Source organism: Oncorhynchus nerka, linkage group LG8 (genome assembly GCF_034236695.1).
Source record: "Oncorhynchus nerka isolate Pitt River linkage group LG8, Oner_Uvic_2.0, whole genome shotgun sequence".
Lineage (NCBI taxonomy): Eukaryota > Metazoa > Chordata > Actinopteri > Salmoniformes > Salmonidae > Oncorhynchus > Oncorhynchus nerka.
Window position 1 is genome coordinate 15,507,171 of NC_088403.1, and position 143,395 is coordinate 15,650,565.

A 143,395-nucleotide genomic window follows, 5' to 3' on the forward strand; every position below is an offset into this window, starting at 1 on the left:
AAGGGACGTGTCATCATCCCCCTGGTCATGGGCCACAGGTTGGGCGAGAGCGGGAGAAAGGGACGTGTCATCATCCCCCTGGTCATGGGCCACAGGTTGGGCGAGAGCGGGAGAAAGGGACGTGTCATCATCCCCTGGTCATGGGCCACAGGTTGGGCGAGAGCGGGAGAAAGGGACGTGTCATCATCCCCTGGTCATGGGCCACAGGTTGGGCGAGAGCGGGAGAAAGGGACGTGTCATCATCCCCCTGGTCATGGGCCACAGGTTGGGCGAGAGCGGGAGAAAGGGACGTGTCATCATCCCCCTGGTCATGGGCCACAGGTTGGGCGAGAGCGGGAGAAAGGGACGTGTCATCATCCCCTGGTCATGGGCCACAGGTTGGGCGAGAGCGGGAGAAAGGGACGTGTCATCATCCCCCTGGTCATGGGCCACAGGTTGGGCGAGAGCGGGAGAAAGGGACGTGTCATCATCCCCTGGTCATGGGCCACAGGTTGGGCGAGAGCGGGAGAAAGGGACGTGTCATCATCCCCCTGGTCATGGGCCACAGGTTGGGCGGAGCGGGAGAAAGGGACGTGTCATCATCCCCTGGTCATGGGCCACAGGTTGGGCGAGAGCGGGAGAAAGGGACGTGTCATCATCCCCCTGGTCATGGGCCACAGGTTGGGCGAGAGCGGGAGAAAGGGACGTGTCATCATCCCCCTGGTCATGGGCCACAGGTTGGGCGGAGCGGGAGAAAGGGACGTGTCATCATCCCCTGGTCATGGGCCACAGGTTGGGCGAGAGCGGGAGAAAGGGACGTGTCATCATCCCCTGGTCATGGGCCACAGGTTGGGCGAGAGCGGGAGAAAGGGACGTGTCATCATCCCCCTGGTCATGGGCCACAGGTTGGGCGAGAGCGGGAGAAAGGGACGTGTCATCATCCCCCTGGTCATGGGCCACAGGTTGGGCGAGAGCGGGAGAAAGGGACGTGTCATCATCCCCTGGTCATGGGCCACAGGTTGGGCGAGAGCGGGAGAAAGGGACGTGTCATCATCCCCCTGGTCATGGGCCACAGGTTGGGCGAGAGCGGGAGAAAGGGACGTGTCATCATCCCCTGGTCATGGGCCACAGGTTGGGCGAGAGCGGGAGAAAGGGACGTGTCATCATCCCCCTGGTCATGGGCCACAGGTTGGGCGAGAGCGGGAGAAAGGGACGTGTCATCATCCCCCTGGTCATGGGCCACAGGTTGGGCGAGAGCGGGAGAAAGGGACGTGTCATCATCCCCCTGGTCATGGGCCACAGGTTGGGCGAGAGCGGGAGAAAGGGACGTGTCATCATCCCCCTGGTCATGGGCCACAGGTTGGGCGAGAGCGGGAGAAAGGGACGTGTCATCATCCCCCTGGTCATGGGCCACAGGTTGGGCGAGAGCGGGAGAAAGGGACGTGTCATCATCCCCCTGGTCATGGGCCACAGGTTGGGCGAGAGCGGGAGAAAGGGACGTGTCATCATCCCCCTGGTCATGGGCCACAGGTTGGGCGAGAGCGGGAGAAAGGGACGTGTCATCATCCCCCTGGTCATGGGCCACAGGTTGGGCGAGAGCGGGAGAAAGGGACGTGTCATCATCCCCCTGGTCATGGGCCACAGGTTGGGCGAGAGCGGGAGAAAGGGACGTGTCATCATCCCCCTGGTCATGGGCCACAGGTTGGGCGAGAGCGGGAGAAAGGGACGTGTCATCATCCCCCTGGTCATGGGCCACAGGTTGGGCGAGAGCGGGAGAAAGGGACGTGTCATCATCCCCCTGGTCATGGGCCACAGGTTGGGCGAGAGCGGGAGAAAGGGACGTGTCATCATCCCCTGGTCATGGGCCACAGGTTGGGCGAGAGCGGGAGAAAGGGACGTGTCATCATCCCCTGGTCATGGGCCACAGGTTGGGCGAGAGCGGGAGAAAGGGACGTGTCATCATCCCCTGGTCATGGGCCACAGGTTGGGCGAGAGCGGGAGAAAGGGACGTGTCATCATCCCCCTGGTCATGGGCCACAGGTTGGGCGAGAGCGGGAGAAAGGGACGTGTCATCATCCCCCTGGTCATGGGCCACAGGTTGGGCGAGAGCGGGAGAAAGGGACGTGTCATCATCCCCCTGGTCATGGGCCACAGGTTGGGCGAGAGCGGGAGAAAGGGACGTGTCATCATCCCCCTGGTCATGGGCCACAGGTTGGGCGAGAGCGGGAGAAAGGGACGTGTCATCATCCCCCTGGTCATGGGCCACAGGTTGGGCGAGAGCGGGAGAAAGGGACGTGTCATCATCCCCCTGGTCATGGGCCACAGGTTGGGCGAGAGCGGGAGAAAGGGACGTGTCATCATCCCCCTGGTCATGGGCCACAGGTTGAGCGGGAGAAAGGGACGTGTCATCATCCCCCTGGTCATGGGCCACAGGTTGGGCGAGAGCGGGAGAAAGGGACGTGTCATCATCCCCCTGGTCATGGGCCACAGGTTGGGCGAGAGCGGGAGAAAGGGACGTGTCATCATCCCCCTGGTCATGGGCCACAGGTTGGGCGAGAGCGGGAGAAAGGGACGTGTCATCATCCCCCTGGTCATGGGCCACAGGTTGGGCGAGAGCGGGAGAAAGGGACGTGTCATCATCCCCCTGGTCATGGGCCACAGGTTGGGCGAGAGCGGGAGAAAGGGACGTGTCATCATCCCCCTGGTCATGGGCCACAGGTTGGGCGAGAGCGGGAGAAAGGGACGTGTCATCATCCCCCTGGTCATGGGCCACAGGTTGGGCGAGAGCGGGAGAAAGGGACGTGTCATCCCCCTGGTCATGGGCCACAGGTTGGGCGAGAGCGGGAGAAAGGGACGTGTCATCATCCCCCTGGTCATGGGCCACAGGTTGGGCGAGAGCGGGAGAAAGGGACGTGTCATCATCCCCCTGGTCATGGGCCACAGGTTGGGCGAGAGCGGGAGAAAGGGACGTGTCATCATCCCCCTGGTCATGGGCCACAGGTTGGGCGAGAGCGGGAGAAAGGGACGTGTCATCATCCCCCTGGTCATGGGCCACAGGTTGGGCGAGAGCGGGAGAAAGGGACGTGTCATCATCCCCCTGGTCATGGGCCACAGGTTGGGCGAGAGCGGGAGAAAGGGACGTGTCATCATCCCCTGGTCATGGGCCACAGGTTGGGCGAGAGCGGGAGAAAGGGACGTGTCATCATCCCCCTGGTCATGGGCCACAGGTTGGGCGAGAGCGGGAGAAAGGGACGTGTCATCATCCCCCTGGTCATGGGCCACAGGTTGGGCGAGAGCGGGAGAAAGGGACGTGTCATCATCCCCCTGGTCATGGGCCACAGGTTGGGCGAGAGCGGGAGAAAGGGACGTGTCATCATCCCCCTGGTCATGGGCCACAGGTTGGGCGAGAGCGGGAGAAAGGGACGTGTCATCATCCCCTGGTCATGGGCCACAGGTTGGGCGAGAGCGGGAGAAAGGGACGTGTCATCATCCCCCTGGTCATGGGCCACAGGTTGGGCGAGAGCGGGAGAAAGGGACGTGTCATCATCCCCTGGTCATGGGCCACAGGTTGGGCGAGAGCGGGAGAAAGGGACGTGTCATCATCCCCTGGTCATGGGCCACAGGTTGGGCGAGAGCGGGAGAAAGGGACGTGTCATCATCCCCCTGGTCATGGGCCACAGGTTGGGCGAGAGCGGGAGAAAGGGACGTGTCATCATCCCCTGGTCATGGGCCACAGGTTGGGCGAGAGCGGGAGAAAGGGACGTGTCATCATCCCCCTGGTCATGGGCCACAGGTTGAGCGGGAGAAAGGGACGTGTCATCATCCCCCTGGTCATGGGCCACAGGTTGGGCGAGAGCGGGAGAAAGGGACGTGTCATCATCCCCCTGGTCATGGGCCACAGGTTGGGCGAGAGCGGGAGAAAGGGACGTGTCATCATCCCCCTGGTCATGGGCCACAGGTTGGGCGAGAGCGGGAGAAAGGGACGTGTCATCATCCCCCTGGTCATGGGCCACAGGTTGGGCGAGAGCGGGAGAAAGGGACGTGTCATCATCCCCCTGGTCATGGGCCACAGGTTGGGCGAGAGCGGGAGAAAGGGACGTGTCATCATCCCCCTGGTCATGGGCCACAGGTTGGGCGAGAGCGGGAGAAAGGGACGTGTCATCATCCCCCTGGTCATGGGCCACAGGTTGGGCGAGAGCGGGAGAAAGGGACGTGTCATCATCCCCCTGGTCATGGGCCACAGGTTGGGCGAGAGCGGGAGAAAGGGACGTGTCATCATCCCCCTGGTCATGGGCCACAGGTTGGGCGAGAGCGGGAGAAAGGGACGTGTCATCATCCCCCTGGTCATGGGCCACAGGTTGGGCGAGAGCGGGAGAAAGGGACGTGTCATCATCCCCCTGGTCATGGGCCACAGGTTGGGCGGGAGCGGGAGAAAGGGACGTGTCATCATCCCCTGGTCATGGGCCACAGGTTGGGCGAGAGCGGGAGAAAGGGACGTGTCATCATCCCCCTGGTCATGGGCCACAGGTTGGGCGAGAGCGGGAGAAAGGGACGTGTCATCATCCCCTGGTCATGGGCCACAGGTTGGGCGAGAGCGGGAGAAAGGGACGTGTCATCATCCCCTGGTCATGGGCCACAGGTTGGGCGAGAGCGGGAGAAAGGGACGTGTCATCATCCCCCTGGTCATGGGCCACAGGTTGGGCGAGAGCGGGAGAAAGGGACGTGTCATCATCCCCCTGGTCATGGGCCACAGGTTGGGCGAGAGCGGGAGAAAGGGACGTGTCATCATCCCCTGGTCATGGGCCACAGGTTGGGCGGAGCGGGAGAAAGGGACGTGTCATCATCCCCCTGGTCATGGGCCACAGGTTGGGCGAGAGCGGGAGAAAGGGACGTGTCATCATCCCCCTGGTCATGGGCCACAGGTTGGGCGAGAGCGGGAGAAAGGGACGTGTCATCATCCCCTGGTCATGGGCCACAGGTTGGGCGAGAGCGGGAGAAAGGGACGTGTCATCATCCCCTGGTCATGGGCCACAGGTTGGGCGAGAGCGGGAGAAAGGGACGTGTCATCATCCCCCTGGTCATGGGCCACAGGTTGGGCGAGAGCGGGAGAAAGGGACGTGTCATCATCCCCCTGGTCATGGGCCACAGGTTGGGCGAGAGCGGGAGAAAGGGACGTGTCATCATCCCCTGGTCATGGGCCACAGGTTGGGCGAGAGCGGGAGAAAGGGACGTGTCATCATCCCCCTGGTCATGGGCCACAGGTTGGGCGAGAGCGGGAGAAAGGGACGTGTCATCATCCCCTGGTCATGGGCCACAGGTTGGGCGAGAGCGGGAGAAAGGGACGTGTCATCATCCCCCTGGTCATGGGCCACAGGTTGGGCGAGAGCGGGAGAAAGGGACGTGTCATCATCCCCCTGGTCATGGGCCACAGGTTGGGCGAGAGCGGGAGAAAGGGACGTGTCATCATCCCCTGGTCATGGGCCACAGGTTGGGCGAGAGCGGGAGAAAGGGACGTGTCATCATCCCCCTGGTCATGGGCCACAGGTTGGGCGAGAGCGGGAGAAAGGGACGTGTCATCATCCCCCTGGTCATGGGCCACAGGTTGGGCGAGAGCGGGAGAAAGGGACGTGTCATCATCCCCTGGTCATGGGCCACAGGTTGGGCGAGAGCGGGAGAAAGGGACGTGTCATCATCCCCCTGGTCATGGGCCACAGGTTGGGCGAGAGCGGGAGAAAGGGACGTGTCATCATCCCCTGGTCATGGGCCACAGGTTGGGCGAGAGCGGGAGAAAGGGACGTGTCATCATCCCCCTGGTCATGGGCCACAGGTTGGGCGAGAGCGGGAGAAAGGGACGTGTCATCATCCCCTGGTCATGGGCCACAGGTTGGGCGGAGCGGGAGAAAGGGACGTGTCATCATCCCCCTGGTCATGGGCCACAGGTTGGGCGAGAGCGGGAGAAAGGGACGTGTCATCATCCCCCTGGTCATGGGCCACAGGTTGGGCGAGAGCGGGAGAAAGGGACGTGTCATCATCCCCCTGGTCATGGGCCACAGGTTGGGCGAGAGCGGGAGAAAGGGACGTGTCATCATCCCCCTGGTCATGGGCCACAGGTTGGGCGAGAGCGGGAGAAAGGGACGTGTCATCATCCCCCTGGTCATGGGCCACAGGTTGGGCGAGAGCGGGAGAAAGGGACGTGTCATCATCCCCTGGTCATGGGCCACAGGTTGGGCGAGAGCGGGAGAAAGGGACGTGTCATCATCCCCTGGTCATGGGCCACAGGTTGGGCGAGAGCGGGAGAAAGGGACGTGTCATCATCCCCTGGTCATGGGCCACAGGTTGGGCGAGAGCGGGAGAAAGGGACGTGTCATCATCCCCCTGGTCATGGGCCACAGGTTGGGCGGGCGAGAGCGGGAGAAAGGGACGTGTCATCATCCCCCTGGTCATGGGCCACAGGTTGGGCGAGAGCGGGAGAAAGGGACGTGTCATCATCCCCTGGTCATGGGCCACAGGTTGGGCGAGAGCGGGAGAAAGGGACGTGTCATCATCCCCCTGGTCATGGGCCACAGGTTGGGCGAGAGCGGGAGAAAGGGACGTGTCATCATCCCCCTGGTCATGGGCCACAGGTTGGGCGGAGCGGGAGAAAGGGACGTGTCATCATCCCCTGGTCATGGGCCACAGGTTGGGCGAGAGCGGGAGAAAGGGACGTGTCATCATCCCCTGGTCATGGGCCACAGGTTGGGCGAGAGCGGGAGAAAGGGACGTGTCATCATCCCCTGGTCATGGGCCACAGGTTGGGCGAGAGCGGGAGAAAGGGACGTGTCATCATCCCCCTGGTCATGGGCCACAGGTTGGGCGAGAGCGGGAGAAAGGGACGTGTCATCATCCCCTGGTCATGGGCCACAGGTTGGGCGAGAGCGGGAGAAAGGGACGTGTCATCATCCCCTGGTCATGGGCCACAGGTTGGGCGAGAGCGGGAGAAAGGGACGTGTCATCATCCCCCTGGTCATGGGCCACAGGTTGGGCGAGAGCGGGAGAAAGGGACGTGTCATCATCCCCCTGGTCATGGGCCACAGGTTGGGCGAGAGCGGGAGAAAGGGACGTGTCATCATCCCCCTGGTCATGGGCCACAGGTTGGGCGAGAGCGGGAGAAAGGGACGTGTCATCATCCCCCTGGTCATGGGCCACAGGTTGGGCGAGAGCGGGAGAAAGGGACGTGTCATCATCCCCCTGGTCATGGGCCACAGGTTGGGCGAGAGCGGGAGAAAGGGACGTGTCATCATCCCCCTGGTCATGGGCCACAGGTTGGGCGAGAGCGGGAGAAAGGGACGTGTCATCATCCCCTGGTCATGGGCCACAGGTTGGGCGGAGCGGGAGAAAGGGACGTGTCATCATCCCCCTGGTCATGGGCCACAGGTTGGGCGAGAGCGGGAGAAAGGGACGTGTCATCATCCCCCTGGTCATGGGCCACAGGTTGGGCGAGAGCGGGAGAAAGGGACGTGTCATCATCCCCCTGGTCATGGGCCACAGGTTGGGCGAGAGCGGAGAAAGGGACGTGTCATCATCCCCCTGGTCATGGGCCACAGGTTGGGCGAGAGCGGGAGAAAGGGACGTGTCATCATCCCCCTGGTCATGGGCCACAGGTTGGGCGAGAGCGGGAGAAAGGGACGTGTCATCATCCCCTGGTCATGGGCCACAGGTTGGGCGAGAGCGGGAGAAAGGGACGTGTCATCATCCCCCTGGTCATGGGCCACAGGTTGGGCGAGAGCGGGAGAAAGGGACGTGTCATCATCCCCCTGGTCATGGGCCACAGGTTGGGCGAGAGCGGGAGAAAGGGACGTGTCATCATCCCCCTGGTCATGGGCCACAGGTTGGGCGAGAGCGGGAGAAAGGGACGTGTCATCATCCCCCTGGTCATGGGCCACAGGTTGGGCGAGAGCGGGAGAAAGGGACGTGTCATCATCCCCCTGGTCATGGGCCACAGGTTGGGCGAGAGCGGGAGAAAGGGACGTGTCATCATCCCCCTGGTCATGGGCCACAGGTTGGGCGAGAGCGGGAGAAAGGGACGTGTCATCATCCCCTGGTCATGGGCCACAGGTTGGGCGAGAGCGGGAGAAAGGGACGTGTCATCATCCCCCTGGTCATGGGCCACAGGTTGGGCGAGAGCGGGAGAAAGGGACGTGTCATCATCCCCCTGGTCATGGGCCACAGGTTGAGCGGGAGAAAGGGACGTGTCATCATCCCCCTGGTCATGGGCCACAGGTTGGGCGAGAGCGGGAGAAAGGGACGTGTCATCATCCCCCTGGTCATGGGCCACAGGTTGGGCGAGAGCGGGAGAAAGGGACGTGTCATCATCCCCCTGGTCATGGGCCACAGGTTGGGCGAGAGCGGGAGAAAGGGACGTGTCATCATCCCCCTGGTCATGGGCCACAGGTTGGGCGAGAGCGGGAGAAAGGGACGTGTCATCATCCCCCTGGTCATGGGCCACAGGTTGGGCGAGAGCGGGAGAAAGGGACGTGTCATCATCCCCTGGTCATGGGCCACAGGTTGGGCGAGAGCGGGAGAAAGGGACGTGTCATCATCCCCCTGGTCATGGGCCACAGGTTGGGCGAGAGCGGGAGAAAGGGACGTGTCATCATCCCCCTGGTCATGGGCCACAGGTTGGGCGAGAGCGGGAGAAAGGGACGTGTCATCATCCCCCTGGTCATGGGCCACAGGTTGGGCGAGAGCGGGAGAAAGGGACGTGTCATCATCCCCTGGTCATGGGCCACAGGTTGGGCGAGAGCGGGAGAAAGGGACGTGTCATCATCCCCCTGGTCATGGGCCACAGGTTGGGCGAGAGCGGGAGAAAGGGACGTGTCATCATCCCCTGGTCATGGGCCACAGGTTGGGCGAGAGCGGGAGAAAGGGACGTGTCATCATCCCCTGGTCATGGGCCACAGGTTGGGCGAGAGCGGGAGAAAGGGACGTGTCATCATCCCCCTGGTCATGGGCCACAGGTTGGGCGAGAGCGGGAGAAAGGGACGTGTCATCATCCCCCTGGTCATGGGCCACAGGTTGGGCGAGAGCGGGAGAAAGGGACGTGTCATCATCCCCCTGGTCATGGGCCACAGGTTGGGCGAGAGCGGGAGAAAGGGACGTGTCATCATCCCCCTGGTCATGGGCCACAGGTTGGGCGAGAGCGGGAGAAAGGGACGTGTCATCATCCCCCTGGTCATGGGCCACAGGTTGGGCGAGAGCGGGAGAAAGGGACGTGTCATCATCCCCTGGTCATGGGCCACAGGTTGGGCGGAGCGGGAGAAAGGGACGTGTCATCATCCCCCTGGTCATGGGCCACAGGTTGAGCGGGAGAAAGGGACGTGTCATCATCCCCCTGGTCATGGGCCACAGGTTGGGCGAGAGCGGGAGAAAGGGACGTGTCATCATCCCCCTGGTCATGGGCCACAGGTTGGGCGAGAGCGGGAGAAAGGGACGTGTCATCATCCCCCTGGTCATGGGCCACAGGTTGGGCGAGAGCGGGAGAAAGGGACGTGTCATCATCCCCCTGGTCATGGGCCACAGGTTGGGCGAGAGCGGGAGAAAGGGACGTGTCATCATCCCCCTGGTCATGGGCCACAGGTTGGGCGGAGAGCGGGAGAAAGGGACGTGTCATCATCCCCTGGTCATGGGCCACAGGTTGGGCGAGAGCGGGAGAAAGGGACGTGTCATCATCCCCCTGGTCATGGGCCACAGGTTGGGCGGGGGGACGGGGTCAGAAAGGGGAGAAAGGGACGTGTCATCATCCCCTGGTCATGGGCCACAGGTTGGGCGAGAGCGGGAGAAAGGGACGTGTCATCATCCCCTGGTCATGGGCCACAGGTTGGGCGAGAGCGGGAGAAAGGGACGTGTCATCATCCCCCTGGTCATGGGCCACAGGTTGGGCGAGAGCGGGAGAAAGGGACGTGTCATCATCCCCCTGGTCATGGGCCACAGGTTGGGCGAGAGCGGGAGAAAGGGACGTGTCATCATCCCCCTGGTCATGGGCCACAGGTTGGGCGGAGCGGGAGAAAGGGACGTGTCATCATCCCCCTGGTCATGGGCCACAGGTTGGGCGAGAGCGGGAGAAAGGGACGTGTCATCATCCCCCTGGTCATGGGCCACAGGTTGGGCGGAGCGGGAGAAAGGGACGTGTCATCATCCCCCTGGTCATGGGCCACAGGTTGGGCGAGAGCGGGAGAAAGGGACGTGTCATCATCCCCCTGGTCATGGGCCACAGGTTGGGCGAGAGCGGGAGAAAGGGACGTGTCATCATCCCCTGGTCATGGGCCACAGGTTGGGCGAGAGCGGGAGAAAGGGACGTGTCATCATCCCCCCTGGTCATGGGCCACAGGTTGGGCGAGAGCGGGAGAAAGGGACGTGTCATCATCCCCCTGGTCATGGGCCACAGGTTGGGCGAGAGCGGGAGAAAGGGACGTGTCATCATCCCCCTGGTCATGGGCCACAGGTTGGGCGAGAGCGGGAGAAAGGGACGTGTCATCATCCCCCTGGTCATGGGCCACAGGTTGGGCGGGAGCGGGAGAAAGGGACGTGTCATCATCCCCCTGGTCATGGGCCACAGGTTGGGCGAGAGCGGGAGAAAGGGACGTGTCATCATCCCCCTGGTCATGGGCCACAGGTTGGGCGAGAGCGGGAGAAAGGGACGTGTCATCATCCCCCTGGTCATGGGCCACAGGTTGGGCGAGAGCGGGAGAAAGGGACGTGTCATCATCCCCCTGGTCATGGGCCACAGGTTGGGCGAGAGCGGGAGAAAGGGACGTGTCATCATCCCCCTGGTCATGGGCCACAGGTTGGGCGAGAGCGGGAGAAAGGGACGTGTCATCATCCCCTGGTCATGGGCCACAGGTTGGGCGAGAGCGGGAGAAAGGGACGTGTCATCATCCCCTGGTCATGGGCCACAGGTTGGGCGAGAGCGGGAGAAAGGGACGTGTCATCATCCCCCTGGTCATGGGCCACAGGTTGGGCGAGAGCGGGAGAAAGGGACGTGTCATCATCCCCTGGTCATGGGCCACAGGTTGGGCGAGAGCGGGAGAAAGGGACGTGTCATCATCCCCCTGGTCATGGGCCACAGGTTGGGCGAGAGCGGGAGAAAGGGACGTGTCATCATCCCCCTGGTCATGGGCCACAGGTTGAGCGGGAGAAAGGGACGTGTCATCATCCCCCTGGTCATGGGCCACAGGTTGGGCGAGAGCGGGAGAAAGGGACGTGTCATCATCCCCCTGGTCATGGGCCACAGGTTGAGCGGGAGAAAGGGACGTGTCATCATCCCCCTGGTCATGGGCCACAGGTTGGGCGAGAGCGGGAGAAAGGGACGTGTCATCATCCCCCTGGTCATGGGCCACAGGTTGGGCGAGAGCGGGAGAAAGGGACGTGTCATCATCCCCCTGGTCATGGGCCACAGGTTGGGCGAGAGCGGGAGAAAGGGACGTGTCATCATCCCCTGGTCATGGGCCACAGGTTGGGCGAGAGCGGGAGAAAGGGACGTGTCATCATCCCCCTGGTCATGGGCCACAGGTTGGGCGAGAGCGGGAGAAAGGGACGTGTCATCATCCCCCTGGTCATGGGCCACAGGTTGGGCGAGAGCGGGAGAAAGGGACGTGTCATCATCCCCCTGGTCATGGGCCACAGGTTGGGCGAGAGCGGGAGAAAGGGACGTGTCATCATCCCCCTGGTCATGGGCCACAGGTTGGGCGAGAGCGGGAGAAAGGGACGTGTCATCATCCCCCTGGTCATGGGCCACAGGTTGGGCGAGAGCGGGAGAAAGGGACGTGTCATCATCCCCTGGTCATGGGCCACAGGTTGGGCGAGAGCGGGAGAAAGGGACGTGTCATCATCCCCCTGGTCATGGGCCACAGGTTGGGCGAGAGCGGGAGAAAGGGACGTGTCATCATCCCCCTGGTCATGGGCCACAGGTTGGGCGAGAGCGGGAGAAAGGGACGTGTCATCATCCCCTGGTCATGGGCCACAGGTTGGGCGAGAGCGGGAGAAAGGGACGTGTCATCATCCCCTGGTCATGGGCCACAGGTTGGGCGAGAGCGGGAGAAAGGGACGTGTCATCATCCCCCTGGTCATGGGCCACAGGTTGGGCGAGAGCGGGAGAAAGGGACGTGTCATCATCCCCCTGGTCATGGGCCACAGGTTGGGCGAGAGCGGGAGAAAGGGACGTGTCATCATCCCCTGGTCATGGGCCACAGGTTGGGCGAGAGCGGGAGAAAGGGACGTGTCATCATCCCCTGGTCATGGGCCACAGGTTGGGCGAGAGCGGGAGAAAGGGACGTGTCATCATCCCCCCTGGTCATGGGCCACAGGTTGGGCGAGAGCGGGAGAAAGGGACGTGTCATCATCCCCCTGGTCATGGGCCACAGGTTGGGCGAGAGCGGGAGAAAGGGACGTGTCATCATCCCCTGGTCATGGGCCACAGGTTGGGCGAGAGCGGGAGAAAGGGACGTGTCATCATCCCCTGGTCATGGGCCACAGGTTGGGTGAGAGCGGGAGAAAGGGACGTGTCATCATCCCCCTGGTCATGGGCCACAGGTTGGGTGAGAGCGGGAGAAAGGGACGTGTCATCATCCCCCTGGTCATGGGCCACAGGTTGGGTGAGAGCGGGAGAAAGGGACGTGTCATCATCCCCCTGGTCATGGGCCACAGGTTGGGTGAGAGCGGGAGAAAGGGACGTGTCATCATCCCCTGGTCATGGGCCACAGGTTGGGCGAGAGCGGGAGAAAGGGACGTGTCATCATCCCCTGGTCATGGGCCACAGGTTGGGCGAGAGCGGGAGAAAGGGACGTGTCATCATCCCCCTGGTCATGGGCCACAGGTTGGGCGAGAGCGGGAGAAAGGGACGTGTCATCATCCCCCTGGTCATGGGCCACAGGTTGGGCGAGAGCGGGAGAAAGGGACGTGTCATCATCCCCCTGGTCATGGGCCACAGGTTGGGTGAGAGCGGGAGAAAGAGACGTGTCATCATCCCCCTGGTCATGGGCCACAGGTTGGGCGAGAGCGGGAGAAAGAGACGTGTCATCATCCCCCTGGTCATGGGCCACAGGTTGGGCGAGAGTGGGAGAAAGAGAAGTGTGGGAGCTCCCACGAAGTGTTAAACAGAGACAGAGACTGGCAAGAGTCATGACAATTACATCTTCTGGCTGCGATCTTAATTTGATCGCTCTGTTGCAAGATAGATTTCCTGCAATGCAAGACATTTTTAACTTGTAGTGTATTTGAAGTTTAAAAAGGCTTTTGAAGTTTGATTTTCCCTTATGAAAAATGAATCAACCCCTACAAAAATGTCCATTAATTTACTTCTACATAATTCACATTTCCAGTTGCTGCAGGATTATTTTCCTGCTGTAACAAACTGGCTCAAATTAAGACCCTGCATCAGTATATGTTATCTCCTCTAACAGCGGAGAGAGGAAGCATTCTAGTCAGGGTTTTGAAGTCTATGTGATATGCTAGATTATAGCCTGGTTGTCTGTAGTGTGGAGGCTTAAGAAAGGATTCTCTCTCCTTTAGTGTTACAAAAAATAGCCTGTCAACCAAAAATAAAATATTCATTCAAGTGCTCTGGTGTGGCCCCTTGCCAGCCCTCAATGAGATGATGTGCTCTGGTGTGGCCCCTTGCCAGCCCTCAATGAGATGATGTGCTCTGGTGTGGCCCCTTGCCAGCCCTCAATGAGATGATGTGCTCTGGTGTGGCCCCTTGCCAGCCCTCAATGAGATGATATGCTCTGGTGTGGCCCCTTGCCAGCCCTCAATGAGATGATGTGCTCTGGTGTGGCCCCTTGCCAGCCCTCAATGAGATGATGTGCTCTAAAGTCACAGTCATGTTCCCTCACCAATGACAATAGCTACATTGTCTTTCTGTTAGAGTCGATTAAACGGTTGATGTTGGGTAAATATTGATTATGCCAACTCTGCAGTCTGGACCAGTGTTCCTAGGGTTCAAGTGGTTCTCTCTCGCTCTCTCTTTCTCCGTTGTATAATAAAGCAAGGTGATGAAGGCCTTTATCTGTTCGATATTGCCTTGAACAGCTGGCTCCCAAACAGTGAATGAGGCATTTTTTCTCAATCATGCCAGCTAACAGACCATATCTGTCCCAATGCACTCTCCCCGGGTCCCAAGAAAGTGGATGTTTACAGTTTTCAGGGATACAGTATTTTCAACTTAACTTTCTTTTTCCCTGAAAAAAATGGAAGTGGGGACTCCGCTCAGGGGTCTTTTTACGCCTGCTACGTTTGGTTATTAACCTCGGTTGTTATTAAAGACAGGCGTAAAAAGACATCTGAGCGGAGTTCCCACATCCGGCTTTCAGTGGGAAAAGAAGCTTGGTTGAATTAGCTGTATCCCTGAAAACCGGATGCATCCGGTTGTTTCCAACTCCGCTAAGGGTGGTCCTGATGCTGGAAGAGGTATTTTGCCATTGTCTGCTTTCTGTCGAGACATTCTTTTAAATGTACACCTTGTTGCCAGGAAGTCGGCATCTGTCTGAACTATTAATGCAGGTCATTAAACTTTAGAAACAACTTTTGGCCATGACTCTGATCAGAAGTAGTGCACTATGTAGGGTAAATACTGCCGTTTAGGACACAGCCTGTGACTGAATCAGATGCCTTCAATTGGTCTGAAACACCACGGTCCCATTTGTATATGGTTGTGTGGTTAAATTATCAATTGACGGTGCGGTGGTGTGAGAGGTTGAGCCTGGGTATTGACGGTGGTGTGAGAGGTAGAGCCTGGGTATTGACGGTGGTGTGAGAGGTAGAGCCTGGGTATTGACGGTGCGGTGGTGTGAGAGATAGAGCCTGGGTATTGACGGTGCGGTGGTGTGAGAGGTAGAGCCTGGGTATTGACGGTGCGGTGGTGTGAGAGGTAGAGCCTGGGTATTGACGGTGGTGTGAGAGGTAGAACCTGGTTATTGACGGTGCGGTGGTGTGAGAGATAGAGCCTGGGTATTGACGGTGCGGTGGTGTGAGAGATAGAGCCTGGTTATTGACGGTGCGGTGGTGTGAGAGATAGAGCCTGGGTATTGACGGTGCGGTGGTGTGAGAGATAGAGCCTGGTTATTGACGGTGCGGTGGTGTGAGAGGTAGAGCCTGGGTATAGCAATTTGCCATCTGATGAGCACTCATGTATTCTTTTGCCTCTCTGCCCGACTGGCATTTCTCCTAATGGTGCTTCAACATGCTCTTCATAATGGTTAATTAGTTGTGAGTCACAATCACTGCAGCTCCCAGTTTATCTGCTCCCTTTATCCCTCCTGATCAGGAGAAAGAGGAAGCCTATGGGAGGACAGAAAAGGTTGGAGAACAGCTTTATAGTTGATGAGATGGATGGGTAGGTTTTTGCATCTGTTCTTTAAAATACAAAATGTAACCTAGTTTATTTTGTAGCTGTGCAGACAGTTCATGTGAAATAGTCTGATACTACTCTGAGCATACGGTGATAATATGGCAGTGGATGGCTAAGTGCATCACTGCTGCCTTCCTAAGACCAAGTCATTTAGCCATGGATCCAGAAATGCCTAGGCTTTTTTTGTGCCAGTGGTATTAACAGTGCTTCTTGAGTATGTTGTGTTACAGCTGTTAGTTCCATTCAAACCTTCAATTCCAACCTTCCAACATTCAAACCTTCCAGTCAGTTCCATTCCAACCTTCCAGTCAGTTTCATTCCAACCTTCAGTTCCTCTCAAACCTTCCATTTCAACCTTCTAACATCCCAACATTCTAACCTTCCAACATCCCAACCTTCCCGTCAGATCCATTCCAACCCTCCATTCCAATCTTCCAACACTCCGACCTTCTAACATCCCCCCTGTAGTTGTGACAGAGAGGAAATTCCAACCTGACAACCCTTTGCACTGGAAGGTGCTGTATATTGGTACCATTAGACTTCCAGGTGAGGGGATTTTAGGAAACATACTGTACAAGGGAAATCGTCTCCCCTCTCGAAAATGAAGAGAGCTCTCAACCTTTAAATGTGGTGGATCTTGTCAGATCCCCCAGACTCCAAGGCACCATCACTAATCATGCGTTCACTTCTATGTTTCCAGGTATGTGCTTTTCCACAGCATTTGTGTGTGCAACCAACAATGACCAGAATCGTACATGGGGGTACGAGCTCATTGGCGGGTCAGAGGTTATGTCATGGGTCCTCCCATTTAGGTGAATACTCTTTTTCTATAAAATGTTGCAGATGGGAATTTTCCATCTTGTGATTGGTTGAGTTTAGGCAATAAATGTTATAAGTTTAGACAAGTAATTACAATTGGGTAAGGTTATATGGGTTGGATCAAGTTTGGGTAAGAAAAAAATGAGAAACCAGGTTAAGGGTTGGAGTAAGATTAGAAAACAAATTAAACAACACAGGGATTCGAACTAGCAATATTGTGTTTGTGAATCCCATTGTAAGCTCCACCCACTGACGCTTGAACTTTCATCCACTCAAGCTAAAATGTGGAAGTCAAAATACTTGGAATAAAACCTCCATTTTATCATAGTTCCGTAAGTACGACTGAAAATCACGTCACCACTGAAGCAGTCGTATTTGAGTGTCTTGGCGTTATCCTTTTGCGATACATAATTGTCTTCAAAACTTACCTCGCTTATCTCTTCCCTTTTTCAAGTCTCTTTGTTAATAATGCATAGTCACGGTGAAACGTAAATGTTCGACTTGAATACATTTGCACTAACTACCCTGTGTGTATTTCCCTCTCCCTCTCATCCAGGTCAGTGTCACTGTGTTGGGAACAAAGCGGGCCTATGAATACACTTCTAACTTGATAGGTAGTGTGAGTTACCTCTACCAGGTATCAGTAGTGTGAGCAGTTGCCAGAAATACTATGCTTTGATAGAACCGAGACATTTGGAATAGCATTTACAAGACCTCCTTCATTTATATGGGTATTGATGCATTATCAAACTCGTTTTTTCATTCACCCAACATATACCACATTTGTTCTCCAAATTACACAAAACCAATTAGTTTTTTATACACATTACTTCCTTTTTGTCAAACTTTTTTTTTCATGTTGCTTAAAATCCCAATTAATATTACAGGACTAGCCTACTCTGAAATGACAAAATTCACATTTTTTTAAGCAAAATGGACACTCACCCATGGCCATCCCACTGTGCACATACATCAGTTCAACGTCTTGTTTTCATTTGGTTGAGTTGTGAACTAACGTTAATTCAATAACAACTAAAATTGCCATGTCTTTGGATTAAGGTAAAAAATTGGGTGAAAAAAGTTCTATCAGTTTTCCACATTGATTCAACGTTGTCACATTGGAATTTTGTTGTTGAAATGATGTGGAAACAACATTGATTCCACCTGTTTTTGCCCAGAGGGAGTGAATGTCATGCATTGACTACAACACAATGGATTGGATACTCGTTATGTCTAAGTCGGAACTAGGAAACTCTGACATTTCCGACTTGCTAACTAACTGGTTGATAGCGGCACGTGTATAACTATAACCAGTTAGCAAGTCAGAGTTTCCTAGTTCCGATTAGCACTTGAATGCGGCAATATTTAATATCCCTTTCTATATAGGTTGTGTTTTGAAACTATTGTCATCTGTTCGAACGCTGTACCTGATTTACAATAGAAAAGCTAAAACTTTGTCATTGTGAAAAATGATATGTTCTTAAGTGCAGGTATCAGTAGTGTGAGCAGTTGCCAGAAAGTATTTATTTGCCTGTATAAATGAAAAAATAAATTAACAACATCAAGATGAGCAATAGGGGGACTTGAACAGCGTGTTTATTACCCTATTTACTTATGAGAGGTTGTCTATGAAGACTATCTGCTGAGACAATGTTTTTATTTTTTATTTGACCTTTATTTAACTAGGCAAGTCAGTTAAGAACAAATTCTTATTTTCAATGACGGCCTAGGAACAGTGGGTTAACTGCCTGTTCAGGGGCAGAACGACAGATTTGTACCTTGTCAGCTCGGGGGTTTGAACTTGCAACCTTCCGGTTACTAGTCCAACACTCTAACCACTAGGCTACCCTGCCGCCAGAAGTGCATACCAGAAGTGTCGCATGATTTCTGTTTTTTTAACGTGTCAAAACATTTTGAAACGTTTTTCGTGGCATGCACTAAAGAACACTACCCATGAGTTTTAAAGATAAAATGTTCTCAACTTAATGGACTGAAACAGGGAGGGACAACCTGGACTTGTTGAATAGGAAACTCTGATTTCCGTTTTCCGTGTCAAAACATTTTGAAACGTTTTCTGTTGTATGCCGTAATGAACACTACCCAGGAATTGTAAAGATCAAATGTACTTAACTCAATAACATGATTTACAATACACTTGAATAAAGCTCTACTTTGTCACTTTGAAATAATAAATAGACTTATTAAATACTGAAGGAGTCCTGGTATTTATTTACTTTTATTTAACCTTTATTTAACTAGGCAAGTCTCCAACACTTCTCTGATTCTCTACAATTGATTAATGGGCACCAGTAATGATTTGTATCATACAAATAAATGATTTGGTCGGTGCTTATTTTTGTCCTGTTTCAGGAAATGTGTTTTATTTTCAAATTCAAACGCCCCCTGAGACACCCTCGGATAATGGTGTCACAGCCAGCCATCAGGGATAAATGTCTTGCACAAGGGCACCGATTGATTCCCCCCCCCCCTTGTTTGCTCCACTAGTGACCTTTCAGTCACTGTCCCAACGCTCTAACCGCTAGGCTACCTGCCGTGGGTATTGGCATCAATGGCATTCACTGAAAGTGAATATCCACATCAGGAGCCCCTTGTCTTGGGGCCATGGCAGTTTTTATCATGATCATGAGTCATGATGCTACCAACTGTGCACAACATAAAACATAAATGTCAGAGTAAAGTGTATGCTCCAAGGGATCATTCTATTAATACTAAAGAGCTATGATCCTCTTCTTAAACATAAGGAAGCTGGATCACTTGACAACAACTACAGTCAGGTACAACCATAGAGATGATATAATTCATGAATTATAGGATCTCTATGGGTGCAATAGTCAGAAATATTCATATACAATATCTGTTCGTGGAGCTAAAACACTCAAAACAATTATTGAGTAATAACTAATGAATGCACAACCATCTGTTATGCTGTATTGCGCAACAGGCGTTGTAAAGTGTCAGTATGAATGGGAAGTGTTTTTGACAGGAACCCACATGTGGGAAAGACTTCCGCCAATTGGAAGATTTGGATCACACTTATGACTTTTATCTAAAACTGCTCTCAGTGTAGAATCTTTGTTGGGCCTAGTGAGTAATAGTCAGTCTATAGGCCTCTTGTTGATGTATGATTCACACTGTAATCCTCACATGTTGCCTAAATCTGAGTCTGGAGTCAAACGAGCAAACGATGCAATATTAGTTTTCTACATGAGTTAACAACTCTTATGGTGTTGCTAGGGTTAGGATGATGAAATCATCACCACGGACTATCCTTCCTCACAGGCTGTGGGCAGTCAGTATTCACTCTATCGTGAAGTGTCCACCTCGCGTACAGAGCAGCTTCTCCGATGTGTAAGAGAACGACAAATTCCACTGCTGACACCAGTATAGCAGGCAGCGTGGAAGCTGCATTGGGGACTCGAACCGTGGAGCATGTGCTGCAGAAATAAGCTTCTAATTGACAGTATCACAAAAGCCTGGGCCTCTGGGCAGGAGAACGCTCACATCGGTTAAACAGGTAGCCTTTGGGCCTGGCTTAACCGGTGATCAAAATGAAGCCTTTTGAGGATCAATTCTATGACCAAAGGCTCTTTCTGATTCATATCAACTCATGGTACCAGCATTCAAGACAAGTCTAGGTGAATACATGTCATGGTTTGCTTTAATCCCCCAAGACAATCACTGTTCTAATTGGACCATACTGTCTGGGACCCAGGGAAATTGCACGTTGCTATGGTCTGGTTGGCATGGTGACATAAGATATGATGCAAATATGCATCTTGCAGAAGAAATTGTTTTAGAGTGGAATGACTAGACATATCTGATGACGATGGTGACAGAACACTTCATCAAATATTCTTGACCGGCCCCTCCCATAGGCTTAACGTTACCCTGGTTTACGTGATGACGCAAGATGTATATGAGCGCAAGCGGCGGGATGGTTCTCTCTTTTACCGCCATAAGAGCGGAGTCTTTTGCTTTGGGACCGCTTCACTGCGTAGATTCACCTAGTCAAGCCGCCAGCTAAAGGTAAGAGAATGACTTGAAATCACATTAGCTTGGTCTTTAGCAATACAACAAAATGGCGCATATATATATATATATTGTGCTCCTAGATGGGTAGGAATGTGGGGTTGTTCTTATCGTCTTGAACTAAATATTTGCGTGGATGTAGTCGGGAAGAATAGGACGGTAGCTTGCTAGCTAACTAAGTCGGATGGCTAGTAGCAGCCATTGAGAGACGAGAGGCTCCACCATGATGCGTTAGCTAGCTAACGTTACATGCACGATGACGAAAATGGCTAATGTCCGCCCTTTCGAGACGTTGTATTGTAAATACAAACGCCATAACGTTCGTGACAAATCATCAGAATTTGCATCATTCAGTTATTGGTTTTATCGGATGTCGTGTCTTTTTAATTTAGACTTGACCTTATTTATTGACTAGTCTTATGGAGGGTAGTTAAGTGATGGGAGGGAGATGTGGTGGGTACAAGTTTTTGTGTCTGATCACTGTTCGAGCTATACCGCTATTCAGGCTACACACTAAAATGGGACGCGTATGTCTCCGTCTTTTCACCTGACTTTTGACATGTTTGTAGTTGGCTGGCTAATTTCGATAGCCACATAGCTAGCTAACGATTCTCTTATTTTGGTTTGTAATATTTGAGGGTTCCAATATTTGCCCAGCAGGTCACGTTGCCAATCAAATATGGACTGTCACTTGAGTACTTGCCCACTAAAAGTGCGTATGCCAAACTAACGTTAGCTAGGTAGCTGTAACTAGCTAACGTTAGTTGACTTGCTGGCGAAGTAGTTAGCTAGCTGGGAACATGCACAACCAGTTAGCTAACGTTACCGCAAATGTATCCATTATAGTGCATGTGGGAGCTAACTAGCTAGATTCCACGGAATTGTGTAATTTGTACGTTTCAGTGGTAGGTTAGTTAAATGCATATGCTACTTCACAGCTAGCTAGCTGGCCGGCTTTCTTTGTGGGTGAGAGCCATTGCTCATAGCTTGCCTTGACCATGCAACACGTGGTCGCTGGGTTTGAAAGGCTCGTTGAAGGGATGTATGTGTAACTACCATTGGGGGATTTCAGTCACTGAAGATCTGCTATTTTCACTTTTAGTGAAATGCATTGAACTACACTCATACAATAACAATGTTTCAACTGATATCACATCTAAAGCTGCCTTTGTTTCTGCCAATGCTTATCAATGCAACATAACTAGAAATATTTCGTTAGACATTCTAGCCACAGTTTCAGCTAGCTTTTGCCTATAGCTAGATTGTATTTTTGACTACTACATCCTACCTGGCTGTGATTTGTATGGCTAACTTTTGTCAAGAAATGAGGATGAACCAACTATTGTCGCAACTTGTAGAATGGATATTGGTCCTGATGACTCCTGCTAAGGTGACATTACATTCTTTTGTTTGCGAGAAAAGGCCCTAATGGTATAAGTTAGACTTATTTATTTTTTAATTGAACCGTTTTGTATCGTGCTATGGATGATGGCTGTTCCGGTATTGCAGATGCTTTGTCTTTTGTCATTGTGTTTTGAGGCAGTCATCTGCTACTCATTAACACATGGCATTTATATGACTCAATCAATTTGAGTACTAATGACCCCTTTGTGAAACTGGCATGTAGAAAGCTTCAATAAGCACTTCTCAACGGCTGGCCATGCCTTCCGCCTGGCTACTCCAACCTCGGCCAACAGCTCCGCCACCCCCGCAGCTCCTCGCCCAAGCCTCTCCAGGTTCTCCTTTACCCAAATCCAGATAGCAGATGTTCTGAAAGAGCTGCAAAACCTAGACCCGTACAAATCAGCTGGGCTTGACAATCTGGACCCTCTATTTCTGAAACTATCTGCCGCCATTGTCGCAACCCCTATTACCAGCCTGTTCAACCTCTCTTTCATATCGTCTGAGATCCCCAAGGATTGGAAAGCTGCCGCAGTCATCCCCCTCTTCAAAGGGGGGGACACCCTGGACCCAAACTGCTATAGACCTATATCCATCCTGCCCTGCCTATCTAAGGTCTTCGAAAGCCAAGTCAACAAACAGGTCACTGACCATCTCGAATCCCACCGTACCTTCTCCGCTGTGCAATCTGGTTTCCGAGCCGGTCACGGGTGCACCTCAGCCACGCTCAAGGTACTAAACGATATCATAACCGCCATCGATAAAAGACAGTACTGTGCAGCCGTCTTCATCGACCTCGCCAAGGCTTTCGACTCTGTCAATCACCATATTCTTATCGGCAGACTCAATAGCCTCGGTTTCTCGGATGACTGCCTTGCCTGGTTCACCAATTACTTTGCAGACAGAGTTCAGTGTGTCAAATCGGAGGGCATGCTGTCCGGTCCTCTGGCAGTCTCTATGGGGGTGCCACAGGGTTCAATTCTCGGGCCGACTCTTTTCTCTGTATATATCAATGATGTTGCTCTTGCTGCAGGCGATTCCCTGATCCACCTCTACGCAGACGACACCATTCTATATACTTTCGGCCCGTCATTGGACACTGTGCTATCTAACCTCCAAACGAGCTTCAATGCCATACAGCACTCCTTCCGTGGCCTCCAACTGCTCTTAAACGCGAGTAAAACCAAATGCATGCTTTTCAACCGATCGCTGCCTGCACCCGCATGCCCGACTAGCATCACCACCCTGGATGGTTCCGACCTTGAATATGTGGACATCTATAAGTACCTAGGTGTCTGGCTAGACTGCAAACTCTCCTTCCAGACTCACATCAAACATCTCCAATCGAAAATCAAATCAAGAGTCTGCTTTCTATTCCGCAACAAAGCCTCCTTCACTCACGCCGCCAAGCTTACCCTAGTAAAACTGACTATCCTACCGATCCTCGATTTCGGCGATGTCATCTACAAAATGGCTTCCAACACTCTACTCAGCAAACTGGATGCAGTCTATCATAGTGCCATCCGTTTTGTCACCAAAGCACCTTATACCACCCACCACTGCGACTTGTATGCTCTAGTCGGCTGGCCCTCGCTACATATTCGTCGCCAGACCCACTGGCTCCAGGTCATCTACAAGTCCATGCTAGGTAAAGCTCCGCCTTATCTCAGTTCACTGGTCACGATGGCAACACCCATCCGTAGCACACGCTCCAGCAGGTGTATCTCACTGATCATCCCTAAAGCCAACACCTCATTTGGCCGCCTTTCGTTCCAGTACTCTGCTGCCTGTGACTGGAACGAACTGCAAAAATCGCTGAAGTTGGAGACTTTTATCTCCTCACCAACTTCAAACATCAGCTATCCGAGCAGCTAACCGATCGCTGCAGCTGTACATAGTCTATTGGTAAATAGCCCACCCATTTTCACCTACCTCATCCCCATACTGTTTTTATACTGTTTTTTTTATTTTATTTATTTATTTACTTTTCTGCTCTTTTGCACACCAATATCTCTACCTGTACATGACCATCTGATCATTTATCACCCCAGTGTTAATCTGCAAAATTGTATTATTCGCCTACCTCCTCATGCCTTTTGCACACATTGTATATAGACTGCCCATTTTTTTTTTTTTTACTGTTATTGACTTGTTAATTGCTTACTCCATGTGTAACTCTGTTGTCTGTTCACACTGCTATGCTTTATCTTGGCCAGGTCGCAGTTGCAAATGAGAACTTGTTCTCAACTAGCCTACCTGGTTAAATAAAGGTGAAATAAAAAAAATAAAAAAGAGTTTAGGTAATCAATTGATTGAAAGGTATTCCTGGAACTGTTGCTGAAACAAAACTCAGCTGACGGTGTTGGGCAACTATTTTAAGAGTAGCTTCCATGTTATCAATTACTTAACACTGGAAGTTTACTGCAAAATGCTAAGTTACTAGTTGGAACAAAAATATATAAACACCTGTACAGTTTAGGTCCCATGTTTAATGAGCTGAAATAAAATATCCCAGAAATTGTCATTACACACAAAAAGTTTGTTTCACTCAAATACACAGATTTGTTTACATCCCTGTTAGTAAGCATTTCTCTTTTGCCTAGATTTTTATCTATTTAGCTAGGCTAGACAGTTATCACATTCTTATTTACAATGACTGCCTTGGAATAGTGGGTAATTGTATTGTTCAGGGGACAGAACCACCAGTCTTCTTTACCTTGTCAGCTCAGGGATTCTCTCTTGCAACCTTTCGGTTACTGGCCCAACGCTTTGGCCACCTGCTGCCCCAGGTAGCCTAGATAATCCATCCACCTGACAGGTGTCTTGTCAAGAAGCTGATTAAATGCGGGGTACAATAAAAGGCCACTAAAATGTGCAGTTTTGTCACACAACACAATGCTATAGATGTCTCAAGTTGAGGGGGTGTGCAATTGGCATGCTGACTGCAGGAATGTCCACCAGAGCTGTTGCCAGAATTTAATGTTAATTTCTCTACCGTAAGCCACCTCATGGTCATTTTTTAAGAATTTGGAAGTATGGCCAGCCCAGGACCTCCACATCTGGCTTCTTCACCTTCAGGATTGGATGAGACCTGGACAGCTGATGAAACGGAGTAATTCTGTCTGTAACAAACTCAATCTGATTGTCTGGGCCTGGCTCACTTATGCCCACCCATGGCTGCACCCCTGTGGAATCCATAGATTAGGGCCTAATAATGTATTTCAATTGACTGATTGCCTTATGAACTGTAACGCAGCAAAATCGTTAATTGTTGCTTTTTTGTTCAGTATACATGTAGTTCACTAGTTCCCAACACTATCTCGAGTTATGATTCTAGTGCCCTCTGACAGTGGTGCGTTCTTTACACGGCGATGTATCAACATGTCTAAAGCATTAGTGGGATGCCTAGATGACTGTTTCAGATGCAGTTTGGATCGTCCTAAATCTATTTCATCAGGGGAAATCCACTTTATCAATGTCGGACTGAAATGCAGTCATTGTGTCTGTATTTGAGTGGTGCTGTTGCTATTCTCAAGCTTTTTATGGCTATTAAGAGCTCTCGCATTGGCTATTGGTGGGAATGTTTGATCTGTTCGCTGGCCAGATGTCGTCATGTGAATCTCATGGTGTTTTGCAGGTCGATCCAAATGGTATTGGTTCACATTTTCAAAAATATAATTACGGTAGTGCAGTGTGTCGTTTTGGAATTTCAATTACCAAAGTTTTGGCCTGGAATTATCATCTTTTTGGTCCCTCTGCCTGGTAATCTCCCTTTTAGCTGCTTAACATTTGATTTATGGACAGCTTTTCAGTTGGCCTATTTAAACTGTGCAGGTGAGTGGTGGGCAGCCTGTGCGCTTCTTAACCAATGGGCACAGGCCATTAGGAAGGTGAGTGAGAAAAGAGGAGCTGCTGAAAGATGGAGACAGTCGTGCATTTCAGACATTGCAGGCCAGGTCTACATCAGCACTGTTAACTGTTGCTAAGTTTCCCTGACACTTATTCATTTTGTAGCATTTTTCTCCAACCAGGCCAGTAAACCTTCTATACTGATTTATCACACAACAGCCTTGGTCTGCGATGAATTTGGCACTATAACATGTGATTTCCCCATACTTCACTCTCTAAGTACAGTGAAGGTTATGTAGTAAACATTTAAGGGGACATTTTTCTCTCAAGTATCTTTCAATTGAGACTTTGCCTTCACATTGGCTTTGATTGAGCTGCATGGAAATCTCTGCTGGAGACAGAGCTTGCCCAATAGAATATTGTTTGAATTGCTTTTCACTCATTCCATGGATTCAGAAATGATGTCTACCTGGCAGCTATTAAGATGTGGTATAATTTTGTAATTAGTCGAGTTCACCACATTTTGGGGATACCAGCCACTTTCTATTTAACTCACCACTTTTTTTTAAAGCCCATTTGAAGACCACCGTCAACCTAATACCACAGTGGTAAAGAGAACCCTCCAGCAAATCCTCACCTAATGCCTTATGTCTTTGGAGGTTCGGTCACTGCTGTGGTTGCATCAGACACTGGTGTGAGGTGTCTGGCTCCTGTGTTTCTCCATGTGTACTAACCCTGTGGTAAACATTCTCCCCCCGGGGGGGGGGGGGGGGGTCTGGAGCCTAATTCAATGCCTAATGTGATGTGACTAATGGATTTTAATTGTCAACCTTCATGTGATGGCCTCTATAACAGCCTGTATGGTCAAAGTGCAAGTCTGAGTGGGTCCAGCTGTGTACCTCTTCAATTGTGTTAAGGGTCACTGGCCCTGTGTGAAAGTCCTGTTGTACCGATGGGTGAACTACTAGCTGCGGTCTCTGCCCCCTCTAGGATTAGGTGCTTTACATAGCTCCAGTCCCCCCCCCTCTGCTCTCTCCTCCATGCCAGGAGGTTTATAGGGGGGTACACGTCTAAACAGGGCCCTGCTTTGGTGCTGTTATCAGATGGCAGCCCCAGTGTCGCCGGCATCCAAAGCCCCAACCCATGGCACACTGCGGAGCACAGATTATCTCTGCCCAAACCAAATGAGATGGGCAAGAGGTTAAGATATGTAGGACGATTTAACTAAGGCTTATGTTACTTAATGTCTCAGCACAGCTAACAGGGCTGTCAGTGAGCTGGGCGCTTGGGAGTTCTTTCATGCACATTTCACTAACCAACATGACAGGGAGCCAAAAGCAGCCCTTTTTTGTTTTCATCTGGGAGTGGGAGGAGAAACTGGGGTAGGATTACGGTTGGTGGCCATTTTGCTCTAAGCAAGCAGAGTGCTTGGAATCAGATGTTCAGCCCTCCTGTGGGTGCTTCAGTTCACAAGCTCCTAATGTCAGGTTGCTACACACTGGGATGGAGATTTCCTCAACTGTATTGAATTTAAGGGTATGATATTATTTGCCTATTGTAAACCTTCCATCAAAGAAGACGATGTAATGCTAGTCTTGTAAATAAGTCCATTAGGGCCTATTTCAATAAATAATCTATTCCCAGAAGCCCTTTGTTTATTGAACATAAATATATTTCCTGCTGTGAATTAACAATTGTGTCAAAGGTAGCATGTGTCATACATTGTCTAACTCTCTTCCCTTCCCTCCAGCAGCATCACTCGAGACTTGGCTAAGATGGCAGACATGGACAAGTAAGTGCATCCTCTCCGTTTGATTGGCTGTGCAGCCTGAGTTCTGTGCAGCAAGGAAAGACACTTATTGCACAAGTGTCCTATACTAAAACAATCCCACCTCTGCATCGTTACCTAGGGCCTTATCAATTCAGATTGATTTCTTTACATATCTTGGTGTTAGCCTTTAGGTCCAATGTTCGTATAGCCGAAAGGCTGATTAGCTGTGTTTGTGTCACAGACGCGATGGTAGTTCGCAAAACAAGTACCCATTGGATTGGTGGCAATAATAATATAATTCTGCCAGGTCAGCATATGCTACTTTGTGGTTAGCATTTAATTTAGAATATTCTTGGGGAAGCCTTTCCCTCTATACTAGAGTACTTTTAATTATCATCATTGCTAACAGCTACAAAGTGGTAGATGCGCGAACCGCACATACTGAGAAGGGAAATTCTCATTGCCTTTAAGAAAGTTCAGATGCATTCTGTTCATGTCTTATGATAAACTTCTGCAAATTCATTTTCAATTAATTTAGTTGATTCCCATCTCATTTAAATAAATGTTAGGATTTTGGTGATTTCCCCTCATGTCTGCAGCCAAGCAGTCGGATTTGTTCACCCAAGACATTCATGTACCAAAAACTATTTGGATAATGGCACAGGAGTGTTGGGTGAAATCATGACATTAGTCCAATGCACATAGTTTAGGAATGGCATTATCAATTTGGCTTCTAGTAGCCGTCAAATATTAGACACTAGTGGGTGTATATATCAAGTGTCTGAGTAGTGTTTATATTTTAGAGCACAGTTAATATTAATAACATGGGGGTCTTGATCCTAGATCAGCACTCTTACTCTGAGATCCCTGCAGAGCTGAGTCAGTCCTCTTCCCCTGGTATCTGATGCAGAGGAGGGTGGCCAGCTGTTGATCTCACTGCGGAGTCGTTTCCTCGCTGGGCTGTGGCTCGATGTGGCTGTTTACTCAGCCTGGGCTGCTTGGGATGCCATGGCTGGGCTTGGGTTACGCCGGCTCCCTCCAGCCACTCAAAACACCTCCCTGAGTTTGAGTAATGGGCCTTGACTCTGGTCCAGCAGGCCTGTGGCTGTCTCAAACCACAGGGAACAGGCAGACAGTCAACTGTTTATCCCTTCATCTGCCTTATTATATACAGTCCTGACTGACTGCAGGAGTCTCTGGGTGAAGTTTCCCCTATATACAGGTCTATCATCAACTTCCCCCTCACCCAATCTTAACCTTCTTTCAGATTGTCCCACCTCGACAACATCCGGTGAAATTGCAGAGCGCCAAATTCATATTAAATTACTATAAATATTTAACTTTCATAAAATCACAAGTGCAATACGTCAAAATAAAGCTTAACTTGTTGTTAATCCAGCCACCGTGTCAGATTTTTACAAGGCTTTACGGCGAAAGTAAACCATTCGATTATCCGACAGCGCCCCGCATACCAACACATGAAAAACATTTCAACCAGGCAGATGCGACAAAAGTCAGAAATAACGATATAATTCATGCCTTACCTTTGAAGATCTTCTGTTGGCACTCAAATGCCCCAGAAACATCACAAATGGTCCTTTTGTTTGATAATGTCTTTTGTATCCCCAAAATGTTCATTTATTTGGTGCGTTTGATTCAGAAATACACCGGTTCCAACTCGCCCAACATGACTACACATGATCTAATAAATTACCTGTAATCTTGGTCCAAACATTTCAAACAACTTTCCTAATCCAACCTTAGATATCCAAAGACGTAAATAATAGATCAAATTTAAGACAGAATATAGTGTGTTCAATAGCGGATAAAAAACAATGTGGAGTGAGCTCCAGTTCACGGTCGTCACACAAGAGTCCACTTGGCTTGACACTCACAATGAACAGTCCTACTTCATTTCTCAAAAGAAAAACATCAACCAATTTCTAAAGACTGTTGACATCTAGTGGAAGCCATAGAAACTGCAACCAGGTTCCTCATAGTTTCCTATAGAAAACTAATTGAAAACAGTGACCTCAAAATTTTTCCCTGGTGGTTTGTCCTTTGTGTTTCGCCTGCCAAATAATTTCTGTTATCGACACAGACATAAATTAAGAGTTTTCTAAAACTGTTAAAATTATCTTAATATACCAATTGTATGCATGTCCTAGCTTCTGGGCCTGAGAACATGCAGTTTACTTTGGGCACGCTTTTCATCCGGACATGAAAATACTGCCCCCTATCACAATGAAGTTAACCACTAGTGGGGGGAGAAATGCAAACCTGACCCAAGATCAGTGTCTAGGGGTAGCATCATCCTATTTTACCCCATGACTAACTGCAGGGCAGATGCTAGCATTGTAGCCTGTTTTGACATTATGTTGATCGGGGGCTTATTCAGAGAAATGTAATTATTTTCGCACTGGTTCGGAACCTGGTTCATGGATCAGTATGAACGGTGTTTAAATCCAGTGTTAGATAAACCTTCAGTGAGGCAGGGGAGCAGTATACCCTTTGTGCTGTGTCCCTGTTCACTCTCTGGGAACATTGCCTCCTAGTCTGTCAGAGGTACTGTGTGGAGGCCTCTATGTATTAGTATTGTCTGACACACCCCTCCTTTTGTATCGAAGTAATTATTAGAGTTGAGTTTCCCTATTCTACACAATCCATATAATCACATACCATCTAAACAGTACATTGCTTTTGTAAAATTCCATTCCTGAATAAGCTCCAGGTGTCTGTTTTGACAGATTTTTCTCGGTCTCTGTGTGTGTGCAGTAAGGACCAGGCTGAGCTGGACCCAGCAGATTTGGAGGACGTGGAGGACGTGGAAGAGGAGGAGACTGGAGAGGACGTCAACAGCAAAGGTAAGGCTCAGCACCACCCGCCGAGGAAGCGACTGGGATTGTTAACCGTTAATGTCTGTGCCCACCGTGGATTTGACTTCAACTGAACAACCAACAGTGAAATCTGAATCAGTTTGACATGAGTGTCATGAGCCTCTGCTTGCTGGTCAGTCGTTAATGTTAGGTTGACAGTTGCATTAAAATCCTCAGTGCCCAAACTGTCTAGGTTTGAAATCTGAATGTTTTTACCTGACCATGAATTATTAAGAATCCTGCTTTGTTTAGAGGTTTAACTGGCAGTCCTTTGTAGACTGAATTAGATGTCTCTCTCTGCCCCAGGTATTTATAGCCCAGCAATGCTTATAGTCTCCCACCACAGTGATATGTCACAATGATCTCACACACACTTGACAGAGGCTTTCATGCGGCCAGAGCCTAACAAATATCCTAATTATTGTCCGATATCTGTAATGACATTCGTCATCAGTAGAAACGTCCCTTGTCTAGAACAGATTCAGAACATTTTGCCTTCCCACTCATCCCTGTCCCCGCTCCGCTGCAGCACTTTGAGTTGTCACTCAGCTGAGGAGTTGGCCATTTCGTCCTTAACGGCACCCTATTCCCTCTATAGTGCACTACATTTGACTATAGACCCTGCTCAACAGTAAAGCACTTTAGGGAAATGGGGGGTATTGTTGGGACAGGCACAGCAGGGCCCTCTAATCCAAGGCGTAAGGAGTTGAAGCGTGGTGTAGGTAAATCAAGGCAGGGAGAGTATACCTGCTGACTGTAAATTATGCAGCAGCCCTCTGACTTGTCCCATGGGCAAAGTGTTTGTTCTCCGCTTTGGAAATGTCTCCAACAGCTTTTGGGAACAAGTTTACTCCTGTTTGGTGGAAGGGAATACTTTGATTATAATGCTTCCTCTATGGGCTTGAGTCGAACCGGAGTCTTCAAGCAGAGGCTCGGACACTCTGACCAACTGACTGTTGATCACGAAGCACATTTTTATCACCGTCTTTCTCGGCTAGAAATGTCATTATTTTGGAACTGTTCAGGGTTCAGGGTTGGAAGAACCCGTATAGTATACCCTTTGCGGTCTCCCTGGTTGCTCTCTGGGAACATTGCATCCTAGTTTGTCAGATGTTCTGTGGAGGGAACGCAGGGCTCTGTGTCAGTGTGAAGTGACTTCCTTTCCTTGTGTCCTCTCATTCGTCTGCACCAATCTGAAGATGCTTGACGGGTGGCAGCAGCATTCTTCCACCTGTTCAATACTCAGATCAGTGAAGGTGAAGGAAAGGAGACAAGTGAAGGGAGCAACCTGTTGACCAGCAACCCAGCCCTCTATTTGATTTAGATTTATTGTTGTAACTTTGTCTGTCCTTAGTTGACCTGAAAATACTTGGAGTTGCCCCCCCCCCCCCTAGAATTTCTTATGCAGAACTCCCTCCTTCCGTCAATGTATATGTCCAATGAATGGTTGTCTGTGTCTGATGGTAGTGCCTGGCTTTGTCCGTCTCCCCTCAGCTCGTCAGCTCACCGTGCAGATGATGCAGAACCCACAGATTCTGGCCGCGTTGCAGGAGAGGCTGGACGGCCTGGTGGGCTCGCCGTCAGGATACATGGAGAGGTGAGAACCCCCAACCAGGAGAGACACAGGCTTCAGCCATACAGATTCTGGATGGAGACAGTCCTTTTTCAATGGGTGTTATCGGTTGGATGGACAACAGATTGTCCATCAGAAAACCCCATTCTGTTTTGGGTCCTGTATGTACTCGTCCGAAATAGTTGACTTGAGGTGACAGACAGTGGCTGAATGCATCTACGATTTCCTCAGTGTTCCTGTGACTGGCCATAGCCTGACTCTGTCCCACTCTGCAGCTCTGGGGGACTAGCCTAGTTATGCAGCCCTGCTTTAGATGCTAAGGCCACAACAGAAGTTCTTCTCACTGAGGTAGTGGTCTTGTTATTTATATATAATACTTTCAAAACTTCCATTCTTGGCATGCATGCTTTGTACCTGTGTATGTATGTTATGGAGGGATAACAAGGCCAGTGCTATGTCTTCGGTGCCAGAATGTTCCTTGTCTTCTGGTTCTGTCCTCAATTCGCTGGTACATCCCTCTGACATGTCTGTGGAAAATGAGTACTGGTAGTTTAGGCTGAATCTAACCTACACCCAAACCTATTTTTGAAGGTGCTAGAGGAACGTTTCTGCACACTCCGTTGCTCTGATTTAAGGTCGGCTGACCAAAACTTCAGCGACTATTTGTAGTATAGGTTGACAAAATGATGCATTAAAGGTTCATCCTCTGGTTCTCGCATCCTTGAGGTAATCACTTATCTGTGCGTGATTGGATCTGCGAAGGTAATGCTTTTCATTCAGGGATTTCCTCAAGGAAGGTTGCCTAGTTACATTATTCAAAGAAGGCCACTGCTACAGTGATGAGAAGCTGCTGCATTCCCCTTTAAAGCAATGCCCCACAACTGTAGTCCTCTAGGTCTGCTCTGTGCTGGGTTGTCCTTTTAGTATGCAAATGATTTGGCCATGGTGAGTTGGAGTTAACGCCTTGGCCAATGACTTCACGAAAGAGCTATGGCACACAGACATGATGCCTAGGCACTAGGCGTTCTGGACCCAGTTGTGCACCTCCTGTTTTGGTGTTGCAGTGAAATGTGTTTTTAAAAGTGGTCTCCGCATCAGTCTCAAAAACCAGCGTCCTAAAATGTGAACCGATGCCCTAATTATCATTCTCGGAGTAGGGTTGCTGATCTAGGATCAGGTCTCCCTGTCCATGTATTCTTATTCCTTATCTAAAAGGCAAAACGGATCCAAAATCAGCACTCCTACTCAGACGCTTGATACATACCCCTGATCTGACCCGATGCAGATGGTATTATGGCTCCCTCCTTCCACCATTCCACTCGCTTCATATGATGAAACAAATCTGTAGGTTGTCCAATCAAAAACACACTTTTTGACCAGTGGGTAACATGTTAATTGTGGTCCTAACCTTGTCTATCATAACCTGTTCAAGTTATTTTAGTTTTTAGGGTGGCCAGAGTTAGGGTGACTAAATCAATGGAAGCCCAAGGGTAAAATCAGCTGTGTAAGAATTAAGGCTACTTGACAGGCTCACTTTCCCATTGAACTTGCCATCTTCTCAAATCCACAGGACATAAAACAATGGAGGTAAGATTGATGTTGAGACATGACACGTAGTATTTTAGTATACTCTTATTTGAAGTTACATTTTTTCCCCTTCTAAAAAGAGATCTATATCACTGAAGTGTCAACAGAGCTCTGAGTACAAAACATTAAGAACACCTGCGTTTTCCATGACAGCCTGACAAGGTGACCCTTGTTAAATCCAATGTGTGCCATTCAGAGGCTAAATGGGCAAGGCAAAAGATTTAAGTGCGTTTGAACGGGGTATGGTAGGTGCCAGGCGCACCGGTTTGTCAAGAACTGCAACGCTGCTGGGTTTTTCACACCATTTGTGTATCGGCGATGGTCCCCCACCTGAAAGACATCCAACCAACTTGACGACTGTGAGAAGCATTGGCGTCAATATGGGTCAGCATCCCTGTGGAATGCTTTCCACACCTGACTTTCTGAATATACGTTATAAAAAGACCCCACACAAGGATTCAGAACATGAATAATAATTTGTCTTGGTACAATGTATTTTATAACATAAGGGACATCTTATCACCACCAAAGCATGTTTTCACCCACTCAGGAAAGAGTGGGTGGACACCCTAAAATCTGTGTAGAAACATGCCTTTTTTAAACTGCTCTTGGCATGGGATTCTTGGCCCAATGTCGTACCAAAGCATTGCAGCGCAGGATATTCTGCCATCTTGATTAATGGAAGTGGCTGTGGTTTTTCTGGCCTCAACAGATTAATTGTGCCCTCCTCACAATTGGAGCGTGTGGCTGTGATGAGCGCGCACTTCTGCATTTTTATTTTCTTTTGTTTAGTTATTGTGGATCTGGTCCCTTGATGTTTTTCCTGTCAGTGGATGCCAGTACTTCAGATCTCCTAGCGTCCCCTCAGTGGGGTGCTGTGCCAGAGGGGCTTGGCTGTGGTTGCGTAACGGCAGGGCTGGGGTGACCAGGCCATTACGTAAAACGTCGTTTTTCCAATGTCAGTTGAAGTAGTCCTCTACTTCCTGGTCCTATGGTTGAATTCCTTGCGGAGGAAACTAGGTCTTGCAGTCATTCTCCCCGGCACTGTGTTGCTCTGCATAAAAGCGTCTGTATGCATAGGTCTGCATGCGTAAGTGTTTGTCTTTCGTTGATGTTTATTCCCGTTGTCAGAGTTTGAGGCTCCAGTATCTTGTTATATACACGATCTTTGGACAGTCAAGATGTACTCTTTCACCGTGTGGAATTCTGACGTTTTTCTCTCCCCGTGTCCAGCTTACCAAAGGTAGTGAAGAGACGGGTCAACGCCCTAAAGAACCTACAAGTGAAATGCGCCCACATTGAGGCCAAGTTCTACGAAGAGGTCCATGAACTGGAGAGAAAGTACGCCGCTCTCTACCAACCCCTCTTCGACAAGGTAGGAACACCCCTGTTATGTTCCTTGTATCAATATGATCTCCCATTCATTGTACCTTATAACTAAGCTGCATTTGACTGGGCACTTTGTGCTTGGGTTGTTTTCATTGGTGCAAACCTTAGTAAAATGAGCCAATTTTTTGGCCAAATCCAGGTAGGTCCCTCCATGTTTCGTCCCAAAACGTTATTTGCTGTGACCGGACTCCATGGGCGGGGTTTCCAAAGAACATAATTTCCAATTCACACATGCATATTAATTCACTTGTGAAATAGTACATATGTAAGCACCCACCAAATTGTTCTTATTAATGAATACACCCCAGTATTCTCAATCTAGTGTTGATCAGTCACTCCTCTGCCCATGTGTAGCTGCTGCCTGTCCAATGCTGACAGACTGTAGCTTTTACCCCTTGTCCCCTCTTTGGAGCGGACTGGGATTTAGCAGAATCCTCTGACTAAAGAGCTGCAGCCTGTTCCAGGGATGCAGATGGAGATGAGAAAATGGGGGTGGGGTCAAACTGGGATGCTCACACATGCAGACGGTGTGACCAAACTGCTGTCTTGCGTAAATAATGCGCTGGCTTGGCACCTCAGCCCCTAGTCCATTATCTTGGTTTAAACACATGACTGTTCTGGGCTTTTTGTTAAATGTTTTGCTCTGGCCTCCTGGCTGTTGGCTTTACAGGGACTGACTGTTTTCCTCCCCCTCTCTCCCTCCAGCGAAGTGACATAGTTAAAGCAGCCTATGAGCCCACAGAGGAGGAGTGTGAGTGGAAGGCTGATGAGGAGGAAGAGTTGACAGTAAGTAAGCAGGTACAGGTGACTCCATGCCTGCATGTCTTATCTAACCTGGGGACCTCTACTGTCTGGTGCCTCAGCAGGTCTTATTAATCTAACCTGGGGACCTCTACCTGTCTGGTCATGATGACAGGACCAGGAGGGTGTACCCATGATTGACTTATTGGGTTCTGACTGTTTTGGTTCCAGTAATGGTGGATGTGCTAGATGTGCATTATATATAGACTATTTAGAGGTTTTAACCAGGGACTCGTATCTTTTCTGTTTATAGGCATCTGTGAAATGGTGCATTAAATCCCCTTTTTTGTTGTTCTTCCTCCTGCCTGTTTTTTCCAGGAGGAGATGAAGGAGAAGGCCAAGGTGGAAGAGGAGAAGAAGGATGAGGAGAAGGAGGACCCCAAAGGCGTTCCCGAGTTCTGGCTAACGGTTTTCAAGAACGTCGACCTGCTTAGCGACATGGTGCAGGTAGGCGGGCAGAGTGTTGGAGGGAGTGGAGGACTGTCAGCAGGAAAAGAGACTAGAGGGCAGTAGAGGAATGTAGGTCAGCTGCTGCTGCTCCCTAAAGATGAGGCTTCATCACCACCTACAGGCTTGATGAGGCAATTTCACCCCTAAAAATAGATGGTGTATACATACAGCACACTTGTAGTCCTGGACAAGCCCTCAATGAGTTGAAGCAGGTGACTTTGTCCCGGGCTACAGCAAGAAGGTGATGTTTTGGGGGGGGACACACTGATTTTAATTGCGCTCTTATCAGAGCGTCTTCGTCAGTGTATTTGAGGTTGGTGAGACCACATCACAGGTATTAAACGTTCCTCAATGAAACAGCTGTCGGCTAAATCGGTGCTTGTAAGAAAAGAGAAGTTGGTGTTGGTGCCAGAAAGACCAGTACAACGATAAGGTGTTTCTGTCTAGATACCATACCAATGTTCAAGCTGCTGTTCATGTTTTACAGGAACATGATGAACCCATCCTCAAGCAATTACAAGATGTCAAAGTCAAATTCTCGGACCCTGGCCAGCCCATGGTAGGTCTGTGCACCGCACTGCTCTGCTGATGCAATTCTCTACTGTTCTATCAATGTATTGAAAGCCAATGAATCTTGGGTATTCCCACTGTTCCCAATTTTCAACCCTTTCTTGCTCTTTTTCTCCAGAGCTTTTCTTTAGAATTCAACTTTGAGCCCAATGAGTTCTTCACAAACACTTTGTTGACAAAAACCTACACGATGAGGTCTGAGCCTGATGAGAACGACCCCTTCTCCTTCGATGGGCCTGAGATCATGGGCTGCACAGGGTAAGACGCTCTGTCAAACTGCTCCTTGTCGTCCCATAGAGATCCTATTCCATTAGGATTCTTAATCCTATGGCGCATCCTTAGTAAACCCCCTAGTTGCTCATCGTAGCCTCTGGGACAAGGAAGGATGCTAGATCAAACTAGAGATCCAAAGCTGAGAGTCTTGTCCGTGTCTCTTGGTTATTTCAGCTCTGGGACAGTCATTGCAGGCACTAATGCTGTTTGTTTCATGAGGAGTGTAAGGGTCATGTCAGTAGATGGAGTTAATTAAAAATTCTCTCCTTTTAAATTAATATATGATACTCCGGTTTATGCTTCTGTTGTCTGCTTGTTTGGTCAGTTACAACAGACTGCCTTCTTTTTTAACACCAAGACATGGGTGAGGAATGACCCGGTTTGTCAAAAGAAGTGGTCCTTTCTAACAGTGCAGCATGTTGACGGGGTTCTATTAAAACCTTTGGCTAATCTTAACCTTTAGGGCTCAAAGCAACATCTACACTGTAGTCATTGGTTGGCGTGTTTAGTCCTGCGTCTGGTCTCCTGGTAACCCTGGTGTCCACCGCTCTCGCCCCACAGTTGTACGATCGACTGGACGAAGGGCAAGAACATCACCCTGAAGACGATCAAGAAGAAGCAGAAGCACAAGGGGCGTGGCACAGTCAGGACGGTCACCAAGACAGTCCTCAACGACTCTTTCTTCAACTTCTTCACCCCGCCTGATGTCCCTGAAAGTGGAGATATGGTAAGTAAATGCTTTCCGTAGTCTACTGCAGTGCTTGAAGTGGACTGAAGTGAGGTCAGGTATTTATTTTTGTTGCCGTAACTCAGTATTTCTCTTTATGCAATATAATTTTGCCGGAACTCGAGCAGTAGAACATTTTGGCTGTGTTGCAATTCAACCACTGGTGACGTGTGGTCTTTCGATTAAAGTTGGTGTGGCCGAATGGTGAGTCTCATAGCTCTGACTGACGTGCCGGTGACTCTTGCCCCTCCAGGACGAGGACACAGAGGCTATCCTCGCCGCTGACTTTGAGGTCGGCCACTTCATCCGCGAGCGTATCGTCCCCAGGGCTGTGCTGTACTTCACGGGGGAGGCCATCGAGGATGATGATGATGATGTGAGTACCCACCACAGCCTGTGTGTAATGGCCTCATCCCTGTCCTAAACCTCTGAACCAAGCCACTGGCCTTCACATGTGTTCCCCTAACACTGGTGTCCCCTCTTGTTGCAGTACGATGAGGAGGGAGAGGAGGCTGATGACGAGGTAAGGCCTTAGCTAGCTAGGTCTCTTCACCTGGTCCTCACTAAGCCTCTCCTGTTATTGACCTTAGCCATGGTCCTCACTAACCCACTCCTGTTATTGACCTTAGCCATGGTCCTCACTAACCCACTCCTGTTATTGACCTTAGCCATGGTCCTCACTAAGCCACTCCTGTTATTGACCTTAGCCATGGTCCTCACTAAGCCACTCCTGTTATTGACCTTAGCCATGGTCCTCACTAAGCCACTCCTGTTATTGACCTTAGCCATGGTCCTCACTAACCCACTCCTGTTATTGACCTTAGCCATGGTCCTCACTAACCCACTCCTGTTATTGACCTTCCTCACTAGCCATGGTCCTCACTAAGCCACTCCTGTTATTGACCTTAGCCATGGTCCTCACTAAGCCACTCCTGTTATTGACCTTAGCCATGGTCCTCACTAAGCCACTCCTGTTATTGACCTTAGCCATGGTCCTCACTAACCCACTCCTGTTATTGACCTTAGCCATGGTCCTCACTAACCCACTCCTGTTATTGACCTTAGCCATGGTCCTCACTAACCCACTCCTGTTATTGACCTTAGCTAGTTTTTCTGTCTCAGTGTTTAACAGTTTCCTCTTGTGTTCTCCTAGGAGGGTGAGGAGGAGGGAGAGGAGGAGAATGACCCTGACTATGACCCCAAGGTGGGTAGGAGAGCTTACTGTTGATGTTGTCATGACCTAATGTGAGACCAATGATCAGAAGTATCAGATTTCAACATACAGAATTGAATGTGTACCGTTACTCCAAATGCATCATGAACACCAGCCGCCATGATGGATTTTTCTGTCTATATACTACTGCATCCCACGTCGCCTCAGAACACACAGCCTTCGGAACCGTTTCCCTGTCCCCTTGCCTCTAGTGTAAGGGCTGGATTTCCAGACACACATTAAGCCTTGTCCTGGACTATAACGCAGTCTACATTTGTGTTTTGGTACACCAAAGTACATTTTATTTCCAGTGGCACGCTGCATTGGCCTTGCAGCACTGTTGCAGTGCTTTCTGTGTGGTGGATACGTTGGATTTGTGGAATGTATGTTAGATGGCTTGACAGAACTGGTAGCAGAAGGTGAATGTTGAACTTTTGTTACACATCAAAATGATGCTGCTTAACATTTTGCTCAATGACTCTATCGGTGTGATCGAGGCGTTAGTCCAGGACTCGTCTCATTCTGTGTCCTGGAAACTTCTAGAATGAGAGTGATAGTAAAGAGTGGTATTTCGAAATGGTCTCAAAATATCACTTCAAGAACTTAATCAAATACCCTTTTGTGAGCGTCTGGTCATGGGGAATGTGTTTTCCCACGTTTTCTTTTCAATGGAATGCCTTGAAAGCATGTTTCTACATCCTTGCTAAACTGAGACTGCATGGAAATTGGAATCGGATACTAAATCTATTCAGGTTTTGACTTTTAGTTTCATAGCTCTGCATGCCAAAGCTTTATTTGATTTTGTTTGGGTGAATGGGAACAGTACTTCTCTTTGCTGTATAAAGCCTCTTGAATTCTGTATTCTGCCTATTTTTTGCCTTTAATTCATTAATGTTCATCTCCAATCACTTGGCACCTTTTGTCAGCTATACTCTTTAAATGTTTCCTCACTAGGTTTAAGTGATGTCTGTAGAAAATAACCCTCTCCTGGTAGGTACAGCTTGTGAATTGTCAGCTTACCGCACCCCGCCTCCCTCCTGCACCTTTTCATTTTGACACCTCCATTCCTCAATCTCCTTACACCCCCCCCCTTCCACCTGCACTTACAACTAACATAGTGGCTTTTTTCTTTTTCCCTTTAACTGTAGTGGGTGATGCGTTTGAGTTCTCTTCTGTATGTTGAAGCTAGTTCAACTTTCCTCCAATTTGACCCTATTTGTCTTTGTACAAAATATTTTGTGACACCAATATTTACATTTGTTTGGAGAAGAATAGATCGTTTGCCACACCTGTCTTGTGGATTTTTATGTTTTTGAGTCTTAAGCCATCGCTCTGTTCATTCTCTCATTCTTCACTTTTGTCCTCCAGAGACTGTAGTCTACATCTGGAAGGATGCTTGTTAATTGTCTTTCTCCCATTGGACATGCCTGAATTGTCTGCGTGGGGTGAATCCAAACTTCCACTTCAGTTGTATTTTCACTTTGTCTCCCACTGACATCGATGCACGACTAAGTGAAAGTTTGACCAGAGTTGAAGTTCAGCTTCACCCCTCTGTCCTGGAGAGCTGTTGACCCCTGTAGGTCTGTTTATGGCCCTCTCCCTGCATTGCTGCCAATAGACTTCATTAGTTGTCCTCCCCTGTGAAAGAAAGGTGTCTGTAGGACATCAGTGGTGCACCCCCCCTATCACTGTTATGAGCACTACGGGTTAGTGCATCTACACTATGGAGGTTCTATGCAGCAGTAGTGAAGGCTCTCAAAGTAGTTATTATACATTTTAAAGTTTAATATTTAAATGTTGAATATTCACCTCCACATTCCCATCTCCATTGGTGTCTTGGACCTTGAATTTGGGTGGTATGGGTAGTATTTCACCCCCCCCAACACTGGTCTGATACCAACGCACATGGCCTTCTTTTCTCCAGTGGCATACTGTAAGAACATACTAGTATGGATTGTTATTGGGTCACTGTTCAGGAATCTCTAGCCTAAGTTCCAGGATGACATTGCCCTATACCCTGTCAATGTTTGTCTCAAATGGATGTAGAAAAATGTCTGAAGCATAAACGTGTGTGTGTGTGAGGGTGATTAGTGTGTTATGTTCGGATCTCAGTTCAGCTCTAACGTCCTCTCTTTTGGTCTCTTGCAGAAGGATGCAAATCCCCCAGCTGAGTGCAAGCAGCAGTGAAGGCTGTGGCTTTGAGGATCAACTGCACTGTAACAGCTTCTCAAATAAAACACTTACTTACGCCTTATAATGTTTTGTATTTTTCTTGGTAGAAATAAAAAATAAAGGGTTTCAAGATTTTTGTTACAAAAACCTCCTAATATAATGTGAGCAGTGGCTCGATATGCATAGTATTTTACTAGACCCCCCCCCCTGTACAAATAGTTAGAATGCCACAAACTCCCTGAAAGCATGATCTTGTTTCTCTCACTGCTAAACTAGTTTGGGTTCTTGTGAAGTTTTTGTTGTATTGCTCTTGGACAACAGCTGTGGTTAGACTGCATTGAGGCAGGTGATGAGAAAGTCAACCTATTCCTTTTCCCTCGCGCTACCAAAGTTACAGGTCAGTTCAGGTTGTGAGTTGGAATTCGTTGTCATTGTATTAGTGGGCTGGGCCTCGAGCACGGTCAGAGCAAAACACTGCATTTAGTCATGGCTAATGAAAAGCTTTGAATCGCTGTGCACATTCGGTCACTCAAGCATGCCATTTAGAGCAGGGAAAGTGGTTATTGGCCACTTGTTTGGGCTGAATCAAGTTGTCAATCTAAAACATTCCAGTTTGCAGACTGACAGGCATTGGGTGTTTTGAATGCTCTCTTGGGATGAATATTACCTCGACTACATGGTCTGATTTGTTAAAGAAACAGAACCATGTGTTAGCTGCTAAATTTAATGAGCCGAGTCTGCAACTTATTGGTTTCTATAAAAATACTTACTGTTTTTTCTGAATTTTAATTTGCGTTAAGGGAATGTTTTTCCTCCAACACGCAGCTTGGTCTTGTCCAGTCACTCAACATTCCAGATGATTTGACGAGGGACAGTTCCAAGGTTTCGCCAGCAGGGGGCACCCCATGCCCACTATGCTTCAGGCTCTTGTTAGGCCTACAGTTTACTTGTCTTTTTCTATAGCACTTTGTACTACTTAGTCATGTATCAGTGGTGTCCTCTGTGGTTGGCTGTCGGTCCAGTAGCCCTTGTGCAAAGCGAAGTGAGCAGTACTTTGGAGGTGGCCGTGTCATACAGCGCCCTGACGATGCCCCATGGGCTTTCTCCTGTGCCATGACACATTTCCCTGTAATACATGATTCTCCCAAGTGCATTACTCTTTAATTTGGGAATCCCACTTGACTTGTGTACTCTGATAGCAATAGGTTCGCAACGGGTTCCCTTCGGAGGAAGAAAACGACCAAATTCAGGCTTATGTTGGCATGTGGTTGTGGCTTTTGAGCCTTGTAACTCTCGAGGTTAAGCTCGTGCCGGTCTGGTCCCTGAGCATACGGCTAATTTATCACTGTGAAGGAAAGGTGGCAATGAGTTCTGGTAGAAGTCCTGTCTGACTGCCCTCTGTAGCCAACCCCACCCAGCAGGTCACACTGAAGCATGTAAGAGCAATACTTAGTCAGGGAATGGAAATAAAAGGAAGTAGCTTAAACCCACCCACCTTGTCCTTTAGTGGAAACAGTCATGTCGGTGTATGTTGGGTGGTGGCGCCCTCGCTGCTGCCTCTAGTGGAGCTCTAGAGTACTGCTGCAGTCAGTAGGAGATTATGTCTGGACTGTTCTAGGGACGACTGGATTCTGTCTGACTCCTTGAGCAGCTGTTGTCAAAGCTAAATGCTATGCTACAAATACTAAATGTACTCAACTGTATGTATATTCATGAATAAATTGGTTAAACGTGTTTTGCGTTTGTTCCTTGTGTCTGCAGTGTCTCTTCAACATGAGCTGCTTGATATTTAAACACTGAGCTCTAACATTTGTGTAGCTCATTGAGGTGACCAGTTCATTTGTCATATGTACAGACTACAGTAGGTGTAGTGGACTGATGCTTACAAGTTCTCTATTAAATCTATTAAAATTCGACCGTTGGTACACTGGAAACTGAGTGAAGAACCCAGCAGCGTTGCAGTTGACACTCAAACTAGTGCACCTACTACCATAGCCCGTTGAAAGGCAGTTAAATATTTTGTCTTACACATTCACACAATGTCTCAAGGCTTAATCTTTTTACCCGTGTCCCCCACTTAATCTACACTGATTTAAGTGACATCAATAAGGGATCATAGCTTTTATCTGGTCAGTCTGTCATGGAAAGAGCAGGTGTTAATGTTTCATATACTCTGTATATTGAACAAAAATAGAAAAGCAACAATTCTACAGAGTTCATAGGAAATCAGTAAATTGAAATAGTCATTAGGCCCTAATCTATGGATCTCACATGACTGGGCAACGGTGCAGCCATGGGTGGGCCTGGGGGGGGATGTATTGGACCACCCACTGGTGAGACAATCTGAGTTCTCCCCCACAAAGGGGATTTATTACAGACATAAATACTCCTCAGCACCCCTTTCCCTCAGACGATCCCGCAGGTGAAGAAGCCGGATGTGCAGGTCCTGGGCTGATGTGGTTACACAATGTCTGTGAGGCCAGTTGGACGTACTGCCAAATTCTGTAAAATGACGACGGAGGCGGCTTATGGTAGAGAAATGGACATTCAGTTCTCTGGCAACAGCTCTGTTGGACATTCATGCAGTCAGCATGACAATTGCACGCTCCCTCAACTTGAGGCATCTGTGGCTGTGTGACAGAACTGCACATTTGCGGGCCTTTTATTGCCCCAGCACAAGGTGCTGATCATGCCATTTAATCAGCTTCTTGATATGCTACACCTGTCAGGTGGATTTATTTTCTTGGCAAAGGAGAAATGTTAATTAGCAGGGATGTAAACAAATTTGTTCACAACATTTGAGAGAAATCAGCGTTTTGTGAGTGGAACATTTCTGGGTTATTTTTGTATTCTGCCCGTTTATTGTATTCTCGTGGAGAGGTGAGAGCCAAGCGTTCTACAGATTGTTTTCTCGTGGAGAGGTGAGAGCCAAGCGTTCTACAGATTGTATTCTCGTGGAGAGGTGAGAGCCAAGCGTTCTACAGATTGTATTCTCGTGGAGAGGTGAGAGCCAAGCGTTCTACAGATTGTATTCTCGTGCAGAGGTGAGAGCCAAGCGTTCTACAGATTGTTTTCTCGTGGAGAGGTGAGAGCCAAGCGTTCTACAGATTGTATTCTCGTGGAGAGGTGAGAGCCAAGCGTTCTACAGATTGTATTCTCGTGGAGAGGTGAGAGCCAAGCGTTCTACAGATTGTATTCTCGTGGAGAGGTGAGAGCCAAGCGTTCTACAGATTGTTTTCTCGTGGAGAGGTGAGAGCCAAGCGTTCTACAGATTGTTTTCTCGTGCAGAGGTGAGAGCCAAGCGTTCTACAGATTGTATTCTCGTGGAGAGGTGAGAGCCAAGCGTTCTACAGATTGTATTCTCGTGGAGAGGTGAGAGCCAAGCGTTCTACAGATTGTATTCTCGTGCAGAGGTGAGAGCCAAGCGTTCTACAGATTGTTTTCTCGTGGAGAGGTGAGAGCCAAGCGTTCTACAGATTGTATTCTCGTGGAGAGGTGAGAGCCAAGTGTTCTACAGATTGTTTTCTCGTGCAGAGGTGAGAGCCAAGCGTTCTACAGATTGTATTCTCGTGGAGAGGTGAGAGCCAAGCGTTCTACAGATTGTTTTCTCGTGGAGAGGTTAGAGCCAAGCGTTCTACAGATTGTTTTCTCGTGGAGAGATTAGAGCCAAGCGTTCTACAGATTGTTTTCTCGTGGAGAGGTTAGAGCCAAGCGTTCTACAGATTGTTTTCTCGTGGAGAGGTGAGAGCCAAGCGTTCTACAGATTGTTTTCTCGTGGAGAGGTGAGAGCCAAGCGTTCTACAGATTGTATTCTCGTGGAGAGGTGAGAGCCAAGCGTTCTACAGATTGTTTTCTCGTGGAGAGGTGAGAGCCAAGCGTTCTACAGATTGTATTCTCGTGGAGAGGTGAGAGCCAAGCGTTCTTCAGATTGTATGAAACATGTCACAAATACATTATGCTACTTCCTGCCTTCAGAAAGTATTCATACCACTTGGCTTATTCCACATGTCCTGTTAGCCTGAATTAAAAGTAGATTAAATAGTTTCTCTCACCCATCTACACAATATCCCATAATGACAAAGTGAAAACATGTCTGTAGAAATGTTTGCAAATGGTTTGAAAATGAAATACAGAAATATTGAATTTACATAAGTATTCACGCTCCTTTGCTATGACATTAAATTGAGCTCAGATGCATCCGATTTCCTTTGATCATCCTTGAGATGTCACCACAACTTGATTGGAGTTCACCTGGGGCCAATTAAATAGTTTGGACATGATTTAGAAAGAAACATGAAACACACCTGTCTATATAAGGTCCCACAGTTGACAGTGCATCAGAGCAGAAACTATACCATGCCGTCCAATGATCTGTCTGTAGATCTCTGAGATGGAATTGTGATGAGGAATATATCTGGGGAAGAGTATAAAACAATTTCTAGAGTGTTGAATGTTTCCAAGAGGAAAGTGGTCTCCATAATTAGGAAATTGAAAAAATGTGGAACTACCCAGACTGTCTAGAACTGGCTGCCCGACCAAACTGAGCAACCGGGCAAGAAAGACCTTGGTCAGGGAGGTGACCAAAAATCCAATGACCACTCTGACAGAGTTCCTTATCTGAGATGGGAGAACCTGCCAAAAGGACAACAGTCTCTACAGCACTTCACCAATCTGTGCTTTTTGGGAGAGTAGCCAGACAGAAGCCACTACTGAGAAAAAGGTACATGACAGCATGCCTGGAGTTTGCAGAAAGGCATGTGAAAGACTGAGATAGTAAGGCAAAAGATTGTGGTCAGATGAGACAAAAAATGAAACTCTTTGGCCTGAATGCAAACCACTATGTCTATAGAAAAGCAGACACAGCTCATCACCCTTCTAACACCATCCCTAATGTGAAGCATGGTGGTGGCAGCATCATGTTATGGGGATGCTTTTCAGTGGCAGGGCCTGGGAGACTGGCAAATCATTGATGAGAACCTGCTTGAAACCACCTTAAACTGTGGCAAAGATTTACTTTCCAACAGGACAGTGACCACAATCATACAGCCAAAGTAATGCTGGAACGGCTTCAGAACAGGAATGTGAAAGTCCTTGAGTGGCCCAGACTTGTAAAATCTGTGGAAAGACTTGAAGATTGCTGTTCAGTGCCACCCCCTATCTAGTTCAAGAGCTTGTGAAAATCTGCAAGGAAGAATGGGAGAAAATCCCCAAATCCAGATGTGCAAGCTGGTACAGACATACCCAAGACAACTGAAATCTGGAATCGCTGCCAAAGGTGCTTCTGCATTACAAAGTATTGACTCGGGGGTGTGAATACTTATGTAAATGCAATATTTCTGTAGTTCATTATTAATAAATGTATCAATACATTTGCTAAAATTTCTAAAAACATGTTTTCACTTTGTCAATATGGGGTATTGTGTGGAGATGGGTGAGGGGAAAATATCCATTTCATCCATTTTGAATTCAGCTGTAACACAACATAAGTTGAGGGGTGGGAGAACTTTCTGAAGGCATTGTATACTTGACTCAAGAAATTCACTCGCCTTGAGTTCTTAATTCAATTGTATAGGCCCATTTGATTTACAAAATACTATCAATATATCATTGATCCTCGCTGCACTGTGCTGGAGAGGCCCTCTGACACATGAGTTCTCTTTCCGCTGGATGTCACTCAGGGGGGCGGTCCACAAGCTCGAGAAACCCCAATCAAACTGTGCGTATCAGTCACACCAGCGACCGCTGCCGACGGACTAGTATCAAATACCCTGCACACACATCCACGAGTTCCACAGCACATAGTAACCCACTCACTGCAGTGACCATTTCAGCATCCGATGCCTATACCTCTACGGGCAAGGAGAAGAACAAGTGTTTGCATTTGCTGAGGAAATTGGGGCGTTTTCTCAAGATGCTGGAGAACGGCGGCAAGGTGCTGAAAGAGGGGCTTCTGGAGAAGCGAAGCGACGGTTTGCTGCAGCTGTGGAAGAAGAAGCACTGCGTCCTCACGGAGGACGGGGTTCTGCTTCACCCGCCGAAGCAGCACGACCACCCGCACCATTACAACCACCACGGCGGCGGAGACACTGGCAAAGTCAAGGAGCTGCACTTCTCCAACATGAAAACTGTGGACTGCGTCGAGAGGAAAGGAAAATACATCTACTTCACCGGGGTCTGTGGGAGAAATTATATACATGATTTGATAACACAAGAGAAAGATACACTTATGGGTTCATTCCCTGTTCTGGTAAAATGCATTTTCTATTGTATAGGGCAGGAAGCAGTTAAAGGCCATGGGGGTATGGGACACTAAAAATGCAGACACATAGACACTTAGACCAGCTGGACATACAAAGATCAGAGGTTGTCTAAGGAGGGGGTCAGCCAAATGACCAACTGATGGATTACAGACATCAATCGCATCACAGGGGAGACGCATAAGTCTGTTTGATCTTAGACAACCATATGAAGAGAAGGCGACCAAGGCAGCTGGACACACTAAAAACTAGAGATAAAACAGGCCACAGGAAAGGGGGATGTATATTATATTTAGGTCAAAGCAAGGGTCTTGTCATCATTATAATCTGGCCGAAAGCAGATGTGGGCGTTACTGGGCTGAACAAGCAGGATTGGGATGTAACTGTATTTGCATTGGGGGATGAACTGATAATGTATGTGTGGGTATAAAATGAAGAGTGAGAGCTCTGGAAAGGTGTGTGTTCCGCGGACCGCTCCGGCTTATGATACTGGTGTATTAAAAGTCTATATTGATTTTCACAAAGTTCTTGGTTGTGTCATATTTGAACCGATTTGCCACTACAGGTCATGTCGGAGGGCAAGGAGATCGATTTCAGGTGTCCACAGGACGAGGGCTGGAACGCCGAGATAACTTTGCAGATGGTGCAATACAAAAACAGGCAGGCCATCCTGGCGGTGAAGTCTACCAGACAGAAACAGCAGCTCCTCGTTGTTCAGCTCCCGGGACAGAAAATGATTCGGAGCTCTCCAAACGTTGCGTGACCTGCGCCTCGGGCATTCGACGTGCGGTAAGACATCCGAGAGAGGTCTTAGCAGGCTTGATTACTAATTACTACTTAGCCGCATAGGAGTGGACATCCTCTGCGGGGAAATTGCTTGGCTATACATTCCCCGGCAACGTTTGATATTTGACACAAGGCTCAGGATATGAGGCTCACCTACCCCATAAACATGGGTTTACGCGCGGCGATGTCGGCAGGGGAAGCTTTGATGCTGTTATTAAATAAGCATGCATTGTTCCAGATGCTTGTAGCCTAATCAATTACAGTCTCTTACATAAAAAATACACTACATTTGCCAATGCAACAAAGAGAGCTTGCAAATATTATAGGTCTTTACTTTTTGCCTAATTACGTTTAAATGTTTTATTATTCACTATTATTAGGCTACAGTTCATTATTATTGGTAGGCATATTATGGTCCAGTTACCATCGGCACTTAATTGTGCCTAAAAATAACTCCTATTTAATGAAATGGTTTAATATTATATTAATTTTAGAGTAAGGGTTCAAACACGGTCAGTGCTGTCACTGTCTTCTAAACATGCTTTGGAGCCATTAGGCTGCGATTACACAGGCAGACCAATTCTCATCTTTTCCCATTAATTGGGCAAAGGATCAGAATAGGGCTGCGTGTTTAAACGCAGCTCAAGAAACTCTATTTATGTTCAGGTATAGCCTACAGAGGTTCCTCTTCTCCTCGTGTCATGCACTGCCACCTCTGAGATGGTCTAATTTATTGTATCCGCAGGTTAATTGGACATTCAGAGGAGGGATCGATGGACTCCGGCTGCATCTGCACGGCCTCACAAAAGGAGCGTCACACCCCGCAGAAAACATCTCTTAATTTAACTGTTGTTCGGTCTGGACAACAGCAGCAGTCTTTTCCCAGTCCTATTTTTCATTAGAGACTCTTTATTTGAGAAAGATGGACACTGATGGACAACGCTTAGGCCTCTGCTACAGCACGAGTGAAAACAGCGGTATTCTAACGGGCGATTCTCTGCCACCCCTTCTTATTTATTACATTGTGTATATCTGTTTTTATCTTAACAGTGTCATTGACTAATGTACAGTGTGGTTGTTGCTGGAGTTGAAACTGAAAGCTATGCTTGGAGATTCCTAAGCCTCAGTATCGTTGTGATCCTGGTGGGATGGTTGATTGTGTTACACCTTTAAGGATCTACTAGTCCTTTCACTTCTATTATTTATAGAGTTGTGAGTAGCACATCCTATTGTACAAACATGCCATGATACACATCCTCATTCTTTTATTGAACCAAAGACTCATACGGTATAGTTGCATTTTCCTCCCAAGTGTAGTTGACTGTAAAAATGGCAGGATGCTTCAATGATGAAGGAAATGTTGACAAATCTTTTATTTGTTTGATTTCTCCATAAATCTCACTTTTTGTGATTATCCTCGTGCCAGATATGGCGCCCATGTTACATCTGCATTACAACTATGGAATACGGTTCGACTTTAGGAAGCAACATGTGTCAACACTGCATATTCTTTTGGGAGGCTTAAATCTGTACAGATTAGAAACTGCAGTTGTTTTCAGTGGCAACTGATAGAAAGGTATCCTAGTGAGCAAAACTGGTTGAAAATACATCATTTCAACCAGTTTTGCCAAGAGCAAGTCATTAGGCTAAACATTCATCACCGTCTTTCCTGAGGAAGCTATGCTGAGACTGACTGTTGAGTTGCCCCTCACACCACCCCCAGGTGTGTCAGTGTGTCCTCACGTTAACACATGGGTCCTTTTTTTGGACAAAGTTACTGTTATTCAGTTGGGGTTTTATTTTGATGTGAGAGCTATTTTCATACTTCTGAAATATACATTCCATTTCAAATGAACAGCACCTCGTGTGAGTTCCTGCTCTGTAGCGCATAGAAACAGCTTGCGGGGAGAAAATGTGCCGTTTAAATCACCAGCAGATGTGTGTTCAATAGCTGTGTGTAGTGTTGCCTGTCTCAACCCTTCAACAGCCAGTGAACTTCTCACCCCTATTTCCTGGGCTAAATCTAGAAGCTGTTGCTGTTCTGAGAATAATATTTCACCGTCAGCCTTCAGACTGAGACAAACTGCCATCCGTGGCGCGACAACACACGTGTCTCCCTGCCTCTCTTGGTTAAGCGAACTCATTTATACTACAGGGGGTGAAAAATGTGGATGACAGTGCCATTTCTACTCATCCGCATGGCATGTTGGTGTGAGGGGGGGGCTGCCAAAAAGGGAGACGACTCTATAACCGCACCACTCGGCACTAACCGCACACATGCCCTCTTGACTGCTCAAAGCCACATCAAGCCATGAAGGAGGTGCTAGGCTGGGACACTGTAAGACACCCACCATCCACCCTGCAGGCCTCCAGTTGTGACAGGCGTCCTCTGATGGTGTGCTGACACCACCTGAGCACTGTGGCCGCTGGCTGGGCCAGGTGCTGGAGTTCACCGAGGATAAAGTCATGTTGACAGACAAGAGAGTGTCGATGGGCCGCTCTTGGTCTCTCACTGCACTTGGTTGGGATTCCACAGTTCCCCTCTATACCACCCTCCTCCCTACTAGGGAAGCTTGGGTAAAATTAAAAAGTCTGGGTAGCAACAAACAGTTGGCTGACTCCAAGCACAAACAGTTGGTTGACTCCAAGTTGGCTCACCTACCTCTGGTTCAGAGGTGAGGTTTAATCTAGGTACAGATCTAGGATCAGCTTAGCCTCCCCAATCCTAACCACAAGCATTGGTGGAGAAAATGCCAAACTGACCCAAGATCAGCGTTAAGGGGCAACTTCACCTTACACTGCTCCTCTGCCCACCCAGCCCCAGCCCTTCACCACACCCCCCTGCCCCTCCTACCCATCCCCAGCCCCATCCATCCAACCACCCCAAGCCTTTCGCCCTTCCCAACCAGCCCCATCCCCTCTCACCCAGCCCCTCCCCCAGCCTTTCTCCCCTCGCACCCAGCTCCTCTCACCCAGCCCCTCCCCCCAGCACTTCTCCCCTCTCTCACCCAGCCCCTCCCCCAGCCTTTCTCCCCTCCCACCCAGCTCCAGCCCCTCTCACACAGCCACTCCCCCAGCCCTTCTTCCCTCCCACCCAGTCCCAGCCCCTCCCCCAGCCCTTCTTCCCTCCCCCCAGTCCCAGCCTTTCTTCCCTCCCTCTCACCCAGCCCCTCCCCCCCATCCCTTCTTCCCTCTCACCCAGCTCCAGCCCCTCTCACACAGCCACTCCACCCAGCCCTTCTTCCCTCCCTCCCTCCCTCCCTCCCACCCAGTCCCAGACCCTCCCCCAGCCCTTCTTCCCTCCCACCCAGTCCCAACCCCTCCCCCAGCCCTTCTGCCCTCTCCCACTCTACTTTCTCACTTTAATTGGTTTGTTAGGTCTGGAATGTCATTCACATGACTCTCAACAAAGATTGGCGCCTAGATAAATATTGATTGTCATATGAGCTGCAGTGATGTTTTCAGTACACTCAGTACTTAGTTCTTAGTAAGGATATGTGTAGGTTATTGCAGTGATGTTTTCAGTACACTCAGTACTTAGTTCTTAGTAAGGATATGTGTAGGTTATTGCAGTGATGTTTTCAGTACACTCAGTACTTAGTTCTTAGTAAGGATATGTGTAGGTTATTGCAGTGATGTTTTCAGTGATGTTTTCACACTCAGTACTTAGTTCTTAGTATGTGTAGGTTATTGCAGTGATAACACTCAGTACTTAGTTCTTAGTAAGGATAATGTAGGTTATTGCAGTGATGTTTTCAGTACACTCAGTACTTAGTTCTTAATAAGGATAATGTAGGTTATTGCAGTGATGTTTTCAGTACACTCAGTACTTAGTTCTTAGTAAGGATAATGTTGGTTATTGCCAACACAGTTTTTTTAAAGAGCTCTCCTCATTTTTGCACTGATTAAACACATATTGTCTCATTTTATATTTACTTATTGGCGGTGTAAATCTAGCCTTCTCAAGATTCCCTAAAAACCCAATGTGGATCTAAAAATACAATGTAGAATTTCTGTCCTGTGAATTTCCTTGTGCTCGTTATGACAATACACCTGCTCATCAGTCCAGTGAATGGAACCCAGATTGTTCATGACTTTGTTTTCTCCCTGCTCTTTGAAATGCTCTGCGTAGGTGGAAGGAAGGTAGATACTGTAGATTAGCAACTCTCTTTATCTCTCTCTCTTTATCCCTCTCTCTGTGGCTAGAGAGGCTGAGGGATAGATCACCTTCAGGGGTTTTGTTCGTTATCTTTTCTCTTTGTGTGGATGGTGATACAGGTGTTGAAACAGGAAAGGACTTTGCTAAGCGAATTTCAACCATACAGGAACTCTCACAGTTATATAATGGAGAGAAGCTAATTAAAATGACATATTAGCAGGAAGTTTAGGATGACATATTCTGGTTGCTACACTATTATTTATCATTAACATACCATTATACCATATGTACAGTAATCAATACATGACATTTACTCCAGTCATTTAGCAGACGCTCTTATCCAGAGCCACTTACAGTAGTGAGAGAGGTAGTGAGTCTTCAAGCTGTGTATTATTGTACAGATGGGTAATGTGCATTAATGTACAGATGGGTAATGTGTATTATTGTACAGATCGGTAATGTGCATTATTGTACAGATGGGTATTGTGTTATATTGTACAGATGGGTATGGTGCATTAATGTACAGATGGGTAATGTGCATTAATGTACAGATGGGTTATGTGTATCATTGTACAGATGGGTAATATGCATTATTGTACAGATGGGTGATGTGTTATATTGTACAGATGGGCAATGTGCATTAATGTACAGATGGGTAATGTGCATTAATGTACAGATGGTTAATGTGTATTATTGTACAGATGGCTATTGTGCATTATTGTACAGATGGGTATTGTGCATTATTGTACAGATGGGTATTGTGTTATATTGTACAGATGGGTAGTGTGCATTAATTAATGTACAGATGGGTAATGTGCATTAATGTACAGATGGGTATTGTGTATTATTGTACAGATGGGTATTGTGCATTATTGTACAGATGGGTATTGTGTATTATTGTACAGATGGGTAATGTGTATTATTGTACAGATGGGTATTGTGCATTATTGTACAGATGGGTAATGTGCATTAATGTACAGATGGGTAATGTGTATTATTGTACAGATGGGTGTTGTGCATTATTGTACAGATGGTTATTGTGTATTATTGTACAGATGGGTAATGTGCATTAATGTACAGATGGGTATTGTGCATTAATGTACAGATGGGTATTGTGTATCATTGTACAGATGGGTATTGTGCATTATTGTACAGATGGGTAATGTGTTATATTGTACATATGGGTATTGTGCATTAATGTACAGATGGGTAATGTGCATTAATGTACAGATGGGTAATGTGTATTATTGTACAGATGGCTATTGTGCATTATTGTACAGATGGGTTTGTGCATTATTGTACATATGGGTATTGTGTTATATTGTACAGATGGGTAATGTGCATTATTTAATGTACAGATGGGTAAGGGCATTAATGTACAGATGGGTAATGTGTATTATTGTACAGATGGGTATTGTGCATTATTGTACAGATGGGTATTGTGTATTATTGTACAGATGGGTATGTGTATTATTGTACAGATGGGTCATGTGCATTATTGTACAGATGGGTATGTGTTATATTGTACAGATGGGTAATGTGCATTAATGTACAGATGGGTAATGTGCATTAATGTACAGATGGGTAATGTGTATTATTGTACAGATGGGTGTTGTGCATTATTGTACAGATGGGTTATTGTGTATTATTGTACAGATGGGTAATGTGCATTAATGTACAGATGGGAATTGTGCATTAATGTACAGATGGGTATTGTGTATTATTGTACAGATGGGTATTGTGCATGGATGTACAGATGGGTAGGGTGCATTGATGTACAGATCGGTAATGTGCATTATTGTACAGATGGGTAATGTGCATTGATGTACAGATGGGTGTTGTGCATTGTTGTACAGATGGGTAATGTGCATTATTGTATACGTGTCTTGAATTTCTTTACAAATTCCAGGTGCCTTAGTGCTTTAGAGCTGTAATGATAGAAAGTAACTATTGGACAATAAGGTGAGACCAAAGGAGGATATAGGTGAGTTTTACTACAACTACTGCATCCTATATGGAAGTTTGACCTGAATGTTAACTAATTATTCTGACACAGTTGACTCTGTGTCATGCAGGTGATGGAAAGTTTCAGCCAATTAATTACAATTAGCCATTGATCAGTGGGCTGCAATGATCATGCTCCCATGAAGATTTCTTCCTTGAGGGAGTTGTTCCTAGCCACTGTGCTTCTGGGTCTTTTATATATATATACAGTGGGGCAAAAAAGTCTTTAGTCAGCCACCAATTGTGCACGTTCTCCCACTTAAAAAGATGAGAGAGGCCTGTAATTTTCATCATAGGTACACTTCAACTATGACAGACAAAATGAGAAAGAAATATCCAGAAAATCACATTGTAGGATTTTTTAGTAATTTATTTGCAAATTATGGAGGTTGTCTATGAAGACTATCTGCTGAGACAATGTGGTAAATAGCATACCAGAAGTGTCACACGATTTCTGTTTTTTTAATGTGTCAAAACATTTTGAAACGTTTTTCGTTGCATGCACTAATGAACACTACCCATGAGTTTTAAAGATAAAATGTTCTCAACTTAATGGACTGAAACAGGGAGGGACAACCTGGACTTGTTCAATAGGAAACTCTGATTTCCGTTTTCCGTGTCAAAACAGTTTGAAACATTTTCTGTTGTATACCGTAATGAACACTACCCAGGAATTGTAAAGATCAAATTTACTTAACTCAATAACATGATATACAATACACTTGAATAAAGCTCTACTTTGTCACTTTGAAATAATAAATAGACTTATTAAACACTGAAGGGGTCCTGGTATTTATTTACTTTTATTTAACCTTTATTTAACTAGGCAAGTCTCCAACACTTCTCTGATTCTCTACAATTGATTAACGGGCACCAGTAATGATTTGTATCATACAAATAAATGATTTGGTCAGTGCTTATTTTTGTCCTGTTTCAGGAAATGTGTTTTATTTTTCAAATTCAAACGCCCCCTGAGACACCCTCGGATAATGGTGTCACAGCCAGCCATCAGGGATAAATGTCTTGCACAAGGGCACCGATTGATTTCCCCCCCCCCTTGTTTGCTCCACTAGTGACCTTTCAGTCACTGTCCCAACGCTCTAACCGCTAGGCTACCTGCCGTGGGTATTGGCATCAATGGCATTCACTGAAAGTGAATATCCACATCAGGAGCCCCTTGTCTTGGGGCCATGGCAGTTTTTATCATGATCATGAGTCATGATGCTACCAACTGTGCACAACATAAAACATAAATGTCAGAGTAAAGTGTATGCTCCAAGGGATCATTCTATTAATACTAAAGAGCTATGATCCTCTTCTTAAACATAAGGAAGCTGGATCACTTGACAACAACTACAGTCAGGTACAACCATAGAGATGATATAATTCATGAATTATAGGATCTCTATGGGTGCAATAGTCAGAAATATTCATATACAATATCTGTTGTTGGAGCTAAAACACTCAAAACAATTATTGAGTAATAACTATTGAATGCACAACCATCTGTTATGCTGTATTGCGCAACAGGCGTTGTAAAGTGTTTAGTATTTTAGTATCTTGACCGGCCCCTCCCATAGGTTTAACGTTACCCTGGTTACGTGATGACGCAAGATGTATATGAGCGCAAGCGGCGGGATGGTTCTCTCTTTTACTCTTTTGCTTTGGGACCGCTTCACTGCGTAGATTCACCTAGTCAAGCCGCCAGCTAAAGGTAAGAGAATGACTTGAAATCACCTTAGCTTGGTCTTTAGCAATACAACAAAGTGGCGCATATATATATATATATTGTGCTCCTAGATGGGTACGAATGTGGGGTTGTTCTTATCGTCTTGAACTAAATATTTGCGTGGATGTAGTCTGGAAGAATAGGACGGTAGCTTGCCAGCTAACTAAGTCGGATGGCTAGTAGCAGCATTTGAGAGACTAGAGGCTCCACCATGATGCGTTAGCTAGCTAACGTTACATGCACGATGACGAAAATGGATAATGTCCGCCCTTTCGAGACGTTGTATTGTAAATACAAACGCCATAACGTTCGTGACAAATCATCAGAATTTGCATCATTCAGTTATTGGTTTTATCGGATGTCGTGTCTTTTTAATTTAGACTTTACCTTATTTATTGACTAGTCTTATGGAGGGTAGTTAAGTGATGGGAGGGAGATGTGGTGGGTACAAGTTTTTGTCTGATCACTGTTCGAGCTATACCGCTAACTAGCAGGCTACACACTGTTAGGGTTGCGTAAATTCAAATCTGGTATCAGGATAAATATAACAATGAGTCAACGATTTTATACTAGAACAGGGAACTGACTAGACGTATGTAAAACGGTATTCTTTATACTGTGATACAGTTCCAACACGTCTGTTGGCCTATCACAGTAGAAGCTGGGCGTGGTTTAAACTTGCCCAGCCTATTGCAGGCGGGTCCTTGGAGTCCTCCCTCCGTCGATGTATAGATCCTAACTGTTCTGTTATCTCAGCCTAGATAGAACAGTTGCTCAGTTCCTGCTATTGTGTTGTTCAGTATTTTTCCATCTCAGTTAAACCTCGTGATGACCACCCTCCCTATCACAACTTTGTAAGATACAGCAAGTCACACCATGTGCTCAATATTGTTACATACAAACACAAGGACAAAGCATCTGCTGGGCTGTTATCTACCGTTTTGCAACATGCAGGTCACACCATGTTACTCAGTTCTTGTCACACACAAACAGGCAAGGAGCAAGCAGTTGTTTAATCTCATAATGATGCTCCAGTGTACAAATGCAGACACCTCACAACCAACATCATATATATCTAATGGCTATAATGTAAAATACAGGATCCAACAACACTAAAATGGGACGGCGTATGTCTCCGTCTTTTCACCTGACTTTTGACATGTTTGTAGTTGGCTGGCTAATTTCGATAGCCACATAGCTAGCTAACGGTTCTTTTATTTTGGTCTGTAATATTATTTGAGGGTTCCAATATTTGCCCAGCTGGTGGTTCTGCCCCTGAACAAGACAGTTAACCCACTGTTCCAAGGCAGTCTTTGGAGCGGACTGGGATTTAGCAGAATCCTCTGACTAAAGAGCTGCAGCCTGTTCCAGGGATGCAGATGGAGCTGAGAAAATGGGGGTGGGGTCAAACTGGGATGCTCACACATGCAGACGGTGTGACCAAACTGCTGTCTTGCGTAAATAATGCGCTGGCTTGGCACCTCAGCCCCTAGTCCATTATCTTGGTTTAAACACATGACTGTTCTGGGCTTTTTGTTAAATGTTTTGCTCTGGCCTCCTGGCTGTTGGCTTTACAGGGACTGACTGTTTTCCTCCCCCTCTCTCCCTCCAGCGAAGTGACATAGTTAAAGCAGCCTATGAGCCCACAGAGGAGGAGTGTGAGTGGAAGGCTGATGAGGAGGAAGAGTTGACAGTAAGTAAGCAGGTACAGGTGACTCCATGTCTTATCTAACCTGGGGACTTCTACTGTCTGGTGCTAACCTGGGGACCTCTACTGTCTGGTGCCTCAGCAGGTCTTATTAATCTAACCTGGGGACCTCTACTGTCTGGTGCCTCAGCAGGTCTTATTAATCTAACCTGGGGACCTCTACTGTCTGGTGCTAACCTGGGGACCTCTACTGTCTGGTGCTAACCTGGGGACCTCTACTGTCTGGTGCCTCAGCAGGTCTTATTAATCTAACCTGGGGACCTCTACTGTCTCGTGCCTCAGCAGGTCTTATTAATCTAACCTGGGGACCTCTACTGTCTGGTGCCTCAGCAGGTCTTATTAATCTAACCTGGGGACCTCTACCTGTCTGGTCATGATGACAGGACCAGGAGGGTGTACCCATGATTGACTTATTGGGTTCTGACTGTTTTGGTTCCAGTAATGGTGGATGTGCTAGATGTGCATTATATATAGACTATTTAGAGGTTTTAACCAGGGACTCGTATCTTTTCTGTTTATAGGCATCTGTGAAATGGTGCATTAAATCCCCTTTTTTGTTGATCTTCCTCCTGCCTGTTTTTTCCAGGAGGAGATGAAGGAGAAGGCCAAGGTGGATGAGGAGAAGGAGGACCCCAAAGGCGTTCCAGAGTTCTGGCTAACGGTTTTCAAGAACGTTGACTTGCTTAGCGACATCGTGCAGGTAGGCGGGCAGAGTGTTGGACTGTCAGCAGGAAAAGAGACTAGAGAGCAGTAGAGGAATGTAGGTCAGCTGCTGCTGCTCCCTAAAGATGAGGCTTCATCACCACCTACAGGCTTGATGAGGCAATTTCACCCCTAAAAATAGATGGTGTATACATACAGCACACTTGTAGTCCTGGACAAGCCCTCAATGAGTTGAAGCAGGTGACTTTGTCCCGGGCTACAGCACGAAGGTGATGTTTTGGGGGGGGGGGATTGGGAAACACTGATTTTAATTGCGCTCTTATCAGAGCGACCAGTACAACGATAAGGTGTTTCTGTCTAGATACCATACCAATGTTCAAGCTGCTGTTCATGTTTTACAGGAACATGATGAACCCATCCTCAAGCAATTACAAGATATCAAAGTCAAATTCTTTGACCCTGGCCAGCCCAAGGTAGGTCTGTGCACCGCACTGCTCTGCTGATGCAATTCTCTACTGTTCTATCAAGGTATTGAAAGCCAATGAATCTTGGGTATTCCCACTGTTCCCAATATTCAACTATTTCTTGCTCTTTTTCTCCAGAGCTTTTCTTTAGAATTCAACTTTAAGCCCAATGAGTTCTTCACAAACACTTTGTTGACAAAAACCTACACAATGAGGTCTGAGCCTGATGAGAACGACCCCTTCGATGGGCCTGAGATCATGGGCTGCACAGGGTAAGACTCTCTGTCAAACTGCTCCTTGTCGTCCCATAGAGATCCTATTCCATTAGGATTCTTAATCCTATGGCGCATCCTTAGTAAACCCCCTAGTTGCTCATCGTAGCCTCCGGGACAAGGAAGGATGCTAGATCAAACTAGAGATCCAAAGCTGAGAGTCTTGTCCGTGTCTCTTGGTTATTTCAGCTCTGGGACAGTCATTGCAGGCACTAATGCTGTTTGTTTCATGAGGAGTGTAAGGGTCATGTCAGTAGATGGAGTTAATTAAAAATTCTCTCCTTTTAAATTAATATATGATACTCAGGTTTATGCTTCTGTTGTCTGCTTGTTTGGTCAGTTACAACAGACTGCCTTCTTTTTTAACACCAAGACATGGGTGAGGAATGACCCGGTTTGTCAAAAGAAGTGGTCCTTTCTAACAGTGCAGCATGTTGACGGGGTTCTATTAAAACCTTTGGCTAATCTTAACCTTTAGGGCTCAAAGCAACATCTACACTGTAGTCATTGGTTGGCGTGTTTAGTCCTGCGTCTGGTCTCCTGGTAACCCTGGTGTCCACCGCTCTCGCCCCACAGTTGTACGATCGACTGGATGAAGGGCAAGAACATCACCCTGCAGACGATCAAGATGAAGCAGAGGCACAAGGGGCGTGGCACAGTCAGGACGGTCACCAAGACAGTCCTCGACGACTCTTTCTTCAACTTCTTCAACCCGCCTGATGTCCCTGAAAGTGGAGATATGGTAAGTAAATGCTTTCTGTAGTCTACTGCAGTGCTTGAAGTGGACTGAAGTGAGGTCAGGTATTTATTTTTGTTGCCGTAACTCAGTATTTCTCTTTATGCAATATAATTTTGCCGGAACTCGAGCAGTAGAACATTTTGGCTGTGTTCCAATTCAACCACTGGTGCAGTGTGGTCTTTCGAATAAAGTTGGTGTGGCCGAATGGTGAGTCTCATAGCTCTGACTGACGTGCCGGTGACTCTTGCCCCTCCAGGACGAGGACACAGAGGCTATCCTCGCCGCTGACTTTGAGGTCGGCCAATTAATCTGCGAGCATATCGTCCCCAGGGCTGTGCTGTACTTCACGGGGGAGGCCATCGAGGATGACGATGATGATGTGAGTACCCACCACAGCCTGTGTGTAATGGCCTCATCCCTGTCCTAGACCTCTGAACCAATCCACTGGCCTTCACATGTGTTCCCCTAACACTGGTGTCCCCTCTTGTTGCAGTACGATGAGGAGGGAGAGGAGGCTGAGGCCTGATGGTCTCTTCACCTGGTCCTCACTAAGCCTCTCCTGTTATTGACCTTAGCCATGGTCCTCACTAAGCCACTCCTGTTATTGACCTTAGCCATGGTCCTCTTCCACCTGTTATTGACCTCCCATGGTCCTCACTAACCCACTCCTGTTATTGACCTTAGCCATGGTCCTCACTAACCCACTCCTGTTATTGACCTTATTGCCATGGTCCTCACTAACCCACTCCTGTTATTGACCTTAGCCATGGTCCTCACTAAGCCACTCCTTATGTTCATTGATTGACCTTAGCCATGGTCCTCACTAACCCACTCCTGTTATTGACCTTAGCCATGGTCCTCACTAACCCACTCCTGTTATTGACCTTAGCCATGGTCCTCACTAAGTCCTGTTATTGACCTTAGCCATGGTCCTCACTAAGCCACTCCTGTTATTGACCTTAGCCATGGTCCTCACTAACCCACTCCTGTTATTGACCTTAGCCATGTCCTCACTAACCCACTCCTGTTATTGACACTAACCCACTCCTGTTATTGACCTTAGCCATGGTCCTCACTAACCCACTCCTATTGTCCTTAGCCATGGTCCTCACTAAGCCACTCCTGTTATTGACCTTAGCCATGGTCCTCACTAACCCACTCCTGTTATTGACCTTAGCCATGGTCCTCACTAACCCACTCCTGTTATTGACCTTAGCCATGGTCCTCACTAACCCACTCCTGTTATTGACCTTAGCCATGGTCCTCACTAACCCACTCCTGTTATTGACCTTAGCCATGGTCCTCACTAACCCACTCCTGTTATTGACCTTAGCCATGGTCCTCACTAACCCACTCCTGTTATTGACCTTAGCCATGGTCCTCAGCTAGTTTTGACCTTAGCCATGGTCTCAGTCCTGTTATTGACCTTAGCCATGGTCCTCACTAACCTCCTGTTATTGTCTCTCCTCAGTTATTGACCTTAGCCATGGTCCTCACTAACCCACTCCTGTTATTGTCCTTAGCCATGGTCCTCACTAACCCACTCCTGTTATTGACCTTAGCTAGTTTTTCTGTCTCAGTGTTTAACAGTTTCCTCTTGTTCTCCTAGGAGGGTGAGGAGGAGGAGAATGACCCTGACTATGACCCCAAGGTGGGTAGGAGAGCTTACTGTTGATGTTGTCATGACCTAATGTGAGACCAATGATCAGAAGTATCAGATTTCAACATACAGAATTGAATGTGTACCGCTACTCCAAATGCATCATGAACACCAGCCGCCATGATGGATTTTTCTGTCTATATACTACTGCATCCCACGTCGCCTCAGAACACACAGCCTTCGGAACCGTTTCCCTGTCCCCTTGCCTCTAGTGTAAGGGCTGGATTTCCAGACACACATTAAGCCTTGTCCTGGACTATAACGCAGTCTACATTTGTGTTTTGGTACACCAAAGTACATTTTATTTCCAGTGGCACGCTGCATTGGCCTTGCAGCACTGTTGCAGTGCTTTCTGTGTGTTGGATACGTTGGATTTGTGGAATGTATGTTAGATGGCTTGACAGAACTGGTAGCAGAAGGTGAATGTTGAACTTTTGTTACACATCAAAATGATGCTGCATAACATTTTGCTCAATGACTCTATCGGTGTGATCGAGGCGTTAGTCCAGGACTCGTCTCATTCTGTGTCCTGGAAACTTCTAGAATGAGTGATAGTAAAGAGTGGTATTTCGAAATGGTCTCAAAATATCACTTCAAGAACTTAATCAAATACCCTTTTGTGAGCGTCTGGTCATGGGGAATGTGTTTTCCCACGTTTTCTTTTCAATGGAATGCCTTGAAAGCATGTTTCTACATCCTTGCTAAACTGAGACTGCATGGAAATTGGAATCGGATACTAAATCTATTCAGGTTTTGACTTTTAGTTTCATAGCTCTGCATGCCAAAGCTTTATTTGATTTTGTTTGGGTGAATGGGAACAGTACTTCTCTTTGCTGTATAAAGCCTCTTGAATTCTGTATTCTGCCTATTTTTTGCCTTTAATTCATTAATGTTCATCTCCAATCACTTGGCACCTTTTGTCAGCTATACTCTTTAAATGTTTCCTCACTAGGTTTAAGTGATGTCTGTAGAAAATAACCCTCTCCTGGTAGGTACAGCTTGTGAATTGTCAGCTTACCGCACCCCGCCTCCCTCCTGCACCTTTTCATTTTGACACCTCCATTCCTCAATCTCCTTACACCCCCCCTTCCACCTGCACTTACAACTAACATAGTGGCTTTTTTCTTTTTCCCTTTAACTGTAGTGGGTGATGCGTTTGAGTTCTCTTCTGTATGTTGAAGCTAGTTAAACTTTCCTCCAATTTGACCCTATTTGTCTTTGTACAAAATATTTTGTGACACCAATATTTACATTTGTTTGGAGAAGAATAGATCGTTTGCCACACCTGTCTTGTGGATTTTTATGTTTTTGAGTCTTAAGCCATCGCTCTGTTCATTCTCTCATTCTTCACTTTTGTACTCCAGAGACTAGTCTACATCTGGAAGGATGCTTGTTAATTGTCTTTCTCCCATTGGACATGCCTGAATTGTCTGCGTGGGGTGAATCCAAACTTCTACTTCAGTTGTATTTTCACTTGGTCTCCCACTGACATCGATGCACGACTAAGTGAAAGTTTGACTAGAGTTGAAGTTCAGCTTCACCCCTCTGTCCTGGAGAGCTGTTGACCCCTGTAGGTCTGTTTATGGCCCTCACTGCATTGCTGCCAATAGACTTCATTAGTTGTCCTCCCCTGTGAAAGAAAGGCGTCTGTAGGACATCAGTGGTGCACCCCCCCCCCTATCACTGTTATGAGCACTACGGGTTAGTGCATCTACACTATGGAGGTTCTATGCAGCAGTAGTGAAGGCTCTCAAAGTAGTTATTATACATTTTAAAGTTTAATATTTAAATTTTGAATATTCACCTCCACATTCCCATCTCCATTGGTGTCTTGGACCTTGAATTTGGGTGGTATGGGTAGTACCCCCCCCAACACTGGTCTGATACCAACGCACATTGCCTTTTCTCCAGTGGCATACTGTAAGAACATACTAGTATGGATTGTTATTGGGTCACTGTTCAGGAATCTCTAGCCTAAGTTCCAGGATGACATTGCCCTGTCAATGTTTGTCTCAAATGGATGTAGAAAAATGTCTGAAGCATAAACGTGTGTGTGTGTGAGGGTGATTAGTGTGTTATGTTCGGATCTCAGTTCAGCTCTAACGTCCTCTCTTTTGGTCTCTTGCAGAAGGATGCAAATCCCCCAGCTGAGTGCAAGCAGCAGTGAAGGCTGTGGCTTTGAGGATCAACTGCACTGTAACAGCTTCTCAAATAAAACACTTACTTACGCCTTATAATGTTTTGTATTTTTCTTGGTAGAAATAAAAAATAAAGGGTTTCAAGATTTTTGTTACAAAAACCTCCTAATATAATGTGAGCAGTGGCTCGATATGCATAGTATTTTACTAGACCCCCCCCCCCTGTACAAATAGTTAGAATGCCACAAACTCCCTGAAAGCATGATCTTGTTTCTCTCACTGCTAAACTAGTTTGGGTTCTTGTGAAGTTTTTGTTGTATTGCTCTTGGACAACAGCTGTGGTTAGACTGCATTGAGGCAGGTGATGAGAAAGTCAACCTATTCCTTTTCCCTCGCGCTACCAAAGTTCCCGGTCAGTTCAGGTTGTGAGTTGGAATTCGTTGTCATTGTATTAGTGGGCTGGGCCTCGAGCACGGTCAGAGCAAAACACTGCATTTAGTCATGGCTAATGAAAAGCTTTGAATCGCTGTGCACATTCGGTCACTCAAGCATGCCATTTAGAGCAAGGAAAGTGGTTATTGGCCACTTGTTTGGGCTGAATCAAGTTGTCAATCTAAAACATTCCAGTTTGCAGGCTGACAGGCATTGGATGTTTTGAATGCTCTCTTGGGATGAATATTACCTCGACTACATGGTCTGATTTGTTAAAGAAACAGAACCATGTGTTAGCTGCTAAATTTAATGAGCCGAGTCTGCAACTTATTGGTTTCTATAAAATACTTACTGTTCTTTCTGAATTTTAATTTGCGTTAAGGGAATGTTTTTCCTCCAACATGCAGCTTGGTCTTGTCCAGTCACTCCTTAACATTCCAGATGATTTGACGAGGGACAGTTCCAAGGTTTCGCCAGCAGGGGGCACCCCATGCCCAATCTGCTTCAGGCTCTTGTTAGGCCTACAGTTTACTTGTCTTTCTCTATAGCACTTTGTACTACTTAGTCATGTATCAGTGGTGTCCTCTATGGTTGGCTGTCGGTCCAGTAGCCCTTGTGCAAAGCGAAGTGAGCAGTACTTTGGAGGTGGCCGTGTCATACAGCGCCCTGACGATGCCCTATGGGCTTTCTCCTGCGCCATGAAACATTTCCCTGTAATACATGATTCTCCCAAGTGCATTACTCTTTAATTTGGGAATCCCACTTGACTTGTGTACTCTGATAGCAATAGGTTCGCAACGGGTTCCCTTCGGAGGAAGAAAACGACCAAATTCAGGCTTATGTTGGCATGTGGTTGTGGCTTTTGAGCCTTGTAACTCTCGAGGTTAAGCTCGTGCCGGTCTGGTCCCTGAGCATACGGCTAATTTATCACTGTGAAGGAAAGGTGGCAAAGAGTTCTGGTAGAAGTCCTGTCTGACTGCCCTCTGTAGCCAACCCCACCCAGCAGGTCACACTGAAGCATGTAAGAGCAATACTTAGTCAGGGAATGGAAATAAAAGGAAGTAGCTTAAACCCACCCACCTTGTCCTTTAGTGGAAACAGTCATGTCGGTGTATGTTGGGTGGTGGTGCCCTCGCTGCTGCCTCTAGTGGAGCTCTAGAGAGTACTGCTGCAGTCAGTAGATTACGTCTGGACTGTTCTAGGGACGACTGGATTCTGACTCCTTGAGCAGCTGTTGTCAAAGCTAAATGCTATGCTACAAATACTAAATGTACTCAATAACTGTATGTATATTCATGAATAAATTGGTTAAACGTGTTTTGCGTTTGTTCCTTGTGTCTGCAGTGTCTCCAACATGAGCTGCTTGATATTTAAACACTGAGCTCTAATATTTGTGTAGCTCATTGAGGTGACCAGTTCATTTGTCATATGTACAGACTACAGTAGGTGTAGTGGACTGATGCTTACAAGTTCTCTATTAAATCTATTAAAATTCGACCATTGGTACACTGGAAACTGAGTGAAGAACCCAGCAGCGTTGCAGTTGACACTCAAACTAGTGCACCTACTACCATAGCCCGTTGAAAGGCAGTTAAATATTTTGTCTTACACATTCACACAATGTCTCAAGGCTTAATCTTTTTACCCGTGTCCCCCCCTTAATCTACACTGATTTAAGTGACATCAATAAGGGATCATAGCTTTTATCTGGTCAGTCTGTCATGGAAAGAGCAGGTGTTAATGTTTCATATACTCTGTGTATATTGAACAAAAATAGAAAAGCAACAATTCTACAGAGTTCATAGGAAATCAGTAAATTGAAATAGTCATTAGGCCCTAATCTATGGATCTCACATGACTGGGCAACGGTGCAGCCATGGGTGGGCCTGGGGGGGGGGGGGTATTGGACCACCCACTGGTGAGACAATCTGAGTTCTCCCCCACAAAGGGGATTTATTACAGACATAAATACTCCTCAGCACCCCTTTCCCTCAGACGATCCCGCAGGTGAAGAAGCCGGATGTGCAGGTCCTGGGCTGATGTGGTTACACAACGTCTGTGAGGCCAGTTGGACGTACTGCCAAATTCTGTAAAATGACAACGGAGGCGGCTTATGGTAGAGAAATGGACATTCAGTTCTCTGGCAACAGCTCTGTTGGACATTCATGCAGTCAGCATGACAATTGCACGCTCCCTCAACTTGAGGCATCTGTGGCTGTGTGACAGAACTGCACATTTGGGGGCCTTTTATTGCCCCAGCACAAGGTGCTGATCATGCCGTTTAATCAGCTTCTTGATATGCTACACCTGTCAGGTGGATTTATTTTCTTGGCAAAGGAGAAATGTTCATTAGCAGGGATGTAAACAAATTTGTTCACAACATTTGAGAGAAATCAGCGTTTTGTGAGTGGAACATTTCTGGGTTATTTTTGTATTCTGCCCGGAGAGTTTTCTCGTGGAGAGGTGAGCCAAGCGTTCTATTGTTTTCTCGTGGAGAGGTGAGAGCCAAGCGTTCTACAGATTGTTTTTCTCGTGGAGAGGTGAGAGCCAAAGCGTTCTACAGATTGTTTTCTCGTGGAGAGGTGAGAGCCAAGCGTTCTACAGATTGTTTTCTCGTGGAGAGGTGAGAGCCAAGCGTTCTACAGATTGTTTTCTCGTGGAGAGGTGAGAGCCAAGCGTTCTACAGATTGTTTTCGTGGAGAGGTTTTCTCGAGCCAAGCGTTCTACAGATTGTTTTCTCGTGGAGAGGTGAGAGCCAAGTGTTCTACAGATTGTATTCTCGTGGAGAGGTGAGAGCCAAGCGTTCTACAGATTGTTTTCTCGTGGAGAGGTTGTATTCTCGTGGAGAGGTGAAGCGTTCTACAGATTGTTTTTCTGTATTCTCGTGGAGAGGTGAGAGCCAAGCGTTCTACAGATTGTTTTCTCGTGGAGAGGTGAGAGCCAAGCGTTCTACAGATTGTATTCTCGTGGAAGGTAGAAAGCGCGTTCTACAGATTGTATTCTCGTGGAGAGGTGAGAGCCAAGCGTTCTACAGATTGTTTTCTCGTGGAGAGGTGAGAGCCAGCGTTCTACAGATTGTTTTCTCGTGGAGTGAGAGCCAAGCGTTCTACAGATTGTTTTCTCGTGGAAGGTGAGAAAGCTTTACAGCGTTCTACAGAGTGTATTCTCGTGGAGAGGTGAGAGCCAGGTGAGCGTTCTACAGATTGTATTCTCGTGGAGGTGAGAGCCAAGCGTTCTACAGATTGTTTTCTCATTCTCGTGGAGGTGGTGAGAGCCAAGCGTTCTACAGATTGTTTCTGCAGAGGTGAGAGCAAGCGTGGAGCCAGATTGTTTTCTCGTGGAGAGGTGAGAGCCAAGCTACAGATTGTATTCTCGTGGAGGTGAGAGCCAAGCGTTCTACAGAGGTGAGCGTTCTACTGATTGTATTCTCGCAGAGTGAGAGCCAGCGTTCTCAGGTTTTCTCGTGGAGAGGTGAGAGCCAAGCGTTCTACAGGTGAGAGCCATTCTCGTGGAGAGGTGAGAGCCAAGTGTTCTACAGATTGTTTCTCTTCGAGAGGTGAGAGCCAAGCGTTCTACAGATTGTTGTTTTCTCGGTGAGCCAAGCGTTCTACAGATTGTTTTCGTGGAAGGTTAGAGCCAAGCGTTCTACAGATTGTTTCTCGTGGAGAGGTTCTACAGAGTATTCCGTGAGGAGGTGAGAATAGCGTTCTACAGATTGTATTCTCGTGGAGAGCAGGTGAGAGCCAAACGTTCTACAGATTGTATTCTCGTGCAGAGGTGAGAGCCAAGCGTTCTACAGATTGTTTTCTCGTGGAGAGGTGAGAGCCAAGCGTTCTACAGATTGTATTCTGAGAGCGTGGAGAGGTGAGAGCCAAGCGTTCTACAGAGTATTCCAAGAGGTGAGCCAAGCGTTCTGGTGTATTCTCGGTGAGAAAGCGTTCTAGAGTTTTCCAGGTGAGCGTTCTACAGATTGTATTCTCGTGGAGAGGTGAGAGCCAAGTGTTCTGGGTTGTTTTCGTGTGAGGTTTTAGCGTTCTACAGATTGTATTCTCATTGGAGAGGTGAGAGCCAAGCGTTCTACAGATTGTTTTCTCGTGGAGAGAGGAGTTAGAGCCAAGCGTTCTTACAGATTGTTTTCTGTGGAGAGGTTAGAGCCAGCGTTCTACAGATTGTTTTTTCGTGGAGAGGTGAGAGCCAAGCGTTCTGGAGGAGAGGTGAGAGCCAAGCGTTCTACAGATTGTATTCTCGTGGAGAACCCAAGTTTCATACAGATTGTTTTCGTGAGAGCCAAGCGTTCTACAGATTGTATTCGTGGAGAGGTGAAACATGTTCTACAGATTGTATTCATGAGAGCTAGCGTTCTACAGATTGTATTCTAGTGGAGAGGTGAGAGCCAAGCGTTCTACAGATTGTATTCTCGTGGAGGGTGAGAGCATTTCTACAGATTGTATTCGTGGAGAGGTGAGAGCCAAGCGTTCTACAGATTGTTTTCTCGTGGAGGTGAAACCAAAAGCGTTCTGGAATAGTTTTCGTGCAGAGGTGAAAGCCAAGCGTTCTACAGATTGTATTCTCGTGAGCCAAGTGAGAGCCAAGCGTTCCTACAGATTGTATTCTCGTGGAGAGGTGAGAGCCAAGCGTTCTACATGTATTCTCGTGCAGAGGGGTGAGAGCCAAGCGTTCTGCAGATTGTTTTCTCGTGGAAAATGAAATTCTCCAGATTGTATTCTCGTGGATTGAGAGCCAAGCGTTTACAATCTCGTGGAGAGGTAGCCAGCGTTCTACGAGCCAAGCTCTCTTTGCTAGTGAGAGCCAAGCGTTCTACAGATTGTTTCTCGTGGAGAGGTGAGCCAAGCGTTCTGATTTCCTGGAGAGGTGATCCAAGTGTTCTACAGATTGTTTTCGTGCACCACAGATTTGATTGGAGTTCACCTGTGTTTCAAGGTTAGAGCCAAGCGTTCTGGACAGATTGTTTTCTCGTGAAAGAAAAGCATTCTCGTGAAAGAGCCAAGCGTTCTGTCAGATATTCTCAGGAGAGGTGAGAGCCAACCGTTCTACAGTTGTATTCAGTGCAGAGCCAAGCGTTCTACAGATTGTTTTCGTGGAGAGGTTGAGAGCCAAGCGTTCTACAGATATTCTCGTGGAGAGGTGAGAGCCGCGTTCTAAGATCTCGTGGAGAGGTGAGAGCCAAGCGTTCTACAGATTTTATTCGTGCAAAGAGGTGAAACCAAGCGTTCTACAGATTGAATTGTTTTCTCGTGGAGAGAGGTGAGAGCCAAGCGATTTCTGGGTGATTCGTGGAGAGGTAAACAGATTGTTTTCGTAGAGTGAGAGCCAAGCGTTCTACAGATTGTTTCTCGTGGAGGTGAGAGACAGATTGTTTCGTGGAGGTGAGAGCTCGTTCATAATTGTTTTCTCTTAGGAGAGGTTTGAAAAAGTTAGAACTTCTACAGATTTTTCTGTGAGAACTGCCAAAAGCGTTCTACAAGGCTGTGGAGAGGTGAGAGCCAAGCGTTCTAAGATTTTCTGAGAGGTGAGAGCCAACGTTCGGGCAAGAAGCCAGTATTCTCGTGGAGAGGTGAGAGCCAAGCGTTCTACAGATTGTTTTCTCGTGGAGGTGAGAGCTGACCAGCGTTCTGACAGATTGTATTCGTGGAGAGGTGAGAAACCAACGTTCTGCAGATTGTATGAGAGGACAACAAATACTTTAAGATTGTTTTCTTCAGATATTCATGTTCTACAGATTCACATGTCCTGTTAGCCTGACATAAAAGTAGATTAAATAGTTTCTCTGGAATCGCTGCCATAATGACAAAGAGTGCTTCTGCATGTCAAAATGTTTGCAAATGATTGTTTGAAAATGGCCAAGTGTTCTTACAGAAATATTGAATTTAGAATGCAAGTATTCACGCATGGTTGCTATTGACATTAAGGTGAGCTCAGATGCATCCAGATTCCTTTGATCATCAAGATGTCTGCCACAACTTGATTGAGGTGAGGTTACCTATGGGGTAGACAAGTGTTGGAGATGATTTAGAAGAAACATGAAACACACCATTATATAAGGTCCCACAGATTCAGCTGTAGAGCACAACATAAGTTGAGAATGAGGATCTTTCTGACAGATTGTTTTGACTGAGGGAATATAAGCGTCTGGGAGGTGAAGATTGTATAAAACAATTTCTAGAGTGTTGAATGTTTCCAGGTGATTTACAGCCATAGCTAAAAAATGTGGAACTACCAGATTGTGCCCGACCAAACTGAGCAACCGGGCAAGAGAGGTGGAGGTGAGCCAAGCCACTCTGACAGAGTTCTACATCCGATTGTATTCTCAGAAGGAGGAGAGCCAAGCACCAAGCTTCACCAATTGTGTGCTTTCTCGTGGAGAGTAGAGGTGACAGAGAGCCAAGCGTTCTACAGATTGTATTCTCGTGGAGAGGTTCTACAGAGTTTCAGAGGTGAGAGCCAAGTTCTACAGATTGTTTTCTCGTGGAGAGGTGAGAGCCAAGCGTTCTACAGATTGTATTTCAGAGGTGAGAGCCAAGCGTTCTACAGATTGTTTTCTCGTGCCAAGCGTTCTACAGATTGTATTCTCGTGTTCTACGATTCTCGAGGTGAGAGCCAAGCGTTCTACAGATTGTATTCTCGTGGAGAGGTGAGAGCCAAGCGTTCTACAGATTGTATTCTCGTGGAGAGGTGAGAGCCAAGCGTTCTACAGATTGTATTCTCGTGGAGAGGTGAGAGCCAAGCGTTCTACAGATTGTTTTCTCGTGGAGAGAGCCAAGTTAGATTGTATTCTCGTGGAGGTGAGAGCCAAGCGTTCTACAGATTGTATTCTCGTGGAGAGGTGAGAGCGTTCAAGCGTTCTACAGATTGTTTTCTCGTGGAGAGGTGAGAGCCAAGCGTTCTACAGATTGTATTCTCGTGGAGAGGTGAGAGCCAAGCGTTCTACAGATTGTTTTCTCGTGGAGAGGTGAGAGCCAAGCGTTCTACATATTGTATTCTCGTGGAGAGGTGAGAGCCAAGTGTTCTACAGATTGTATTCTCGTGGAGAGGTGAGAGCCAAGCGTTCTTCAGATTGTATGAAACATGTCACAAATACATTATGCTACTTCCTGCCTTCAGAAAGTATTCATACCACTTGGCTTATTCCACATGTCCTGTTAGCCTGAATTAAAAGTAGATTAAATAGTTTCTCTCACCCATCTACACAATATCCCATAATGACAAAGTGAAAACATGTCTGTAGAAATGTTTGCAAATGGTTTGAAAATGAAATACAGAAATATTGAATTTACATAAGTATTCACGCTCCTTTGCTATGCCATTAAATTGAGCTCAGATGCATCCGATTTCCTTTGATCATCCTTGAGATGTCACCACAACTTGATTGGAGTTCACCTGTGGCCAATTAAATAGTTTGGACATGATTTAGAAAGAAACATGAAACACACCTGTCTATATAAGGTCCCACAGTTGACAGTGCATCAGAGCAGAAACTATACCATGCCGTCCAATGATCTGTCTGTAGATCTCTGAGATGGAATTGTGATGAGGAATATATCTGGGGAAGAGTATAAAACAATTTCTAGAGTGTTGAATGTTTCCAAGAGGAAAGTGGTCTCCATAATTAGGAAATTGAAAAAATGTGGAACTACCCAGACTGTCTAGAGCTGGCTGCCCGACCAAACTGAGCAACCGGGCAAGAAAGACCTTGGTCAGGGAGGTGACCAAAAATCCAATGACCACTCTGACAGAGTTCCTTATCTGAGATGGGAGAACCTGCCAAAGGACAACAGTCTCTACAGCACTTCACCAATCTGTGCTTTTTGGGAGAGTAGCCATACAGAAGCCACTACTGAGAAAAAGGTACATGACAGCATGCCTGGAGTTTGCAGAAAGGCATGTGAAAGACTGAGATAGTAAGGCAAAATTTTGTGGTCAGATGAGACAAAAAATGAAACTCATTTGGCCTGAATGCAAACCACTATGTCTATAGAAAAGCAGACACAGCTCATCACCCTTTAACACCATCCCTTGTGAATTCATGGTGGTGGCAGCATCATGTTATGGGGATGCTTTTCTGTGGCAGGTTCTGGAGACTGGCAAATCATTGATGAGAACCTGCTTGAAACCACCTTAAACTGTGTATAGATTTACTTTCCAACAGGACAGTGACCACAATCATACAGCCAAAGTAATGCTGGAAGGCTTCAGAACAGGAATGTGAAAGTCCTTGAGTGGCCCAGACTTGTAAAATCTGTGGAAAGACTTGAAGATTGCTGTTCAGTGCCACCCCTATCTAGTTCAAGAGCTTGTGAAAATCTGCAAGGAAGAATGGGAGAAAATCCCCAAATCCAGATGTGCAAGCTGGTACAGACATACCCAAGACAACTGAAATCTGGAATCGCTGCCAAAGGTGCTTCTGCATTACAAAGTATTGACTCGGGGGTGTGAATACTTATGTAAATGCAATATTTCTGTAGTTCATTATTAATAAATGTATCAATACATTTGCTAAAATTTCTAAAAACATGTTTTCACTTTGTCAATATGGGGTATTGTGTGGAGATGGGTGAGGAAAATATCCATTTCATCCATTTTGAATTCAGCTGTAACACAACATAAGTTGAGGGGTGGGAGAACTTTCTGAAGGCATTGTATACTTGACTCAAGAAATTCACTCACCTTGAGTTCTTAATTCAATTGTATAGGCCCATTTGATTTACAAAATACTATCAATATATCATTGATCCTCATGCACTGTGCTGGAGAGGCCCTCTGACACATGAGTTCTCTTTCCGCTGGATGTCACTCAGGGGCAGTCCACAAGCTCGAGAAACCCCAATCAAACTGTGCGTATCAGTCACACCAGCGACCGCTGCCGACTGACTAGATACACACATCCACGAGTATCAAATACCCTGCACACATCCACGAGTTCCACAGCACATAGTAACCCACTCACTGCAGTGACCATTTCAGCATCCGATGCCTATACCTCTACGGGCAAGGAGAAGAACAGTGTTTGCATTTGCTGAGGAAATAGGGGCGTTTTCTCAAGATGCTGGAGAACGGCGGCAAGGTGCTGAAAGAGGGGCTTCAATGGAGAAGGAAGCGACTGTTTGCTGCAGCTGTGAAGAAGAAGAAGCAAAAACTAGAGATAAAACAGGCCACAGGAAAGGATGGGGTTCTTGTCATCATTATACCCGCCGAAAGCAGATGTGGGCGTTACTGGGCTGACCCGATTGGGATGTAACTGTATTTGCATTGGGGGATGACCACGGCGTGTGGGTATAAAATGAAGAGTGGCTCTGGAAAGTGTGTGTTCAAGGACCGCTCCGGCTTATGATACTGGTGTATTAAAAGTCTATATTGAAAACTTGGTTGTGTCATATTTGAACCGATTTGCCACTACAGGTCATGTCGGAGGGCAAGGAGATCGATTTCAGGTGTCCACAGGACGAGGGCTGGAACGCCGAGATAACTTTGCAGATGGTGCAATACAAAAACAGGCAGGCCATCCTGGCGGTGAAGTCTACCAGACAGAAACAGCAGCTCCTCGTTGTTCAGCTCCCGGGACAGAAAATGATTCGGAGCTCTCCAAACGTTGCGTGACCTGCGCCTCGGGCATTCGACGTGCGGTAAGACATCCGAGAGAGGTCTTAGCAGGCTTGATTACTAATTACTACTTAGCCGCATAGGAGTGGACATCCTCTGCGGGGAAATTGCTTGGCTATACATTCCCCGGCAACGTTTGATATTTGACACAAGGCTCAGGATATGAGGCTCACCTACCCCATAAACATGGGTTTACGCGCGGCGATGTCGGCAGGGGAAGCTTTGATGCTGTTATTAAATAAGCATGCATTGTTCCAGATGCTTGTAGCCTAATCAATTACAGTCTCTTACATAAAAAATACACTACATTTGCCAATGCAACAAAGAGAGCTTGCAAATATTATAGGTCTTTACTTTTTGCCTAATTACGTTTAAATGTTTTATTATTCACTATTATTAGGCTACAGTTCATTATTATTGGTAGGCATATTATGGTCCAGTTACCATCGGCACTTAATTGTGCCTAAAAATAACTCCTATTTAATGAAATGGTTTAATATTATATTAATTTTAGAGTAAGGGTTCAAACACGGTCAGTGCTGTCACTGTCTTCTAAACATGCTTTGGAGCCATTAGGCTGCGATTACACAGGCAGACCAATTCTCATCTTTTCCCATTAATTGGGCAAAATATCAGAATAGGGCTGCGTGTTTAAACGCAGCTCAAGAAACGCTATTTATGTTCAGGTGTAGCCTACAGAGGTTCCTCTTCTCCTCGTGTCATGCACTGCCACCTCTGAGATGGTCTAATTTATTGTATCCGCAGGTTAATTGGACATTCAGAGGAGGGATCGATGGACTCCGGCTGCATCTGCACGGCCTCACAAAAGGAGCGTCACACCCCGCAGAAAACATCTCTTAATTTAACTGTTGTTCGGTCTGGACAACAGCAGCAGTCTTTTCCCAGTCCTATTTTTCATTAGAGACTCTTTATTTGAGAAAGATGGACACTGATGGACAAAGCTTAGGCCTCTGCTACAGCACGAGTGAAAACAGCGGTATTCTAACGGGCGATTCTCTGCCACCCCTTCTTATTTATTACATTGTGTATATATGTTTTTATCTTAACAGTGTCATTGACTAATGTACAGTGTGGTTGTTGCTGGAGTTGAAACTGAAAGCTATGCTTGGAGATTCCTAAGCCTCAGTATCGTTGTGATCCTGGTGGGATGGTTGATTGTGTTACACCTTTAAGGATCTACTAGTCCTTTCACTTCTATTATTTATAGAGTTGTGAGTAGCACATCCTATTGTACAAACATGCCATGATACACATCCTCATTCTTTTATTGAACCAAAGACTCATACGGTATAGTTGCATTTTCCTCCCAAGTGTAGTTGACTGTAAAAATGGCAGGATGCTTCAATGATGAAGGAAATGTTGACAAATCTTTTATTTGTTTGATTTCTCCATAAATCTCACTTTTTGTGATTATCCTCGTGCCAGATATGGCGCCCATGTTACATCTGCATTACAACTATGGAATACGGTTCGACTTTAGGAAGCAACATGTGTCAACACTGCATATTCTTTTGGGAGGCTTAAATCTGTACAGATTAGAAACTGCAGTTGTTTTCAGTGGCAACTGATAGAAAGGTATCCTAGTGAGCAAAACTGGTTGAAAATACATCATTTCAACCAGTTTTGCCAAGAGCAAGTCATTAGGCTAAACGTTCATCACCGTCTTTCCTGAGGAAGCTATGCTGAGACTGACTGTTGAGTGGTGTGTCAGTGTGTCCTCACGTTAACACATGGGTCCTTTTTTTGGACAAAGTTACTGTTATTCAGTTGGGGTTTTATTTTGATGTGAGAGCTATTTTCATACTTCTGAAATATACATTCCATTTCAAATGAACAGCACCTCGTGTGAGTTCCTGCTCTGTAGCGTATAGAAACAGCTTGCGGGGAGAAAATGTGCCGTTTAAATCACCAGCAGATGTGTGTTCAATAGCTGTGTGTAGTGTTGCCTGTCTCAACCCTTCAACAGCCAGTGAACTTCTCACCCCTATTTCCTGGGCTAAATCTAGAAGCTGTTGCTGTTCTGAGAATAATATTTCACCGTCAGCCTTCAGACTGAGACAAACTGCCATCCGTGGCGCGACAACACACGTGTCTCCCTGCCTCTCTTGGTTAAGCGAACTCATTTATACTACAGGGGTGAAAAATGTGGATGACAGTGCCATTTCTACTCATCCGCATGGCATGTTGGTGTGAGGGGGCTGCCAAAAGGAGACGACTCTATAACCGCACCACTCGGCACTAACCGCACACATGCCCTCTTGACTGCTCAAAGCCACATCAAGCCATGAAGGAGGTGCTAGGCTGGGACACTGTAAGACACCCACCATCCACCCTGCAGGCCTCCAGTTGTGACAGGCGTCCTCTGATGGTGTGCTGACACCACCTGAGCACTGTGGCCGCTGGCTGGGCCAGGTGCTGGAGTTCACCGAGGATAAAGTCATGTTGACAGACAAGAGAGTGTCGATGGGCCGCTCTTGGTCTCTCACTGCACTTGGTTGGGATTCCACAGTTCCCCTCTATACCACCCTCCTCCCTACTAGGGAAGCTTGGGTAAAATTAAAAAGTCTGGGTAGCAACAAACAGTTGGCTGACTCCAAGCACAAACAGTTGGCTGACTCCAAGTTGGCTCACCTACCTCTGGTTCAGAGGTGAGGTTTAATCTAGGTACAGATCTAGGATCAGCTTAGCCTCCCCAATCCTAACCACAAGCATTGGTGGAGAAAATGCCAAACTGACCCAAGATCAGCGTTAAGGGGCAACTTCACCTTACACTGCTCCTCTGCCCACCCAGCCCCAGCCCTTCACCACACCCCCCTGCCCCTCCTACCCATCCCCAGCCCCATCCATCCAACCACCCCAAGCCTTTCGCCCTTCCCAACCAGCCCCATCCCCTCTCACCCAGCCCCTCCCCCAGCCTTTCTCCCCTCGCACCCAGCTCCTCTCACCCAGCCCCTCCCCCAGCACTTCTCCCCTCTCACCCAGCCCCTCCCCCCAGCCTTTCTCCCCTCCCACCCAGCTCCAGCCCCTCTCACACAGCCACTCCCCCAGCCCTTCTTCCCTCCCACCCAGTCCCAGCCCCCCCCCCAGCCCTTCTTCCCTCCCCCAGTCCCAGCCTTTCTTCCCTCCCTCTCACCCAGCCCCTCCCCCATCCCTTCTTCCCTCTCACCCAGCTCCAGCCCCTCTCACACAGCCACTCCACCCAGCCCTTCTTCCCTCCCTCCCTCCCTCCTCCCTCCCTCCCACCCAGTCCCAGCCCCTCCCCCAGCCCTTCTTCCCTCCCACCCAGTCCCAACCCCTCCCCCCAGCCCTTCTGCCCTCTCCCACTCTACTTTCTCACTTTAATTGGTTTGTTAGGTCTGGAATGTCATTCACATGACTCTCAACAAAGATTGGCGCCTAGATAAATATTGATTGTCATATGAGCTGCAGTGATGTTTTCAGTACACTCAGTACTTAGTTCTTAGTAAGGATATGTGTAGGTTATTGCAGTGATGTTTTCAGTACACTCAGTACTTAGTTCTTAGTAAGGATAATGTAGGTTATTGCAGTGATGTTTTCAGTACACTCAGTACTTAGTTCTTAATAAGGATAATGTAGGTTATTGCAGTGATGTTTTCAGTACACTCAGTACTTAGTTCTTAGTAAGGATAATGTTGGTTATTGCCAACACAGTTTTTTTAAAGAGCTCTCCTCATTTCTGCACTGATTAAACACATATTGTCTCATTTTATATTTACTTATTGGCGGTGTAAATCTAGCCTTCTCAAGATTCCCTAAAAACCCAATGTGGATCTAAAAAATACAATGTAGAATTTCTGTCCTGTGAATTTCCTTGTGCTCGTTATGACAATACACCTGCTCATCAGTCCAGTGAATGGAACCCAGATTGTTCATGACTTTGTTTTCTCCCTGCTCTTTGAAATGCTCTGCGTAGGTGGAAGGAAGGTAGATACTGTAGATTAGCAACTCTCTTTATCTCTCTCTCTTTATCCCTCTCTCTGTGGCTAGAGAGGCTGAGGGATAGATCACCTTCAGGGGTTTTGTTCGTTATCTTTTCTCTTTGTGTGGATGGTGATACAGGTGTTGAAACAGGAAAGGACTTTGCTAAGCGAATTTCAACCATACAGGAACTCTCACAGTTATATAATGGAGAGAAGCTAATTAAAATGACATATTAGCAGGAAGTTTAGGATGACATATTCTGGTTGCTACACTATTATTTATCATTAACATACCATTATACCATATGTACAGTAATCAATACATGACATTTACTCCAGTCATTTAGCAGACGCTCTTATCCAGAGCCACTTACAGTAGTGAGAGAGGTAGTGAGTCTTCAAGCTGTGTATTATTGTACAGATGGGTAATGTGCATTAATGTACAGATGGGTAATGTGTATTATTGTACAGATCGGTAATGTGCATTATTGTACAGATGGGTATTGTGTTATATTGTACAGATGGGTATGGTGCATTAATGTACAGATGGGTAATGTGCATTAATGTACAGATGGGTTATGTGTATCATTGTACAGATGGGTATTGTGCATTATTGTACAGATGGGTTTGTGTATTATTGTACAGATGGGCAATGTGCATTAATGTACAGATGGGTAATGTGCATTAATGTACAGATGGGTAATGTGTATTATTGTACAGATGGCTATTGTGCATTATTGTACAGATGGGTATTGTGCATTATTGTACAGATGGGTAATGTGTTATATTGTACAGATGGGTAATGTGCATTAATTAATGTACAGATGGGTATTGTGCATTAATGTACAGATGGGTAATGTGTATTATTGTACAGATGGGTAATGTGCATTAATGTACAGATGGGTGTTGTGTATTATTGTACAGATTGGTAATGTGTATTATTGTACAGATGGGTATTGTGCATTATTGTACAGATGGGTAATGTGCATTAATGTACAGATGGGTAATGTGTATTATTGTACAGATGGGTATTGTGCATTATTGTACAGATGGGTAATGTGTTATATTGTACAGATGGGTATTGTGCATTAATGTACAGATGGGTCTTGTGCATTAATGTACAGATGGGTATGTGTATCATTGTACAGATGGGTAATGTGCATTATTGTACAGATGGGTAATGTGTTATATTGTACAGATGGGTAATGTGCATTAATGTACAGATGGGTAATGTGCATTAATGTACATATGGGTCATGTGTATTATTGTACAGATGGCTATGGTGCATTATTGTACAGATGGGTAATGTGCATTATTGTACAGATGGGTATGTGCATTATTTAATGTATGGGTAAGGGTTATTGTACAGATGGGTAATGTGCATTATTGTACAGATGGGTACAGATGGGTAATGGGTGTTATACAGATGGGTAATGTGTATTATTGTACAGATGGGTATGTGCATTATTGTACAGATGGGTAATTGTAATGTACAGATGGGTATGTGTATTATTGTACAGATGGGTCATTAATTGTACAGATGGGTAATGTGTATTATTGTACAGATGGGTAATGTGCATTAATGTACAGATGGGTATTGTGCATTAATGTACAGATGGGTAATGTGTATTATTGTACAGATGGGTATTGTGCATTATTGTACAGATGGGTTATTGTGTATTATTGTACAGATGGGTAATGTGCATTAATGTACAGATGGGTATTGTGCATTAATGTACAGATGGGTAATGTGTATTATTGTACAGATGGGTATTGTGCATTGTTGTACAGATCGGTAATGTGCATTATTGTACAGATGGGTCTTGTGCATTGATGTACAGATGGGTGTTGTGCATTGTTGTACAGATGGGTAATGTGCATTATTGTATACGTGTCTTGAATTTCTTTACAAATTCCAGGTGCCTTAGTGCTTTAGAGCTGTAATGATAGAAAGTAACTATTGGACAATAAGGTGAGACCAAAGGAGGATATAGGTGAGTTTTACTACAACTACTGCATCCTATATGGAAGATTGACCTGAATGTTAACTAATTATTCTGACACAGTTGACTCTGTGTCATGCAGGTGATGGAAAGTTTCAGCCAATTAATTACAATTAGCCATTGATCAGTGGGCTGCAATGATCATGCTCCCATGAAGATTTCTTCCTTGAGGGAGTTGTTCCTAGCCACTGTGCTTCTGGGTCTTTTATATATATATACAGTGGGGCAAAAAAGTATTTAGTCAGCCACCAATTGTGCACGTTCTCCCACTTAAAAAGATGAGAGAGGCCTGTAATTTTCATCATAGGTACACTTCAACTATGACAGACAAAATGAGAAAGAAATATCCAGAAAATCACATTGTAGGATTTTTAGTAATTTATTTGCAAATTATGGAGGTTGTCTATGAAGACTATCTGCTGAGACAATGTGGTAAATAGCATACCAGAAGTGTCACACGATTTCTGTTTTTTTAATGTGTCAAAACATTTTGAAACGTTTTTCGTTGCATGCACTAATGAACACTACCCATGAGTTTTAAAGATAAAATGTTCTCAACTTAATGGACTGAAACAGGGAGGGACAACCTGGACTTGTTCAATAGGAAACTCTGATTTCCGTTTTCCGTGTCAAAACAGTTTGAAACATTTTCTGTTGTATACCGTAATGAACACTACCCAGGAATTGTAAAGATCAAATTTACTTAACTCAATAACATGATATACAATACACTTGAATAAAGCTCTACTTTGTCACTTTGAAATAATAAATAGACTTATTAAACACTGAAGGGGTCCTGGTATTTATTTACTTTTATTTAACCTTTATTTAACTAGGCAAGTCTCCAACACTTCTCTGATTCTCTACAATTGATTAATGGGCACCAGTAATGATTTGTATCATACAAATAAATTATTTGGTCGGTGCTTATTTTTGTCCTGTTTCAGGAAATGTGTTTTATTTTTCAAATTCAAACGCCCCCTGAGACACCCTCGGATAATGGTGTCACAGCCAGCCATCAGGGATAAATGTCTTGCACAAGGGCACCGATTGATTCCCCTCCCCCCCCTTGTTTGCTCCACTAGTGACCTTTCAGTCACTGTCCCAACGCTCTAACCGCTAGGCTACCTGCCGTGGGTATTGGCATCAATGGCATTCACTGAAAGTGAATATCCACATCAGGAGCCCCTTGTCTTGGGGCCATGGCAGTTTTTATCATGATCATGAGTCATGATGCTACCAACTGTGCACAACATAAAACATAAATGTCAGAGTAAAGTGTATGCTCCAAGGGATCATTCTATTAATACTAAAGAGCTATGATCCTCTTCTTAAACATAAGGAAGCTGGATCACTTGACAACAACTACAGTCAGGTACAACCATAGAGATGATATAATTCCCCTCAGGTGTTGCTATGTTATTCAGGAACATGTCAAGACCTGACCCTCAGAGCCTACCTTCTATTGACCCTGTTGACTCATCAGTAGGAAAGATTTGTTTCTCTTTTGGTCCATTCAACAACAGAGCGATACGATCCTTGTTTCAGCAGGATGTTGTATCTATACCTTATGTCATGCCTTACTGGAATGGATTTATTGATAATATCTGTTGGAAAAAAGTTTGGATGTTGCCACAAACATACCTACTTGTTAACAAAATTAAGGAAGTTTCCTTTAAAATTATTCATAAATACTATCCTGCCAACCACTATATGAAGAAGTTTAAGGAAAACATCAACTCAAATTGCTCCTTTTGTAATGACCACCCAGAAACAGTTGTGCATCTTTTTTGGCATTGTATGCATGTAAGAAAACTGTGGCAAGACATCAGTAGGTTTATAATTGAACACATTTATGAAGATTTTACACTATTGTGGAGAGATGTACTGTTTGGATTCTTTACATACAATAGAAATAAGCGGAATCATTTTTATGTAATTAATTTCATTATTCTTTTGGCCAAATTTCATATACACAAATGTAAATTTACAAACAGAAAACCACATTTTCGTATCCTACAAAAAGAAATTGAACTGTATTTTAAGACGGTTAAATGCTCTACTAACAAAAAAGCTGTTAGAATTGTAAGTATATGCATGTCCCTTAAGGTCCTTGTGTAATTGTAATGTGAAATTGTACCCCCTAGCTCGATTGTCCATTGTTTGTAATCTATGTATGCTTGTGTTCCCTCATGTGCTTTATGTATTGATTTGTTGTTAATAAAAAAAAAAAAAAAAAAGAAAAAAAAAGAGATGATATAATTCATGAATTATAGGATCTCTATGGGTGCAATAGTCAGAAATATTCATATACAATATCTGTTGTTGGAGCTAAAACACTCAAAACAATTATTGAGTAATAACTATTGAAGGCACAACCATCTGTTATGCTGTATTGCGCAACAGGCGTTGTAAAGTGTTTAGTATTTTAGTATCTTGACCGGCCCCTCCCATAGGCTTAACGTTACCCTGGTTACGTGATGACGCAAGATGTATATGAGCGCAAGCGGCGGGATGGTTCTCTCTTTTACTCTTTTGCTTTGGGACCGCTTCACTGCGTAGATTCACCTAGTCAAGCCGCCAGCTAAAGGTAAGAGAATGACTTGAAATCACTTTAGCTTGGTCTTTAGCAATACAACAAAGTGGCGCATATATATATATATATTGTACTCCTAGATGGGTACGAATGTGGGGTTGTTCTTATCGTCTTGAACTAAATATTTGCGTGGATGTAGTCTGGAAGAATAGGACGGTAGCTTGCCAGCTAACTAAGTCGGATGGCTAGTAGCAGCATTTGAGGGACTAGAGGCTCCACCATGATGCGTTAGCTAGCCAACGTTACATGCACGATGACGAAAATGGCTAATGTCCGCCCTTTCGAGACGTTGTATTGTAAATACAAACGCCATAACGTTCGTGACAAATCATCAGAATTTGCATCATTCAGTTATTGGTTTTATCGGATGTCGTGTCTTTTTAATTTAGACTTGACCTTATTTATTGACTAGTCTTATGGAGGGTAGTTAAGTGATGGGAGGGAGATGTGGTGGGTACAAGTTTTTGTCTGATCACTGTTCGAGCTATACCGCTAACTAGCAGGCTACACACTGTTAGGGTTGCGTAAATTCAAATCTGGTATCAGGATAAATATAACAATGAGTCACCGATTTTATACTAGAACAGGGAACTGACTAGACGTATGTAAAACGGTATTCTTTATACTGTGATACAGTTCCAACACGTCTGTTGGCCTATCACAGTAGAAGCTGGGCGTGGTTTAAACTTGCCCAGCCTATTGCAGGCGGGTCCTTGGAGTCCTCCCTCCGTCGATGTATAGATCCTAACTGTTCTGTTATCTCAGCCTAGATAGAACAGTTGCTCAGTTCCTGCTATTGTGTTGTTCAGTATTTTTCCATCTCAGTTAAACCTCGTGATGACCACCCTCCCTATCACAACTTTGTAAGATACAGCAAGTCACACCATGTGCTCAATATTGTTACATACAAACACAAGGACAAAGCATCTGCTGGGCTGTTATCTACCGTTTTGCAACATGCAGGTCACACCATGTTACTCAGTTCTTGTCACACACAATCAGGCAAGGAGCAAGCAGTTGTTTAATCTCATAATGATGCTCCAGTGTACAAATGCAGACACCTCACACAACCAACATCATATATATCTAATGGCTATAATGTAAAATACAGGATCCAACAACACTAAAATGGGACTGCGTATGTCTCCGTCTTTTCACCTGACTTTTGACATGTTTGTAGTTGGCTGGCTAATTTCGATAGCCACATAGCTAGCTAACGGTTCTCTTATTTTGGTCTGTAATATTATTTGAGGGTTCCAATATTTGCCCAGCTGGTGGTTCTGCCCCTGAACAAGACAGTTAACCCACTGTTCCAAGGCAGTCTTTGGAGCGGACTGGGATTTAGCAGAATCCTCTGACTAAAGAGCTGCAGCCTGTTCCAGGGATGCAGATGGAGCTGAGAAAATGGGGGTGGGGTCAAACTGGGATGCTCACACATGCAGACGGTGTGACCAAACTGCTGTCTTGCGTAAATAATGCGCTGGCTTGGCACCTCAGCCCCTAGTCCATTATCTTGGTTTAAACACATGACTGTTCTGGGCTTTTTGTTAAATGTTTTGCTCTGGCCTCCTGGCTGTTGGCTTTACAGGGACTGACTGTTTTCCTCCCCCTCTCTCCCTCCAGCGAAGTGACATAGTTAAAGCAGCCTATGAGCCCACAGAGGAGGAGTGTGAGTGGAAGGCTGATGAGGAGGAAGAGTTGACAGTAAGTAAGCAGGTACAGGTGACTCCATGCCTGCATGTCTTATCTAACCTGGGGACTTCTACTGTCTGGTGCTAACCTGGGGACCTCTACTGTCTGGTGCCTCAGCAGGTCTTATTAATCTAACCTGGGGACCTCTACTGTCTGGTGCCTCAGCAGGTCTTATTAATCTAACCTGGGGACCTCTACTGTCTGGTGCCTCAGCAGGTCTTATTAATCTAACCTGGGGACCTCTACTGTCTGGTGCCTCAGCAGGTCTTATTAATCTAACCTGGGGACCTCTACTGTCTGGTGCCTCAGCAGGTCTTATTAATCTAACCTGGGGACCTCTACTGTGTGGTGCCTCAGCAGGTCTTATTAATCTAACCTGGGGACCTCTACTGTCTGGTGCCTCAGCAGGTCTTATTAATCTAACCTGGGGACCTCTACTGTCTGGTGCCTCAGCAGGTCTTATTAATCTAACCTGGGGACCTCTACTGTCTGGTGCCTCAGCAGGTCTTATTAATCTAACCTGGGGACCTCTACTGTCTGGTGCCTCAGCAGGTCTTATTAATCTAACCTGGGGACCTCTACTGTCTGGTGCCTCAGCAGGTCTTATTAATCTAACCTGGGGACCTCTACTGTCTGGTGCCTCAGCAGGTCTTATTAATCTAACCTGGAGACATCTACTGTCTGGTCATGATGACAGGACCAGGAGGGTGTACCCATGATTGACTTATTGGGTTCTGACTGTTTTGGTTCCAGTAATGGTGGATGTGCTAGATGTGCATTATATATAGACTATTTAGAGGTTTTAACCAGGGACTCGTATCTTTTCTGTTTATAGGCATCTGTGAAATGGTGCATTAAATCCCCTTTTTTGTTGATCTTCCTCCTGCCTGTTTTTTCCAGGAGGAGATGAAGGAGAAGGCCAAGGTGGAAGAGGAGAAGAAGGATGAGGAGAAGGAGGACCCCAAAGGCGTTCCCGAGTTCTGGCTAACGGTTTTCAAGAACGTTGACTTGCTTAGCGACATCGTGCAGGTAGGCGGGCAGAGTGTTGGAGGGAGTGGAGGACTGTCAGCAGGAAAAGAGACTAGAGAGCAGTAGAGGAAAGTAGGTCAGCTGCTGCTGCTCCCTAAAGATGAGGCTTCATCACCACCTGCAGGCTTGATGAGGCAATTTCACCCCTAAAAATAGATGGTGTATACATACAGCACACTTGTAGTCCTGGACAAGCCCTCAATGAGTTGAAGCAGGTGACTTTGTCCCGGGCTACAGCAAGAAGGTGATGTTTTGGGGGGGGGGATTGGGAAACACTGATTTTAATTGCGCTCTTATCAGAGCGACCAGTACAACGATAAGGTGTTTCTGTCTAGATACCATACCAATGTTCAAGCTGCTGTTCATGTTTTACAGGAACATGATGAACCCATCCTCAAGCAATTACAAGATATCAAAGTCAAATTCTTTGACCCTGGCCAGCCCAAGGTAGGTCTGTGCACCGCACTGCTCTGCTGATGCAATTCTCTACTGTTCTATCGAGGTATTGAAAGCCAATGAATCTTGGGTATTCCCACTGTTCCCAATATTCAACTATTTCTTGCTCTTTTTCTCCAGAGCTTTTCTTTAGAATTCAACTTTAAGCCCAATGAGTTCTTCACAAACACTTTGTTGACAAAAACCTACACGATGAGGTCTGAGCCTGATGAGAACCACCCCTTCGATGGGCCTGAGATCATGGGCTGCACAGGGTAAGACGCTCTGTCAAACTGCTCCTTGTCGTCCCATAGAGATCCTATTCCATTAGGATTCTTAATCCTATGGCGCATCCTTAGTAAACCCCCTAGTTGCTCATCGTAGCCTCTGGGACAAGGAAGGATGCTAGATCAAACTAGAGATCCAAAGCTGAGAGTCTTGTCCGTGTCTCTTGGTTATTTCAGCTCTGGGACAGTCATTGCAGGCACTAATGCTGTTTGTTTCATGAGGAGTGTAAGGGTCATGTCAGTAGATGGAGTTTATTAAAAATTCTCTCCTTTTAAATTAATATATGATACTCCGGTTTATGCTTCTGTTGTCTGCTTGTTTGGTCAGTTACAACAGACTGCCTTCTTTTTTAACACCAAGACATGGGTGAGGAATGACCCGGTTTGTCAAAAGAAGTGGTCCTTTCTAACAGTGCAGCATGTTGACGGGGTTCTATTAAAACCTTTGGCTAATCTTAACCTTTAGGGCTCAAAGCAACATCTACACTGTAGTCATTGGTTGGCGTGTTTAGTCCTGCGTCTGGTCTCCTGGTAACCCTGGTGTCCACCGCTCTCGCCCCACAGTTGTACGATCGACTGGATGAAGGGCAAGAACATCACCCTGCAGACGATCAAGATGAAGCAGAGGCACAAGGGGCGTGGCACAGTCAGGACGGTCACCAAGACAGTCCTCGACGACTCTTTCTTCAACTTCTTCAACCCGCCTGATGTCCCTGAAAGTGGAGATATGGTAAGTAAATGCTTTCCGTAGTCTACTGCAGTGCTTGAAGTGGACTGAAGTGAGGTCAGGTATTTATTTTTGTTGCCGTAACTCAGTATTTCTCTTTATGCAATATAATTTTGCCGGAACTCGAGCAGTAGAACATTTTGGCTGTGTTCCAATTCAACCACTGGTGCAGTGTGGTCTTTCGAATAAAGTTGGTGTGGCCGAATGGTGAGTCTCATAGCTCTGACTGACGTGCCGGTGACTCTTGCCCCTCCAGGACGAGGACACAGAGGCTATCCTCGCCGCTGACTTTGAGGTCGGCCAATTAATCTGCGAGCATATCGTCCCCAGGGCTGTGCTGTACTTCACGGGGGAGGCCATCGAGGATGACGACGATGATGATGTGAGTACCCACCACAGCCTGTGTGTAATGTCCTCATCCCTGTCCTAGACCTCTGAACCAAGCCACTGGCCTTCACATGTGTTCCCCTAACACTGGTGTCCCCTCTTGTTGCAGTACGATGAGGAGGGAGAGGAGGCTGATGACGAGGTAAGGCCTTAGCTAGCTAGGTCTCTTCACCATGGCTAAGGTCTCTTCACCTGGTCCTCACTGTTATTGACCTTAGCCATGGTCCTCACTAAGCCACTCCTGTTATTGACCTTAGCCATGGTCCTCACTAAGCCACTCCTGTTATTGACCTTAGCCATGGTCCTCACTAAGCCACTCCTGTTATTGACCTTAGCCATGGTCCTCACTAACCCACTCCTGTTATTGTCCTTAGCCATGGTCCTCACTAACCCACTCCTGTTATTGACCTTAGCCATGGTCCTCACTAACCCACTCCTGTTATTGACCTTAGCTAGTTTTTCTGTCTCAGTGTTTAACCGTTTCCTCTTGTTCTCCTAGGAGGGTGAGGAGGAGGAGAATGACCCTGACTATGACCTCAAGGTGGGTAGGAGAGCTTACTGTTGATGTCATGACATAATGTGAGACCAATGATCAGAAGTATCAGATTTCAACATACAGAATTGAATGTGTACCGCTACTCCAAATGCATCATGAACACCAGCCGCCATGATGGATTTTTCTGTCTATATACTACTGCATCCCATGTCGCCTCAGAACACACAGCCTTCGGAACCGTTTCCCTGTCCCCTTGCCTCTAGTGTAAGGGCTGGATTTCCAGACACACATTAAGCCTTGTCCTGGACTATAACGCAGTCTACATTTGTGTTTTGGTACACCAAAGTACATTTTATTTCCAGTGGCACGCTGCATTGGCCTTGCAGCACTGTTGCAGTGCTTTCTGTGTGTTGGATACGTTGGATTTGTGGAATGTATGTTAGATGGCTTGACAGAACTGGTAGCAGAAGGTGAATGTTGAACTTTTGTTACACATCAAAATGATGCTGCTTAACATTTTGCTCAATGACTCTATCGGTGTGATCGAGGCGTTAGTCCAGGACTCGTCTCATTCTGTGTCCTGGAAACTTCTAGAATGAGAGTGATAGTAAAGAGTGGTATTTCGAAATGGTCTCAAAATATCACTTCAAGAACTTAATCAAATACCCTTTTGTGAGCGTCTGGTCATGGGGAATGTGTTTTCCCACGTTTTCTTTTCAATGGAATGCCTTGAAAGCATGTTTCTACATCCTTGCTAAACTGAGACTGCATGGAAATTGGAATCGGATACTAAATCTATTCAGGTTTTGACTTTTAGTTTCATAGCTCTGCATGCCAAAGCTTTATTTGATTTTGTTTGGGTGAATGGGAACAGTACTTCTCTTTGCTGTATAAAGCCTCTTGAATTCTGTATTCTGCCTATTTTTTGCCTTTAATTCATTAATGTTCATCTCCAATCACTTGGCACCTTTTGTCAGCTATACTCTTTAAATGTTTCCTCACTAGGTTTAAGTGATGTCTGTAGAAAATAACCCTCTCCTGGTAGGTACAGCTTGTGAATTGTCAGCTTACCGCACCCCGCCTCCCTCCTGCACCTTTTCATTTTGACACCTCCATTCCTCAATCTCCTTGCACCCCCCCTTCCACCTGCACTTACAACTAACATAGTGGCTTTTTTCTTTTTCCCTTTAACTGTAGTGGGTGATGCGTTTGAGTTCTCTTCTGTATGTTGAAGCTAGTTAAACTTTCCTCCAATTTGACCCTATTTGTCTTTGTACAAAATATTTTGTGACACCAATATTTACATTTGTTTGGAGAAGAATAGATCGTTTGCCACACCTGTTTTGTGGATTTTTATGTTTTTGAGTCTTAAGCCATCGCTCTGTTCATTCTCTCATTCTTCACTTTCGTCCTCCAGAGACTGTAGTCTACATCTGGAAGGATGCTTGTTAATTGTCTTTCTCCCATTGGACATGCCTGAATTGTCTGCGTGGGGTGAATCCAAACTTCTACTTCAGTTGTATTTTCACTTGGTCTCCCACTGACATCGATGCACGACTAAGTGAAAGTTTGACTAGAGTTGAAGTTCAGCTTCACCCCTCTGTCCTGGAGAGCTGTTGACCCCTGTAGGTCTGTTTATGGCCCTCTCCCTGCATTGCTGCCAATAGACTTCATTAGTTGTCCTCCCCTGTGAAAGAAAGGCGTCTGTAGGACATCAGTGGTGCATCCCCCCCCCCCTATCACTGTTATGAGCACTACGGGTTAGTGCATCTACACTATGGAGGTTCTATGCAGCAGTAGTGAAGGCTCTCAAAGTAGTTATTATACATTTTAAAGTTTAATATTTAAATGTTGAATATTCACCTCCACATTCCCATCTCCATTGGTGTCTTGGACCTTGAATTTGGGTGGTATGGGTAGTACCCCCCCAACACTGGTCTGATACCAACGCACATTGCCTTTTCTCCAGTGGCATACTTTAAGAACATACTAGTATGGATTGTTATTGGGTCACTGTTCAGGAATCTCTAGCCTAAGTTCCAGGATGACATTGCCCTATACCCTGTCAATGTTTGTCTCAAATGGACGTAGAAAAATGTCTGAAGCATAAACGTGTGTGTGTGTGAGGGTGATTAGTGTGTTATGTTCGGATCTCAGTTCAGCTCTAACGTCCTCTCTTTTGGTCTCTTGCAGAAGGATGCAAATCCCCCAGCTGAGTGCAAGCAGCAGTGAAGGCTGTGGCTTTGAGGATCAACTGCACTGTAACAGCTTCTCAAATAAAACACTTACTTACGCCTTATAATGTTTTGTATTTTTCTTGGTAGAAATAAAAAATAAAGGGTTTCAAGATTTTTGTTACAAAAACCTCCTAATATAATGTGAGCAGTGGCTCGATATGCATAGTATTTTACTAGACCCCCCCCCCTGTACAAATAGTTAGAATGCCACAAACTCCCTGAAAGCATGATCTTGTTTCTCTCACTGCTAAACTAGTTTGGGTTCTTGTGAAGTTTTTGTTGTATTGCTCTTGGACAACAGCTGTGGTTAGACTGCATTGAGGCAGGTGATGAGAAAGCCAACCTATTCCTTTTCCCTCGCGCTACCAAAGTTACCGGTCAGTTCAGGTTGTGAGTTGGAATTCGTTGTCATTGTATTAGTGGGCTGGGCCTCGAGCACGGTCAGAGCAAAACACTGCATTTAGTCATGGCTAATGAAAAGCTTTGAATCGCTGTGCACATTCGGTCACTCAAGCATGCCATTTAGAGCAGGGAAAGTGGTTATTGGCCACTTGTTTGGGCTGAATCAAGTTGTCAATTTAAAACATTCCAGTTTGCAGACTGACAGGCATTGGATGTTTTGAATGCTCTCTTGGGATGAATATTACCTCGACTACATGGTCTGATTTGTTAAAGAAACAGAACCATGTGTTAGCTGCTAAATTTAATGAGCCGAGTCTGCAACTTATTGGTTTCTATAAAATACTTACTGTTCTTTCTGAATTTTAATTTGCGTTAAGGGAATGTTTTTCCTCCAACACGCAGCTTGGTCTTGTCCAGTCACTCAACATTCCAGATGATTTGATGAGGGACAGTTCCAAGGTTTCGCCAGCAGGGGGCACCCCATGCCCAATATGCTTCAGGCTCTTGTTAGGCCTACAGTTTACTTGTCTTTTTCTATAGCACTTTGTACTACTTAGTCATGTATCAGTGGTGTCCTCTGTGGTTGGCTGTCGGTCCAGTAGCCCTTGTGCAAAGCGAAGTGAGCAGTACTTTGGAGGTGGCCGTGTCATACAGCGCCCTGACGATGCCCCATGGGCTTTATCCTGCGCCATGAAACATTTCCCTGTAATACATGATTCTCCCAAGTGCATTACTCTTTAATTTGGGAATCCCACTTGACTTATGTACTCTGATAGCAATAGGTTCGCAACGGGTTCCCTTCGGAGGAAGAAAACGACCAAATTCAGGCTTATGTTGGCATGTGGTTGTGGCTTTTGAGCCTTGTAACTCTCGAGGTTAAGCTCGTGCCGGTCTGGTCCCTGAGCATATGGCTAATTTATCACTGTGAAGGAAAGGTGGCAAAGAGTTCTGGTAGAAGTCCTGTCTGACTGCCCTCTGTAGCCAACCCCACCCAGCAGGTCACACTGAAGCATATAAGAGCAATACTTAGTCAGGGAATGGAAATAAAAGGAAGTAGCTTAAACCCACCCACCTTTTCCTTTAGTGGAAACAGTCATGTCGGTGTATGTTGGGTGGTGGTGCACTCGCTGCTGCCTCTAGTGGAGCTCTAGAGTACTGCTGCAGTCAGTAGATTACGTCTGGACTGTTCTAGGGACGACTGGATTCTGACTCCTTGAGCAGCTGTTGTCAAAGCTAAATGCTATGCTACAAATACTAAATGTACTCAATAACTGTATGTATATTCATGAATAAATTGGTTAAACGTGTTTTGCGTTTGTTCCTTGTGTCTGCAGTGTCTCCAACATGAGCTGCTTGATATTTAAACACTGAGCTCTAACATTTGTGTAGCTCATTGAGGTGACCAGTTCATTTGTCATATGTACAGACTACAGTAGGTGTAGTGGACTGATGCTTACAAGTTCTCTATTAAATCTATTAAAATTTGACCGTTGGTACACTGGAAACTGAGTGAAGAACCCAGCAGCGTTGCAGTTGACACTCAAACTAGTGCACCTACTACCATAGCCCGTTGAAAGGCAGTTAAATATTTTGTCTTACACATTCACACAATGTCTCAAGGCTTAATCTTTTTACCCGTGTCCCCCCCTTAATCTACACTGATTTAAGTGACATCAATAAGGGATCATAGCTTTTATCTGGTCAGTCTGTCATGGAAAGAGCAGGTGTTAATGTTTCATATACTCTGTATATTGAACAAAAATAGAAAAGCAACAATTCTACAGAGTTCATAGGAAATCAGTAAATTGAAATAGTCATTAGGCCCTAATCTATGGATCTCACATGACTGGGCAACGGTGCAGCCATGGGAGGGCCTGGGGGGTGGGGGGTGTATTGGACCACCCACTGGTGAGACAATCTGAGTTCTCCCCCACAAAGGGGATTTATTACAGACATAAATACTCCTCAGCACCCCTTTCCCTCAGACGATCCCGCAGGTGAAGAAGCCGGATGTGCAGGTCCTGGGCTGATGTGGTTACACAACGTCTGTGAGGCCAGTTGGACGTACTGCCAAATTCTGTAAAATGACAACGGAGGCGGCTTATGGTAGAGAAATGGACATTCAGTTCTCTGGCAACAGCTCTGTTGGACATTCATGCAGTCAGCATGACAATTGCACGCTCCCTCAACTTGAGGCATCTGTGGCTGTGTGACAGAACTGCACATTTGGGGGCCTTTTATTGCCCCAGCACAAGGTGCTGATCATGCCGTTTAATCAGCTTCTTGATATGCTACACCTGTCAGGTGGATTTATTTTCTTGGCAAAGGAGAAATGTTCATTAGCAGGGATGTAAACAAATTTGTTCACAACATTTGAGAGAAATCAGCGTTTTGTGAGTATGGAACATTTCTGGGTTATTTTTGTATTCTGCCCATTTATTGTTTTCTCGTGGAGAGGTGAGAGCCAAGCGTTCTACAGATTGTTTTCTCGTGGATAGGTGAGAGCCAAGCGTTCTACAGATTGTTTTCTCGTGGAGAGGTGAGAGCCAAGCGTTCTACAGATTGTTTTCTCGTGGAGAGGTGAGAGCCAAGTGTTCTACAGATTGTTTTCTCGTGGAGAGGTGAGAGCCAAGCATTCTACAGATTGTATTCTCATGGAGAGGTGAGAGCCAAGCGTTCTACAGATTGTATTCTCGTGGAGAGGTGAGAGCCAAGCGTTCTACAGATTGTTTTCTCGTGGAGAGGTGAGAGCCAAGCTTTCTACAGATTGTATTCTCGTGGAGAGGTGAGAGCCAAGCGTTCTACAGATTGTTTTCTCGTGGAGAGGTGAGAGCCAAGCGTTCTACAGATTGTATTCTCGTGGAGAGGTGAGAGCCAAGCGTTCTACAGATTGTATTCTCGTGGAGAGGTGAGAGCCAAGCGTTCTACAGATTGTTTTCTCGTGGAGAGGTGAGAGCCAAGCGTTCTACAGATTGTATTCTCGTTGAGAGGTGAGAACCAAGCTTTCTACAGATTGTTTTCTCGTGGAGAGGTGAGAGCCAAGTATTCTACAGATTGTTTTCTCGTGGAGAGTTGAGAGCCAAGCTTTCTACAGATTATTTTCTCGTGGAGAGGTGAGAGCCAAGCTTTCTACAGATTGTTTTCTCGTGGAGAGGTGAGAGCCAAGTGTTCTACAGATTGTATTCTCGTGGAGAGGTGAGAGCCAAGCGTTCTACAGATTGTTTTCTCGTGGAGAGGTGAGAGCCAAGCTTTCTACAGATTTTATTCTCGTGGAGAGGTGAGAACCAAGCTTTCTACAGATTGTTTTCTCGTAGATAGGTGAGAGCCAAGCGTTCTACAGATTGTTTTCTCGTGGAGAGGTGAGAGCCAAGCTTTCTACATATTGTTTTCTCGTGGAGAGGTGAGAGCCAAGCGTTCTACAGATTGTTTTCTCGTGGAGAGGTGAGAGCCAAGCGTTCTACAGATTGTTTTCTCGTGGAGAGGTGAGAGCCAAGCTTTCTACAGATTGTATTCTCGTGGAGAGGTGAGAGCCAAGCGTTCTACAGATTGTTTTCTCGTGGAGAGGTGAGAGCCAAGCGTTCTACAGATTGTATTCTCGTGGAGAGGTGAGAGCCAAGCGTTCTACAGATTGTATTCTCGTGGAGAGGTGAGAGCCAAGCGTTCTACAGATTGTTTTCTCGTGGAGAGGTGAGAGCCAAGCGTTCTACAGATTGTATTCTCGTTGAGAGGTGAGAACCAAGCTTTCTACAGATTGTTTTCTCGTGGAGAGGTGAGAGCCAAGTATTCTACAGATTGTTTTCTCGTGGAGAGTTGAGAGCCAAGCTTTCTACAGATTATTTTCTCGTGGAGAGGTGAGAGCCAAGCTTTCTACAGATTGTTTTCTCGTGGAGAGGTGAGAGCCAAGTGTTCTACAGATTGTATTCTCGTGGAGAGGTGAGAGCCAAGCGTTCTACAGATTGTTTTCTCGTGGAGAGGTGAGAGCCAAGCTTTCTACAGATTTTATTCTCGTGGAGAGGTGAGAACCAAGCTTTCTACAGATTGTTTTCTCGTAGATAGGTGAGAGCCAAGCGTTCTACAGATTGTTTTCTCGTGGAGAGGTGAGAGCCAAGCGTTCTACATATTGTTTTCTCGTGGAGAGGTGAGAGCCAAGCGTTCTACAGATTGTTTTCTCGTGGAGAGGTGAGAGCCAAGCGTTCTACAGATTGTTTTCTCGTGGAGAGGTGAGAGCCAAGCGTTCTACAGATTGTTTTCTCGTGGAGAGGTGAGAGCCAAGCGTTCTACAGATTGTTTTCTCGTGGAGAGGTGAGAGCCAAGCGTTCTACAGATTGTTTTCTCGTGGAGAGGTGAGAGCCAAGCGTTCTACAGATTGTTTTCTCGTGGAGAGGTGAGAGCCAAGCGTTCTACAGATTGTTTTCTCGTGGAGAGGTGAGAGCCAAGCGTTCTACAGATTGTTTTCTCGTGGAGAGGTGAGAGCCAAGCGTTCTACAGATTGTTTTCTCGTGGAGAGGTGAGAGCCAAGCGTTCTACAGATTGTTTTCTCGTGGAGAGGTGAGAACCAAGCGTTCTACAGATTGTTTTCTCGTGGATAGGTGAGAGCCAAGTGTTCTACAGATTGTTTTCTCGTGGAGAGGTGAGAGCCAAGCTTTCTACAGATTGTATTCTCGTGGAGAGGTGAGAGCCAAGCGTTCTACATATTGTTTTCTCGTGGAGAGGTGAGAGCCAAGTGTTCTACAGATTGTTTTCTCGTGGAGAGGTGAGAGCCAAGCTTTCTACAGATTGTATTCTCATGGAGAGGTGAGAGCCAAGCGTTCTACAGATTGTATTCTCGTGGAGAGGTGAGAGCCAAGCGTTCTACAGATTGTTTTCTCGTGGAGAGGTGAGAGCCAAGCTTTCTACAGATTGTATTCTCGTGGAGAGGTGAGAGCCAAGCGTTCTACAGATTGTTTTCTCGTGGAGAGGTGAGAGCCAAGCGTTCTACAGATTGTATTCTCGTGGAGAGGTGAGAGCCAAGCGTTCTACAGATTGTATTCTCGTGGAGAGGTGAGAGCCAAGCGTTCTACAGATTGTTTTCTCGTGGAGAGGTGAGAGCCAAGCGTTCTACAGATTGTATTCTCGTTGAGAGGTGAGAACCAAGCTTTCTACAGATTGTTTTCTCGTGGAGAGGTGAGAGCCAAGTATTCTACAGATTGTTTTCTCGTGGAGAGTTGAGAGCCAAGCTTTCTACAGATTATTTTCTCGTGGAGAGGTGAGAGCCAAGCTTTCTACAGATTGTTTTCTCGTGGAGAGGTGAGAGCCAAGTGTTCTACAGATTGTATTCTCGTGGAGAGGTGAGAGCCAAGCGTTCTACAGATTGTTTTCTCGTGGAGAGGTGAGAGCCAAGCTTTCTACAGATTTTATTCTCGTGGAGAGGTGAGAACCAAGCTTTCTACAGATTGTTTTCTCGTAGATAGGTGAGAGCCAAGCGTTCTACAGATTGTTTTCTCGTGGAGAGGTGAGAGCCAAGCGTTCTACATATTGTTTTCTCGTGGAGAGGTGAGAGCCAAGCGTTCTACAGATTGTTTTCTCGTGGAGAGGTGAGAGCCAAGCGTTCTACAGATTGTTTTCTCGTGGAGAGGTGAGAGCCAAGCGTTCTACAGATTGTTTTCTCGTGGAGAGGTGAGAGCCAAGCGTTCTACAGATTGTTTTCTCGTGGAGAGGTGAGAGCCAAGCGTTCTACAGATTGTTTTCTCGTGGAGAGGTGAGAACCAAGCGTTCTACAGATTGTTTTCTCGTGGATAGGTGAGAGCCAAGTGTTCTACAGATTGTTTTCTCGTGGAGAGGTGAGAGCCAAGCTTTCTACAGATTGTATTCTCGTGGAGAGGTGAGAGCCAAGCGTTCTACATATTGTTTTCTCGTGGAGAGGTGAGAGCCAAGCGTTCTACAGATTGTTTTCTCGTGGAGAGGTGAGAGCCAAGCATTCTACAGATTGTTTTCTCGTGGAGAGGTGAGAGCCAAGCGTTCTACAGATTGTTTTCTCGTAGATAGGTGAGAGCCAAGCGTTCTACAGATTGTTTTCTCGTGGAGAGGTGAGAGCCAAGCGTTCTACAGATTGTTTTCTCGTGGAGAGGTGAGAGCCAAGCGTTCTACAGATTGTATTCTCGTGGAGAGGTGAGAGCCAAGCGTTCTACAGATTGTATTCTCGTGGAGAGGTGAGAGCCAAGCGTTCTACAGATTGTTTTCTCGTAGATAGGTGAGAGCCAAGTGTTCTACAGATTGTATTCTCGTGGAGAGGTGAGAGCCAAGCGTTCTACAGATTGTTTTCTCGTGGAGAGGTGAGAGCCAAGCTTTCTACAGATTGTATTCTCGTGGAGAGGTGAGAGCCAAGCGTTCTACAGATTGTATTCTCGTTGAGAGGTGAGAACCAAGCTTTCTACAGATTGTTTTCTCGTGGAGAGGTGAGAGCCAAGCTTTCTACAGATTTTATTCTCGTGGAGAGGTGAGAACCAAGCTTTCTACAGATTGTTTTCTCGTGGAGAGGTGAGAGCCAAGTGTTCTACAGATTGTTTTCTCGTGGAGAGTTGAGAGCCAAGCTTTCTACAGATTATTTTCTCGTGGAGAGGTGAGAGCCAAGCGTTCTACAGATTGTTTTCTCGTGGAGAGGTGAGAGCCAAGTGTTCTACAGATTGTATTCTCGTGGAGAGGTGAGAGCCAAGCGTTCTACAGATTGTTTTCTCGTGGAGAGGTGAGAGCCAAGCTTTCTACAGATTTTATTCTCGTGGAGAGGTGAGAACCAAGCTTTCTACAGATTGTTTTCTCGTAGATAGGTGAGAGCCAAGCGTTCTACAGATTGTTTTCTCGTGGAGAGGTGAGAGCCAAGCGTTCTACATATTGTTTTCTCGTGGAGAGGTGAGAGCCAAGCGTTCTACAGATTGTTTTCTCGTGGAGAGGTGAGAACCAAGCGTTCTACAGATTGTTTTCTCGTGGATAGGTGAGAGCCAAGTGTTCTACAGATTGTTTTCTCGTGGAGAGGTGAGAGCCAAGCTTTCTACAGATTGTATTCTCGTGGAGAGGTGAGAGCCAAGCGTTCTACATATTGTTTTCTCGTGGAGAGGTGAGAGCCAAGCGTTCTACAGATTGTTTTCTCGTGGAGAGGTGAGAGCCAAGCGTTCTACAGATTGTTTTCTCGTGGAGAGGTGAGAGCCAAGCGTTCTACAGATTGTTTTCTCGTGGAGAGGTGAGAACCAAGCGTTCTACAGATTGTTTTCTCGTGGATAGGTGAGAGCCAAGTGTTCTACAGATTGTTTTCTCGTGGAGAGGTGAGAGCCAAGCTTTCTACAGATTGTATTCTCGTGGAGAGGTGAGAGCCAAGCGTTCTACAGATTGTTTTCTCGTGGAGAGGTGAGAGCCAAGTGTTCTACAGATTGTTTTCTCGTGGAGAGGTGAGAACCAAGCGTTCTACAGATTGTTTTCTCGTGGAGAGGTGAGAGCCAAGCGTTCTACAGATTGTTTTCTCGTGGAGAGGTGAGAGCCAAGCTTTCTACAGATTGTATTCTCGTGGAGAGGTGAGAGCCAAGCGTTCTACAGATTGTATTCTCGTTGAGAGGTGAGAACCAAGCTTTCTACAGATTGTTTTCTCGTGGAGAGGTGAGAGCCAAGCTTTCTACAGATTTTATTCTCGTGGAGAGGTGAGAACCAAGCTTTCTACAGATTGTTTTCTCGTGGAGAGGTGAGAGCCAAGTGTTCTACAGATTGTTTTCTCGTGGAGAGTTGAGAGCCAAGCTTTCTACAGATTATTTTCTCGTGGAGAGGTGAGAGCCAAGCGTTCTACAGATTGTTTTCTCGTGGAGAGGTGAGAGCCAAGCTTTCTACAGATTGTATTCTCGTGGAGAGGTGAGAGCCAAGCGTTCTACATATTGTTTTCTCGTGGAGAGGTGAGAGCCAAGCGTTCTACAGATTGTTTTCTCGTGGAGAGGTGAGAGCCAAGTGTTCTACAGATTGTTTTCTCGTGGAGAGGTGAGAGCCAAGCGTTCTACAGATTGTTTTCTCGTAGATAGGTGAGAGCCAAGCGTTCTACAGATTGTTTTCTCGTGGAGAGGTGAGAGCCAAGCGTTCTACAGATTGTTTTCTCGTGGAGAGGTGAGAGCCAAGCGTTCTACAGATTGTATTCTCGTGGAGAGGTGAGAGCCAAGCGTTCTACAGATTGTATTCTCGTGGAGAGGTGAGAGCCAAGCGTTCTACAGATTGTTTTCTCGTAGATAGGTGAGAGCCAAGTGTTCTACAGATTGTATTCTCGTGGAGAGGTGAGAGCCAAGTGTTCTACAGATTGTATTCTCGTGGAGTGGTGAGAGCCAAGTGTTCTACAGATTGTATTCTCGTGGAGAGGTGAGAGCCAAGCGTTCTACATATTGTTTTCTCGTGGAGAGGTGAGAGCCAAGCGTTCTACAGATTGTTTTCTCGTGGAGAGGTGAGAGCCAAGTGTTCTACAGATTGTTTTCTCGTGGAGAGGTGAGAGCCAAGCGTTCTACAGATTGTTTTCTCGTAGATAGGTGAGAGCCAAGCGTTCTACAGATTGTTTTCTCGTGGAGAGGTGAGAGCCAAGCGTTCTACAGATTGTTTTCTCGTGGAGAGGTGAGAGCCAAGCGTTCTACAGATTGTATTCTCGTGGAGAGGTGAGAGCCAAGCGTTCTACAGATTGTATTCTCGTGGAGAGGTGAGAGCCAAGCGTTCTACAGATTGTTTTCTCGTAGATAGGTGAGAGCCAAGTGTTCTACAGATTGTATTCTCGTGGAGAGGTGAGAGCCAAGTGTTCTACAGATTGTATTCTCGTGGAGTGGTGAGAGCCAAGTGTTCTACAGATTGTATTCTCGTGGAGAGGTGAGAGCCAAGCGTTCTACAGATTGTATTCTCGTGGAGAGGTGAGAGCCAAGCGTTCTACAGATTGTTTTCTCGTGGAGAGGTGAGAGCCAAGCGTTCTACAGATTGTTTTCTCGTGGAGAGGTGAGAGCCAAGTTTTCTACAGATTCTTTTCTCGTAGATAGGTGAGAGCCAAGCGTTCTACAGATTGTTTTCTCGTGGAGAGGTGAGAGCCAAGCTTTCTACAGATTGTATTCTCGTGGAGAGGTGAGAACCAAGCTTTCTACAGATTGTTTTCTCGTGGAGAGGTGAGAGCCAAGTGTTCTACAGATTGTTTTCTCGTGGAGAGGTGAGAACCAAGCGTTCTACAGATTGTTTTCTCGTGGAGAGGTGAGAGCCAAGCGTTCTACAGATTGTTTTCTCGTGGAGAGGTGAGAACCAAGCGTTCTACAGATGGTTTTCTCGTGGAGAGGTGAGAGCCAAGCGTTCTACAGATTGTTTTCTCGTGGAGAGGTGAGAACCAAGCGTTCTACAGATTGTTTTCTCGTGGAGAGGTGAGAACCAAGCGTTCTACAGATTGTTTTCTCGTAGATAGGTGAGAGCCAAGCGTTCTACAGATTGTTTTCTCGTGGAGAGGTGAGAGCCAAGCGTTCTACAGATTGTTTTCTTGTGGAGAGGTGAGAGCCAAGCGTTCTACAGATTGTTTTCTCGTAGATAGGTGAGAGCCAAGCGTTCTACAGATTGTTTTCTCGTGGAGAGGTGAGAGCCAAGCGTTCTACAGATTGTTTTCTCGTGGAGAGGTGAGAGCCAAGCGTTCTACAGATTGTTTTCTCGTAGATAGGTGAGAGCCAAGCGTTCTACAGATTGTATTCTCGTGGAGAGGTGAGAGCCAAGCATTCTACAGATTGTTTTCTCGTGGAGAAGTGAGAGCCAAGCGTTCTACAGATTGTTTTCTCGTGGAGAGGTGAGAGCCAAGTGTTCTACAGATTGTATTCTCGTGGAGAGGTGAGAGCCAAGCGTTCTACAGATTGTATTCTCGTGGATAGGTGAGAGCCAAGCGTTCTACAGATTGTATTCTCGTGGAGAGGTGAGAGCCAAGCGTTCTACAGATTGTATGAAACATGTCACAAATACATTATGCTACTTCCTGCCTTCAGAAAGTATTCATACCACTTGGCTTATTCCACATGTCCTGTTAGCCTGAATTAAAAGTAGATTAAATAGTTACCTTCACCCATCTACACAATATCCCATAATGACAAAGTGAAAACATGTCTGTAGAAATTTTTGCAAATGTATTGAAAATGAAATACAGAAATATTGAATTTACATAAGTATTCACGCTCCTTTGCTATGACATTAAATTGAGCTCAGATGCATCCGATTTCCTTTGATCATCCTTGAGATGTCACCACAACTTGATTGGAGTTCACCTGTGGCCAATTAAATAGTTTGGACATGATTTAGAAAGAAACATGAAACACACCTGTCTATATAAGGTCCCACAGTTGACAGTGCATCAGAGCAGAAACTATACCATGCCGTCCAATGATCTGTCTGTAGATCTCTGAGATGGAATTGTGATGAGGAATATATCTGGGGAAGAGTATAAAACCATTTCTAGAGTGTTGAATGTTTCCAAGAGGAAAGTGGTCTCCATAATTAGGAAATTGAAAAAATGTGGAACTACCCAGACTGTCTAGAGCTGGCTGCCCGACCAAACTGAGCAACCGGGCAAGAAAGACCTTGGTCAGGGAGGTGACCAAAAATCCAATGACCACTCTGACAGAGTTCCTTATCTGAGATGGGAGAACCTGCCAAAAGGACAACAGTCTCTACAGCACTTCACCAATCTGTGCTTTTTGGGAGAGTAGCCAGACAGAAGCCACTACTGAGAAAAAGGTACATGACAGCATGCCTGGAGTTTGCAGAAAGGCATGTGAAAGACTGAGATAGTAAGGCAAAAGATTGTGGTCAGATGAGACAAAAAATGAAACTCTTTGGCCTGAATGCAAACCACTATGTCTATAGAAAAGCAGACACAGCTCATCACCCTTCTAACACCATCCCTACTGTGAAGCATGGTGGTGGCAGCATCATGTTATGGGGATGCTTTTCAGTGGCAGGTTCTGGGAGACTGGCAAATCATTGATGAGAACCTGCTTGAAACCACCTTAAACTGTGGCAAAGATTTACTTTCCAACAGGACAGTGACCACAATCATACAGCCAAAGTAATGCTGGAACGGCTTCAGAACAGGAATGTGAAAGTCCTTGAGTGGCCCAGACTTGTAAAATCTGTGGAAAGACTTGAAGATTGCTGTTCAGTGCCACCCCCTATCTAGTTCAAGAGCTTGTGAAAATCTGCAAGGAAGAATGGGAGAAAATCCCCAAATCCAGATGTGCAAGCTGGTACAGACATACCCAAGACAACTGAAATCTGGAATCGCTGCCAAAGGTGCTTCTGCATTACAAAGTATTGACTCGGGGGTGTGAATACTTATGTAAATGCAATATTTCTGTAGTTCATTATTAATAAATGTATCAATACATTTGCTAAAATTTCTAAAAACATGTTTTCACTTTGTCAATATGGGGTATTGTGTGGAGATGGGTGAGGGGAAAATATCCATTTCATCCATTTTGAATTCAGCTGTAACACAACATAAGTTGAGGGGTGGGAGAACTTTCTGAAGGCATTGTATACTTGACTCAAGAAATTCACTCGCCTTGAGTTCTTAATTCAATTGTATAGGCCCATTTGATTTACAAAATACTATCAATATATCATTGATCCTCGCTGCACTGTGCTGGAGAGGCCCTCTGACACATGAGTTCTCTTTCCGCTGGATGTCACTCAGGGGGCGGTCCACAAGCTCGAGAAACCCCAATCAAACTGTGCGTATCAGTCACACCAGCGACCGCTGCCGACGGACTAGTATCAAATACCCTGCACACACATCCACGAGTTCCACAGCACATAGTAACCCACTCACTGCAGTGACCATTTCAGCATCCGATGCCTATACCTCTACGGGCAAGGAGAAGAACAAGTGTTTGCATTTGCTGAGGAAATAGGGGCGTTTTCTCAAGATGCTGGAGAACGGCGGCAAGGTGCTGAAAGAGGGGCTTCTGGAGAAGCGAAGCGACGGTTTGCTGCAGCTGTGGAAGAAGAAGCACTGCGTCCTCACGGAGGACGGGGTTCTGCTTCACCCGCCGAAGCAGCACGACCACCCGCACCATTACAACCACCACGGCGGCGGAGACACTGGCAAAGTCAAGGAGCTGCACTTCTCCAACATGAAAACTGTGGACTGCGTCGAGAGGAAAGGAAAATACATCTACTTCACCGTGGTCATGTCTGAGGGCAAGGAGATCGATTTCAGGTGTCCACAGGACGAGGGCTGGAACGCCGAGATAACTTTGCAGATGGTGCAATACAAAAACAGGCAGGCCATCCTGGCGGTGAAGTCTACCAGACAGAAACAGCAGCTCCTCGTTGTTCAGCTCCCGGGACAGAAAATTATTCGGAGCTCTCCAAACGTTGCGTGACCTGCGCCTCGGGCATTCGACGTGCGGTAAGACATCCGAGAGAGGTCTTAGCAGGCTTGATTACTAATTACTACTTAGCCGCTTAGGAGTGGACATCCTCTGCGGGGAAATTGCTTGGATATACATTCCCCGGCAACGTTTGATATTTGACACAAGGCTCAGGATATGAGGCTCACCTACCCCATAAACATGGGTTTACGCGCGGCGATGTCGGCAGGGGAAGCTTTGATGCTGTTATTAAATAAGCATGCATTGTTCCAGATGCTTGTAGCCTCCTCAATTACAGTCTCTTACATAAAAAATACACTACATTTGCCAATGCAACAAAGAGAGCTTGCAAATATTATAGGTCTTTACTTTTTGCCTAATTACGTTTAAATGTTTTATTATTCACTATTATTAGGCTACAATTCATTATTATTGGTAGGCATATTATGGTCCAGTTACCATCGGCACTTAATTTTGCCTAAAAATAACTCCTATTTAATGAAATGGTTTAATATTATATTAATTTTAGAGTAATTTCAGTGCTGTCACTGTCTTCTAAACATTCTTTGGAGCCATTAGGCTGCGATTACACAGGCAGACCAATTCTCATCTTTTCCCATTAATTGGGCAAAATATCAGAATAGGGCTGCGTGTTGAAACGCAGCTCAAGAAACTCTATTTATGTTCAGGTATAGCCTACAGAGGTTCCTCTTCTCCTCGTGTCATGCACTGCCACCTCTGAGATGGTCTAATTTATTGTATCCGCAGGTTAATTGGACATTCAGAGGAGGGATCGATGGACTCCGGCTGCATCTGCACGGCCTCACAAAAGGAGCGTCACACCCCGCAGAAAACATCTCTTAATTTAACTGTTGTTCGGTCTGGACAACAGCAGCAGTCTTTTCCCAGTCCTATTTTTCATTAGAGACTCTTTATTTGAGAAAGATGGACACTGATGGACAAAGCTTAGGCCTCTGCTACAGCACGAGTGAAAACAGCGGTATTCTAACGGGCGATTCTCTGCCACCCCTTCTTATTTATTACATTGTGTATATATGTTTTTATCTTAACAGTGTCATTGACTAATGTACAGTGTGGTTGTTGCTGGAGTTGAAACTGAAAGCTATGCTTGGAGATTCCTAAGCCTCAGTATCGTTGTGATCCTGGTGGGATGGTTGATTGTGTTACACCTTTAAGGATCTACTAGAGTCCTTTCCTTTCACTTCTATTATTTATAGAGTTGTGAGTAGCACATCCTATTGTACAAACATGCCATGATACACATCCTCATTCTTTTATTGAACCAAAGACTCATACGGTATAGTTGCATTTTCCTCCCAAGTGTAGTTGTTGACAAATCTTTTATTTGTTTGATTTCTCCATAAATCTCACTTTTTGTGATTATCCTCGTGCCAGATATGGCGCCCATGTTACATCTGCATTACAACTATGGAATACGGTTCGACTTTAGGAAGCAACATGTGTCAACACTGCATATTCTTTTGGGAGGCTTAAATCTGTACAGATTAGAAACTGCAGTTGTTTTCAGTGGCAACTGATAGAAAGGTATCCTAGTGAGCAAAACTGGTTGAAAATACTTCATTTCAACCAGTTTTGCCAAGAGCAAGTCATTAGGCTAAACATTCATCACCGTCTTTCCTGAGGAAGCTATGCTGAGACTGACTGTTGAGTTGCCCCTCACACCACCCCCAGGTGTGTCAGTGTGTCCTCACGTTAACACATGGGTCCTTTTTTTGGACAAAGTTACTGTTATTCAGTTGGGGTTTTATTTTGATGTGAGAGCTATTTTCATACTTCTGAAATATACATTCCATTTCAAATGAACAGCACCTCGTGTGAGTTCCTGCTCTGTAGCGCATAGAAACAGCTTGCGGGGAGAAAATGTGCCGTTTAAATCACCAGCAGATGTGTGTTCAATAGCTGTGTGTAGTGTTGCCTGTCTCAACCCTTCAACAGCCAGTGAACTTCTCACCCCTATTTCCTGGGCTAAATCTAGAAGCTGTTGCTGTTCTGAGAATAATATTTCACCGTCAGCCTTCAGACTGAGACAAACTGCCATCCGTGGCGCGACAACACACGTGTCTCCCTGCCTCTCTTGGTTAAGCGAACTCATTTATACTACAGGGGGTGAAAAATGTGGATGACAGTGCCATTTCTACTCATCCGCATGGCATGTTGGTGTGAGGGGGGGGGCTGCCAAAAAGGGAGCCGACTCTATAACCGCACCACTCGGCACTAACCGCACACATGCCCTCTTGACTGCTCAAAGCCACATCAAGCCATGAAGGAGGTGCTAGGCTGGGACACTGTAAGACACCCACCATCCACCCTGCAGGCCTCCAGTTGTGACAGGCGTCCTCTGATGGTGTGCTGACACCACCTGAGCACTGTGGCCGCTGGCTGGGCCAGGTGCTGGAGTTCACCGAGGATAAAGTCATGTTGACAGACAAGAGAGTGTCGATGGGCCGCTCTTGGTCTCTCACTGCACTTGGTTGGGATTCCACAGTTCCCCTCTATACCACCCTCCTCCCTACTAGGGCAGCTTGGGTAAAATTAAAAAGTCTGGGTAGCAACAAACAGTTGGCTGACTCCAAGCTCTGCTTGCTTACTTGGCTCACCTACCTCCGGCTCAGAGGTGAAGTTTAATCTAGGTACAGATCTAGGATCAGCATAGCCTCCCCAATCCTAACCACAAGCATTGGTGGAGAAAATGACAAATGACCCAAGATCAGCGTTAAGGGGCAACTTCACCTTACACTGCTCCTCTGCCCACCCAGCTCCAGCCCTTCACCACACCCCCCTGCCCCTCCCACCCAGCCCCATCCACCCACCCCTTCGCCCTTCCCACCCAGCCCCTCCCCCAGCCTTTCTCCCCTCCCACCCAGCCCCTCCCCCAGCCCTTCTCCCCTCTCACCCAGCACCAGCCCCTCTCACACAGCCCCTCCCCCCAGCCCTTCTGCCCTCTCCCACTCTTCTTCCTCACTTTAATTGGTTTGTTAGGTCTGGAATGTCATTCACATAACTCCCAACAAAGATTGGCGCCTAGATAAGTATTGATTGTCATATGAACTGCAGTGATGTTTTCAGTACACTCAGTACTTAGTTCTTAAGGATAATGTAGGTTATTGCAGTGATGTTTTCAGTACACACAGTACTTAGTTCTTAAGGATAATGTAGGTTATTGCAGTGATGTTTTCAGTACACTCAGTACTTAGTTCTTAATAAGGATAATGTAGGTTATTGCAGTGATGTTTTCAGTACACTCAGTACTTAGTTCTTAGTAAGGATAATGTTGGTTATTGCCAACACAGTTTTTTTAAAGAGCTCTCCTCATTTCTGCACTGATTAAACACATATTGTCTCATTTTATATTTACTTATTGGCGGTGTAAATCTAGCCTTCTCAAGATTCCCTAAAAACCCAATGTGGATCTAAAAAATACAATGTAGAATTTCTGTCCTGTGAATTTCCTTGTGCTCGTTATGACAATACACCTGCTCATCAGTCCAGTGAATGGAACCCAGATTGTTCATGACTTTGTTTTCTCCCTGCTCTTTGAAATGCTCTGCGTAGGTGGAAGGAAGGTAGATACTGTAGATTAGCAACTCTCTTTATCTCTCTCTCTTTATCCCTCTCTCTGTGGCTAGAGAGGCTGAGGGATAGATCACCTTCAGGGGTTTTGTTCGTTATCTTTTCTCTTTGTGTGGATGGTGATACAGGTGTTGAAACAGGAAAGGACTTTGCTAAGCGAATTTCAACCATACAGGAACTCTCACAGTTATATAATGGAGAGAAGCTAATTAAAATGACATATTAGCAGGAAGTTTAGGATGACATATTCTGGTTGCTACACTATTATTTATCATTAACATACCATTATACCATATGTACAGTAATCAATACATGACATTTACTCCAGTCATTTAGCAGACGCTCTTATCCAGAGCCACTTACAGTAGTGAGAGAGGTAGTGAGTCTTCAAGCTGTGTATTATTGTACAGATGGGTAATGTGCATTATTGTACAGATGGGTAATGTGCATTATTGTACAGATGGGTATAGTGTATTATTGTACAGATGGGTAGTGTGCATTGATGTACAGATGGGTGTTGTGCATTGTTGTACAGATGGGTATTGTGTATTATTGTACAGATGGGTATTGTGCATGGATGTACAGATGGGAATTGTGCATTGTTGTACAGATGGGTATTGTGCATTATTGTACAGATGGGTAATGTGCATTGATGTACAGATGGGTATGGTGCATTGTTGTACAGATGGGTAATGTGCATTATTGTATACGTGTCTTGAATTTCTTTACAAATTCCAGGTGCCTTAGTGCTTTAGAGCTGTAATGATAGAAAGTAACTATTGGACAATAAGGTGAGACCAAAGGAGGATATAGGTGAGTTTTACTACAACTACTGCATCCTATATGGAAGATTGACCTGAATGTTAACTAATCATTCTGACACAGTTGACTCTGTGTCATGCAGGTGATGGAAAGTTTCAGCCAATTAATTACAATTAGCCATTGATCAGTGGGCTGCAATGATCATGCTCCCATGAAGATTTCTTCCTTGAGGGAGTTGTTCCTAGCCACTGTGCTTCTGCTTGAGATCTGGGATCTAAGTAGGGTAACTGAAAAGTACTTTGTGACAACTGCTGATGTACAAAGGGTCTTATATATATATATGATTGATTGATTGATTGATTGGTCCTTCATCTCATGTCATGGGTTAACTAACAGGGTGAGTAAAAGCTTGTTTAAAAAAAGCCAACGTTTCTCCTCTGCCACCTCCCACCTCAAGGCAGGGTTGTGTTCATTAGTCACCAAACAGAAGAAAGGACTGAAACAGTGAGGGACTACTTGGACTTGTCCAATAAGGAACACTCATTTTCATTTGTTGCAAAATGTTTTAAAATATGTTTCTGTCATGTGCCCAGATGAACATGACCCAGGATTCCTGAGGAATGTTGGGGTGAACTGAGTTCTTTTGACCCTGTGTCACCCCCACCGGCACCTGTTCCCAGACCACCCAGCAGCAGCAACACTGGAGGTCAATCAACTCAGCTGTTGCCTCTTTTCACTGATTAGGGCAGGAAGCCTGCGATAGGAGCAGGACATAGACTTAGATAGACATCGCATCGTTGTATCTGTCCCTTTTATGGCGTCTAAAACAGGATTTTGGGAACTAAAAAAGTCCTCTATCTATCTCTATGGGGCAGGAATGTCACCTTGACTATACACCGCTGCCCTGACAACTCCATGAAACTCCACAGGATAAGAGACAAAGAGCCAAGAGGATATAGTAGAATTTCTACTCGTCAGCTTATTATCCTTCTCCAATGAAGATGGCTCAGGTTATGTTGTAGGTCATGGGAGATGAGATCCTAATGTGGTTGATGTGGGGCCGCACATCTCTCTCAATTCCATCCTGTGAGCTCTTTAGAATGTAAGATGCATGGTGATATACACAGTGATGTACAGAATACTGTATTCCCCCATGTTCTGCACTCAACAGTGCCAGGATCACCAGTGATACAAACCATAGTCAAACAAAACCTCAAATGTTATGTGCAAACATATATACACTACGTGACCTAAATATGTGGACATCTGCTTGTCCAACATCTCATTCCAAAATCGTGGGCATTAATACGGAGTTGGTCCCCCTGATGGTACTGATGTTGGGCGATTAGGCCTGACTCACAGTCCGCGGTCCAATTCCTCCAAAAGGTGTTCCATGGGGTTGAGGTCAGGGCTCTGTGCAGACCAGTCTTGTTCTTCCACTCCGATCTCGACAAACCAGTTCTGTATGCACCTCGCTTTGTGCACGGGGGCATTGTCCTGCTGAAAGAGGAAAGGGCCTTCCCCAAACTGTTGCCACAAAGTTGGAAGCACAGAATCGTCTTGAATGCCATTGAATACTGTAGCGTTAAGATTTCCCTTTACTGGAACTAAGGGGCCTAGCCCGAACCATGAAAAACAGCCCCAGACCATTATTCCTTCTCCCAAAGAACAGTTATTGTGCTGACGTTGCATCCAGAGGTATTTTGGATTTCGGTAGTGAGTGTTGCAGCTGAGGACGGACCATTTTTACGCGATCTGCCCTTCAGAACTCGGTGGTCTCGTTCTTGTGAACTTGTGTGGCCTACCACTTTGCGGTTGAGCCGTTGTTGCTCCTAGACGTTTCCAATTCACAACAACACTTACAGTTGACTGGCGCAGCTCTAGAAGGGCAGAAATTTGACGACTTGACTTGTTGGAAAAGTGGCATCCAATGACGGTGCCACGTTGAAAGTCACTGAGCTCTTCAGTAAGGCCATTCTTCTGCCAATGTTTGTCTATGGAGATTGTATACACCTGTCAGCAACGGTGTGGCTGAAATAGCCGAATCCCCTCATTTGAAAAGGTGTCCACATACATTTGTGTATATATAGTGTAAATATACTGTATGTGTGGCGGCTGCATATTTGTGTGCTCTGTCCAGGCTGTTGTGGAGACCAACAGCCACGGTCGCGTAGGAAAACCTGACAATGTTTGATTTTTTCCTCCTCAAATTTCCATTGTTGTCAGCAAGTAGGAAAGTGGTGATTCAGCAAAGCGGGGACAAATAAGGGTTTATCAGGAGAAGTGCACACACACACACACACACACACACACACACACACACACACACACACACACACACACACACACACACACACACACACACACACACACACACACACACACACACACACACACACACACACACACACACACACACACACACACACACACACACACACACGGAGGCAGTTTGCGGATTCTGTCTGCTTCTGATTACAGAGGTAGGGTGGCTCAGTTCGTCTGCCAAAGTAAACTTAGCCTCCTCCTCACTTCCCTCACAAGGTCAGTGCTGCACCTGGGAGTGCGCTTCCAACAAACCTCTCTCTGATCCAGCTTGTGTCCCAAATGCCACCCTATTCCCTATAAAGTGTGCTGCTTTTGACTGGGGCCCATATGGCTCTAGTGAACAGTAGTGCACTGTGTAAGGAATAGGGTGCCATTTGGGACGTATTCACTGTCTTTGAACCAAACACTTCCTCTTTTGCTGTCCTTACACTGTAATTATCTTGTCCTGTCATCCATATATCCGTTAAAAACAAGCAAATGAGAAACACAAAGGCAAATTGTGATGGAAATGATGCAGTGATGTGTTGAGTGCTTTGGCAACTAACGTTTTAGCTGCGATTTGCATTCAAGGAAAAAGGGACTCGAAGGGTTCACAACACAGTGGAATATAGATTGTGTCACTTCTGGATTCAAACTGCTGACTGTTCCCCGTTAAAGGAAAACTCCACCCCAAAAACAATCTTTTGGTATTTGTTTCATTATTCCATTGTTGATTTAGTCCCAAAATGTGTTGCTTGTCAGCAATCAGGTTTTCAAGATATGTAACCTTCAAAATACAGAAATCATCCCTGTACGATGCATTTTGCGTTATATGATGCAAAACGAAGCATCATATGATGCTAAATGCATCATACAGGGAGGATTTCTATATTTTGTAGGTTACATATCTTGAAAACCTGATTGCTGTCAAGCAACACATTTTGGGACTAAATTAACAATTGAATAATAGTTTTGGGGTGGGATTTTCCTTTAGGGGTCTAAGCTGTTGGGGGAGGGGTTACTATGCTAACATATGGAGTTGTTTTATGATGGTCATACTATGGATCATTTAGCTATTAGATTATTATTATTATTATTTTATTTTTTTACCCCCAATTTTTTGGTATTTAAATTGGTAGTTACAGTCTTGTCTCATCGCTGCAACTCCCATACGGACTCAGGAGAGGCGAAGGTCGAGAGCTGTGCGTCCTCCGAAACACAACCAAGCCACACTGCTTCTTGACACAATACCCACTTAGCCCGGAAGCCACCTGTACCAATGTGTCGGAGGAAACACTGTACACCATGTCAGCGTGCACTGTGCCGCCATTGAAGTGGCTAGTGCGTGATGGGACAAGGACATCCCTGCTGGCCAAACGCCGCCCACGGGTCTCCCGGCTGTGGCCCGGCTGCGACAGAGCCTGGACTCGAACCCAGAATCTCTAGTGGGCCCTGTTCAAAAGTAGTGCACTACATAGGGAATAGGGTGCCATTTGGGACAAACACTATAACTCGGCACGGCTGACATTTGAAAACTTTAATTATAAATAGTTGCTCCATCCTAAAGCCGGGAGAGTCACACTGTAATTAAAGACACTAAACTTACCCAGGTTGTGTCACAACTGAAAAAATACAGGAATTTAGCATTATTAGTGCACTACTTTTGACCAGGGCCCATAGGGTCAAAAGTAGTGTACTACATAGGGAATAGGGTGCAATTTTGGATGTATACCCAATTAAATTATCCTTGACATTGAAGCCTTCGGAGGGCTTTAATAAACCACTTGAAAACCTGCAAGGGACGGCAGAGTAATCCAGCGCACCTGTGAATTCATGTGGTAAAATCACATCTATCAAGCGCACCCACTGACCGAGTAATGACTGAGTCCTCTTAATGGCGTGTATATGGACATTTGTGCACTTTGCGGGAAAAATTGTGTCTGTGGTGGAAGCAGGAACTGCATGAATTAGATTGTTTATTCACGACTGCCTTTCAAAAAACCTCTCAAGTGTTTTGCACCTCAATGCTTCATTGTTCCGTCTTTTGGTAATGATGGAAATACACCATCAACATCATAGACAGACAGAGGGTTCAGACAGAGGGTTCAGACAGAGGGTTCAGACAGAGGGTTCAGACAGAGGGGTCCCTATGGTACGATTTCTACTGTTTGTGTGGAAGTATTTGCGCAGCTATAAAATGGATGTCTTTGTGTAATGGACTTCAGAACGTTCTCATGAATAAACTACTATCTTTTTGCATAAGCTGAGTCTTTGACTAATTATTATTAAACCCATGGTCTTACAGACCTCGGGGATTGGTCAGAGCTATTGATTGTCAGTTATTGTCATTGGGATTGACAATTCTCATGACAGAGCTAGCTGCTATAACTCATAGTGTTGCTACTGACAGTGCTGACAGCAGTCAGGCCAGGCTTGACTGGTTCTCCACATCAACAGATTCTCAGATGATTGACTCCCATCTCTGTAGGACTAAACATCTTGGGAAATACACCTCCACATCTCTCAGCTTCTGGTTTTGAGAGAAAAATGACCTGTCCTTGAGGAAATAAGAAGGAAATCCTCCAACCAGGATTTCTGGAAAACCTGGAAATGTTGGGGAATTTACCAGAATTTTTCAACCCTATCTATCAGTATGCATATGCATTTTTGGTTTTATTAGACAGATCAGAAATGAGGACAGGTGGTCAGGTAGGGGAGACAGTTGTAAACTGGCACATAGGGGATTCGAACCCCGCCTTTGGGCATGTGAAGCCCACAGGAGGCTGCTGAGGGGAGGAGGGCTCATAATAATGGCTGGAACAAAGCGAATGGAATGGCATCAAACCCTTGGAAACCATGTTTGATGTATTTAACACCATTCCACCTATTCCACTCCAGCCATTACCACGAGCCTGTCCTCCCCAATAAGGTGCCACCAACCTCCTGTGGTGTAGCTTGGCTGTGTTGACCACGAAACCAACCTCCAGTACAGTCAGTGCATGTATTGTGATTAGCAACTACGGTTCATAACATTCGGCGACAATATATGAACTTCGACCTTGAACAATACCAGATACTGTATTTGCTGGGAAGTAATCCCACCCCATTTCTGCTAAATCTGCCCTGCTTTTCCTGCGTAATCGCTTTCTCCTTTTGCAGACCCCCAAGATTATCAACCCTAATCAGTGTTAGAACTTTTGAGCCACAGGACAGGAATTTGAATGAACAGTCAATAAACATTAGGCTGCTATGACTCAGCACAGGAGCGGATGCAACAGTAATTCTGTGGTTTGTCAATGTATACAGATACATTATGAGTGTATGATAGCGGAATGAGTAATATGTCCCTCCCAATGACATTGTGTCCTGTATTCAGGGTAAACACTTAGTGGACAGAGGACAGCCTGAGGCAAGGCCTTCTGGTCCCTCTTGCTTCGTTGTTGTCTGCTTCATTCGTGAAAAATACCAGGAAGTGTTAATACTGTTTTATTTATGGGTGGATATTGGTTAGTTCTGGGACTTAAAAGCGATTGTTCCTAAGGCATGCCATCAGGAGGAAGTATAGTACTAATGTTATTTGGCGTGCTAAGTCGGTAACAGTAAGAAACATTGACACAAACTCAAAGCCTGTCTCAGAGAAACCAGAAATCAACAGGAGTCATGTGGCTTTTTTGTCGGTCATCTGATAATCTCTCATTTGGGAACAATGAAGGCTTGTCATAAACGGAGGCTCAGCACAGAAGGCTTGTCATAAACGGAGGCTCAGCACAGAAGGTTAGCGGCGCTAGCCATGTTTGATATTGCTCTGTATGTGATAGGGTGGGAGATAATGTAGCCCAGCGTGGATGCTAGTAGCTAGCCTAGCGTGAATGCAGGTTGAGTCTTGTCCTGACAGCTGCAATTGACTATATTGTAAAAATGAATGAAAACAAAAATGAGTTTTTTCAAAAAAAAAACGTAATTGTATAAAACATTTCAGAGGAGTTTAAACAGTGTTCAAACACACGTGTTTGGTTTCTCTACTGGTCCTTGTTTCTCTCTAGTTGTCCTTGTTTCTCTCTAGTTGTCCTTGTTTCTCTCTAGTTGTCCTTGTTTCTCTCTACTGGTCCTTGTTTCTCTCTAGTTGTCCTTGTTTCTCTCTAGTTGTCCTTGTTTCTCTCTAGTTGTCCTTGTTTTTCTCTAGTTGTCCTTGTTTCTCTCTAGTTGTCCTTGTTTCTCTCTAGTTGTCCTTGTTTCTCTCTACTGGTCCTTGTTTCTCTCTAGTTGTCCTTGTTTCTCTCTAGTTGTCCTTGTTTCTCTCTAGTTGTCCTTGTTTCTCTCCACTGGTCCTTGTTTCTCTCCACTGGTCCTTGTTTCTCTCCACTGGTCCTTGTTTCTCTCCACTGGTCCTTGTTTCTCTCCACTGGTCCTTGTTTCTCTCCACTGGTCCTTGTTTCTCTCTAGTTGTCCTTGTTTCTCTCTAGTTGTCCTTGTTTCTCTCTAGTTGTCCTTGTTTCTCTCCACTGGTCCTTGTTTCTCTCCACTGGTCCTTGTTTCTCTCCACTGGTCCTTGTTTCTCTCCAGAACTGTCCTTGTTTCTCTCAGTTTCTCTCTAGTTGTCCTTGTTTCTCTCTAATTGTTTCTCCCCTTGTTTCTCTCCACTGAAAGGACAGCTCTCTAGTGCCTTGTTTCTCTCTATGTCCTTGTTTCTCTCATTGTCCTTGTTTCTCTCTACTGTTGTCCTTGTTTCTCTCTAGTTGTCCTTGTTTCTCTCTAATTGTCCTTGTTTCTCTCTAGTTGTCCTTGTTTCTCTCTACTTGTCCTTGTTTCTCTCTGGTCCTTGTTTCTCTCCACTGGTCCTTGTTTCTCTCCACTTGTCCTTGTTTCTCTCCAAAAATGTCCTTGTTTCTCTCTATTGTCCTTGTTTCTCTCTAAACAAAAAAGTTGTCCTTGTTTCTCTCTAGTTGTCCTTGTTTCTCTCTAGTTGTCCTTGTTTCTCTCTAGTTGTCCTTGTTTCTCTCTAGTTGTCCTTGTTTCTCTCTAGTTGTCCTTGTTTTCTCTCTAGTTGTCCTTGTTTCTGGTCCTCTAAAGTTGTCCTTGTTTCTCTCATTGTCCTTGTGGATTTGTCTCTCTAAAACATTTCAGTTGTCCTTGTTTCTCTCTAGTTTCCTTGTTTCTCTCTAGTTGTCCTTGTTTCTCTCTAGTTGTCCTTGTTTCCCTCTAGTTGTCCTTGTTTTCCTTGTTTCTCTCTAGTTGTCCTTGTTTCTCTCTAGTTGTCCTTGTTTCTCTCTAGTTGTCCTTGTTTCTCTCTAGTTGTCCTTGTTTCTCTCTAGTTGTCCTTGTTTCTCTCAGTTGTCCTTGTTTCTCTCTAGTTGTCCTTGTTTTCTCAGTCCTTGTTTTTCTAGTTGTCCTTGTTTTTCTAGTTGTCCTTGTTTCTCTCTAGTTGTCCTTGTTTCTCCCTAGTTGTCCTTGTTTCTCTCTAGTTGTCCTTGTTTCTCTAGTTGTCCTAGTTGTCCTTGTTTTTCTCTCTAGTTGTCATTGTTTCTCTCTAGTTGTCCTTGTTTCTCTCTAGTTGTCCTTGTTGTCCTTTTTCTCTCCAGTCCTTGTTTCTCTCCAGTTGTCCTTGTCCTTGTTTCCTTGTTTTTCTCTCTAGTTGTCCTTGTTTTCTCTTGTTTCTCTCAAGTTGTCCTTGTTTTCTCTCCTTGTTTCTCTCTAGTTGTCCTTGGTCCTTGTTTTTCTCTCTAGTTGTCCTTGTTTCTCTCTAGTTGTCCTTGTTTTTCTCTCTAGTTGTCCTTGTTTCTCTCTAGTTGTCCTTGTTTCTCTCTAGTTGTCCTTGTTTTCTCTCTAGTTGTCCTTGTTTCTCTCTAGTTGTCCTTGTTTCTCTCTAGTTGTCCTTGTTTCTCTCTAGTTGTCCTTGTTTCTCTCTAGTTGTCCTTGTTTCTCTCTAGTTGTCCTTGTGTTTCTCTCTAGTTGTCCTTGTTTTCTCTAGTTGTCCTTGTTTTTCTCTAGTTGTCCTTGTTTCTCTCTAGTTGTCCTTGTTTTTCTCTAGTTGTCATTGTCAGTCTGCCTCTCAAACACACATTGCTACAGTTACCTGTCCATGTGGCAGATTTTCAAAGTCTCAACATGGTTACACCCCCCCCCGCACTGTATTTAGGCCTAGAGGAAGTGGGTGGGAAGTGGGGGTGAAACCTCATCAAAGGGACAAGGCAAGATTATTTGTTCCCTCGTAACAGCAGTGGCAGTCTGAATCCTGGGAGATTATAAGACTGCTCATTGTTAATGAGGGGCCATGGCTCCAGCCTCCACCACCAAACTTTATCATGAGGACCAGCTGTACAAACTGGCACCCTATTCCCTATGTAATGCACTAGATAGGGACAATAGAGTGCCATTTGGGACGGAGGCCAAGCCTCCCTCATAGAGATACATTCAGTCTGCTATTAGCAGGCCTCTAAACAGTGGCCAGGAGGTAGTGAACAGGGTGCCCTCCCTTCCTCTCTTCTTCCTCCCTCCCTTCTCCTCTCTTCTTTGTCGATCCCTTCCTTCCTATCTTCTCTTTCCCTCTGTCCTCCCCTTCTCCTCTCCCTTGTCCTCTACTCCCTTGTTTCACTCATCGTCTCTCATCTCCGCACCCCTCTCCTCCTCTCGGTTCTATTCTCTCATCCCCTCCCATCCCTTCCTGTCTTCTTCTCTCAACCCCTCCCACACCCTCCTGTCTTCTCCTCTCAACCCCTCCCACCCCCTTCTGTCTTCTTCTCTCGACCCCTCCCATCCTCTCCTGTCTTCTTCTCTCAACCCTTCCCATACCCTCTTGTCTTCTTCCGCTTGCAGCATTGGGGTGAAGGACAATGATCTCATTCACACCGCTTTGGGAAAATGTGTGTGGCACTTCAGAGTGCTGATGGCTGCCCATGTGATACCCAGAGTGAGCCTGCCGGTTGGGGACACAGCGAGAGGGAGGAGGAGGGAGAGGGGGAGAGAGACAGAGAGGGAGGGTGAAAAGGGAAAGAGATGGAGAGATGACGCTTTGGGATGAGTGGGGGTGAGCAAACAAGAGGGAGAGAAAGTAAATAAGAGAAAAGGGAGAGAGTGATATGCCAGAGTAAGAGAGAGGAAGAGAGAGGAAGAGAGAGAGATCCTCTCAATGTCACCATGTTCCTGGGTGGGAGCGTTTAGTCTCCCTATGTGCCTCTGTATGTCTCTCTCTCTCTCTCTCTCTCTCGCTCAGAGAGACCAGGGAGCACGTAATCAGCCTGTCACCTGCCGCCACGGCCACTCAAGCGAGGCACCACCGAAGATTTGCGAGCAGAGCTCCAGAGGGCCGCTGAGGGCCAGACCAAACCAGTTAATCACAGAGAGATCTCTCCACCGCCCGGTGCTCCATTCAGCCTCCTGTATCCCTCAGAGTTGGGCAGCGGTGGATAAACACTGTGAATGTCTGATCAGAATTCTCCAGGACGCTTTGAAATATGGCCTTGAAATTCATTATTAATGATTATGTCCCTAGTGCCTCCCGACTTCTGAAGATGCCCTAAATACAGTCATATAGTAACATCGTAAACTCATGCACTGTTTTTTTAGCCGTCTTTTCCAAGTCTTTGAGATGAAGAATGAGACAAAACCCTGACATAACTGACCATGTCATTTCATAGCTGTACTCCATGTTAAATAAAATATCACTGAATCTGGAAGGTCAAAATAATCCATTGGTTACAGTCTGTCCGAAAGCGCAACAACATTTCACTGTAAAGTGAAACCAACCCAGAACCTTCCTCCACCTGGCGTTTTTGGCAGATCTCGCATCGCGGCGTGCACAGCCCCGAACTAATTATTGTTGCCCGTGTTTGTCTTCTTCGTACTGCTCTTTTCATGCTATCCGTTCACTTGTACTTTTCCACAACCGGGCGTTTCTATGGAAACTAAGAGAAAGAAGACAGGGCTAGATTTGACAGAGCGCTGTCAGGCAGCAGCACACAGGGTGGCTGGAGTTTCTCCTGGAGGGAGAGAATACCCATGTGGAGGGAGGGAGAGAGGGGGAGAGGGAAGGCAGGAGGCTGGGAGGGAGATAGGGAGGCTGGAGGGAGGGAGAGAAAGAGGGAAGGAGGAAGGCTGGGAGGGAGGGAGGGAGGGGGGAGAGAGAGAAGGAGGGAGGCTGGGAGGGAGGGAGGGAGGGAGGGGAGGGAAGGAGAGAGAGAGGCTGGGAGGGAGGGAGGGAGGGAGGGAGGGGGGAGGGAGGGAGGGAGGGAGAGGGAAGGTTGGAGGCTGGGAGGGAGGGAGGGAGGGAGAGAGAGAGAGAGGGAGAGAGGGAGAGAGGGAGAGAGAGAGAGAGAGAGGAGGCTGGGAGGGGGAGGGAGGGAGGGGAGGCTGGGAGAGAGAGAGGAGGGAGAGAGAGGTTGAGAGAGGGGAAGGGGAGGCTGGGGAGGGAGGGAGGGAGGGAGGGAGGGGAGGGAGGGAGGGAGGGAGGCTGAGGGAGGGAGGGGGAGAGGGAGAGAGGGAGAGAGGGAGAGAGAGAGAGAGAGGAGAGAGGGAGAGAGAGGGGGGGAGGCTGGGGAGAAAGAGAGGGAGGGAGGCTGGGAGGGAGGGAGGGAGGGAGCGAGAGGGGGCAGGAGGGAGGCTGGGAGGGAGGGAGAGAGAGAGGGAGGGGGGAGGGTGAGAGGGAGGGGGCAGGAGGGAGGCTGGGAGGGGGGAGGGAAGGAGGGAGGGAGGTTGGGAGGGAGAGAGAGAGAGAGAGAGGGAAGTAGGAAGGCTGAGAGGAAGAGGGAGGGAAGTAGAGAGGCTAGGATGGAAGTGAGAGTGGAAGAGAGGGTAGTAGGGAGGCTGGGAGGGAGAGGGAAGTAGGGAGGCTGGGAGGGAGGGAGAGAGAGAGAGGGAAGGAGGGAGGCTGAGAGGGAGGGAGAGAGAGAGGGAAGGAGAGAGGCTGGGAGGGAGAGATACATGGAAATGAACGAGGCATAATAAGCACATGTTTTATCTACATAAAGTCCATATCTCCCACACTGTTGGAAAAGCCTGTATTCAAACCTTAGTGGTACTGTCATTTCATTTTAGATTTATTAATGTGTTTTCCATTTACTCGCTATCCAAAGATCCTTAGAAGGGCTCTGGATTTTTTTGGGTGGAGTGGTTTGTTACTAAACTGGAGACTACGCCACCAATTTGTGCTGCTCAAATATATAAGCATAGGTCTTGAAAGCAATGCAAACAGAGCAAAAGCATTTGTCAAACGAAAATGGAAAGATCAATTCTTATTGGACAATGCTCTTCCATTTTAAACTATTCCTCCCATTTAGTTCCTAATGAACGTGACCTTTGCTCTGCCGGGGGAGGTAGGGTCAATCAGATGAGCTGCACATGGCCTGTCTCTCTGTCTCTGTTTCTCTCTCCCTCTCGCTCTCTGTCTCTCTCTGTCTCTCTCTGTCGGTCTCTCTCGGCTGTTAACCAGTCTCATCCACTCCAGCTTTGACAGTGTGCCATCTCCCAGGACACAGACCAACCCTTTCTCTGAAGTGCTTTAACATGTACAGGAAGAGCAGGGAACATGTGACGTCCTCTGATTAGCGGGCAGCTGTCATGGCGGGGCGCATGTCAGCTCTCCCAATTGCATTAGAGAACAAAAACATGGCCGCCACATCTATAAGATCCACTTCCTACCCCACTGACCTGGTAATTAGGAAATTAAGACTTTAATTTGAACCCTCACTCATGGCCTACCAGCCTCTGGTCATTGGCTCTGTTAATATTAGAGGTTGTGGTACGTGTGTGTATGTGCGTGGCTTGCTTAAGTGTGTGTGTGTGTGTGTATGTGTGTGTGTGTGTGTGCAGATTGTATTTGTCCTGCAGCTGTCTGTGGCTATCGTGTTAACCAGGAGTACGGGTTTGCTTTGTGGATGGGGGCTCGTCTTTGTCTGCGTCCCAAATGGCACCCTGTTCCCTATATACAGTGCCTTGCGAAAGTATTCGGCCCCCTTGAACTTTGCGACCTTTTGCCACATTTCAGGCTTCAAACATAAAGATATAAAACTGTATTTTTTGTGAAGAATCAACAACAGGTGGGACACAATCATGAAGTGGAACGACATTTATTGGATATTTCAAACTTTTTTAACAAATCAAAAACTGAAAAATTGGGCGTGCAAAATTATTCAGCCCCCTTAAGTTAATACTTTGTAGCGCCACCTTTTGCTGCGATTACAGCTGTAAGTCGCTTGGGGTATGTCTCTATCAGTTTTGCACATCGAGAGACTGACATTTTTTCCCATTCCTCCTTGCAAAACAGCTCGATCTCAGTGAGGTTGGATGGAGAGCATTTGTGAACAGTAGTTTTCAGTTCTTTCCACAGATTCTCGATTGGATTCAGGTCTGGACTTTGACTTGGCCATTCTAACACCTGGATATGTTTATTTTTGAACCATTTGATTGTAGATTTTGCTTTATGTTTTGGATCATTGTCTTGTTGGAAGACAAATCTCCGTCCCAGTCTCAGGTCTTTTGCAGACTCCATCAGGTTTTCTTCCAGAATGGTCCTGTATTTGGCTCCATCCATCTTCCCATCAATTTTAACCATCTTCCCTGTCCCTGCTGAAGAGGCCCAAACCATGATGCTGCCACCACCATGTTTGACAGTGGGGATGGTGTGTTCAGGGTGATGAGCTGTGTTGCTTTTACGCCAAACATAAGGTTTTGCATTGTTGCCAAAAAGTTCAATTTTGGTTTCATCTGACCAGAGCACCTTCTTCCACATGTTTGGTGTGTCTCCCAGGTGGCTTGTGGCAAACTTTAAACAACACTTTTTATGGATATCTTTAAGAAATGGCTTTCTTCTTGCCACTCTTCCATAAAGGCCAGATTTGTGCAATATACGAGTGATTGTTGTCCTATGAACAGAGTCTCCCACCTCAGCTGTAGATCTCTGCAGTTCATCCAGTGATCATGGGCCTCTTGGCTGCATCTCTGATCAGTCTTCTCCTTGTATGAGCTGAAAGTTTAGAGGGACGGCCAGGTCTTGGTAGATTTGCAGTGGTCTGATACTCCTTCCATTTCAATATTATCGCTTGCACAGTGCTCCTTGGGATGTTTAAAGCTTGGGAAATCTTTTTGTATCCAAATCCGGCTTTAAACTTCTTCACAAGTATCTCGGACCTGCCTGGTGTGTTCCTTGTTCTTCATGATGCTCTCTGCGCTTTTAACGGACCTCTGAGACTATCACAGTGCAGGTGCATTTATACGGAGACTTGATTACACACAGGTGGATTGTATTTATCATCATTAGTCATTTAGGTCAACATTGGATCATTCAGAGATCCTCACTGAACTTCCGGAGAGAGTTTGCTGCACTGAAAGTAAAGGGGCTGAATAATTTTGCACGCCCAATTTTTCAGTTTTTTGTTTTGTTAAAAAAGTTTGAAATATCCAATAAATGTCGTTCCACTTCATGATTGTGTCCCACTTGTTGTTGATTCTTCACAAAAAAATACAGTTTTATATCTTTATGTTTGAAGCCTGAAATGTGGCAAAAGGTCGCAAAGTTCAAGGGGGCCGAATACTTTCGCAAGGCACTGTAGTGCACTACGTTTTACCCGAGCACCATGGATCCTGGTCAAAAGTAGTGCACTAAATAAGGAAAAGGGTGCCATTTGGGACACAACCTTTGAGTGGACCAGAGAGGAAAAGCATATCTGAGAGAAGCATCTGCTGACTACTTTGAGGAAATGACCTGGGGGTAAAGACAAGGTCTGATATCAATTCTCAGTTTGAAATGTCACATGAGTGCAGCTTGATAAATCATAGATAGGATTCTCCACACGCCCGAGGCCAACACAGCTCTTTCTTCTCAGCGCGAAAGACCATTTTAATTCAGTCGATGTATCTTACATAGGGGGATCCCGTAATGTACATAAAGATCTATACCAGTAAGAATTCATATCACAGTCAGATGAAGCATTGTACAAATCTATAATTCACTTTAGTAAAAAATGATGAAGGAACACCATCAAATCAAATGAGCTTGTGACTCAAATGTTGCAGTGTCCATGAGATGACATAACTGCATTTTGACCAGGGCCCCTAGTGACCAGGGCCCCTAGTGACCAGGGCCCATAGGGACCAGGGCCCATAGGGAACAGGGCCCATAGGGAACAGGGCCCATAGGGAACAGGGCCTATAGGGAACAGGGTGCCCTTTGGAATGCAGTCTAGTCTGGTGGGACAGAAGGAAAACCTGGGCAGCCCTCTGTACTGTGTCTGTCTGTCTTGTGGAATGGAGGGGGAGGACGGGGTGAGGTCAGTGATAGAGAGGGGTGTTATCATGGGAGGGAAAAGGAAAGTCAACATTGGAGAGAGACACTCTCACGCTTATCACTGGGACCAGGGCAGATGGTGGACACTAAGGGGTGTGGCGGGTCTAGGGGCTTGGCCTACTGCTAAGGCTGTGTCTAATGTGTGTGTGAAAGAGAGAGTGCGTGCGTGTGTGTGTGTGTGGGAGACATGCGCTAACGCTAATGACAGTTTCCCTCGTGTCACACCGCTGGTAGAATGGAGGGTGGTGGGGGGAGGAAGTGTGTGTGTGTGTGTGTGTGTGTGTGTGTGTGTGTGTGTGTGTGTGTGTGTGTGTGTGTGTGTGTGTGTGTGTGTGTGTGTGTGTGTGTGTGTGTGTGTGTGTGTGTGTGAGAGGGAGAGAGGGAGAGAGGGAGGGAGAGTGAATGTGTGTGTCTGTGTGTACACTTCTTCTGTGTGTGTGTGTATACTTTTATCATTATATATCACTATATTGCTCGCACATGTTAGTGTGTTTGTGTGTCTATGCAATGTCATGCAGTATCACCCTGTATCAAGTTGTCCCTTCCTCTCCCAGTGACACCAGAGCTCTTTACTGTTCCTGTCATCTCCTGTTTCTCCATGATGATCCAGTAACCCTAACACACACCTCACTGGAACAGTGTTCCTCTCTCCCCAGTAACACCAGCCAGGTCACCCACCCTAACACACACCTCACTGGAACAGTGTTCCTCTCTCCCCAGTAACACCAGCCAGGTCACCCACCCTAACACACACCTCACTGGAACAGTGTTCCTCTCTCCCCAGTAACACCAGCCAGGTCACCCACCCTAACATACACCTCACTGGAACAGTGTTCCTCTCTCCCCAGTAACACCAGCCAGGTCACCCACCCTAACACACACCTCACTGGAACAGTGTTCCTCTCTCCCCAGTAACACCAGCCAGGTCACCCACCCTAACACACACCTCACTGGAACAGTGTTCCTCTCTCCCCAGTAACACCAGCCAGGTCACCCACCCTAACACACACCTCACTGGAACAGTGTTCCTCTCTCCCCAGTAACACCAGCCAGGTCACCCACCCTAACACACACCTCACTGGAACAGTGTTCCTCTCTACCCAGTAACACCAGCCAGGTCACCCACCCTAACACACACCTCACTGGAACAGTGTTCCTCTCTACCCAGTAACACCAGCCAGGTCACCCACCCTAACACACACCTCACTGGAACAGTGTTCCTCTCTACCCAGTAACACCAGCCAGGTCACCCACCCTAACACACACCTCACTGGAACAGTGTTCCCCTCTACCCAGTAACACCAGCCAGGTCACCCACCCTAACACACACCTCACTGGAACAGTGTTCCTCTCTCCCCAGTAACACCAGCCAGGTCACCCACCCTAACACACACCTCACTGGAACAGTGTTCCCCTCTCCCCAGTAACACCAGCCAGGTCACCCACCCTAACACACACCTCACTGGAACAGTGTTCCCCTCTACCCAGTAACACCAGCCAGGTCACCCACCCTAACACACACCTCACTGGAACAGTGTTCCCCTCTCCCCAGTAACACCAGCCAGGTCACCCACCCTAACACACACCTCACTGGAACAGTGTTCCCCTCTACCCAGTAACACCAGCCAGGTCACCCACCCTAACACACACCTCACTGGAACAGTGTTCCCCTCTACCCAGTAACACCAGCCAGGTCACCCACCCTAACACACACCTCACTGGAACAGTGTTCCCCTCTACCCAGTAACACCAGCCAGGTCACCCACCCTAACACACACCTCACTGGAACAGTGTTCCTCTCTCCCAGTAACACCAGCCAGGTCACCCACCCTAACACACACCTCACTGGAACAGTGTTCCCCTCTACCCAGTAACACCAGCCAGGTCACCCACCCTAACACACACCTCACTGGAACAGTGTTCCCCTCTACCCAGTAACACCAGCCAGGTCACCCACCCTAACACACACCTCACTGGAACAGTGTTCCTCTCTCCCCAGTAACACCAGCCAGGTCACCCACCCTAACACACACCTCACTGGAACAGTGTTCCCCTCTACCCAGTAACACCAGCCAGGTCACCCACCCTAACACACACCTCACTGGAACAGTGTTCCCCTCTACCCAGTAACACCAGCCAGGTCACCCACCCTAACACACACCTCACTGGAACAGTGTTCCTCTCTCCCCAGTAACACCAGCCAGGTCACCCCTAATACAAGTCAGTATTTGACGTTATTCCATGTCTGAGGATGTTGGGAGATGATGTGGAAACCAGCCACTAGGGGCAACAGTGAGCGCTGTTACCTTCAAGTAGGTTTTGGTTTTGTGAGGTCGTTGTGGACGGGGATGGCGGTAAAGCATCTGTCTCTCGTCCAAAAGGTTGCATGTTTGAATCCAGCGATAGCAAGTTGTTTCTGATATTTTTGTTTTAAGCCTATCCCAAACCTTAACCCTTACCTTAACCATTCGGAGTTAATACCTAACCTTAAGAATTCGGAGTTAAAGTACAGAGTGACCCATTTTGAATGTTATATTGTTTTTGTGCATCTCTGAGCGATGTTCTGTCGATTCCCCGGGTCTTTTCATGTGTATCTGAGTTATTGCTGTTCAAGCAACGTAGCACCGTGATAAAGCTGCTCTGCACTGGGAGTTCATAGGAGTAAGACTTTTAGATTGCACAAAACGTCTGTCATTCATGTCAAATTTCAATACTGGCCTTGTCATAACGCGGGAGGTTGTCTTCTCTCCAATGAGCCATTGATCATATTTTTGCAATATTCCTACCTTGAGAAATGTGTAATTTAACAGAAGGTCTAACACAGTTCTCCTATTTGTCTGCCTCTTCAGTCCAGGGTTCATGGTGCTGTTGTGAATGTCAGACTCCACTGTGAGGAACATTGATCTGCAGGTCGAATGGTGAGATTATCGACTAAATTGATAGTGCAGTTTGTTTAGGTGATTTTACCGCATATTGATCTCACATATTAGTGTTATTAATGTTATTAGTGTTACTCTGTAAAGTATAGGAATGAGTGGTTTTGGGTGGATCTTTCCTTTAAATGCCTAAACTTAGCCCTAACATTAAACTTTCTGAGTAAATGCCTTATCTTAACCTTAAACACTTGACGTTTGGAAACATGGATGGACGTCTAATTTTGACAAGCGACTGTGAGAGCTTGGTGCAGCAACACACCCCACTGGAACAGTGTTCCACACACATAAGTTCAGCCTCAGTTAACGTCATCACATTGTATTCCTGTCTGGATGATAGCCTGTTAACTGCTTTCTAATGTTATCAACCACAAAGTCCCACTGTTTCTTGGAATATGACTATTGCACTGACCACATCCCCCTCTACTCACTGACAGCCCTTTGGTTGGGTCATACCAGTGGGTAACTTTATTGGCACTGTGTCACCGTGACACACACACACACACACACACACACACACACACACACACACACACACACACACACACACACACACACACACACACACACACACACACACACACACACACACACACACACACACACACACACACACACACTGGAAGTAAGTTAAGTTAATAACACATTATTGCTTGATCAGCTTGCATGCCATGTTTTATGATCATAACTGAATGAGTCGACTGCTCTCTGAAACTCCATCTATCCCAGTGTTTCACCATTCCTCTGTGTCTGTCCATCACCAGTGTTTCACCATTCCTCTGTGTCTGTCCATCACCAGTGTTTCACCATTCCTCTGTGTCTGTCCATCACCAGTGTTTCACCATTCCTCTGTGTCTGTCCATCACCAGTGTTTCACCACTCCTCTGTGTCTGTCCATCACCAGTGTTTCACCATTCCTCTGTGTCTGTCCATCACAAGTGTTTCACCATTCCTCTGTGTCTGTCCATCACCAGTGTTTCACCACTCCTCTGTGTCTGTCCATCACCAGTGTTTCACCATTCCTCTGTGTCTGTCCATCACAAGTGTTTCACCATTCCTCTGTGTCTGTCCATCACCAGTGTTTCACCATTCCTCTGTGTCTGTCCATCACCAGTGTTTCACCACTCCTCTGTCTGTCCATCACCAGTGTTTCACCATTCCTCTGTGTCTGTCCATCACCAGTGTTTCACCACTCCTCTGTCTGTCCATCACCAGTGTTTCACCATTCCTCTGTGTCTGTCCATCACCAGTGTTTCACCATTCCTCTGTGTCTGTCCATCACCAGTGTTTCACCATTCCTCAGTGTCTGTCCATCACCAGTGTTTCACCATTCCTCAGTGTCTGTCCATCACCAGTGTTTCACCATTCCTCTGTCTGTCCATCACCAGTGTTTCACCATTCCTCTGTGTCTGTCCATCACCAGTGTTTCACCATTCCTCTGTGTCTGTCCATCACCAGTGTTTCACCATTCCTCTGTGTCTGTCCATCACCAGTGTTTCACCATTCCTCTGTGTCTGTCCATCACCAGTGTTTCACCATTCCTCTGTCTGTCCATCACCAGTGTTTCACCATTCCTCTGTGTCTGTCCATCACCAGTGTTTCACCATTCCTCTGTGTCTGTCCATCACCAGTGTTTCACCATTCCTCTGTGTCTGTCCATCACCAGTGTTTCACCATTCCTCAGTGTCTGTCCATCACCAGTGTTTCACCATTCCTCTGTGTCTGTCCATCACCAGTGTTTCACCATTCCTCAGTGTCTGTCCATCACCAGTGTTTCACCATTCCTCAGTGTCTGTCCATCACCAGTGTTTCACCATTCCTCTGTCTGTCCATCACCAGTGTTTCACCACTCCTCTGTGTCTGTCCATCACCAGTGTTTCACCATTCCTCTGTGTCTGTCCATCACCAGTGTTTCACCACTCCTCTGTCTGTCCATCACCAGTGTTTCACCACTCCTCTGTCTGTCCATCACCAGTGTTTCACCACTCCTCTGTCTGTCCATCACCAGTGTTTCACCATTCCTCTGTGTCTGTCCATCACCAGTGTTTCACCATTCCTCTGTGTCTGTCCATCACCAGTGTTTCACCATTCCTCTGTCTGTCCATCACCAGTGTTTCACCATTCCTCTGTGTCTGTCCATCACCAGTGTTTCACCATTCCTCTGTGTCTGTCCATCAGTGTCTGTCCATCACCAGTGTTTCACCATTCCTCTGTGTCTGTCCATCACCAGTGTTTCACCATTCCTCTGTGTCTGTCCATCACCAGTGTTTCACCATTCCTCTGTGTCTGTCCATCACCAGTGTTTCACCACTCCTCTGTCTGTCCATCACCAGTGTTTCACCACTCCTCTGTCTGTCCATCACCAGTGTTTCACCACTCCTCTGTCTGTCCATCACCAGTGTTTCACCACTCCTCTGTCTGTCCATCACCAGTGTTTCACCATTCCTCTGTGTCTGTCCATCACCAGTGTTTCACCATTCCTCTGTGTCTGTCCATCACCAGTGTTTCACCATTCCTCTGTCTGTCCATCACCAGTGTTTCACCATTCCTCTGTGTCTGTCCATCACCAGTGTTTCACCATTCCTCTGTGTCTGTCCATCACCAGTGTTTCACCACTCCTCTGTCTGTCCATCACCAGTGTTTCACCACTCTCTGTCTGTCCATCACCAGTGTTTCACCACTCCTCTGTCTGTCCATCACCAGTGTTTCACCATTCCTCTGTGTCTGTCCATCACCAGTGTTTCACCATTCCTCTGTGTCTGTCCATCACCAGTGTTTCACCATTCCTCTGTGTCTGTCCATCACCAGTGTTTCACCATTCCTCTGTGTCTGTCCATCACCAGTGTTTCACCATTCCTCTGTGTCTGTCCATCACCAGTGTTTCACCATTCCTCTGTGTCTGTCCATCACCAGTGTTTCACCATTCCTCTGTGTCTGTCCATCACCAGTGTTTCACCATTCCTCTGTGTCTGTCCATCACCAGTGTTTCACCATTCCTCTGTGTCTGTCCATCACCAGTGTTTCACCATTCCTCTGTGTCTGTCCATCACCAGTGTTTCACCATTCCTCACTGTCTGTCCATCACCAGTGTTTCACCACTCCTCTGTGTCTGTCCATCACCAGTGTTTCACCATTCCTCTGTGTCTGTCCATCACCAGTGTTTCACCATTCCTCTGTGTCTGTCCATCACCAGTGTTTCACCATTCCTCTGTGTCTGTCCATCACCAGTGTTTCACCATTCCTCTGTGTCTGTCCATCACCAGTGTTTCACCATTCCTCAGTGTTTGTCCATCACCAGTGTTTCACCACTCCTCTGTCTGTCCATCACCAGTGTTTCACCACTCCTCTGTCTGTCCATCACCAGTGTTTCACCACTCCTCTGTCTGTCCATCACCAGTGTTTCACCATTCCTCTGTGTCTGTCCATCACCAGTGTTTCACCATTCCTCTGTGTCTGTCCATCACCAGTGTTTCACCATTCCTCTGTCTGTCCATCACCAGTGTTTCACCATTCCTCTGTGTCTGTCCATCACCAGTGTTTCACCATTCCTCAGTGTCTGTCCATCACCAGTGTTTCACCATTCCTCTGTGTCTGTCCATCACCAGTGTTTCACCATTCCTCTGTGTCTGTCCATCACCAGTGTTTCACCACTCCTCTGTCTGTCCATCACCAGTGTTTCACCACTCCTCTGTCTGTCCATCACCAGTGTTTCACCACTCCTCTGTCTGTCCATCACCAGTGTTTCACCACTCCTCTGTCTGTCCATCACCAGTGTTTCACCATTCCTCTGTGTCTGTCCATCACCAGTGTTTCACCATTCCTCTGTGTCTGTCCATCACCAGTGTTTCACCATTCCTCTGTCTGTCCATCACCAGTGTTTCACCATTCCTCTGTGTCTGTCCATCACCAGTGTTTCACCATTCCTCAGTGTCTGTCCATCACCAGTGTTTCACCATTCCTCTGTGTCTGTCCATCACCAGTGTTTCACCATTCCTCTGTGTCTGTCCATCACCAGTGTTTCACCACTCCTCTGTCTGTCCATCACCAGTGTTTCACCACTCCTCTGTCTGTCCATCACCAGTGTTTCACCACTCCTCTGTCTGTCCATCACCAGTGTTTCACCATTCCTCTGTGTCTGTCCATCACCAGTGTTTCACCATTCCTCTGTGTCTGTCCATCACCAGTGTTTCACCATTCCTCTGTGTCTGTCCATCACCAGTGTTTCACCATTCCTCTGTGTCTGTCCATCACCAGTGTTTCACCATTCCTCTGTGTCTGTCCATCACCAGTGTTTCACCATTCCTCTGTGTCTGTCCATCACCAGTGTTTCACCATTCCTCTGTGTCTGTCCATCACCAGTGTTTCACCATTCCTCTGTGTCTGTCCATCACCAGTGTTTCACCATTCCTCTGTGTCTGTCCATCACCAGTGTTTCACCATTCCTCTGTGTCTGTCCATCACCAGTGTTTCACCATTCCTCTGTGTCTGTCCATCACCAGTGTTTCACCATTCCTCTGTGTCTGTCCATCACCAGTGTTTCACCATTCCTCTGTGTCTGTCCATCACCAGTGTTTTTCCATTTGTCAAACCTTTCCTTATTAAAAACAGGACTTACTTCTGATAACAGGGAAGTGACATTGTTTGATGTCAAAGACTACACACACACACACACAGACACGCAGACACGCACCACACACAAAGTCACACACACACACACTTACACACACTTACACACACGCACCACACACACACGCAGACACACACACACGCACCACACACAAAGTCACACACACACGCACCACACACGCACGCAGACACACACACACGCATCACACACAAAGTCACGCACACACGTCTTTTGTTGAGACAGATGCAGAGCCCCAGCCACCAGAAGCCTGTGTATCTGAGCGTGGTGTCTGGGGCCCAGATGTTTTATGACTGGAGCTGACAGTAACTGTCAACATGCTGCGTTCCTGCTCACTGAGACACAGACACAGGCTGTAATAAAACAGCCCCAGGAGGCCCTGCTTTTTAACCCTTTAGCGCCAGTCGGTGACAACAACATCATGACCAGTCTGTCTATGTGTTTGTAAAGGTCAATAAACCAGACTGGGGGGAAGGTTGACAGAGATGGACTTGATCTTGAATGACTCTTTTGATGTGTGCCAATTATTTATTTATTTCCCCTTATTTTAGCAGGTAGGTTGACTGAGAACGTGTTCTCTTTAACAGTGAGGTATGAGTTTGAGGGACTTGCAGATGCAGCGTTAAAACCCTGGTCAGACCTTGGACTGGCGTCTGAAGAGCAGGTGCATGGTCTTACAGCAGATGAATTGAAGCCAGGTACAGAGCTTTGTGGTAGGACAGCCTGTTGGAGAGTGGCTGACATTTAGTGGCTGAGGAAAGACAGGTAAGTAGACAGACTGATGGACAGACAGGCAGACAGACAGACAGGCAGACAGACAGACAGGCAGGCAGGCAGGCAGGCAGGCAGGCAGGCAGGCAGGCAGACAGACAGGCAGACAGACAGGCAGGCAGACAGACAGACAGGCAGGCAGGCAGGCAGGCAGGCAGGCAGGCAGGCAGACAGACAGACAGACAGACAGACAGACAGACAGACAGACAGACAGACAGACAGACAGACAGACAGACAGACAGACAGACAGGCAGACAGACAGGCAGGCAGGCAGGTAGACACACAGGTATGCAAACAGGCAGGTAGGCAGTCAGGCAGAAACACAGGCAGTCAGACAGGCAAATAGACAGGTAGACAGACAAGACAGGCAGATAGACAGGTAGGTAGGTAGAAAGACAGACATGCAGACAGACAGATAGGCAGGCAGGCAGATAGATAGACAGGTAGGTAGGTAGAAAGACAGACATGCAGAGAGACAGGCAAAGAGACAGGCAGACATTCAGAAAGACAGACAGACAGACAGACAGACAGACAGGGAGGCAGGCAGGTAGAGAGACAGGCAGAGAGACAGACAGAGAGACAGACAGAGAGACAGACAGAGAGACAGGCAGAGAGACAGACAGAGAGACAGGCAGAGAGACAGACAAAGAGACAGACAGAGATAGTTACACACACACACTGGTTCATACATTTTTCTTATTTACTTTCTACCCTGATTTCTTGCTCTAGCTGCTATGTGTTTTAGGCAGTTGGGACTTGAGCTACTTGTTGCCCAAAGGACGCTAGAAGGAAAACAGAACTGTGACTTTGTCCCCAATCCCCATCCACAATGCAACAGGGCTTTGACACAGCAAGCGTAGGATTTGAGTCTCTATTTCTTATTTTAGAACCATCTTGATGTTCCTGCTTCGGCTCCTCCTCACTGCCATCCCTCCTGAACTGTTGCCACTGTTTGCGTCTTAAATGGCACCCTATTCCTTAGAATGTGCACTACTTATGACCAGAGGCCTTGAGTCCTATTGGTCCTGGTCGAAAGTAGTGCACTATAAAGGGAATATGATGCCATTTGGGACGAAGCCACTGTCTTTCAGCTCTCTGAGCTAGAGCACTGAACAGACAATCTATTGAATTAATGGGACAATAGCATTAATCGATCTCCCACGCGTTATTACAGTGTGTTGTGTGCATTTTCCAAGGCTGTTGTCTTCGCTGATAAATTATGTTGTCAACCAGATAATGAAAAAGTGCTCAGAGGATGACACATAGGAGATTAAATGGCCTTCGACACAATGGGAGCTCTCTCAATTCTGAACAGCTTACATTGTCTTCAATGTCACCTCTGTGATGACCTCTGTGATGACTGTAGGTCTACATAGACTTTAGGGGATATGATGAGTTTCCTTTTTTGGACAGGCACGTGCAGAGGACTCGATACTCTAGAAATAAAATTTGATTGGTCACAAACACATATTTAGAAGATGTTATTACGGGTGTAGCGAAATGCTTGTTAAAAGAAATGGCTAAGAAGCAGAACTGCTATCTTACAATAAAAAAAATAAAAAATCTATATTTTTTCAAATAAATAAATAAAGCAATACATTAAAAAAATAAAAATAAAACATGGCTCATAGCGTGGTGCCTCTCTTGTTTCCTTCATGCCACTGATAGGTGAAAGGACTGGATAGATGGATTTCCACCATGGGGCTTTCACCTGTCATGTCCCGTCAGATCACTGGAGGAAAAGAAAAGTGATGTTAGACTATTGAGACACGTCCCAGGCCTTGTGGAAGGGAAATGGCTTGAGCTATTGAGACGGTGCGTCCTGATAACATCTCCTTTGTCCTGAAGTGTATACTCATTCACTACTTCTTACAAATCTGAAACAAGTGCACACTTTGGGAGGAAGGGGAGATCATTGGGACAGCCATGCAGATAGAAGGTGCCTCTAGAATGTTCTGTGTACCTAGAACGTTCTGTGTATCTATAAGGTTATGTGCTTCGAGAATGCTCTGTGTATCTACAATGTTATGTGCTTCTAGACGTTCTGTGCTTCTAGACGTTCTGTGCTTCTAGAAATGTTATGTCCTTCTAGAACGTTGTGTGCTTCTAGAACGTTGTGTGCTTTTAGAATGTTGTGTGCTTCTAGAACGTTGTGTGCTTCTAGAACGTTGTGTGCTTCTAGAATGTTGTGTGCTTCTAGAACGTTGTGTGCTTCTAGAATGTTGTGTGCTTCTAGAATGTTGTGTGCTTCTAGAACGTTGTGTGCTTCTAGAACGTTGTGTGCTTCTAGAATGTTGTGTGCTTCTAGAATGTTGTGTGTATCTACAATGTTATGTTCTTCTAGACGTTCTGTGTATCTAGAATGTTATGTTCTTCTAGAAAGTTCTGTGCTTCTAGAATGTCATGTACTTCTAGAATGTCATGTGCTTGGGAGAAGAAAGAGCTGTACTAACTTCTATATTGCTCAGGCAGAGCAGGTAAGTGAGGGCTCAGTGGAGAGACAGAGACCCGGAGAGACACGGAGGCCAAGAATGTGCGGTGTAGCTCCTGAATACTAAACACGGATGAGAAGGTAATTACCATTTCCCTAGCTTTAGCGGCTGAAGCTAAGGGCTAGCAGTGGAGGTCCACAGGGATTGCTCTCAAAGTTCTAATGAAGTCCGTGGCTGCATCCCGAATGGCACCCAGGTCAAAAGTAGTGCACTAAATCGTGAATCGTGTGCTATTTGGGATGAAAGACCAAACACTTCAATGGCCAGATAACGGAAAAGACGAGAACAGCAACGGGCCATGTAGTGATTAGCTTCTTCATTGGTACGTGGCTAACAATGTCTCAAGATTCTGTACAGATATAGTCTAAGAATGCTGCCGTAAGGTGAGTACATGGCAGTCTGGTGCCAGTTCCTGCGGTCATTGTCACGTTTGGTATATGACCACAGAATTAACACGCAGAAACTGATCTGGGACCAGGGTAATGGCAAGTTTAAGTGTGAGTCAGTCAGTTGATAATTCTTCACCTCAACACCAAAGTGATTTAGAACTGAATCATACTTTACACATGGACACCCAGCTCCATGAGCATCAGTGATGTCATTAGATAAGGCGAGGTAAAAAGGACCAGATCAGTTGTTCTGACTGGGTGCTCTGCTCGTCTCCCCTTCTCCCTTTTCCAGTGCTTGAAGCCACACCCCTGTGGAAGAAGATAACATTGCCGTAGAGTTAGAACAGTGTATTTAAGTGTTACTCCACCATGATACAGTAATATAAAATATCTATATTGTGGACCACTCACATTGAGTTTTGAGAAAACAATCATGGTCAAACATGGTACAGGCGTCAGCTATAATACATAACATCATCTATACTCCAGTGGAGGCTGCTGAGGGGAAGATGGCTCATAGTAATGGCTGGAATGGAGTCAATGGAATGGGATCAACCACATGGAAACCAGGTTTGATACCATTCCATTGACTCCATTCCAGCCATTATTATGAGCCGTCCTGCCCGCAACAGCCTCCACTGGTATACACACACGTATGCATAAATAAAAATATATTTCTATAATATGTATAATATATGCACAATAACAAAGACAGGCACATGACATGATAGCTCATCTCATACATTACCATATCTGTGTCCCAAATGGTGCCCTATTCCCTAAATAGTGCCCTAATTTTGACCAGAAGCCTATGACCCCTGGTCAAAAGTAGTGCACTACATAGGCAAAAAGGGTGCCATTTGGGACGTATACTGACAGTCTCCGTTCAATCCGTCGTCAGGCGCTGTTGCTGGTGAGCCGTGCTTGAGACGAGAGGGTTTGCTCATTCTCTCTCCCTCCACCCAGGGGACCTGCTCAAGTGTATTTTGGAGAAGACATGACAGCCATGTTTTTATTTTACACTAGACTTATTTCTCTTGAGAAAATGTTCTATTATCCATGGTGATCAACTATTTAGGAGAGTTGTTGTTTTAACTTATGATGAAGATGACCTCACACAGTATGTCATGATAGGCTGACTGTCAATCATTACACCAGTTCTGGGGATTATTGTTTTACTGTCATTGTCATGACAACAGTTTTAGCCACTTTCTTTCATTCTTTCTTTCTTTCTTTCTTTCTTTCTTTCTTTCTTTCTTTTTCTTTCTTTCTTTCTTTCTTTCTTTCCTTCCTTCCTTCCTTCCTTCCTTCCTTCCTTCCTTCCTTCCTTCCTTCCTTCCTTCCTTCCTTCCTTCCTTCCTTCCTTCCTCCCTCCCTCCCTGCCTCCCTCCCTTCCTCCCTCCCTCCCTCCCTCCCTTCCTTTCTTCCTTCCTTCCTATAATTTTTGTTTCATAATCAGCTCCAACGAGGCCTTGTAATACCATGTCAGCTATAAAACCCTTTAGGGTTCCCCTTGTCAGACCATGCAAAAGCAACATGCTATAATGTAGCATCAACAGCTGCTGTATGTATGTCCTTCCCAATGTCTGTCGGTCCTGCTACCTGTCCCTAGCTTATCTGTCCTCTTGCCTCTTGATCCAGAAATCCAAAATGGCAGATATCTTGTAAACAGCGACAGAGGAGAAATGAATGGGTGACTCATCGAAGGCTTTATCCCTGCACGCACCAAACGGACGATGCATGATGAGAATCCTACGAGAGCTTTGGGAGGTGGATGGAGTGCACTGTATGAGGTGTTTGTTAATGGCTGCCTCATACAGTGCACTCCTTCCACCTCCCAAAGCTCTCGTAGGATTCTCATGCATCGTCCGTTTGGTGCGTGCAGGGATAAAGCCTTCGATGAGTCACCCATTCATTTCTCCTCTGTCGCTGTTTACAAGCTATCTCCTTCACACCTAGTCCTAACAGGCCTGGGGTTTAGAGGACTGTCAGTTTCCCACTCAGGTGTGTGTGTGTGTAGTGTGTATTATACAGTATATGTGTGTGTGTATAGAGTGTAGTGTGTCTGTGCGTACCCTCAGATGAAGCCTGAGAGTGAGTTGTATGAGGGTGTGTGTGTTTATATTTGATTGTGAGTTTGGGACTGACTCTTTAGGGGGTGTGTCTGTGTGTGTGTGCGCATGTTTGTGTCTGTTTAGCGGGGAAAGAGAGGCGAGGAAGGAATCCATTTGGATGGGATCAGCATATTGATTGTGGATACAGGTTCTGGAGCACCGGACTGCCTCCACAGCACTCTGATCAACATGGAAATCCCTCCAACATCCCATGCATACCAATGACCTCCCCCTCACTGTGCTTAGCTCTACCAGTGGGCTCCAGGAGATTGATGGACAACACTGTGGATACAGCAGGTGACTCTGCAAAGAATTTGTTTAACGCTTTAGCTTTGATGTTGTTGATGGTTGTTGTTGGGTGGGCATTTGAGCAGAGATGTAATGTCGAGGGTCCACACTCATTTACACAGAGGTGTAATGTCGAGGGTCCACACTCATTTACACAGAGGTGTAATGTCGAGGGTCCACACTCATTTACACAGAGGTGTAATGTCAAGGGTCCACACTCATTTACACAGAGGTGTAATGTCGAGGGTCCACACTCATTTACACAGAGGTGTAATGTCGAGGGTCCACACTCATTTACAGAGGTGTAATGTCGAGGGTCCACACTCATTTACACAGAGGTGCAATGTCGAGGGTCCACACTCATTTACACAGAGGTGTAATGTTGAGGGTCCACACTCATTTACAGAGGTGTAATGTCGAGGGTCCACACTCATTTACACAGAGGTGTAATGTCGAGGGTCCACACTCATTTACACAGAGATGTAATGTCGAGGGTCCACACTCATTTACACAGAGGTGTAATGTCGAGGGTCCACATTCATTTACACAGAGGTGTAATGTCGAGGGTCCACACTCATTTACACAGAGGTGTAATGTCGAGGGTCCACACTCATTTACACAGAGGTGTAATGTTGAGGGTCCACACTCATTTACACAGAGGTGTAATGTCGAGGGTCCACACTCATTTACACAGAGGTGTAATGTCGAGGGTCCACACTCATTTACACAGAGGTGTAATGTCGAGGGTCCACACTCATTTACACAGAGGTGTAATGTCTGATAAAGTCATCTGATCATTTGGCTCATGTCAGAATCTGTGAGGTCATCCATTTCTTGCATAATTTATCTTCTGCCCACTTTAATGTTTTAGCTGGCTTCAATTATTTCATTGCTGGGCAATTAAGAATGCTCTGACTGGTATGGGCTGCCTCCCAAATGGAACCCTTTTCTGTATATAGTGCACTTCTTGACTCAGCCAATGGGCTCTAAACAAAAGTAGTGCACTATGTAGGGAATAGGGTGTCGTTTGGGATGTCGACATGGCAAGGTGAGCTACGAATATAAAAACTGCTCCAGTTCATGATTTCCTGTTGATGCCCCAGAGATTACATTTTCAAATGAGGAATGTCATTATATGTCCCAGACGATTAGTGAAAAAGTGGTAATTGACGCTTGCTGTTCACCGTAGTGATGTTGGTAGACAGGGCTGTAGCCTTGCCTTGAAGATTCTTACTGTGTATGTGACAGATGGAGTCACAGATGTAGAATGTGTGTGTGTGTCTGTATGCTCACTTGTTCACACATGCTAGTGTGTGTGTGCGCGTGAATGATCACCTCTACATACCCCCAACTGCATGGCTGTTTATATCCCTTCACCCCCCCCCCAACACACACACACACACACAACCTAATCCACCGGCTTCTCTTGTCTCTGCACATTTTAACATTAGCATTTTTAATCCACATCCACACGGCACCAGCTGCATCTGCAAACACAAATTCTCTGAACGGGTATCTTTTCAATCTTTTTTTCTCCACAGAGAGTTACATGCATCCAATCTGTTGTTTGTGTTGATAACTTCACTGCTGTTCCCAATTAGGCAGTGTTAGCTTGTGGCTAATAAATTAGCATTTCAACACCAAACAGGCTCTTTCAGTTGTAATTGTTCGGGGTCCGCAGGATCCTCAGTTGCCTCAGATTGAGATCTGCAGCGTTTAATGCTGATAAATAATTGAGCTGGTGTGAACTGGGTTGTTTACATAGTCCCCAGACACCACAATTAATTGTTTTCCTTCTGTTTGTGTCTGGAATAACCTTCCAAACCTGCAGTATATTCAGCAGGAAATGCTGCTGGAGACAGAAATAGAATGAATAGTGCTGACATGATTCCCTATCTATTCCACACCATACAGTTCTATATAAATGTTCTGTAATGTAATAGACCCCCGATTCATTTGGCAAGCAGGAAGCACTAAACTACAAAGGGGCCAAAACTGTCTGTATAGTGGTCATACTGCAGTCAGCAGCAAGGTCAAGCCCATTGCTGCTCTCCATAGGTGTGTGATACAGGGCCATTATTCCTGAGGTAGGGAACAAAGGGTACATATTCCCTCTCAAATGTCCATGATTTAGTGGTTGTCCTCAGGCAGGCTAGTAATCATTTGAACAGATGGCTGCTGCTGGTCTCGCTACCTTTCCAGAGCCTGCTAGAGTACGACGACACCGCTCTCCATCCAGCCACCAAGCCTCCATTTGCCTCCACAGCTGCCACAGCCGGGCGTTCAACGGCAATAAGAGGCTCTTTGTACAGCAGTTTGTTTCCAAGCTGCTCTGACACAGATATAATTCTCTTTCAGGGGTGGAAGTGGCTGCTTTTATGAGCAACTGGTTGCGGATGTCAGTTTTATGGTCCCAGTGTATAGGGTGGCGTGTCTGTGTCCCAGTGTACAGGGTGGCGTGTCTTATGAAATTTTGCCGGTGCCGGCCTGAAAACCGGAAGGTTTGGCGTTAAGCTGGAAAGCGATCCATCAGATTCACTGAGCGATGTACAATAGGTCCCCCCCTTCGCTGAGCACAGAGGTCATACTGTAGCCCTAGGGGGGTGTTGTGGGTGTCACAGCGATGGTGATCCTGTGTGGACACGAGGGTGCTCGGTCCCCTTTCAGCAACATAGTTTTCCAAATGACTAGTTTGATCTCTTATACCTCTAGGTGCTATAATCGGGCACTATGCCGGTTTTGACGTCAGACTCTGGCACTTGTGACCCCAAGGACTGTGTGAGTTCAACACTACTGGATAATAACACTGCACGCCCTCAATAGGCCCTTGTTGAAAATGGCCTCGAGGTACCGAGAGTTTAGCAATCTACAGAACAGATTTAAGGCCTCTGTGGGCATATAAACAAGAGAACGTGTGCTACAGACGTGATCTACAGTAATTGTTAACAAGTCTAAGATTCACTTTTGTCCTGCATAGGGAACAAATGCTATATTAATAACTGAAAAGGAACATAATTAACTAATAATTCACTTGAAAGTCACTCGTTTGTTCCCTTCTTTTCGTTTCGCCCTTTGGATATTACAGATCTGTTTGATAATCTGAGCCAAAGTCGTGTGTTTTGTTGGATAAATGGCAATAATCATAAGCACATCATGGGTAAGACTATTCAGCCCCCGGTGATAATTAAACAGAGCCAATGAAATACAGTTTGGCTCAGTCAGAGACACTACAGTATTTTGGAAAATATGACACAATGAATTGACATTTTCTTACCACACTTGATGAACAGAGCAGCCAATCACAGCAGAAATACGGTAGCACAATGATGAACCGAAATATTACAATAAACACATTTTTGTCCTCACATTTTTCTCATGCAGAGCAGGTAGACTGACTGAATCCCATGATGCTGGAGGAGTGTTGAGTGCCTTTATATAACAGAATGGGGGCCCGTGTACAGTATATGCAGTGCTCTTGATTCACTGTAATTGACTATAATTTAACTATAATCTCCATACATCAGTATCTCAGACATCATTATTTATTTCCCATATACAATAAATACATTGGAAATCTTTGTATTGTCTAGTCATTTGCTATGAGGATAATGATGATAATTATAATAGTAATGTGTACAGTTATTTTCACACATTTCAACCCGCTTCACAACAAAAAAGACACATATCTAAAAGTACAACAGACAGACCAGAGGTGAAGATATTATATAGTGAAAATGAAATCAATTAAAATCGACTAGATTACCAGCCATTCATATCTCTGTACTGTCTTTGTCGAACTCTGTGCCAATTAATATGCTCGGCTCTTCCTACAGATTGAAAGTCGGTTCATCGGCCCGTTTCCCCAGACATCCCGCCACTCTCGGTTTAATTATAACCTCTTTTGATGTCCGCACATTAAATTCGGGCAAAGCCTAGATCTCATTCATGCCTCTCTCAGGGGGAAAGCTTATCTTCTTTATTCCCTTCTCCTGATGCTCTGACATCCCTTTCAATTTGCATTTCTGCTGGGGATGGGAGGCGCGTTGCAGAGAGGTGTTACACTGGGGCTGTTCCCCGGACCCACAGTCCCTTTATGCAGGTGACGGCAGTTCCTTCACGGACCCCTGATCTCACCCAACCTCTGTTCACCGCCAGGCTTCCATACACGTGTCGCCTGCATCGGCGCATGAAATTGTGAAATTTCGAATGACTTATAAAATGTTGTATAATGGTTTCCCCTGGAAGAGAGCTTATAGCCGGAGCGTGTTTGATTGAGAGCTGGGGGAAAGGGAAGTGCAAAGAGCCGTGGCGGCCATTTTTCAATTTCCAAAACCAACACGTCCAAATTCGCTGAGCAAAGACTGTAAATCACGTTGGATATCCAGCAATACCTCTCCTGCGCTACCTAGTGTAGCAGGTCTTTGGGGATGGCTATGTTGACTTCCAACTAGAGAAGCTAGAGATTTTCATCATTAAAGTGATGTGAACCGTTAAAGTCCTTGTTTGGGATACTGGTTCATGCAGCACATGTGAATTCACCTTCCCTATGAGAAGAATTCTAACCTATTTAGCCTTAGTATTCAGTATAAGCAGTGCAGTTTTAGTCTGGAACAACCCTTGTCCTGCAAATACAACATGTTGATGAAAGCAAAGACAGACAGGCATGCAACCTTGCACAGTATATTCATTGTATACAAAAAGCTATATACAGCGCCTTCAAAAGGTGACTTGTTCCACTTTTTGGTACAATACAGCCTTATTCTAAAAATGTTTTTTAAAGTCTTCAGCAATCTACACACAATATCCCATAATTACAAATCGAAAACAGGTTTTTAGAAATGTTTGCAAACGTATTAAAGATAAAGAACAGACCCTTTGCTATGAGTCTCGAAATTGAGCTCAGGTTCATCCTGTTTCCATTGTTCATCCTTGAGATGTTTCCACAACTTGATTGGAGTCCACCTGTGGTGAATTCAGTTGATTGGACATGACTTGGAAAGGCACATAAATCAAATCAAATCAAATGTTATTTGTCACATACACATGGTTAGCAGATGTTAATGCGAGTGTAGCGAAATGCTTGTGCTTCTAGTTCCGACCATGCAGTAATATCTAACAAGTAATCTAACAATTTCACAACAACTACCTTATACACAACAAGTGTAAAGGAATGAATAAGAATATATACATCAAAATATATATGGATGAGTGATGGCCGAACGGCATAGGCAAGATGCAGTAGATGGTATAGAGTACAGTATATACATATGAGATAAGCAGTGTAGGGTATGTAAACATGATATAAAGTGGCATAGTTTAAAGTGACTAGTGATACATTTATTACATACATTTTTTCCATTATTAATGTGGCTAAAGATGAGTCAGTATGTTGGCAGCAGCCACTCAATGTTAGTGATGGCTGTTTAACAGTCTGATGGCCTTGAGATAGAAGCTGTTTTTCAGTCTCTCGGTCCCAGCTTTGATGCACCTGTACTGACCTCGCCTTCTGGATGATAGCGGGGTGAACAGGCAGTGGCTCGGGTCGTTTACTGTCCTTGATGATCTTTTTGGCCTTCCTGTGACATCGGGTGGTGTAGGTATCCTGGAGGGCAGGTAGTTTGCCCCCGGTGATGCATTGTGCAGACCTCACTACCCTCTGGAGAGCCTTACGGTTGTGAGCGGAGCAGTTGCCTTACCTTACCAGGCGGTGATATAACAGGATGCTCTCGATTGTGCATCTGTAAAAGTTTGTGAGTGATTTTGGTGACAAGCTGACAAACCTCCTGAGGTGGGTGGACTTCAGCCTCTGTGTGGGTGGACCAATTCAGTTTGTCCGTGATGTGTACGCCGAGGAACTTAAAACTTTCCACCTTCTCCACTACTGTCCCGTCGATGTGGATAGGGGGGTGCTCCCTATGCTGTTTCCTGAAGTCCACGATCATCTCCTTTGTTTTGTTGACATTGAGTGTGAGGTTATTTTCCTGACAGCACACTCCGAGGGCCCTCACCTCCTCCCTGTAGGCCATCTCATCGTTCTTGGAAATCAAGCCTACCACTGTAGTATCGTCTGCAAACTTGATGATTGAGTTGGAGGCGTGCATGGCCACGCAGTCATGGGTGAACAGGGAGTACAGGAGAGGGCTGAGAACACACCCTTGTGGGGCCCCAGTGTTGAGGATCAGCGGGGTAGAGATGTTGTGAAGTCCAGGACCCAGTTGCACAGGGCGGGGTCAGGACCCAGTGTTTCGAGCTTAATGACGAGTTTGGAGGGTACTATGGTGTTAAATGCTGAGCTGTAGTCGATGAACAGCATTCTTACTTAGGTATTCCTCTTGTCCAGATGGGCTAGCGCAGTGTGATTGCGTTGCCTGTGGACCTATTGGGGCAGTAAGCAAATTGGAGTCTATACCTGTCTATATAAGGTCCCATAGTTGACAGTGCATGTCAGCGCAAAACCCAAGCCATGAGGTCGATGGAATTGTCCATAGAGGTCTGAGACAGGATTGTGTCGAAGCACAGATCTGGGGAAGAGTACTAAAACATTTATGCAGCATTCAAGGTCCCCAAGAACACAGTGGCCTCCATCAATCTTAAATGGAAAAAGTTTGGAACCTCCAAGACTTTTCCTAGAGCTGGCCGCCCAGCCAAACTGAGCAATCTGGGGAGAAGGGCCTTCGGCAGGGAGGTTACCAAGAACCTGATAGTCACTCTGACAGAGCTCTGGAGTTCCTCTGTGGAGATGGGAGAACCTTCCAGAAGGACAACCATCTCTGCAGCACTCCACTAATCAGGCCTTTATGGTAGAGTGGCCAAACACAAAACAATATCTCACAAACACAGGTGGGAAAAATGGCTACCTAAATATGATCCCCAATTAGAGGCAACGATTACCAGCTGCCTCTAATTGGGAACCATACAAAACCACCAACATAGAAATACAATGACTAGAACACCCCCCTAGTCAAGCTCTGACCTAAACACCATAGAGAACCGAGGGCTCTCTATGGTCAGGCCGTGACAGAGATATACCTGCTGGAGCATGTGCTATGGGTGGGTGTTGCTATGGTGACCAGTGCGTTGAGATAAGGTGGAGTTTTACCTAGCAAATACTTATTTATAGATGACCTGGAACCAGTGGGTTTGGCGACGAATATGTAGCAAGGACCAGCCGACGAGAGCATACAGGTCGCAGTGGTGGATGGTATATGGGGCTTTGGTGACAAAACAGATGGCACTGTGATAGACTGCATCCAGTTTACTGAGTAGAGTGTTGGAGGCTATTTTGTAAATGACTTCGCCGAAGTTGAGGACCGGTAGGATAGTCAGTTTTACGAGGGTACGTTTGGCAGCGCGAGTGAAGGAGGCTTTGTTGCGAAATAGGAAGCCGATTCTAGATTTAATTTTGGATTGAAGATGCTTAATATGAGTCTGTAAGCAGAGTTTACAGTCTAGCCAGACACCTAGGTATTTGTAGTTGTCCACATATTCTAAGTCAGAACCGTCCAGAGTAGTGATGCTAGTCGGGCGGGTGCTGGCAGCGATCGGTTGAAGAGCATGCATTTAGTTTTTCTAGCATTTAAGAGCAGTTGGAGGCCACGGAAGGAGTGTTGTATGGCATTGAAGCTCGTTTGGAGGTTTGTTAACGCAGTGTCCAAGAAGGGCCAGATGTATACATAATGGTGTCGTCTGCGTAGAGGTGGATCAGGGAATCACCCTAATCCAGGCTGTTTGAGTCTGCCGATAAGAATACGGTGATTGACAGAGTCGAAAGCCATGGCCAGGTTGATGAAGACAGCTGCACAGTACTGTCTTTAATCGATGGCGGTTATGATATCGTTTAGTACCTTGAGCGTGGCTGATGTGCACCTGTGACTAGCTCGGAAACCGGATTGCACAGCAGAGAAGGTACGGTGGGATTCTAAATGGTCAGTGATGGTCAGTAACATGGCTTTTTTGTGTGTGTGTGTGGACTAAGAGGCATGGAGAGGCAGTCTTTAGTTATTATGCCCCCAGCCTCTGGAAAAGCCTGCCAGAGAGCCTGAGGAGGGCCGAAACTGTGGACATGGTATTTAAAAGAGATCTTAAAACACACCTTTTTTAACTTTGCTTTTCCTTCGGGTGCCTTATAGTCTTTCAGTTTTTATTGTTATTCTTTAGTTTTTTATCCTCTTATGTTTGTTGCGTAGTAAATATTTAGTTCTATTTTCATTGTTTTTCTTTTTTTAAATCCTGTGAAGTGCTTTGCATTTCATCCATGTCTGAAATGTACTACATACATAAAGATTGATTTGATTTGTGTGTGTGGGGCGGGCGGGGGGGCTTGTGTGTGTGTGTGTATCTGTACATGTGTGTGTGTGTGTGTTTGTGTGCATGTGTGCATGCGTGTGTGTACGTGTTTGGGCCCCTTTGTGCTCAATGTCTCCATGTTGCTGTGTTGGACATGGCATAGTGTGGCCTTGCCTCAGGCTATGTCAGCCACAGAGATGTATTCAAAGACGAGTCTCTCTCCATATGCATAATAATTAGAATACTGACTGCCAGTTGACAGAGAGTTAGACCATCTGGTCAATGTCTGTACGACTTCATACAATCCCTACTGCCTCTGCTAGCGTACTAAATGTCACCCTATTCCCTATATAGTCCACTACTTTTGACTAAAGCCCTATAGGC

At 46.3% G+C, this 143,395-nt stretch overlaps 4 protein-coding genes, 1 long non-coding RNA gene and 4 other non-coding genes across 15 annotated transcripts; all 9 read left to right on the forward strand.

Moving 5' to 3' along the window:
- Positions 1-20,128: 20,128 nt before the first annotated feature.
- On the forward strand, positions 20,129-42,616 carry nap1l1 (nucleosome assembly protein 1-like 1). 7 transcript variants are annotated; one of them, XM_065021409.1, is made up of 15 exons: positions 20,129-20,227; positions 27,231-27,272; positions 30,027-30,115; positions 31,622-31,724; positions 34,521-34,662; positions 35,382-35,474; positions 35,796-35,924; positions 36,415-36,486; positions 36,616-36,755; positions 37,332-37,497; positions 37,751-37,873; positions 37,988-38,020; positions 38,651-38,701; positions 39,665-39,700; positions 40,859-42,616. In XM_065021409.1, exons 2-14 carry the CDS (start codon positions 27,256-27,258, stop codon positions 39,668-39,670), a joined length of 1,164 nt encoding a protein of 387 aa, XP_064877481.1. In that variant the 5' UTR covers positions 20,129-20,227; positions 27,231-27,255; the 3' UTR covers positions 39,671-39,700; positions 40,859-42,616. The 7 variants fall into 7 exon arrangements, with proteins under 7 accessions (XP_064877481.1, XP_064877482.1, XP_064877476.1 ...); XM_065021410.1 differs by having other exon boundaries at positions 38,660-38,701; XM_065021404.1 differs by lacking the exon at positions 39,665-39,700.
- LOC115115061 (small nucleolar RNA SNORA57) lies at positions 32,086-32,216 on the forward strand. Its single transcript, XR_003861322.1, has one exon. It is a non-coding gene; the product is annotated as a small nucleolar RNA SNORA57 (small nucleolar RNA).
- LOC135573050 (small nucleolar RNA SNORA14) lies at positions 36,828-36,957 on the forward strand. Its single transcript, XR_010464619.1, has one exon. It is a non-coding gene; the product is annotated as a small nucleolar RNA SNORA14 (small nucleolar RNA).
- A 3,977-nt stretch (positions 42,617-46,593) lies between the features above and the next one.
- On the forward strand, positions 46,594-49,780 carry LOC135572867 (pleckstrin homology-like domain family A member 1). Its single transcript, XM_065021403.1, has 3 exons — positions 46,594-47,054; positions 47,705-47,928; positions 48,671-49,780. The coding sequence occupies exons 1-2, from the start codon at positions 46,794-46,796 to the stop codon at positions 47,900-47,902; spliced, it is 459 nt and encodes a 152-aa protein (XP_064877475.1). The 5' UTR covers positions 46,594-46,793; the 3' UTR covers positions 47,903-47,928; positions 48,671-49,780.
- Positions 49,781-55,788: 6,008 nt separating this feature from the next.
- Positions 55,789-91,071, forward strand: LOC135572869 (nucleosome assembly protein 1-like 1). The gene is made up of 10 exons (XM_065021411.1): positions 55,789-55,802; positions 57,430-57,522; positions 58,112-58,225; positions 58,590-58,661; positions 58,791-58,924; positions 59,501-59,666; positions 59,920-60,042; positions 86,739-86,771; positions 87,129-87,170; positions 89,319-91,071. The coding sequence occupies exons 3-10, from the start codon at positions 58,118-58,120 to the stop codon at positions 89,355-89,357; spliced, it is 717 nt and encodes a 238-aa protein (XP_064877483.1). The 5' UTR covers positions 55,789-55,802; positions 57,430-57,522; positions 58,112-58,117; the 3' UTR covers positions 89,358-91,071.
- LOC135573052 (small nucleolar RNA SNORA14) lies at positions 58,997-59,126 on the forward strand. Its single transcript, XR_010464621.1, has one exon. It is a non-coding gene; the product is annotated as a small nucleolar RNA SNORA14 (small nucleolar RNA).
- LOC135572759 (uncharacterized) lies at positions 73,316-74,958 on the forward strand. The gene is made up of 2 exons (XR_010464469.1): positions 73,316-73,534; positions 74,277-74,958. It is a non-coding gene; the product is annotated as an uncharacterized LOC135572759 (long non-coding RNA).
- On the forward strand, positions 85,576-85,705 carry LOC135573051 (small nucleolar RNA SNORA14). Its single transcript, XR_010464620.1, has one exon. It is a non-coding gene; the product is annotated as a small nucleolar RNA SNORA14 (small nucleolar RNA).
- Positions 91,072-101,537: 10,466 nt separating the features above from the next.
- Positions 101,538-103,139, forward strand: phlda1 (pleckstrin homology-like domain, family A, member 1). Its single transcript, XM_065021412.1, has 2 exons — positions 101,538-102,173; positions 102,904-103,139. Exon 1 carries the CDS (start codon positions 101,689-101,691, stop codon positions 102,145-102,147), a length of 459 nt encoding a protein of 152 aa, XP_064877484.1. The 5' UTR covers positions 101,538-101,688; the 3' UTR covers positions 102,148-102,173; positions 102,904-103,139.
- The last annotated feature ends 40,256 nt before the right edge of the window (positions 103,140-143,395 follow it).

Coding starts and splice junctions, on each gene's coding strand:
- nap1l1 (XM_065021404.1), top strand. Junction 36,756..37,331: donor GAGATCATGGGCTGCACAGG/GTAAGACGCTCT, acceptor CTCGCCCCACAG/TTGTACGATCGACTGGACGA. Junction 37,874..37,987: donor TCGAGGATGATGATGATGAT/GTGAGTACCCAC, acceptor CTCTTGTTGCAG/TACGATGAGGAGGGAGAGGA.
- LOC135572867 (XM_065021403.1), top strand. CDS start 46,794: ATGCTGGAGAACGGCGGCAAGGTGCTGAAAGAGGGGCTTCTGGAGAAG. Junction 47,055..47,704: donor AATACATCTACTTCACCGGG/GTCTGTGGGAGA, acceptor TTGCCACTACAG/GTCATGTCGGAGGGCAAGGA.
- LOC135572869 (XM_065021411.1), top strand. CDS start 58,118: ATGAAGGAGAAGGCCAAGGTGGATGAGGAGAAGGAGGACCCCAAAGGC. Junction 58,226..58,589: donor TGCTTAGCGACATCGTGCAG/GTAGGCGGGCAG, acceptor CATGTTTTACAG/GAACATGATGAACCCATCCT. Junction 60,043..86,738: donor TCGAGGATGACGATGATGAT/GTGAGTACCCAC, acceptor CTCTTGTTGCAG/TACGATGAGGAGGGAGAGGA.
- phlda1 (XM_065021412.1), top strand. CDS start 101,689: ATGCTGGAGAACGGCGGCAAGGTGCTGAAAGAGGGGCTTCTGGAGAAG.